The sequence below is a fragment of the Marmota monax genome, unplaced genomic scaffold (assembly GCF_021218885.2).
Source record: "Marmota monax isolate L192 unplaced genomic scaffold, Marmota_monax_Labrador192_F-V1.1 WCK01_AAM20220418_F8-fsc00197, whole genome shotgun sequence".
Classification (NCBI taxonomy): Eukaryota; Metazoa; Chordata; class Mammalia; order Rodentia; family Sciuridae; genus Marmota; species Marmota monax.
In genome coordinates, this window is record NW_026694815.1 from 1,314,561 (window position 1) to 1,458,739 (window position 144,179).

Sequence of the window (144,179 nt, forward strand, 5' to 3'; positions counted from 1 at the left end):
CCTTTAATTTGCAGATTGTTTTAATTATGTACACCCTGAAATCTTTTCTGTAATTTCTTCTGCTGTGCTGGGCATGGATTCTAATAACATGGTATCTTGATATGTTTTGGGCACTTTCTTCCCTTGTCTTTCATATTGTTTTCATGTCTTCCCTTCTAGCACCGTGGATCTGAGGCATTACCATTTTTACCCTATAGGCTTATAGTGCCCCTGTAAAGATCCAATACTACTCCTTTGAGGTGAGGACAATGTTATCAGACCCCAATATAAATAGTATACACCCTAAAAACAAATGTTTGCTATTAAGTCATTTACGGTTTGGTCACAATGTACAGAAATGGTGAATTCAATATTATCTACAATACACTCAGTAAGTTTGTAAAAGGGTTTACAGTTTCTGATGGTGGACAAAGAACCAGGGTTGAGGATTAAGATGATATGCTAAGGAGATAGGAGGTGAGGATATAGAGTTGTTATATCTTAGGAAGTGTGAAAGAGAAATCTAAAGAGGAAGATTAGTAACAGGAGAAAGAAGAGGAAGCAATTTGGGATAGACAAGTAATTGGGGAGACAGTAGAGTACATAAAACAAACACATTCATATTAAGAAAAAATAAAAAAATGTTAAAATACTATTAATTGGTGACATAAAAGGAAAATAAAAATATACAACACAACTCTAATATACTATTCAGACGTCCTTGTCCTCAAAATCCTAATTCATGCAAAGTATTTGGTTTCACATATGTTGGGGATGTGAAGGCAGGAGAATAGAGAAGGAGAGGAAGAAAAAAAAATCTTGAAGGAAGTAACAGGATTGTTTTGGTTGGAAATCCATATCTTTCCTGCTTCCCTTCTCATCCAGTAGGTGAGGTTGTCTGTTGTTAGTTGGTATCTTTGCCCTCAGCATGGTGAAGGTAACCAGGGTGTCACTGTGCTGGGGTAGTGACTGTTGGGAGCGAGGAGAATTCCAAACTGGATACCTCGCCAGCCAGAGTTCCAAACTGGGTATTGCCCCCCACTGAAAAAGGTGATGAAGGTGACTCAAGATGGATGTGCCTGCTTTAGGTGGTGGACTGTCTGATGGTATGGGGGGAGCTGAGTGATGACGTTGGACCATGAGTTCAGAGACAAGCTCTGTGGCTTGCAATGTGTGGATATTGGCTGACTTCAGAGCCTGTGTGAAGTTCTTGGGTGTATGCTGGCCATTGTGCATGCATTATCTCTGCTGCTACTACATCCCAAGATGGCAGTGACTGGGAGAGCCCCACATTGGTAGATGGGGGTCCACATAAGAGTGAGTGGCAGCCAGAGTTCCTGAGGCTGGGAAGCTACCAGATGTTCTGTGAGGAGCGGTGACTTCTGCTCAGGTGGCTGGCCAAAAGTTTTACACAGGTGCTGATGGTCCTGCTAGGGTACCCAGTAGTCCTGCATGGGTGAGTAGTAGGGAGACCTGTTCTGATGCTGTGGTCTGGAACCCTGGACCAGTAGGGGACTGTGATTCTTGAGCGGGAGCAGGAATATCGCTCACAGACAAGCAGTATTCTCACTGCTTGAGTCCCAGGTCACAGAATGACACAGAATGCTGCCTTCCTCTGGCCCGCCATCTTGGATCTCTCAGACTCACTTCTTAACTGCAAAGAAGTTTTCTTTGCCCCTCTCACCCTCTCTTCCTAGATAGCAATCATAATAAAATATGATTAATTGGTGACATAAAAGGAAAATAAAAATATACAACACAACTCTAATATACTATTCAGATGTTTAGATGTTTAGAATGTATGATTTACACACATTTTTCTATCAGAATAATATTTATCACAACAGGAGTGCTGTGAGGTAGAGCGTCAGGGTGTAAATAATTAATTTTAAAGATGAAAACATTGTTAAAGCATGGAAAGTGGCATCGGTTTGTGTAACTTTACACTACTCATCAGGGTCACTGAGAAGGCTTCGTCTGCATTTTGAGGCCAGTTTTCAAAGGCTCTGGGGCAACAGTCAGAAGAATCACTTTAGCTTAAACAAGACTTCAGTTTCATTGAGCTGGTATTCCGCCCACCCAGTCTCTCAAGGCTGCAGAAAACCAGTGTTTCTTCTAGTCACGATCATCATTAGATAGTACTTCCCTTTCCAGGGACTTTTTAGTGGTTCCCAGATGCCACTTCTATACAGTTAAAAATTCCTGAGTTGTAGTTTTTGCTCTTCTAGCAATTGGTTTGTTTCCTGTTGTTGGTGTTGCACCTAACCCTTAAGGTTTTATCCTATCACTGCTTAAAAAGACCTTTGTGCTGGACCACATTATTCTTCTTTAGATCATAACAACTTCAGAGTGGGGTCCAGGTTTCCTCCCTGTTGCCTACTTCTCTGTACCTTCCTGCAGCCTGACTTGGACCAGGGTGTGCTGGGTCAGATGCTGACTGCTTATGGAGAAGGTGCTCCTGACGATGCCCTTGTGGGGCATTCTCTAGGACCTGCCAATTTTAGTTTAACCACCTTTAAATTGAACCCCAGTCATTTTCTAGAGTGAGAATGCTAAGAGAAGAAACAGTGAAGAATGAAGAAAACTGACAAAGAGGAAGACCTAAAGAGACAGAAACTCTGAAAGTCAGGAGGAAGGGATTCCTCTGGGGAGGATTCATCTGCCTTTGCTGCTGCTTTTTATGGGGGGTGGGGGTGCTGGGGATTAAACTTGAGTACATTGGAGCCACATCTCCAGCCCTATTTTTGTATTTTATTTAGAGACAGGGTCTCACTGAGTTGCTTAGCACCTCACTTTTTCTGAGGCTAGCTTTGAATGCATGATCCTCCTATCTCAGCCTCTGACCTCTGGGATTGCAGTTATGCACCACCACCTGCCTTACCAATGCTTCTTGGTTAGAGATTTCTGTGAGGGCTCCATTTAGGATCAGTCTTTGTAAAAATTTCTCTTTCTCCTCTTCTTTATCTGAATCCTACAGAGACATACAGTTGGCTGTCTTTACTGTGCAAACCAAGGATGCTCAGGCAGGATTAGAATATGCTCCTCGGTTTTACTTATGTTTTCCAGTTTGCAAGACTCTTACTTCACTAAATTAGACTGAGCTGTTTCACAAAGCATTTTTCCTTCCCTAAAGATCTGGGTAAATTAAAAGTTCTTGCCTTCTTTACCTGCATCAACACCATCAAATGCAGGACGGTGGTAAATATTAGGGGCATGTGAAAGTTACTAGCTTTTGTTCTGCTGGTAATTCATGTTCATCTCAGATTCTTACAATCACAGCCTGAATGAGGTAGGTCACATATAATCATTCATTCCATTTTCCACACGAGGAGGCTGAGACCTCCAGCCTAAATGACTTCCTTAAAAAAGTACATCTAGTAGAGATAGAGCCAGTACAAAAATACAGGTTGAGCTTTTCTCATCTGAAAACCAGACATCGGAATTGCTTAAAAATGTGAAACTTTTTGAGCACCAACAAAACATCAATAAGAAGATTCCAGATCTGACTGCAGGTGGTGGGTCATAGTCAAAATGCAGGTGCACTGAACATACAGAATAAAATTATCTGCAAGCTATGTGTGTAGAATGTATATGACATATAAATGAATTTTGTGTTTCGATTTGGCTCCCATCCCTAAGCTATTTCATTACATATATGCAAATATTCCAAAATGCAAAACAAATCAGGAATCCTACACACTTCTGATCCCACACATTTCTGATAAGGGATACTCAAGCTACATATCCCCCTGTCCTCCTTCCTGCTACACTTACCATGTCACATGGATTTCTAATAAATATGCCAGTTCTTTCCTGACACTGTTTTCTTTGCATGGACAAGTCACTTAGCAAATAGTAATGGACTCTTTAAGATTTTATTCTCTGTTAAAATAATATAATCCACACATGTAAAATGTTATGTATTTGTACTTTATATCAATGTGACATGATTTCTCTCTCTATCTTGATGATTAACAGAATAATTAATATCATTTTACTTTAAAATGACAAAATAGAACACATGGAGTCCTAGCATATGAAATGCTGTTCTTTTGTCTGTGCGTGCAAGTCTAATTCTGGGGTGGAGATCTCCCCAAAATATAATATGAGAACTCAGATACTGGAAGAAAATTTTTATATAATAATTTTCTGATCTTCTTTTGTTTCTTGATTTCATTACTACCTGCAATGTGGAATGAGACTTTTTATTAAGTAATAAATAAACTTTAGAATTTGAATAATCATGATAAAAGTAATTATCTAATATTACTACAGTTCCTAAACCCTTTTCTTTCAAATAATTTTACCTTATTTATTTGTCATAAGATGTTGAAAAAATATCACAAACTGACTTCTTATTCAAAATCTTTGGCAAGTAACGAAGAGATGATTAGCAAATTTGTTATTCCTTGAAGTTACTCTCTTCCTTCCTTTCTCCCTCCCTCCCTCCCTCCCTCCCTCCCTCCTGTCTTTCCTTCTTTCTTTAATTCTTAGATTTTCCAATTCATCATTTCTTCTCATCTAATCATTTTGGTAGCTGACTTGGATATATGATATCAATTGAGCAAGAAACAGAGGGCCTTGACTTCCTTAATTCAAAATAATTCCTTTATCCGAAATAATATCTGTGTTCTCACTTTATCCTGCCATTGAAACTTTACAGTGGAATAATTGTTTTGTGCTCCTTGTAATTTTAAGAAAAAGAAAAAAAAAAAGATCACTTTGTGTCATTAGTTTTAGCAGTCTTTTTAGGGATATAATGTAAGTATGAAGCACCAAAGATATTTTTGTGAGAAGAATGAAAAGTTTTATAGAAGTTTTGATTGAACGTATTTGGTCATATGGAAGTTCTTAATGAATGATTAACAAGTAAGTGTTTCTTAGTCTTTTGTTTTTTTCCCCTAAAGTTGTTGTAGGCATGTAATTCTATTTTTTTTTTTAATTCAGAGAACCCTAAAAGAGCTTTAAGGGTCATATTTAATTCCCTTTTATGTTTTTTTTTGTGTTTAACTTTTTCATAGAAAAAAATAACTATGAAGCAATAGCTTTATACTCTGCATAACTCTTTTCATAGCTGGATTTCTGTATTTCATTCTGAGCATAGTGTTGCCTTCAGAAAGCACAGTTCAGCTGACAAAGTAATTAAAAATAATTGCATTTTTAACTTGTATTCTTTATAAGCTTGAAGAGATTAAATATTCGGCTCATAGCTGCAATTATTAAATGTCCTATATTCTCTTGCCCATTTCTCTGTGGAAGGCTTAAAGTTGAGAAGTCTTCTTATGTTCCCAGATCACAGGGGGGTTCTTTCCTTTTCTTTGTTCTCTTTCCATTTCTTTGTTAAGTCAATCAATTTTCCATCAGTCTTCTTTATGTAAAAACAAAATAGCACTAGTCTTTCTTTTGTGTGAAATTGTGGTTACAGTTTGAGTAGAGAAGCATATATAAATGATACAGGGAGTTTGTTCAGGGGATTCAGTCTTATGCAATTGTGGATTTTGGTTGCTGATTAAGCAGCTTCTGCAAGTCTGTGGTTTTAGTACCTAGTTCTGATCTGAAGATGGCATGGTCAGCCATGAGAAAGGTGGACATGAACTAGGGGAGAGCCTGACTAAGATGGAACCCACGAGGAAGACCAGAACCTGCATTAGTTCCTCACTGCCTCCAACTTCCGTGATCCAAGTGGGCTTCAGGGGAAGTGATGAATTCACCATGGGGTTAAGCGTGTACCTGGCCCTGGGAGTGAGAGAAACTGAAAGGGGCTCCTGAGTAGCTCCAGGAGCTACCTCAGGGGGAATAAGAGCTGCTGCCTCCAACAAACCAAGTCAGCCAGCAGATGCAATCTGTAGATGCTATGTCAGCATCCTGCTGGTCCCGTGGTGACTTTCTAAGCATGAAGAAAATATAGCCAATGATAAACCAGAGCAAGGTACAAAGCAAAATGCAAGAAAATATAGTTCTGGCTTAGCTGTAATCATGAAATGTAAATCCACCAACGTAGTGAAGGAACGAGGGAAGATTTGGCTTAGTTACTATAGTTTTTGTGTGTTTAACTTTTTTTTTCTTTGTTTTGGTAGGTTAGAGAAAAGGGGAGTTGAGTAAGAGCACTGCAATATTTAATTTCTGTAACAGTGGTTTGAATCTGCTTTATACTTTCCGTATTAACATTTTTTTTTAAAAACTATACCGCTCTTGTCAAGTTGCACAGAGTTGATTAATTTGTTTACACCTCCCTCCTATATGTAAAGCTGGTAATAGCTGATCTGTGGAATTGTACTCAAGAAATAAAATACAGAGAGAAAATTATTTGTCCATTAAAGTCTCTCTCAGTCCTTTTTTTTAAAATTTTTGCTATTATAAAAGAATAACATAGACTGGGTAATTTATAAAGAACAAATGTGTTTCTCATAGTTCTAGAGGCTGGGAAATCCAAGACAGAGGTACAGGCTTCTGATAAGGATCTTCTTACTGAATTATCCTGCATCAGAAGGTGGAAGAGCGAGAGAGCACAGGAGCAGGAGAGAGGGAAAAACTCCCACTTACACCAAACTTGCTCTCCCAATAACAAAATCCAATTCTGTGACATTGACATTCATCCATTCATGAGGGCCTTTCCTAAAGGCCCCACATCTCAACACTTGTGAGGAGACAGAGTTGTGTTGGAGGTTAAGTTTTGAACACTTGGGCTTTAGAGGACACATTTGAAACATACAAAGTTTCTGGGACAACCAAAGCATCAGAGAGCTTAGCTGACTTGTGAATTAGGAAACTTGGTTCCCTCTCATAGCTGAGTAATCTCAAGTAAATATTTTATCTGTGCCACAAATGTCTTATTTGAAATCAATAAGAACATTGGACTAGACTGTTTCTATTTTTTTTAAATTTTTCAAATTAGAAAACAATCTCATTGCATAAATAATACACATTTCTTACTGGAAATCCAGAGCTCCTATCACAAGTCCCAGAGCTTATTAGACCTTCTTCTAATGAAAAAGCCCCTGCTTCCAGGCTTGCTGATGTTCTTAACAGATGAAAAACACGAAAAAATGAAGTGTTTGGGAGATGTTCTCTGGGATCCTGTATTTCCCAACATGCTGCACCATACCCTTGCCTGACCCAGCATCTTGCTTGTTTTTTGGACGCTTCAGTCTTTCTCATTGGGTGAAGAATACCACGTAGACTGCCTCAAAAAGCAGCATTGAGGAAAGAAGAAGGTAAAAATCTTTGTCTTTCAGTTAGAGGACATACAGAAGCAAGCATCTTTGTACTCTATTTCAAGCAGCTGAGTTTGCTCTATTTTTAATGTCATAGCATATGTAAAAAAAGTCTTTCATAGCTTTAGTTATTAAAATTTTTAAATATACAGAAATAATGGACCAGACACTCTTATAACAGATATTGTTGCTTTCTTATATTTTCAAATATGCATCCATAGTTATATTCGCATCTGCATACACTTACAGATTTGTCTAAAGCCCACTTTGCCCATCTCAGTTGTCCTCCCTACACCTCAGCAGTAATCACTGTGCTGGGGTTATGGTACCATTCCAATATACGATTATGTGTATTTACTCCACCTGTTTGAATCCATAAACAATAATTTATTAGATATTTAAATATTAACATAAATATAACATATATATCATCTTAGAACTTGCTTTTCTATCTGGATGCATAATTGAAAATATAAGCAATAATTTGTGTTCTTATAAAATTTATATATGGAGATGTGATTTACCATTGTATTTTATATAGTATTACATAGTAAAAATGTTTACACATTTGCCACTGAAGGATAATTAGGATATCACTGTAAGCCAGGGATGGGAAGTTTGTGTTACCAGACTGTGTTTGGTTTTGGCATAAACGTTACTGCCACCCTGAACACAAATACATTATTAAGGCTCTAAAACTTGCATTTTCCCCTTAATAGCAAGTATCACTATTTAATTTGTAACAGGCACATACTGCTATTCAATGCTTCACCTGAGAATAATATTTTGTTATGGTTCATGAGTTTGGGAAAAATTGAAAGTTTTGATTGAAAACTATTCAGATAATTGAAGTGAAATATGCTTAGACTGTAAATGTCAATTGTTCCTCTTTTCTAAGTCCCCTTTCTCCCTCTCCTTTTCCTCTTCTTTTTTCTTTCTTCCTTCCTGCCTCCCTTCCTTTATTTCTAAATAAACACTTTATGTTTATTTTGATGCTAGATGATGAGATGAATTAAATTCATTGCTTCTGATCAGCTGGTTCCTTTTGAAAAAATGAAAATCAAATTGCAAATGTAGGATCCTTGAAGGAGTTAATGCAATTCACTGTTTCAAAGTAAATTAAGTCTTCAGATTACATTGGTGTTATTAACTTCTTTTCTAGACTTGACTGAGCTTTGTAGGTCATCCCAATTACAGAAAAATAATTTTTAGATTACTTAATAAAAATACAACTAGCTATACACAAGTGAGAAATCAGTATCCATATATTCTATAGCAATATAATATTCACAGCCCATAGGCACTAATTTTCAGACATGCCATGCAGGCTGATGATGCAAAGATTATCTTTAAAACCCTCTTATTTGCCTTGTGAATAAAATCCATAGACAGTGGGCCTGATCACACAGAATTTGTAACTAGCAAAATTGGTACTAAGGTTTGACACAGTCAGTCTAGATTCAGAATCCATTTTCTTAACTACAAAATTACACTGATAGAGAAAACTGCCAGTGGTCCACAGGAGAAGAACACAACATAATAAAATATATTTTCAATAAGTTATTTCCAACAGTTGCAATTCCAAAATAACATTTGCCTCTTCAAGTGATGGGTACTGAGACTCAGGTGATTAAAAAGGCTTAAGCCTCTACTTTTGCTTATTGTCACAAAGAAAGAAGAGTTGAGCAATTCTCTAACAAACTTATTATATAATCACAGATTCCTATGAGTTGAATATAGATAGGACAGTTGAAAATTAAGGGTTTTTTTTTTTTTTTTTAAGGATTCAGTTGAATTTCAATGACACCCACTGGTCTTTCTGCCCTACATGTAGACAGCTACTTTAAAGGGTGGTTTTCATATTCTAGGATATGGCTTTGGGGATGAGATGACTATTTCTGAGGGAGCATACCCTGGATTACTGTCCTTTTAAGCCTGAAGATGCCTGACACCCCACCTTTTCTGTGTTTATAAATGTTGACTGACTTCATGGAAGATTCCAAAGACAAATAGTTAAAACTTCTCTGTCTTCTACACTCAAGGCATTTGCATTATATGTGTTAAAATGGAATAATCACACATACATTTTAAGCACAGTGACCTAGAATTATAACAACTTAGGCATTCAACTTAATTAAAATGCATAACAAACTGAGCTGTATGTTGACAAGTAACATTTTTGATCCACCAGTTGTCTGACCATGCAGCGATATATGTCCTTTCAACTAAGTTTATAATTAACAGCAGTCAGAACATGGCCATGAAAATAAGTTCTCCATCATGGCCAAGAGATCATTAGTAATGCTATCTAACACCCATGTTAAATTTACAGATATTAATATTCAGATAAGATTCTGCCTTTAAAAATATGTATGCAATGGAGAATTTTGCCAACTGGGCACAAAAGAGATCTTCTCAACCCTCCCATTATTCAGAAAGTAATTAAAATCAATTAACTATGTTACAATGAAGATTAAAATGACAAAATTATAATTTGGTGGTGAAAGTATCAGAAATTAGAGCCAGTGATTAGTGTCTTTCAATTATCATTGACATTCGTGATCTAGGAGACGTAAAAGTCAAATGTGTTTAATTTAATGTTATTACATTAGAAAATTCCATTTAAAAACCTAGAGGAGTTAAAATGTTTTAAATATAGAGTAAGTATAAAGGTGTTCAATATGTTTATCAGATTATTTAAAAATGTTACTGGTCATTGGACAATACTCTTAATCCCTTAAATTTTCATTAAACTAATTTTAATGGGAAAAGATAATACTCGTTTTACAACAAAGATTTCATAAATATGAATGAAAACACAATACATTATAAAGAACAAGTGACTCCAGCGTCTTCAGAGTGTGAACAGACTCTCACACCCCATTGCCTAATATTACACTCTTCAATAGATGACTCTCTTCCAAAACAAAATACTTCATTCAGCCATATTGGACCAGTACCTGCAAAAATCAGATACAACTGCATTAGTAAGCATAAGTAAGTGGTCATGTTTAGTGGGACAAAGCCATTAGCCCATTCACTAATTAAACCCAAATATTGATCATTATCTACATGCAAGTTCTGTGCTCTCTGTTAGAATTCCAAAATGAATCCCCTGATTCAGAGAACTCTACACTCCAGTCAACATGTAAACTACTAATGTACCAAGAAATGAGAGTTATAACAAAAGTTCCTATGCTGGTCCATGAAAGCACAGATTAAAGGATAACTGATTCTTTTTCTAAGGGTGCAATGAGATTGATTGTTAATCTAAACATAGGGAAGGAAATAGCTCTAATAGCAATGGAGATATGTGATAACCAGATGATCTACATGTCAAACTATGGCAACTGTTTTTCGAAACATCCTGGGGCATGTCTGGAACATAAGAAATACTGGTGGGAGGACTCCATAGCTTCATCTTCATTATTTTTAGCTTCCGATATGTTTCATTGAGCTGTGCCTAGTTTGCCAAAATATTATCTAATTTTAATCCAACTAAAACTGATCCAATCAGGAAAGGATTTACAAACTACACTGTAAGGAACCATGGATTAAAAATATTACTAACTACAAGAACAAGCAAATAACATGAAAATGTCAGGGCTAACACACATACTCTTTGTTTGAGATACTTCTCAGGCCTTTATAAGAAAAACAACGGCTGTCATCAGTAAGCTACCTGACAGATATTTAACTAAATGAATATACTTAACCACCACTTCCAAGTAAATACTCCATTTTTATCAATAAGCAAACAACTCTATTTAAAAGAAACTCATGCAATGAAAAGAAAAGCTAATTTTAAAAATAAATGTTTGGATGTGTTATTCCCTAAAGTTTCATAAGTAGATCACTTATAAATGTTCTCCTTCTTTTTTATTCTTGAGATAGTTCAAACCATTGGAAAACTTTTAAATAAATGGTTTCATCAGGTTTTGTTAGCTAGATAAAATTGCAAATCTCCTGAGGAGTTTTCAAGAATACTTCATGCCATAAAGACACTGATGGTTCCACACTGAATTTATCAAAATCTTTTCAAAACTGGTGGATAATAAGTAAATATTTTAATACTGTATGCATAATTATGATGATTTTCCTAAAAAGTTGGACCAATATGATCTTGAAAGGTTCTCTTTCAGTCACAAGAACTATATAAAACATATTTAGAAATAACTTCAACTTAGACCTCTGTGCATCTATAGAAGACTATTTTTTTTTTCAAAAAGGCATGCATGATGATATTACTCTCACCAAGTTTTCAAATATTCTGTGAGCTCAATAAATAAAATATAATAATATGTACATGGTTAATAATGTGCATAATTGTATAGTGGTTTGTGCATGTATAAATAAATAATCAGCTCTTGGTGCTTTTGTTATTTACTATGTGGATAACACTGGAAAGAACCTTAAAAATTTATGGAGGCTTTCCATCTTATATAAGAATATATTAAAAGTTATTTCAAGTAATAAGGGCATCATGAAAATGCTTGATGTATTAAAATAATTAGTCTCTGGGCATCTAAAACACAAAATATATTAATCACTGGAGGAAGATCATTAGGAAGGTTAGGTAGAAAGTGGGGTCCATGTTAAAAAAATTCTTAAACTTTGTATTGTTAAGCCACCAAAAAATGACATCATCAGATGTACATTTTAAAATTGTATGTCTGGCAAAAGATTGGTAGTTGGACTGAAGAAGAAAGAATTTGTAAGACAGAAGGAAACATAATACATGTCTATATAGAAATTTTTTTAATGACATGCTTTTATTTGCTCTTTAGAATTGAACAGAAAATTTTGGTTTTCACATATCAAATAAATGATACATTCATTTAATTTATGAGTAATCTGTGCCTTCACTAAAAAGATCCAAACATGAGACAAAATTTTCTTTTGGTTTGCTTTATCAAAATAACTATGAACATTGCATTTTTCATTTACCATAACAGTAATTAAACAATTAGAGTCCAAACTATGCTTCTATTATGGGTTGTTTGATTGTTTTTGTGGTGTTCATCATGGAACCCATGGCTAAGCAAAAGCTCTATCACTGAACTACAACCCCAACCACACTGTTTCTATTATGAAAAAGCAATGATTTTTCCTGGGCTGATCAATTGCAAAAGTAGTAATAGTAAACTGAAGAGCGCAACTATTTTTTGAAGTGTTTATAACAGTGTTGAGTTTTTCTAGAAACCCCTCCAAAAACACTTTTTGGTTCTCAAATTGCTTTTGTTATGTGAGGCATACTCCCGTTTGTTTATGCATATTTTTAAGTGTGAATACGTTTGTGTGTATTTCCTTTTAGGTTTATAAAAGAAGTTTTGGAAAACAAACAACTGGGTACCATGGTACATACCTGTAATCCCAGTGGCTAGGGAGGCTGAGGCAGGAGGATAAAGAGTTCAAAGCCAGACTCAGCAATTTAATGAGGCCCTAAGCAACTTACAAGACCCTATCTCAAAATTATATATATATAATTTTATATATTTATATATTTATTTATTTATTTATATATTTATTTATTTTATATATTTAATTATTATATATTTATATATCTCAAAATTATATATATATATAATCACTGGGGATGTGGCTCAGTGGGTTAAATGGCCCTGGGTTCAATCCACAGTATCAATTATGAAAACAAAACAAAAACAACAGCAACAACAAACAGCTCTACAGATAGTAAGACAATACCAGTGCCAAAATGGAAGGGAGTTAAGACACTAGGATCTTTATAAATTGTGCACATTACATTTATGGACATAAAAAAAATTATGTGTAAATGAAGAAAAGAGAAATTTTGGTGAAAACCATGACTCTTATACTTCTGGGAGCACAAGAATAGAAGGCTCCATGGCCTCTGTCACTGGCTACTATGAGGTTTTTCCTCTATATTTTATGAATCCAGTCACTGGATTAAGTGCAGAATTTCTAGACTCCTAGAAAAGAGAATGAAAGTCAGAATTTTCTATGGGCTGTAGCACCGTTCCAGCAGGGGCAGCACAGGGAAGAAATGACTTAGTCAATTGATGTGCTGATGTGTGAGTGCACATTTTTAGACGCTGTGGTTAAGGAATTATGAATGTCAGAATAGCAAGGATGAGGTGATAATAATGGAAATTTAAGCTTACTCTTTTAAGGAATTAGTAGGTAACAAGAAGCATTCAATCTTCATTTATCATATTATCTCATTGAATCCTCAAATAACTGAAAAAAAATTAAGTGCTGATATCATGCCATTTTATCGTTGAAGCAACTGAAACTCAGAGAAAGAATAAGAAACTTTTACCAAGGTCACAGGGAATTCCTAACCTGTTTCTACCCAGAGCCAGTGCCCTTTATCAACAATGTACTGCACACCCCTGTGTTTTTAGACAACCATGACAGAAATCTATTTTGAGTATCTACAGGAGTGAACAAGACCAAAATCCTTCGCACTTGCCCTGACCTTCTACTGGGCCTTAAGTTCTAGGGTTGTGAAGCAACTGCACACACAGGTACGGTGGCAGAGTGATATCTACCTTTAGAACCTCTTATTGAACTTCTTTTTTCTACTGGGGACACACAGATGTGATAAACACTTGTAGGTTTTGGTAACTGTGTCTTTTGCTATGCGGAAAAGATTCAGGCACAGCAAACATGTTATGAGTGCATTTGTATAAGTGGATATGCTAGGTATTTTCACATACAATTCTAAGTGTTTCTTCTCATAATAACCCTGAAAAAAGATGGCAATACTTCCATCTCATAGATAAACTGTCACTCAGAAAGGATATATGACTTTCTTAAAACAGCAAAGAATACAGCCAAGTACACTGACACTTAACGGTATTCATTGGCTGTGTAGATGCTTAAATAGTTATAAAAATAACTTCCAAATATTTGTTGTTGTTGTTTTTATATTAATATATTCAAGACTATGGAGCCTAAGGGAAATTTTTGTTTAATACATATTTTCTATCTCATTCCAAATTGTTTTCTGCATTAAAAAATTAATGCAAAGGTAGCATAAAATTCATAAAATTTTATACTCATATGAACCTACAAGATTAAAAAAATGGGTTTTTTAAAGATAATAACAGTTATTCAAGGATTTTTGTTGTTGCTGCTGTTTTTCTTTTTATTTGCTTCTGAAACATATTTCCTACTCAGTGGAAAATTATGTAAATTGGATGTGTACATTTTAGATACATTTTTATTCTTTAATCCTGAATTTTTCAATCCTAATTATTTATATCAGTATCCATCATCTATCTCATATATTTCTATGTATCTGTCATCTGCTCATGTCACCTATGTATCTATATATCTATTTCATCTATCTATCCGGGCATCTATGCATCTGTGACTTTCTTTAAATTTGAGGGCTATAGGAAGGACAAGTGGACTTATTTTGTTTCTAACAACAGGAAACAATAAAACTGTTGTCTATGGCTTCTGTAATTTTATGAGCTTGGTTTGTGATGCTTGAGAGTATAGTGCAAAGGTAATTATATTTCCTATTAACCTTTTGTGTAAGAATGTATGAGTGAGTGGGTGAGTAAGTGTGTGTGTGTGTGTGTGTGTGTGTGTGATGCTTAGGAAAAACACAGAACCTCATACATGTAGCTCTACCACTGAGCTACATCCCCAGCCCTGCCTCTTCAAGTTTAAGTGATATTTGGTATCTTTAATCTGATCTTCAGTTGGCCACCATTGCTATGGGGAAAAAAGGTAATTGGAGTTCATTCACTGACCAGACACTCAGTAAAATGATGAGATTTGAGATTGACTGCTGAGTAGATGGAAATGGAAGCAAAGATTATTAATGGTTAAAAGCATCTGGATGTATTTTCATTATATCTAGTCATGGATGGGTGACATGAATTTTACCACTTTGATGACTTATCAGGGAAGTGCTTTAAGAAGACCTTCTCCTTTGAGGAAAAAAAAATATTATGTTTGGAATCAAAGTTGAAAATGCCATTGGGATGGAAACATAGCAGACCTTGTGGACATAGGTTATGGTATGGATGCTTTGTGGTTCCGGAGAGTCCACTTATTTTCCCTCAATGTTGTCATATGAAGAAAAAAGGAGTGGGGCTCAAATAAGATTTCATTTACTTTTAACATCCCATGAGTCTAAGATTCTAAAAAAGAAAACTCCTTAAAAAATGAAGTTCTTAAGGATAAAGGGTTTAGAAGGATGTTCTATGTGGTGAAAATAGTGTGGCATGAGTTCCAGGTTCAGGAATGAAACTGAGATACACTCCCCCCACAATGGGTATGTAAATTTGGGCAAGTTTTGTGACCTCTACTAGCTATACTTACTTCCTCTCTGAGAAACTAGGGCTATAATATCTATTTCTCACAAGCTCTGTGAGCACTAAAGGAGATTATATAAATAATACTTAACAACTGATTCTCTCCCATTCTTAGTACTATCTTTGTTACTGTAAGTAACAAAATAGATATAAACCCTATAGGGTTTCCAAAATACCCAACATCCTAATATTTACATTTCAAAGCTTTCTATGGGAGGGAGAAGAATTATGTAAAACTTGAAATTCTTAACTATTGATATTTTTTATTTATTTGGGGATTATTTTACTCCCATTCCCTATAATTTAGTTCAGAGGTGTGGAGTTATACTTTTTTGGTTGCTTGCTATTTTTCCTTGCATTTAAAAACAAAAGTCCACTATAAAATTTGTTATGGAAGTGGTAATATAAAACAAAGCATAATGAGCTAAGAATGAATAAGAGTTGGCACTTAATGTTTAAAATTTCCTTCTTCTGTTTTGACGTTGGAGTTCAGCATTATAAACTTAAGATGAATTATCTACTCCTAGTTCAGCTCTTAGTTTTCTCATCACAAACCACATAGGCTCAGACATACCTGAACAAATTCCCTTAGGTAGTACCACTGTCTGATAAAACTCAACCAAGTTTGCTACAGGGAGACCACTGGAACAAGAGGTGGATAGGAAGGAGAAGTGACTCCCCTCCCTTCCCTGCCCTACACAATGATAAATACCAGATGGCTCTTAGTACTTCCTTAATTTAACTGTTTTTGTCTACTCAGGAAATAGAAAGAACATTCTACTTCATGCAAAAGGTGCATCCAAATGAAAGAACCTATTTAAAGGAGCATGCTTTAAGCTTTATTCCAATAAATCATTTTGCTTGCAGCTGCAAAACTAATTGTTCTTAAAGTTAACAAGGATTATCACTTGTAATCCAGGTTTGCTATTTTAAAACCAGAAAAAAATTGAGGGGGTCAGGGAGCCTGTGTCCAAAAAATGATATTCTTTCTGTAATGGAGGAATTATACAAAAGGGATAAATTTAAATTTTTCTCTTTTTGTTTTAATTTTGGTAATTATGTACAATATAATATTAATCTTATTCTTCTTATTTTCCTAAGAGAATAATAATTAGATCTCTCATGCATGTTTCTCTTTTATTCCTCTACATATTCACTCATATTTCTAAGTTTCCTCTTCTGTCTCTATTCTGCCTTCAAAATTGCTTTTTTTTTTTTTTTTTTTTTTTTTTTGCACTCTTGTGGGTAAAACTGTAAATTTAAAGTAGAGGAGTAAAAAGACAAGGGGGAGTCTAAATAGTTTTACATAAAAGGGTTGTTCAGCATGTCTAATCCCAAAGCAGCTTATAATGTAAGCCTGTCTCTTAAAATATAATATCCAACGAAGCAGATCATAAAATTTACTTTTCAAACACTTTTTTTCCCCTTCAGAACAAATAACCTTGGTTCTATTATGTCTTTTTCCCAGTTCATCTTGCTTTATTATTTAAAATTCTCTTAATCATTCTTTAGTTGTTTGGTATTGAACTGCAGACAGAAAGCTGAAACAAGAGCTGGACCAATAGAAATAGGGAGATGATGAGAGCACCTCTCACACCTTTGTACAATGGAAAATCGCATTTACATTTCTGACTCTTGGAACATCATCAATGTCTCTATACCATATAATACTGCCCTGACTCTTCTTTCAAAGAGAATAGTAAATGAATTTATAATTATACAGCATGTTAGCTGTGATCTCTATTAGTATTGAACAATACTATGGGGTTTTGTGGTGGTCACTTTCCATATGCTAGTGCACTTAAGATTCAGAGTAAATCTGCCAGATTGATTTTTTTTTTTTTAAGAAAGGAAACTGGAATTCTGTGGCATGAGTAGCAGAGCTAAGGTTTCACATCTCATATTCTCTAACAAAGCTCCTAGTTTTTCCAATTTGCTTTAATAGGTGCTCAAAAAATACAAAAGGAAAACCAACATCCTGATAGTACCAAGTAAACAATTTAACATGAGACTAAACCCTATTTTTTTATTCCTTATTGAAATAGGAAATATTAATTCCCAGTATTTCAGGATACTTACTTCCAAACTTTCTTACCAGTGCTTTAGACCAAAAATTGTTAGAGGTATAAGCAGGAATAAATAAAAAGCTTTGAGAAAAAAGCATATTTCACTTGTGAGCTTAGACATTAAAGTTAATGCAATCTGAACAATAACCTTTGGAACTCCAGAGGGAAAGCAAGGAAGCAAGTCTTCATGCTCAGAGAAGAAATAAAGCTAGAGTACCATACATCGTGTTTTGCCAAAGGTCATTAGTTTCCCCTGAATTAAATTACATATACTACTATTGTTGTTCTCAATTTGGTTTTCTCTGTAATAGATAAAAAGTTTACCTGAAGACACAGGAGATTAATAAACTGTACTACTGGGTTTCTTATTGAAACAAAGCTAAATGAAGAGTTGCCAACTCTCTGGACAATGAAAGCTACCAAAGAACTCATCTTGATTAAAGGCATTTTAGGACATTTTTGGTTTTTAGATTAAGCTTATCAATACTGATTAAATTATCTGAACAACTGGTAAATTCTGTATTTCATTTTGACACAGTATTACATTCTAAGAAGCCAAACCATCAACACTTTGCTATTTCTTAAACTGGAGAATTTTTAGCCATATGAAGGGTGAATAAGACCCTTAAAGGGAACTGTGTGTCCTATGTTAGTACCGCAGGTGTCTACTTCACAGATGCTAACATTCAGTGGAAATGTTTTATATAATTATGTATTTAAAATACATAGCCTTTCATTGTGTATAACTTAGTTATTATAGAAATGAATTTTCACCCCATAAAATATTTGTAGAAATGTAGACTGGCAATTCAGACTTAGCTAGGAGATTGGCTGCATCATTTGATCCTCTAGAGGCCAAGGGTTGGGGAATATTTTTTTTTTTTTTTATTCCTCTCCAAAAAGTTGACCTTGAAAACATTTCTTTTGGGTAGGTAAATTTTACAGGTGCAAAAAAGATTTAGAGCCTGAGAAACAAGTTCTGAATGAGTGTGGATAAAAAATTTGGAAACTCCCAACATCTATCTGGTAGTAGAAAATTAAATATATTTTCCATTTCTTTTTCTTTTTCCATTCAAACCTCTAAGGCACAAGTGAAAAATCTTGTAGCTAGGGGCTGAATCTGGATACATAAACACTGCATATTACCACTCTGTATTATCTGTCTAGTCTCTTCATGAAATTAAAATATCCTCCTGGCCTGTGAAGGCCTCAGAACCTGAGATCCCTGCTTAAATCTGTCTCTTACATTTGATATGAGGATTCATTTACATAAAGGAATAAAGGAGGCAGCTATGACCTATTATCAATATTATTTAGACATTTAGTGCAATGCCTGGCATATACTCATTACTCACTAAATTGTAGCATAATGTCATTTAATATCTTTATGCATTTAGAAGGGCTATTTCATCTTATTCTAGTCCTCTGGTATAATGATTTGACATGCTCTCCTATTTTATCACTGTAGATAAGGTTATCTGGAAATGCTCCTATTTTGTCTTTATAATTTTACATACACTTTTCTTTCCGTTTTGCCAGATTGCCTACATCTATCTAGAATAATAACACTTAGGAAACAGAAGGTTACATCTTATTTTTTGTCAACATCCATTTGAGACAAAGTATCAGATTGAAGTGGGAAATACTTATTAAAATGCTTGGGTGTGGGGCTATCTTTTCCAATTATCTATGTCATTTAGAATTGCAGCATCTGTGTATGTATATTTATACATAAAGCTTAGCATAATATGCCAATTTAGATAAAAATGACAGTAAAAGTTTCATGGACATACGTTAAAACATTTTGCATCCTGCTAATACATGCATAGAGCAGTATACTGAGTCATCTAGGTGAAATACACCAATGTGTATGCAGCCAAAGAATTATTTAATGTTTTATTAACCTCAAAACCAGGTTTCTCATCTTTCTCTTAAGGAGCACAAGCCAGAAACAGTAGGGACAGAAAGTCTATGCAATTACTTCTCTCCCATGGGTTTTCACTGTCCTGGGTGAATACAAGTAGTCAATCAGGGGTGAATAGTATGTCTCATTTCTGTGGGACTTCATGGGAGGTACACCTAAGGCTGTTGCTTTTCAGTCCCATGGAAGAAAGATGCCCAAATAGATGCCCCCCAGGTGTCACCCAGTATGTGCCATGCCTTGTCAGTAATTCATTATGCTCTACTCTTCTTTATCTGCCTTATCAATAACAATATTTCCCTCTATGTCAATATTCTTCACTAACCAATTGAGTCTAAATAAAATTTGGGTTGCTTTAGTTTAAATATGAAATATATTTGTAACATCCCTTTCTTTTTATTTCTGTTTTCTAGGATTGACCATTAAAAATCCTACATGGAATTCTTTTCTCCCATCCTATGGCTCCTTTCCCATCTTGGTCCCACATCATTAAAGAATGTTTACATTTCATGTTTTATTTAAACAAGATTTTATTTAAATTACCTTGTCCAAAATGAGCTCCCTTGTGCACGCTTTGAACGCCTTGGTATCCCAAACTCCGGCAGATGACTTGTCCAACACGTAATTCCCATCGATCATCACAAACTGTGCCCCACTGACCATTGTGGAAGATCTCCACCCTGCCCTCATGAGGCCCACTACCGCCCACCAGCCGAACTGTCTTAGACTGAGCTGTGAAGTAAATAAATAAATAAACAATAGGATTAATTTTGTGCACTTTGTTTCATAATGCATTTTTCTTCTCAAAAAAAACATTTTAGCATGCTTTTTTTTTTTCAATAAGTTCCACTATTGGAATAAATATTAAACTTTCTAGCACCACCTATTGCTCAAGAGTTTAACTGCAAGCATCACATTGGTAAAAGATAAGCAAAATCCATTCTAACATTTTTATGTTCTATGTATGAGAACACTTCAATGATTATGTTCCTATGAGCTTAAAATCAATAGTTACAAGTTTCTTAAAGTTTTAAAATTTTTTCATACTATTTAAAAATGTATAACAAAACGATTCATTATTTTCCTGACACACACTTTTAACACACAATCTTGAACATACAATCCAGAGATTTTCAGTGGTACAGGATGTCAAGGAACAGATTATTTTATAATACCAGAAACAAAAACATAGCAAATTTCCTATCTTTTGCTAAGAGAAACAAGGTACAACTAGCAACAACATTCATTTAGAAATGGCAGGGGCATTCCTTCTTATTAGGTTTCTGGATTTTTTCCCCCCAAACTTGGGTGCTGGGTATGTGTATGTATGTGTGTCCTCTTGCATGCATTTGGATAAAAGTTAATGATATAATCAGAAAGTTCGTGGGTATTCTGAAAAATGACTAGAGCACTAAACTTTACAAAGAAATAAACTGTGTTCATAATTATAAGAGTAATTTTGTTTTGTAATATCTAACCAATCAAAGTTGCTATATGTCTGATGTTTTGAAAAATTTTGATCATACTCCAGAAAGATTCACATGAACATAAAATGTTTCTTTCCTACTTTAAAAAACAAATATATACATTTTTCAACCTAGGGGCAGATAAATAAAAGTATACAATTAATATAAAATGATTTATCTTGAGTAATGAAGTTTTTTAAATAACCTATGCTATTCCAGTGAGTATTTGTTTAAAAATTCATCTGTGAAGAATGCAATGAAATTCAGAAGGAAGATATTTTAAAAATGTAATTAATACTATATACAATTATTAATATTCTTAATAATCATAAAAAGTCAATGAATAAATACAGTTCTATTTATATCTTTTAAATATAAGCCTGAGGAACACTATATTATAAAAAGATCAAGAAGTAATTATCATAACAAAAATATCTGTCTAATGTGAAAATGGAGTTAGAGTATAATTTTTAGAGGTCAATTAATTGAATTCAGTAACATTTTCCCCTCAATTTGAAAAATTTGGTTGAACCAGTAACTCAATGACATGTAAGAAAAATTGAACATACCCCATAACAAAACTAACTGAGCCACTCAGAAATATAAAAAGGTGACCTGCTAATATATATTATTATAATTATTTTCTTGATTCTTCCAAATGTAATTCCGTGCTAAATACTGAATTAATATAATCATACCAAAGTGCATAAGTCATTCCTCACTCAATAAGCATAAGTTAAAAATATTTTTGAAATAGAAATAATTTGTAATTAAGGTATTTAAACTTTCAATTACTGAGTAAAATACCTGGGTGACCCAATCATTCACTATAATTGCCTAAGAAAATGAGAAAGAATAATCTAAAAATGAATTGTGTAAAGCTTTTCAAAATTAGAACCAACTTCTATTAACTTGTGTCATGTCCAAATGCTTATTTTTATGTGAGTCAAATATATCCAAGCCTAATGTATTTATCATATATGCTATGAAAAGCAGGAATATTCAAACATTATGTGAACTTGGCTGTCTCATTGCCCAAACTAGTGTATGTAGGCATTCTCAGTGTGCATTCTTTGCTTTTTACTTCTCAAAAAATATCATTAATGAGTCTTGCTTGTCCTGAAACAGTTGTTCTCAAACATTAATATGTAACAGAATCATAAATTGCTGGCTCCACAACCAGAATTTCTGATATAGTGGTCTTGAATGGGGCCTGATAATTATTACTTTTAACAAGTTTTCAGGTGATCCTGATGCTGTTGGTCCAGATATGACACTTTGAGAAATCCTAACTAGAAGATCACATTACATACTTTTAGATATTTAAGAGGGATGCATGTTATATCATAAATAGCTAACAATGCTTATAAAATAATTATAAAATAATTTAGTTTCATTTATTGCAAAGAGAATGACTGCTGCTTTCTCAAATCCTATCTATGCTCACAGGATTCTAAGAGGGAGCGAAGTCCTTCTATCAAATTATTTAGGGCCAAAATGATCAAATATGTTTATGCCTATCTGTCACCTGAAATATTTTTCAATTATAAATCAACTATTGACAGGTGATCATGCTTTGCTAATCCTTAGTTATCTCTGAACTAATAAAGAGGACTGAGGCAAGTCAAGACTCAGTGAAGAATTGACATCCCATACCATTGTGCTACTCTGTTTTGATGGAGAAAAGTTAGTTTTGTCATCAGTCTTAATCACAGCATTTCATATAATCTTAGTCACAGCATTTTATTCTGTTAGATTGCAGATCAGGTTTTCTTCTGATTTAACTAACTCATCATTATATGATATCTATACTTCCTTGGCATCAAGCTAATATATTTAGTCAAACAGATTTTTTCACACACACACACACACACACACACACGTATATATGTATATATGATGGCTGTCCTAATTCTCTTTTTAACTTTATTAATATAGACTTTTCCAGATTCAAATCAGATAAACACAGAAAAGCATTGAATATGTGCCTGCTGAATAATTTTCTGTATTAATTATAACATTTTAATTGGTGAAAAAATGAAAACAGAAACCAAAGTAACAAAAATGAAAAGGATAACAGAATTAAGGAAAATGTGATATCTTGTGGAACTGAGATATAGATCTCAGTTAGGTATCTGGAACTGATGAACCAAGACAAATCCGCTCAGAACTACCCAACTGTTATCCAGGTTTCTATCTGTAGGTTGCTCCAATCTAATCTTTTCTTGCAAGCTGTGTATCTTTGCTCTCCAGTTTGCATTGTGGAACTTCGCTAACAACCCTTAGTTTGTGTTATGTGGTGTCTTTCTTAGTGGTACTTCTAATGATCCAGGCATGCTGTCTAGGGCACTGTTTGGGACAGATGCCCACATTTGGACTAAATAGCTTGGGTCAAATATTTAAGGTCACCTGCAATAACATGGCTCTCCTGGAGTGAGGGTGGGGATTCATCCCTGTTAAAGGAAGAGTTTTAAGCAGACAAAATCTTAAGTCCATTCTGTAAAAGATATTTTAATAATCTTGGTATATTTGTGCAATATTAATAATATTAGATGTTTAGTGCTATAACTTTTTCGTATCTAAAACTGTAGAGTATATCTGTCATTACAAATTCAGGAGATTTTTAATTTCCCATTTAGCAATTATTCTTCTTAAAGAGGAGCTATGATTCAACTGTGATGAGCTTCTGCAGAAAGACAAGATCTGCCATATAGTTTTAGATATGAGATTAGTTAGGCTTTTTTATTTACAAACACGAATTTTACCTTATGGAGGGACTCTTCTGGACCAGTGAGCAACTATGGTCCACTAGCCAATTTCAACCTGCTTTTTGTTTTGCACATAAAGTTTTATTGGAATACAACCACACCTATAGGTTTACATATTGTCTATGGCTGTTTTCAGGTTACCAGAGCAGAGGTGAATAGTTGTGATAGAGACCATATAGAGTGCAATACAAATATTTGCTATCTGGAACCCTTTGAAAAGTTCTCCACCCCTACATTCTTGGTCTTTGTATGCCAGTTATGTAACTACTCACATTTTCTATATAAGTCTTACTCTGTTTGATTTCTTTCTTTACTTTTTGAGACAGGGCCTCAATAAGTTGATAAGGGCCTTGCTAAGTTGCTGAGCTGGCCTCAAAACTTGCAATCTTCCTGCCTCAGTCTCTAGCCACTGGGAATACAGGCATGTGCCAAGGTGCCCAGCTTAACTCTCCTTGATTTCTGAGGCTTTGGTCCCTGTCTGAAATACATTTTTCTTCTTTCCCTACTTCCCCTCTCATTTCTCCACCCTCAATATCAGGTATGGTAAAGCATCATTTTGGGGTTCCTATAGCACTACTGGTCTGTACAAAAGCATCAAGACCTTGTCTATTTTCCCCAATTGACTTAAGATCTTTATGGTTATCTCTTCAGCACCCAACAGTGTGTAGGTTGTCACTTAGTGGTCACTTAATGAAAAGTTATAGTATGTGTGAATGAGGGATGGTAAGCTCCTCTTGGTATGGATTTGTGGACTGCATTACCTGAGTGGATTATATTGGCAAGTACTTAAAGATGCAAGAATAGAAGAAACAGAATTTAGTGTTTTTCAAATCTCTAGGCGAAATATATTTCCTATGTGTAGAAACAGAGTAAACTGGAAGGAAAGATTGATTTAACTGACATGTAGACATGAGTCTGAAAGGCAAAACCTACATGGCTAGCTACTGAGAACCTGCCAGGCTTAAAGCACTTGGTAGGAAGGTCTGATTAGAAGCCTTACACATTCTAAAAACCTGATTTTTGTTAACTTGTAAAGAAGATCTATTGTGTAGAGACAGACTCATGCTAAACAGAATATTTGGACTAAATGTCAATTCAGTTTACAATGAGTGATGTAATTGCCTCAAAAACTTGAATATTTGAATCTGCATGACCAGGATAGTGTTTCCCCACGGGCAACTACATGCAAAGTCAAATCACAACCAGTGAATTATTAGCTTAACTAATTTATAAATTTACAATGAGACATATCAGTGAGGTTTTTGCCTCTGGGAATGGCCAATGTTTGCTTTTTGTATATGTTAATACATTCTGTCAGGTTAGGAGATTTGACATATCTCTGCTCTGATTCATTGTATGCTCATTTTGCAGTTTAACTTTCTAAAGGCAACCTCACTATTCTTATTTCTAGCTTTTTGTTTTTTGTTTTGCTTTGTTTTGGTACTAGGGATTGAACTCAGGGCCACTTGGCCACTGAGCCACATCCCCAGCCCTATTTTGTATTTTATTTAAAGACAAGGTCTCACTGAATTGCTTAGTGCCCCGCTTATGCTGAGGCCTGACTCATTATTTCTAGTTATTGAGGAACGAATAGATACTAACAATTTCTTCATACTTTCTAAAGTTCATATACAAAATAAAAAAGTATATAAAGAAGTTATTACACAGATAGTTAATTCATATTTCTATTACCATAAGACATCAAAAGAAAAACAGGTAACAGAGCTAGGTATACAAAAGAAGAAATAGCTTAGTAGTCTAATTTGAGGGAGAACTCTAAATATAATAAAAGTTAACAATTTCAGTAATTATTTTTTTATAAATTTTATTTTTTTAAAGCTGGAGATAAAACAGAAATGTATTAAATATTTCAGAACAGAGGAGTATAATTAATATTCTATAATTAATTATATAAATAAAGAGGTCTACTCCCAGCCCTCCTTTTCTGAATTTTGAGACAGGGTCTGGATAAATTGATGAGGTTGGCCTTAAACTGAAGATATTTCTACTTCAGCCTCCTAAGTAGCTATAATTACAGGCAAACAACTCCATGCCTGGGTTTAATGGATAGTTTTAGAGGAATTAAGCATAATTGTTAAAATGAGCATATTAGGTGATTATATTAAGATTAAAATTTTGATTATTCCCATTATGTGTAATTATAATGCACCAATGAAAGGGAAAAGTTAGAAAAATTTTAATTTGCAATAAAAAATTAATTATAATTATGTAAAAAAATTGCTACATAATAAGACTAAAAGGAAATTCTTAAGTATATGGACAGTATTATTGCATGTGGTGCAGAAATTGAATACATATCTTTTCTCTATTTTCTTAATTATATTTTTAAAATTATGACCAATTTAATAAAAATAATTAGTAGGCTAAATATTTGCTAATGTCTTTACTGTTATGACGCATTGATGATTTCATAATGCTGAAATTCACAAAATTGAGGGGAAAGAAACAAAGCTCAGAGGGAGATAAACAGTATTTTGTTATTTATGTAAAATAACTCATAATACCATGTATTGTTTATGTATACATACATGTAGTAAATTCATAGAAGTGTAAGTAAAAGAAAGCATGTAAACTCCAAGATAAAAGCTCACTCTGAAAATAAAGGGAGGTGGGCTTAGGGGAACTCGATGGTATTCATAACATATTTTTTATAAAATCCAGTATGTGGCCCAGAACAGTGGTGCATGCCTGTAATACCAGCAGCTAGGGAGACTGAAACAGGAAGATCACAAGTTCAAAGCCAGGCTCAGCAAAAGTGAGATGCTAAGCAACTCAGTGAGATCCTGTCTCTAAATAAAATATAATGTAGGGCTGGGGATGTGGCTCAGTGGTTGCCCCTGAGCTCAATACTTGGAACCCCCCCCAAAATAAAAAATATGTATAGTCAAATAGTAATTGTCAACACCTTAAAAATTAAGTTGTTTTATACATAACTATTTATTAGCTATTTGCTATAAATATTTTTTCTTCTTTACATTTTACATTATCTTATTTTACTTATAGAATCAAACAACAAATTCACAACAGTGTTAATGGTGTCATACCTGGGCCCTAAACACATTATCAAAGAGTTTTTTATATGTCTTTCCTTGAAAGATATTATGAACCTACCAATATTAATTTGATAGACAAAACTCTAATCTGCAAACAGAAGTCAGGGAGGATGTCACCTCTGGGGTCTTCTTCACATGTGACCACCACTGCTATTGAGTAGAAGTAAAAAACCAAAGTTAAAAATGATTTTGAGGAGTAGTTCAATTATAGATGGTCCCCAACGTGTAATGGTTTAACTTTATGATTTTTCAGCTTTACAAATGTGCAAAAGCAATGCATTTTCAGTATAAAAGAATCTTGAACTTTGAATTTTGGTCCTTTCATGGCCAGAGAAACACCATCCTTATACCCTCTTAAGGTGCTGGGCAGTTGTAGCAAACTGCAGCTCTCAATGAGCCCCATCGCCTCAAGGACTATTGAGACTATTGGACTGTGTTGGTAGGTCGTGCTTGGTAGTTTAGGTGTATTAAATGCATTTTTAACTTATGATGTTTTCTACTTATGGTGCACTTAAAACGATGTAATTTCATTGTAAATTCAGAAGCTTGTATAAGATTATTGTTATATTGTTCACCCCAGGGTCATGTTTCTTTCTTTTGTAGCACTTATTGGAATTATGTTTTAAGGTTAAAATTATTACAATAGTAGTTGTTATATTTGAATTCCAAATGTAATACAGAAATCATATATATATATATATATATATATATATATATATATATATATATATATGTATATATATGATTGCAGTTTGACTTGAAATTTTCACAATATAGCAAAATTCTTCCAGAACAGAAAATGATTATTTAAGACAATTACCTTTGTGAGGTATTTAGCTATGAAATGCACACCTAGATACCATTATTTTTCTCTAGAAAAATAATGCAACATATTTTGTGTCTTAGTTCAAAAGTCAAGGGATACAATAATTTTGGAGATCTCAGAGTAAAGAGAAGAAAACTATAAGGAGAAAATTTCAGTGGAGATAAAGTATATAAAGTTATTATGATTGCTGAGGAGAGACTGAGGTGAATGATCAGTGAGAAAAGATTGGTGTACCCACTAGCTGGGGAATTTCAAGTGCAGTTAAGATTCAACTTGAAGTTGTAGATACTTATGCATATGCTTTCCCATTATGCCCACATCTTGGTTAAATTCTCTTAGATTCCCAAGTAAAGCTAAGGCACTTCTTCAAATGAAGGCAGAGATGTGGTGCTCATTGCTGGAATGAGTTGGTGTGGAGAGGAGTTTCTGGCCAAAGATGCCTACATACATTAGTTTCATAGGGCTGCCATAGTCAATGATCACAAACCGTAGCTTGAAGGGAAGTTGTTCTCTCACAGTCTTGGAAGTCAGAAGCCTGAAACCAAGCAGTAAAAAAGGCTCTCTGTACACACACAATTCAACTGCTGAACAACTAAAATAAAGATTGAGAACTCATTGATTGAGAACTCAAGATAAAATTACACTAAACTCAGATGATATTGTGTAAGTCTAAATGATAAGAGTAAATTACAACAATAAATAAAAATGTGAAAGAAGACTTTCGTTTCCTATAATTAATTTGTCAATTCTTTTTAATTTGTCAATTTTAATTAAATCAATAGATAAAAGTTAGAATGATCTTTCTAAAAATGGAAAATATTTAAGATGAGAGAAGAACTTTGTGTTTGAAATTGTCAATTATAAAAACAATTGTATTTCGAGAAGTATATTGTTTATCCTTTGAAGGGTAGTGTTTATTTATTGGTATGTTTGCTGCCATTTTAGAGCAATCTTTTTATTACTTAATGTTTCATTTCTAAGTGATTCTTAATTTCTAGAATTACTCAGAGAACTTTAAAAATTTTATAAAGGGGAATAGTATAAACTATAATATAGACTATCCATTTGTGGATTGTTTAAAATTTTGCTCTTCGGTTAAAACTCTGGAACACAAAAATAATCAAATCATCTATTAAGATATGAAATTTAATATTTAGAAGGTTCTCAGCATAAAACAGCATAAATTATGTTGCCATGCTTTCTGATTTCTGAAAATCTATGTATCAGATACCATGAAAGTCCTTATAACCCTTCTTCTAAGGGCTTGAGACATTGGTAAGGAATTTAACCCCTTGAGCCCTGATTTGCTCATTTATAAAATAAATACAATAACACCTATCTCCTAGGTTTGAGGTTTCTAATATAACAATATATGAAAAATTTGTACTATAAACTGCAAAGTACTATATAAAAATAGTAATACTATTATGAATTACAATTTATTCTGAAAGTAATCTTAGGAGCCTATAAAGTTAAAAATTAGGGATGTGATATCTGGTACTATGAAGTAAAATATCCCAAATTGGCCCTTTAAAGTTTAGTCATTCTAATTATTGGCAGATCTGAAAGCTAGGGTAGGATTTTCTAATGTTTTATGGTAGAAAAATACCTTTCCAAAAAACAGAGCGTTTGGACCTTGACTTTGCATTGAAATAATTGAAAGACAATATGCCTCCTGTATGTACAGATTGATTTCATGGAATTGGTAGAAGACAATACTGTGTATGGTCTTTATTCTGTGTAAACCTGGCAGGAGTGACTATAATTCATGTCAACAGCTGTGCCCAGAAATGGATAGGGATATATTACACGAAGCTTCAAAAATTCTAAAAAGAAGCTCTTTCCTCTTCCAAGAAACAGTTTCTTTCATTTGCTGGACCACTGTAGGGTAATTATGGTAGAAACTCATTATAATTAAGAAAAAAATATTGGCATATTTTGTAACAGAAAAAAATAGAGAAATATGTTTAGCAAATGGTGGACATCAATATGTGGGCTCTTAGATCAATGTAGTAAAGGCTTTATTTATTTCAAGAGGACTTCAGTTCTCACTCATCAGGGTAAGGACGGACTCTTAAAACAGGATGCTTCTCTGGGCTAGAAGCCAGGAGACCTGGCTCTAGACCCAGGTGTTCTGCCTGTTTGCATCTTAATTTCTGCATTCCTTATGATGTTTTTTTTTGTTATGACCTTATAGGATTAGTGTGAGAATCAATCAATGCATTATGATAATTCATAATCTTGTGCATAATATTATGTGATTCTCACAAATTTATTACGTGAGAAATGACAAATTTATTGTGGAGAGGTTAGAGAGAAAAGACATACTGAAGTATTTTTCTTAAGTGATAAAATTTAGAATCAGATAAACCAAGATTAAAATTTGAGACCTATGACACATATATTAGTTATGTGATTTTCATAGATTACTAATAGCCCTAACTCCTTATAGGAGAAATAGCAGACTTACAGATTTCTTGTGAGAGATTAAGTAAAGGAGATGTAGTATATGAAGTGATTTGCAGAGTGCCTGGCACAGAAGGATATTATAAATGCCAGTTATGTTAGTCAGCTTTTTGTCACTGTGACAAAAACAGCAAACAAAAGCAACTTAAAGGAGGAAAAGTTACTTGAGCACAGTTTCAGAGGTTCAGTCCATGGTTGGCTGATGCCAGTGCTCTGGGCCCAGAATGAATTAGACCATCATGACAGAGAACATGGCAGAGAAGTGATGCTCTGCTCATGGTGACCAGAAAGCAAACAGACAGAGGAAGAGGATGCAGAGAAGATGAACCCTTCCAGGACACACCTCTAGTGATCCACTACCTCTGGACATGGCCGACCTGGTTACCACCCAGTTAGTCCATTCAAACTAAGATGGACAGATTGGGTTACAGCTCTTACAATCTAATTATTTCACCTCTGAATATTCCTGTATTAACACAGGAGCTTTGGGGGAATATCTCATATCCAAATCATGACACTATTATTTATGAAAATTCTTATGTCTGGACTAATAATTAGAAATAGGTGATGGTAGCACAAAAGTATCATTATTATAAAAGTTTCTTTACTGCTTTGCAATTCAGAGTCCAAAAAGAACTTTTATAAATCACCTACCACTGTCCATAACACAAACCCACTGAAATTTGAATCTGCATGATGAGTTCAGTCATCTCTGTATGATAAAATCCTCAGCGGATACTCTGATATCCTACATAAACTAGAAACAACTTCTATATCAATATGTACCAGAATTGGTATGGTTACTTAATTTTAAATCTTTCACATTATGGAATAACTGAACTAGTGCATTGCTTTCTAATAAATAAGCATCTATAATATTTCTAAATACTATTGAACAACACAGTGATGTTGGTCCACTTTTTCTGTATCTTGGACCCTGCACCCTGGGATTCTGAAGGGACTATCCTGTTTTACCAACTATTTAGTATTTTCTCCACTTGTTGGGCAATAAATATAGACCCTCTCCAGATACAGGAGTTAATCAAGGAGAAAGCTCAAAATCCAAGTGGAGAAAGAAGGAGAAGGAGAAGGAGAAGGAGAAGGAGAAGGAGAAGGAGAAGGAGAAGGAGAAGGAGAAGGAGAAGGAGAAGGAGAAGGAGAAGGAGAAGGAGAAGGAGAAGAAGAAGAAGAAGAAGAAGAAGAAGAAGAAGAAGAAGAAGAAGAAGAAGAAGAAGAAGGCGAAGGCGGCACTTTTTCTCAGGCACAGCTAAATGTAAAGATAAGACAGCTCAGCAAAGCCTATCTGACAAAGAATGTGACACATGAAGAGTAAGGGAGAAAAATGGGAGAGAACTATATGCTTCTAGCCCCAGCTACTCAGGAAATGGAGGAGGCAGGAATATTGTTTGAGCCCTGGAATTTGAGTTTATCCTGAGAAACATAGCAAGACCATTCTTTAAAGAAAAATAAACAAAAGTAAGAGAGAGAGAGAGTGCAGTTTCAGAGGTTCAGTCCAAATGATCTAATTTGAACTCCTGGATCCTTCCATTCTTGAAGCAAAACCCATTTTCTGAAAGTGTTAATTCTTTCTTTCTGAAAGTGTTAATTCTTTCTCTCTCTTTCTTTCTTCCTTCCTTCCTTCCTTCCTTCCTTCCTTCCTTCCTTCCTTTCTTCTTTCTTTCTTTTATTGTGTTCTGTTTTGGTATTACAAGCAGACTAACACAATTTCCTTTCCCCCTTTTCACTTATGTTTTGCATTTTGGAATATTCATATGAACCAACACATTTTATTTCTTGATTGACCATGTTTTCATTACTTTCCACTTATCTATTCTTACAAATACATTGGTGGTGATCATTTTGGGGAAAATATAAATGATTTCCAAGGTCATTCTGTTTTTCATTAATAGCGTCAACATTGATTATTGTTTACTTTTATTTCATGAAATGCCATAATGTAGAAGAATGTCAGTGAACTGAGAAAACATAATATTGCTCAGAAACAAGTAAAAGTGAACTTGTTCTCAGAACTATAAAATGTACCAGAATGCCTCGAATTTGTTTCTGGTATAATTTAAACCCTCTTAAGAACAAATTGGAATAGAAAGACAGGCAGAGAAAACTAAATTTTCTTGGAAACATTTTTCAAAACATTTTCTCAGCCCTATGCTGAGAAAATTTAGACAGGAAACTGTCCAAGACACAAGATCAATTTTGATACCTTCTTCTAATGGACTAAATTGTGTCCTTGTCAAATCCACATGTTGATATCTTGCCTCTCAATGTGTATTTAGAGGTAGGGCTTTCACAGAGGCAAATAAGGTCATATGAATTCATCAGGAAGGAGCTCAAATTCAGTAGGACCTGTGTTGTAGCAGAGAAAAAACACAAGTACAGCACTCACAGCACCAAATGTGGTCCCAGTAAGAAGGCAGCCATCCGCAAGCCATGCAGAGATGCCTTGTGGGGAACAGCTCTGCCAGCAGCTGGGTCCTGGACTTCCAGTCTCCAGAACAATGAGAAAATAAATTTGTTATTTAAGCTACCAACTTTTGGTGTTCTGTTTTGGTATTACAAGCAGACTCACACAATTTCCTTTCCCCCTTTTCACTTATGTTTTGCATTTTGGAATATTTATAAGAAAGAGGATAAATAGAGAATCTTGGTGGCATAAAGTTGAAAATATAAACATTTTCTTTAATTCACAGATGGTAATTAAAGCACCAAATATACTAACTAGGATGTGATTTCAGCACAACAAACATCTTGTTTAAAAAAAATGAGTACTTAAAATTCTCATTTAAGAGCTATGGGTGTAACTTAATGATGGAAAAGGAAGGAAGGAAGGAAGGAAGGAAGGAAGGAAGGAAGGAAGGAAGGAAGGAAGGAAGGAAGGAAGGAAGGTCCTATTTAAAAATTACAGAAGTACTTATTAAGGACCTTAACTACCTCAATAATACCTGAATACATTAATAATAATTTATTCAACTGGTTACTCTCCATGATTAATATGTTATGTCTTCTTTTGGTGCCCAGAAATTATATCCTTGGGTATATTTGATGTACTGATTATGAGATTTAAGAATATAACAGGAAAGAGTTCTGGGTGGAGGATATTTCACGATAAGATAGCTAATCATTTTGCAGGTGGCAGAGGTATTATGCTGAATGCCATGTGGAGTTTTTGTGAAAATGTTGTGCACAGAAACTGATGTTTATATTCAGCTTTATGGGTCAGCATTTCTGGGAAGTGAAAATTCAGATTTATACAAAACATTGTTAGGTAGTAGGGTCATTTGCTGAAGAATTCACATTAGAATCTTGTAAATAGCTTTCTAACTTACCTGGAATTCAGGTATTTGACTTTGAAGTGGATCAAGCATTATGTGAGGATTTCAGGGAAGTAAAAAAAGAGAATAACAGTAGCACCAGGGAAAAATCAAGAGTCTGTTGGTTAAGTCATAATGGGAAGAATTTCCTGGACACTTCATGTGCAAGCAATCTATGTTGTTCTAGGGAATTTGGTCTTGAGATTCACATTATGAGAGCAGCACATTTCTAGAGATGGCAGGTTAAGGGACCAAATAATAGATTGTGAACCTATCCTCAGAGGTGCTTTAATTTGAACAAAGTAAATGACCTTGTGTTAGTTCACGTAAAGCTAAATTTCTTGCAGCAGAATAGGATCTTTGAAGATCTTTGGAGAGGGGCAAGAAAGTTTTTTGGTCTTCAGAGATTGTGGATGGCTGGGAAGCAGGGTGTCAGATGTTTCTTCTCCATCTGCATTCCTGCACATACTGGATGAATTTCAAATTTGCTGGTGCAAAAGACCTGGATGGATCTGTATTGATTTATTTTTCCCCTTCCAATTGACTTTGGTGAGTCAGGCTGCAAGAGTTATTTGGGGTAGGAACTAAATAGGACAAGTGCTAACTGCTTGATCTATGACTGATTTAAATATCCATTTAAATTTAAAGACATATTGGATATTTATGCTATTAAAGAACATACCTATTGTGTTACTGAAATGCTGTATGTCTTTCGCAACAATTTGTGCAATCCCAGCAAGCTGTAAGCACCACATTACCATCAAGAATTAGTAGCATTTATCTAATTTACCTAGAGTCATCATTACTCTCAGGTATATTCTGCTCTGCTAGCTCATAATTAGTGTGACTAAGGAAAGAACACTGTGGAGTTAAAAAAAGAAACACAATAAAAGAAGAGAGAGATCAAAGCAGCCAAATGATACTAAAAAATGTTAAAACTGAGCCAGTTACTGAAATCAAGATGGAATATTAACAGGTAGCTCTTCCCCAGGTACACATAAGTAACTCTCATTAGTGATAATGGACGCCCTGTGAGCATTCTAGGAGTCTATGCTTCTGAGTAATATTCTTTGGGGAGGGACTGCAGGCAATGTCTAGAGCGGTTACAAAGGTGGAAACATTAGCAAATAAAGATTAATCAAAATGCTTTTTTTTAAATTTGACCTACTATAAGACTTTATATCTTCTTAGAGCCCTCAAATTATAAGGCTTATTCTAGGAAATCCAACTGCTCATTACAAATCTTGTTTTCTCCCCTGCTTCCACAGGCTCCCTATTAAATATTTGTACTATTTATTTGTGTGTACACACACACACACACACATTTAAAACTAGTGTGAGATGTTGAATAAAAGTCATAGGGACTTTGGAGAATGATAGATTTGGCTTGAGTTTCTGCTCTTCCACTTATTAGCAGTAGGCCTCAATTTTTAATCCATTAAATGGAGATTCTAATAGTAATTACCCTGATCACTCTTCTGAAATTTAGATAGAATGATGTATCAAAAGCACATGGTGTTCAGCCAGTACCCTTAAGAGTTCATTATTAAAATTAGTGATCTGAGTACTTTGAAAAATTTGAGACTGAATTGAGTCCTCAATAGAAGTGAAACCAAAGACAAATAGATTTTTCTTCTCTTTGTACGAGATTCTGAATAAGATACTCAAAATTCTTATAGTCTCATTCGGTCTGAGCAAAACATAGTAAAAGATACTAACAAACCACACCTCCATAATGTGACTGTGTAGGACAGAGCCTCACAAAGTGCTTAATTGAATGGTAGGAATTCTTTCACTTAAAAAGAAACACTTGTTCTTCTCATTTAGGGTGAGAACATAGTGAACAATTCCTTGAGACCAACCTTGGGGTTTGGTATAGATTCCTTTTCATTGTACATTGATAAAGTTGGTGAAGTGGGTGCATTCAGACTGGACAGCATCTATTTTTTGTCTCAAAAATCTATATTTAGTCTGGGATATCCAATGACTTGTGAATTGAATCCCCTGGAACTGCCTCCCAGGATCTCTGGGTTCAGGGTCATTCTCTAGCCAGTATGGATCAAGACCTGGTGGCAGGAGACATCTCCCACATTCAGCCTGGCCTCTAGTGAAATGTGGGATAGGAAATCACATCAAATTAAAGCATGGACAGAGGCCCAATTTATCTCTAGATGTTTGCACTAACTAGCTATTCAATGGTGATGGTTTGCTGATACTGAGAACTCTGAAAAATTGGCTAATCATCCCTGGAGATTCTGGGGTCATGCAGTAATAGAAACAAGCCAGTTTCATTGAAACACTAATTTGTTCCTGCCTTCTTAGTATGTTCTCAACAGAAGCATCCTGGGCTCAGGCTGTGTCTTTCAGAGTCCAAATACTTGTTTTATTCTCCTGACATTTTGTTCTGATCTCTGTTGACTGTTTCCATCCTCTGGTGTGCACACTGTGTAGTCATTTCTTTTATTTATAACTAATGCTCTTTACACAGACTCACTGATTTGTGATCTGGTCACACTTGCATTGCTCTAATATAAAATCTTGTCTTATTCTCTAGCATTTTTTTTTCATCCATGACATTTATTTAGCTCCTTGCATTTACATTTTGCTTTTCTCTCTTATTACAACTGCAGATTTAAAATGTCTGCATTATACCAGAGAGGAACAGCAGTTTCCATTCAGAGAGACCACTGTGAACCATATCTTATGATTTTAAAGCACTTTATGATTTTACAGAGCATCTTCACACACAGGATATCTCATTTGGTCCTCACAACAACCCTGTGAGGTAGGTGTTAACGTGACCATTTAACAAGGGCAGGGAAAGGAAATAAAGAGAGACACATAGACATACTACATGGAATTCTACAAGAAACTTAATGGTGTAAACCTTGGGGCTGTGTGTTAAAACTTGAAGAAAAGGAGAGCTGTGAAAATGTGGTCACACATTTCTCAGTACAGAGGCACTCAAAAATAACATGGGATCATCCCACATTTTTCCAATACGTTTTTGTCTGCCTTTCCCACTTCTTCAATTTCTTCCTCTTCTTCACCTACACAAAATAACTCTACTTCTACTAAAATATTTATTTTTCTCCAGAGTCTATACTTAAAGCTTAAAATACAGAGAAACTTGTTGTAATATTATTTTTCAGCATCATTTTATCATGTGTAAGATGTTTTTGTTTGAAATAGGTAATTTAAGGAAACACATTTTGGTTCAAATGTGTTGAATAAATTATCCAAAGCTCCACATTACCTTAGTTTTTTAAAACTTGAAAAATAATATGCTATAAGCTGGAGATCAGAAAGGAAGGTAAACTAAGAAAACTAAATCAATCTATTTTTTAATATTCTAGGGAATCTTTATCTCCTCTGAACACTTATAAAGTCCTGTTCTTTCCCCATAGAGCTCTAGCATGTTCTAATTGCCGGCTTGTCTGAATCTCTCAGGCACAATTATCTCTGCAAGGCCAGAGACAATGTCTATCTCACTAGTTGTTACATCCTGTTTCTGGATGAATACAGTGAACATATGTTAAGTGAATGAATGAATGAATAGATTTTCTTCTATGCCATCCCTAACCTTGGTTGAGAATAATGTTTTTAACTTAAAGAACCACATATAATCAGTTCTCATATGATCAATTCTCCTTAGGATCCGATGAATTAAAGAGGGATTAGCATGACTAAGAGAGTGAACAGCAGAGGGCTGCTGGTCTGGTACCTGAGGATAGGCCTGGGCACCCCACCAGTCACTGCATGGGAGAGTCAGGCAAGGGGTGCAAATGGGATAGGGGTGATGGTAGTAGAGTGGAGAATGTATGAATGTGGCAGTGGAGACCCAAACAGCACCAAGGATCAGGAGAAGAAGCCAGTAGAAGCCAGGCTTGACACAGGAACCAGGGTCATTTGGAGGAGTCACAAAAGGGATCTTGGAAGTCAGTTGTGTTGATGACCTGTCCAGAGGTGAAAGGCCTTTTAATTAGATGGAGTCAGAGAGTGTCCTGCCCAACCCACCTGATCTTAAAAGGGTCCTCCCCTAATATGATCAGGAAGTTGTACTGGTCCTGACATATATATAAAAGAGGAAATCAATGGTTATTTTTATTACATTTAAATTGTGTTTGAAACATACACAAATATATATTAAAATAATTCAATATGATCCTTTCATATACCACAGTTAATTAATTATGTGGGGAGCAAGTTATTTTTATTCAGCATAAGTTGGTACAACCTTTATGAAGCCATTTGTTAGAATTAATCAAATTGCAAAAATATGCATATAACCTTTGAACTATTGGTTCAACTTTGAGTAAATCCTATACTAAAAATTATTCTCACAATATCATGTATGAAGTTGTTGAATATTAGCATTATTTATTAAAGCCAAGCAAAATTGAGGGTTTAAGATTAGCAACTGAATGATTCTACTATGATAATTATGGAACAGCTGAATATTGGAGTAATGTGTGGTCATTCAGAGGAAAGAGAGCCATATATAGTGACAAAGACAGATGACAGACACATCAACTTAAACATGAAAAATATAGAGCGTGTTATATTAGATGTACATGTAAATGATTCTTCCTTTTCAAAATATTGTGAATTTGTGATATATATTCTTTGGGGTAGGCACAGAGAGGAATATGGAGGTTATGTACACATATATACATAAGTAGCCCTCTATGGCTTTGTCAAAGAAAGTATGCACATGAACTCCAAAATAGCCCTGAAAAATCTGTAACTGACAACATTTCCAAACATATTTGAAAAAAATCTTCCAAGCATTTGATAACCCCAGGTAACAGTAGACAGTGTGACTGTTCAGTTTACAGACAAAATAAATAAATAAATAAATAAATAAGTTCCTTAGTTTCCAAACTCAACTAGAGTGAGTGTTTAGAAGCTCAGAGAAAGCCTCAGGGAAAGAAAATAAAGACAGGAAAAAAAAAGTAAAGGTAGAGATAAAGATACACATAAAGCTGGGGAAGAGAGACTGACAAGAAGAGCTCAACTGAACTTAAATGGAGGAAAAGGACAAAGGAGAATAAGAAGAATTTTGTGTAAAAGTGACCATCTCAAAGGAAAAATACACAAAAAAGAGAACACAAAAGATATACTAATGCTCCCATTATCTTAATATAATCATAAAAATGATAATGGTCTCTAATATCAAACACTCTAAGAGATACACAATATTCTGAGTTGTTCAACTTTGAAAGATCCTGCTATTGGCTGATATTCACAATCATAACTCTACATTGTCTAAATGTGCCACCCATACATGGTATTAGGTTAAAAATCATTTTTTGTGAAAGCAGAGATATACTGGTATTGTATTTTTTAAAACAAGCATTACAACTAAAAATTGCAAGATTTTGGTACATCAAAGGATTTGCTATAATCTGTCTAAAATGCACCCCTGAATAGACTATGACTCTGTTCACCTCAGCTGTTCTCTCTCTCTCTCTCTCTCTCTCTCTCTCTCACACACACACACACACACACACACACACACACACACTACATGCACTCCTAATGGTAAAGAAGCCTCGTTCCTCTTCATAACCCTTTCATTGTATTAATGAAAATTTCACCTAGACACACAAGAAATAATGCACATTTCATTTAACAATAAGATGACCTTATTTTTTGAGGTCCATTTTATAGATTCTCTACATGGCAACCTGGGGTCTGCATTCCACTGACAAAGATCCCAGCTGCTAAATCTATTCTGTTGCAGGTCTTAAAGTCTAGAATATGGAATGTGACCTTTTCAAGGTTTCAGTAAAACAAAACAAAACACCCTCCTCAGCCCCTGACCAACACAGCCTTCAGAGAATTAATCTGTCAGGGTTCTTGGGCTGTCTAAATTCCTACATATAAGGTTTCAGTTCGCTCAGTTTTAGTAGGTAAGGAGGCTGTAATTGTTTCTATTCATAAGCTTGATTTTCCCTCAGTGGATAGAAATTGACTTGAGAATTGAACAATTTTCTATGTGGAATTTTTAGAAAATAGTACTCATCACAAAAACAGAATACAAATGGGTAATGAGATTGAAAGAGTTGCATAATCTCATCTATTTGTTTTACTCCAATTAGCATGTTTTATTTGTAGAAAACTGTGGCTGGCTTCCACAGACTCTCCATGGATCAATGCTGAATTTCTCAATGTTTGTCTCAAGCTCAGACCACCGATATCACAATCTTATTGATTACAAAAATGCATAGAGAAAATGAGAAACAATAACTTACTGAATGTGCTTCCACTTCCTTTTTCTCCCTTTTGGCCCTTTTGTCCAGGATTTCCTTTAAAAAACAATAACAAAAAAAGAAATTGTTTTTTGGTACTAAGCACACACCCTCACTGAGCTGCACTTCCAGCCCCAACAATGCTGCATTAAATGGAGATAGGGCATCACCAGTCAATCTAAAATATCAATGTATAGCAACATATAGATATTGCAAAATAATAATCATACGGATGTTAATAATAATAATAATTGCTATCACTTTTGAAAAACTATTGCAAACCTGGTATACTATCTTAAATTATCACAAAGGTGATGCATATTCCATTTTTGTAAAACAAGCAGAGCTGAAGGGTAAATAGTTTATTTTGTACTTATGTATTCTTATATTTTTCTCTTCATCTGACTGTGCCTCCCTACCATCCTGGGGACGCCCAGTATCTTGCACCTTATCCTAAACCTGACTGGATTTTTTCCTATTATAATTTACCTATCTCATTTTCCATTCTTTTATGGCTTAGCAGCCAAAGCACTAGGCTGTGAATGGATTGCTCAGAGTGTTTAGATTCTGACAACCTAGTTCCTGACAGAGGGCAAAAAGGTCCGTGCACCATATGAACCCCTAGGCTGGTCACTTTTGACTTCAAAAACCAGCATCCATTTACATAAAGATGTAGTACAAACATTATCATTTTATAGGGGGCAAGGATTTAAATAGACCTGGAAATATTGCTAGACCTTGATCTTTGCTAATGATTTGTAATTCACACAGAGTTACATTTTTAAGGGATACTCAGGAAAACTTTCTTTAGTACTAACAAGTGATTTTTATGGTGAAATTTCATGACAGTAGCGCTGCTCTTGATTATTAATTCTTCCAACAGGCATCAAATATCTATCGTCTAAGGAATTACCTTCTTAGCATAAACATAGGACTGATTCTAATGATTTCTGGCTAAAGATCAAAATTTTGTTAACATTTTTTATTTCCCCCTAAAAAATCAAGTATCTCCATAATTCCATCCAAAATACACTATGGGATGTAGACTCTAGGGGATGTAGTTTAAAAACAACAGAATTTTGAATGATCCTAATAGTTTGAAGACCTCTGTGTTGACTTAGTCTGCTCTGTTACTTAATAGAAATGTGGCTGACAACAGTCTTTCAACTTCTAGAGATAAAGCATATTCTTCTGTGAAATTTAAAAAGAAATAATTCTTTAATCGGAGAGTTGCCTTGAAAATGAGTAAAATATTTGCAAAGTACTTGTTCATAAGAGATGGGAGCTCCTCTATTATTATTTCCGTTATTTTTAAATCTTCCATAGCTTAGCTAGAATCTGAAGTTTTATTCTCAATGAATGAAAGACAAAGACCTTTTCATCTCAATTTAATTTTTGTGGCATACTTTTTAAAATTCCATTTAAAGTTGTAATATTATTTATTGATTAACCTGTTGATTTCTCTAGCTTATTTTGTCTACATCTGTGCTTAGTTTTGGACATTTGTCTTTATATGCCATTTAGAAGATTTCTTCTGACCTCTAATATATCAAATCTTTAAAAATGTGGTATGTAATGAGTATAAGACTTGAAGCACTTAAAATGTACAAATTATTTCCAATTGAATTTTATTTTGAAGATATAATGAAAGTCCAACTATTCTTATTAGAATAATATAAAGAGAATTTCTTAGTTTTGAATTAATTTACATATTGTTATTTTATTCTGTATCATTAAATTAACTTCATAATTTTGATCGAATAATTTCAAGTAGTATTAAATTGGCAAAACAAAAACCATTAAGTAACCCAAAGCCCACCAAACCTCTCTTATCTTTTTGACCTAAATTTGTCATAGTGCCAAATTTTCAGATGTTCAAGAGGAAAAATCTAAGAAATTAAAGGAAAAAAATGGTCTAGGGAGTTAAAACAAGATGAAACTAATCAGTACTAATTCTTTACAGAGAAGATAACATAATATACTGCTTAATTTCATTACTTCAGCATTAATTTCACAATTAGGAAAGAGAAAAAGACTGTGCATCATTCTTGAAAGTCTTTTTGCATAGCTATGTCTTGGATATTTGATTTAATGTTAATTTGTAGCTTTATAAAACTAGGAAAGTATAAAAAGATTCCAAAACAAAACTTTATTTTGAGTTTTCCTGGGAAGCTAAATGACCATTACTATTTCAGATGGATCATAGACAAATAGATTCATTTTTACTTTAAGTTTACAGTACAGTTAAATTATTTCTTCTTATTTCACAAAATTATTTTAAATTATCTTGTAACTATAAGTAGCTTTGAAATTGCATCAAATTTAAGGTTCTAAATATATTTGTCTATTGAATTCAAATTGCCCATATTGGAAATGAGATCCCTGATGTTGTAGATAATTTTAAACAAATTATAAACACACACTTCTTCCTATATTGCCCAAAGAGCCTGATTAAAGGTAGATAGTTTAGAGGTAGTTGGTACATAAACACACCACTCATTTCAGATAATCACATCTCTAGTGGAGACTAATTACAGGTTGCTTATTTGTGGCTGTCATATAAAAACTGATATCATCAGCAACACTGCAACACATTTCTTAGAACTTCTAAAATCCAAAGCATTGATGAAACCTAATGTCAGTGAGCAAGTGGCACAACAGAAATTCTTATTCATTGGTAGGAATGCAAAACAGTGGAGTCACTTTAGAAGGCAGTTCAGCTGCTTCTTAAAAAATAAATATGTTTGCCATGCGATCCAGTAAATATACTCCTAGGTAGACTTTGGTCCATGCAAATACATGCTAATAAAGGGTTTGAGTGGTTTTATTAATAGTTGCTGAAACTTGGAAGAAACCAAGATTTATTTCTTAGGTAAAAGGATAAACCAATTATGATAAATCCATAAAATGCAATATCATTGAATAATAAAGAGAAATGAACAAACAGGTAATGAAAAGATGGAGAGAAACCTTAAATACATCTTGCTATGTGGAGGAAGCTTGTCTGAAAAGACAATGAACTGCGTGTTGCCAGCTGTATGACACTGTAAAAGGCAAAACTATGTTAAAGAGCTGAGCCATGTTGATTATTAAGCATTAATAAATATAGAAAGAAGTTTATTGCACATGAAATAAGATTTCAGCATTTTGCCAACTGTGTCTTAACAGCGTTTGGCCAGTGTGGTTACAGGGGTATTTATATTTTGCTAGTTTGTTTTTCTTTGCCAGTCTTTCCACTCTGTTTGCTCTAAGATAGATACCATTCTTCATGGTGACTTATGATTGTATAGAGTGCATAAATACTTCCTGTGTGTATGTGTTTTTAAACTATTTTCCTTCAGGACACAGAAGCTTTCCTCAGGTGAACAGAAACCAGCTTCAAAAAATTTTCAGACCACAAAATAAACTACATGTGTGTGTGCTACTATTCCTATTATGATGATCAATTTTTTGTTGTCCAAGAAATTTTCAGAAATGATGATCTGATGTTTATTTGCATATTTGATAGCAGAATGCACAGTATTAAAGTACCTGTCCTCCCCGCCTTTCCTGTAAATCCTGGGAGTCCCCTTGAGCCAGGAAAGCCAGTTGCCCCCCGATCACCTTTATGACCTGGAGGACCTGCATGGTTAATAAAAAAGAAAGTGGTTAACAGTTCATTGTTTACGTAGTTTTGAGGGTATTACAAATGAATATGAAATAAGTGAATCTCTAATTGAGGATAGTTTCTTTTCTAAAATTTCACTTGTGCCACTGAAAGATAAAATAGGTATAAACATTAGTGCATTTAATACATTTCAGATATTCAACAAATAACATAATGTTAGAAGTAAAAACATACAAGAAAAAATCTTGGAGTTTTGATTAGAAGGTTTATGTAATGAATCAGGAATCTTTTTAGATGACACATTTTGCTCTAACTGAAATGATGATTTTCTAAAAATTGAATTTTTAAGATTTGTCTTAGAAAAATTAAAACTTAGGCAATGAAAATTATCAAAGGATATTTATTTAAAAATTGGAGTACTAGTTCTTCAGTTAACTGCTTCATGTCTCTTAGACATGTTCTTACATATTCCATTATAATCCCATATAATGTAAACACACACACACACACACATACACACACAGACTTATTTATGGGTATATAGTATGTACATACATAAGTCAAAGGTTTTATATACTTAAATTAAAATTGAAATGGCCATTATTTTTACCCCATATCTATGGTGGCCATGAAAGCCTATGGAATAAAATATTATATTCTTCTGGAATAAAATTTTTCATCCTAGAGTTCAGTGATTGAAACAAACTAACATAAAATAGTTTATGTCTTATTTTCTTATTTTAAGTGTAATTATCCATCCATAGAGATTCCATTAATTCAATTTTCAGTTGAATCTTTTAGGGAGCCACATTAAAAGAGGCTTGATTAATTTCTTTCTCTAGTATCAACCTTTTAGAATATTGCCTTTAGTTCACAGGATTCAGGAGGAAGAATTTATACATATTTAATTTATTTTAAAAATCATTTCTTGAGATTCATTCACATAGACACCCCAAATTTGGCTGTCCCTAAGAAATGTTCAGTTTAAATATATTATTATAAATAGTAAGAAATAATATTCAACTCAGTGTAAAACTTTGATTCCATCAGAAATTAAGCATATGTTTTAAAAGAAGAGTTAACTTAATTACTCAATATATACTAATTTGTCTACATAATTATATATATATTTATATATATATATATTCTATATATTTTGTAGTATATATATATATATATATATATATATATATATATATTCTATATATTTTGTAGTATATATTGTTTGGATTTTTTTATCATACTGTCTAAAAAAGTCTAACATATATTCTCAGGGCAACCTGATATATATTTATACCTTCCTTCACTATAGTCATATCTCTGAATTAGCAATTATTATCTTCTAGGGGATACTGACTAACAATAGGGGGCAGGGAAGAAGTGGAGGTTCAGCAATTGAACAGGGGGGAAGGGAAAAATAGGAATAGAAAAGACAGTAGAAGGAATCAGACATAACTTCCCTATGTTCATATATGAATACATGACCAGTGTAATTTCACATCATGTACAACCACAGAATGGGAAGTTATAATCCATGTATGTATGATATGTCAGAATACACTCTACTGTCATGCATAACTAAAAAGAACAAATAAAAAAAATAAAAGAAGCACTGACACTAAATTCCCTCATTTAAAAAAATTAAATATTTTATGAATCTTAATAGTGCACTGTTCACAAGTAATTCCTATTTCTACTGTTTTTCCATTAAGTGAACAAATATCTATTGAGCACACATACAGTGCCAGTCTCTGCATATTCTTAGAGTTTAAAATATCCTTATCCAAAAAGATCTTCCAACGTGGTGACACAGTAGGAGAGACAGATGGTGAGATAAGCAACAAATAAATGAAGAAGGTAATTTGGGAAAACCTAAGCGCTGTCACCTACAAATGCCTTGGGATCTTCTTTAGAGAAGGAGAGCAGGGACCTCTCTTGATGGCTCATTGATTGTATCACAGTAACACTCAGAATGCAGCTGTTGGATTTATGGTACATTTTCTACAAGTGAACAAATACACTCCCAAATGAAGCTCATGGGATATTTTCATAGAAATCAATGAATTCTTAGACCATTATGGGAAAAGTTGAAGCAGATTCTATACGGTATAGAGAGTTATGTGACTTGTTGGTTTGAAATATAGCCCCTAACCATAAACTCCACTGTTGAGTTTTATTCCAGGAGACTGGATTCTCTGAGCCTTTCTGGTAGCATTCAGCTAATTTTCTTTAAGAATCTGTGCCAGCTTCTAACTCACAAACAATGTGAGTGTAATGACATAGACCTTCAGAGATCAAGTCACTTGCATAAAGTTGGCCTGATAATTACTCACATATATCCTGGATTCTCAGCTCTCCATTCAGACTTCTTTCTGCCATTGTGCTCACTAGCGTTCAAATACCATCTCTGGCATTTATCTGCTGTTCATTGACCTTGAGTGAGTCATTTTAGCCTCCCTGTCCTTCTGTTCAATAGGTTTATTATTTGTCTGTCCATCACAGACAAATGTGATGGCTAGAAGTAATAAATATAAAAACACTTAGAAAAGAGTCTATCATATAATGAACACTTCATGTTAGCCTTCTTCTTCTTCTCCTCCACCACCTCCTCCTCCTCTTTATTCTTTCTCTACTCCCATAACAAAATCGTTATTTTCACCAACATTTTGTGAAGGCTACTAATTTAGTTATATTTAATAATATGTACACAATTATTAGTGGCATTGTTGGATTTATTAACACTATCTTTAACCTCCATAAGAAATCTGCTTTCAATACTCAGCACACAGAGAAACAGCCTGCAGCTGGCAAAGTTCCCTACTCAACATATATTTAGGGATTCTGTCTTTGTTGAAGCCTGAGGGAAAGCCCTTGCTGGAGTGCAACAGGGAAAAAAGGTTGGAGTGGAAGTAGAGAAATACATGAATATAAATATTAATAAAATATGGTTCCCATCTCCCAACATCCACAATCAAGGTAGACTCTATTTTCTACTACAGGAGCTTGATTCCCATGGTGGAAAACTTAGGCTATGCAAGAAAAATACATAGTACTGGTGGATGATGAAAATTTTGTGCCCAGTGGAGACTTAAGTTCTCTCTCAAAGCATCATTTGGAGGGACCCCTTCCTGTGTCTATAGGTCAGGCTACCTTGCTATTTTTCCACTAAGTGTAAATATTCCATTACCTAGCCTACAAATTTTCCTTTGGAAACTAAGGAGGTGTTTCTTCTTTGAGCATTGTTGTCATGAGAGAATAACCATAAATCTGGTTTTCAAAAGGATAAGATCATCAAGAATCCTTGATCATCTCCCTGATAAAATTACTCATATTGTAAGCTCTGAAATTAGCACAATTTCTGTTTCCTCCACAATGTATTGCAGAACCCCAGGTATGGAAAAGGTGCTTAGTATAGAATTTTTTGGGTGAAAGGGAGAGATTACACTTTCTTTGTGCTTCCAAGGAATTAGCACTTTAAAATTAATTTCTATTATATTATTTTGAGTTAAAGAATATTTTATTATAATATCCACTCTAGTGCATGACTAATAAATATGATGTATTTAATGTATTGGTTACTTAAGACCACTCTGATGACCACTTAAATTTCTCAGATATTCATATCACAGTTGTGAGTATAGGTGTTGACTTTGTCTAGCTAAGTTTAGTGCATTTAAATGGATGTATAGGTAGGGGATTTTATGAACTTCCTCAATTCATAGAGCAGAATTTTTGTGACTGTCTACCATGCAGTCTTTAGTTCCTGATCTCAGTGTCAGATTTGAAGCAATTAGATAATCCAGCAGAGTCTAGAGAGAATACAGCAATTAAGTTTGGAAGAATCCATTAGGAGAGATGTTTCATAATTTGAAAAGTTTTGTTGCCATGAATGAAACCAAATGAGAATCTGATAGCCTAAAACAGCTGATTTATCACAGCAATAACTATGTCTAATTCTAATTAATGAGAGCACTGGGCAATACCTATTTGTGGAAATAAGCAGTAACAGCTAAACCAAACTGAGCCCTGGCTAACTGAATCCAAGAAGCTTTGTGATGTTGCCTATGGCATTAATGAAAGTGGAAACTTAAATCCCTCTTTCTGTCTTAAGTATCCACAGAATGAGCTGCAAAAGATGCTGCTCAAGATGAAGTCTGGAGCAGCAAGTTGTGGCACAGACTGGAGGTTTTGGTTGATTTATAAAAGCTTTGACCATTGCAGTTTGTAATAAAGGAGCCGACAGATCCTTGACAACAGTAGCTCTGGCAGCTGCTATGAAGCTGGTAACTTCCCCTGCTTATGACATTAATGTACCATTGTTAAGATCTGCTGAGCACTAGTCAACTAGAAGAATCTTTCTGAATAAAAAGTCTTACTTGATATCACTTTCAAAGGCACATCAACACCAACCCACTGGTACACACACACACACACACAGGATACACACAATAAAACGTGGCAAGAGAGAGTCTTTAACAATATTTTAAAAATATAAACTGTATATATTGATTTTTAAGCATAATGGTAAAGGTCAGTTAAGTGTCAAATTTAAAAAAAAATGTTTTTCTTATGTAACCAGGGTTAATCGATACATTGATCTGTCAAAACACAGAGAAACAGGATGAATTACAAGGTATTTTGATAATTTTGGCAGCACAAATCATTCTAGTTATAATTAGGCCATGCAGTATATTCTCGACTTTCAAACAGCATGTAGGGTGTTTGATTTCTAGCCAAGTGAAGTAGGACAATCATGCTATTGTTATTTTCTTTTTTTCATTTTATTAAGAGCAAAGAAAGTTCATGCGCTCTCTCTCTCTCTCTCTCTCTCTCTCTCTCTCTCTCTCTCTCTCCTTTTCTGTGTTTTCTATTATCTTCTTTCAAAATATTGCTTTCAAGATTACAACATAGAGAGAAATGATTTAAAATAATATTGCTGTAACTAAAATACAGAGAGTGGCCAACAGCAAAGGTAAAATCCATCTTTATTCCAGCCAATATTTGCTTTCACATTTTGTGAGTTTAAGCAGATATAGTCTGGTCAAAAATTACATAAGAAAGACACTCAAGTTTTCCTTGACTCATATTAAGATATTTTTGTATCTTAAAAACAAGATCTTGCAAATTTATGCAATGCAAAGATGATTTTTTAAATTCTTCACATGTGACCTGAAGTTAGCTGTGCAATATATTATTTGCTGTCCATGACAGAGATGACACCCTTCGACTCATGAATAATTCCAGTAGTGACTCTGGCTAAAGCACTTAATTGTTTTAAAAAAATCAAGTCACCTCTTGTCATTCAATCTCAGATATATATATATATATATATATATATATATATATATATATATATATATATACACACACACACACATATATTTATATATGATTATTTTGGGGGGCTTAAACTCAGGGACACTTAACCACTGAGACATATCCCCACCACTATTTTGTATTTTTATTTAGAGACAGGGTCTCACAGAGTTGTTTAGTGCCTCACTTTTGCTGAGGCTGGCTTTTGAATTTATGACCCTTTCTGCCTCAGCCTCCTGAGTTGCTGAGAGCATAGGCATTCACCAACACACCCTGCTGATATATGATTATTTTGACTAGAACATATAATATCTCCTTCAATATGTGCACTTGCAGAAACCACAGTACACAAAATAATTATTCCACCTGCACACGTTCATAGATGTACAACTGAGCCTTATGTTAGATGATTAAGTAGATATAATGACCGTACCTATTGGACCTGGAATGCCAGGCCGACCACTCTCTCCAATCGGACCTCTGTCGCCTTTTTCACCTGGGGGTCCAGGAGGACCTTAAAAAAAACATACAGTTACTAATGATAATTTATAAATAATAAGGAAAATGGATTCATCATTTGTTAGGACAGTTATATGAGGAAATCCAAAGTTATTTGTTTGTTGTACAATATGATAGAATGAATAAGATGGATCTTTCTGAATGGAGAATTACTCTGCTATTGAGAACAGTAATGTTCTCTACTGCTAAAGATGACATAGCCCCAAATTAAATCACCAAAATAGGTATTAAATATTTATGTGGGGCTAACACTTTCCTAGGTCCCAAAAACTTGGAGCAGAGAAAAAGAACCACAATGGTTCAAAAACTGCATTTCACTATGCACATATGAGGCAAATATCATTATATTGAGTCAGATGCTGTGTTTTCAGTTTTAAAAAAAATGTTTTTGTGTTGTAAGCTGGATAGTCAATACATTGATGTGTTATAAAATGTAACATCTAAGTAAGGACTAAAAGACATTTGTGTAGGTACGCTCAGGGAAACGAATTCATTCACAGTATTAAAAAAAAAATCACAATATTGGAACTGACCATAAACTCAGATGTCTGTCAGAGAGCTGGAGATAAGCATGAGTGACAAAGGATGAAAGAGACTTTATTAATGGAGTGAGTGTAATTTGAGGAGAGCTTTGAAGAATGAATAGAATAAGAAGGAAAAGAATTCTGGAGATGTGGGGAAAAGCAATAAGGTGAAAATAAGTAGAGGGATGCTTCTTCAAGTAAAATATTAAATAGAATCCCTAGATCAATATACATATTATAAAGTAAGATGGAGAGACTGCACAGAAAACTTTGGCTTCTTGTCTTCACAGCTCCCCAGGTGACTTCTCAGGGTTGAGTTTGAGCATTGATTCAGTCATTCGTATTTTCTATGTCCAGCAAAATAGATATCTGATGATCACCACTTGAGAATTGTTGTACTGAATATGTGTTTAAAAATTAAAGGTAGTTCTTCCAGCATCCCTCTTCCAACTGAAATGTACAGGACAAGTAATCCTTCTTTCATTGAAAGCACACACTTTATTTTCTTTTCAAATCCAAAGAGAAGAAACAAACTTAGATGTACCATTGAATAATGAAACAGTAATGTTTTAGAAGAGGCATTTTCAGTTGCTACGGATTGGCCAAATGTACAACCTAAGGACAATACACAACTGTATTTAGCATCCCTACTTAGGGTTTGTTACAAATTTTAGTTAGATGGGGAGATACAATACTTACACAATTCCACAGGGATGCCTATAAATAAAGATTGTCTCATAAATAAGTACATTCTACTTCTTTTCTTTTTTTCTTTTGGCATCCTTGTCCCTTATCAATTTACCTGGTCTGTTCCATTTTTGAAGGACCAACTTGGGTTTTAGAAGCTCAGGTTATTATTCCTTTCTTTTCACAGACATCATTGGACAGTAATATTTAATCATGCTTTATTGTGAAAAGCAACTTTACTTAGAGGATATATAAAAGGCTAGGAAAATATGAGGAAAGAAATAATTCACAATTCTATCATTTTAAGAGAATAACCATTAACATTTCTTTTGTGTGTATATGTTTGGATATTTTTGCACATAATCATCATGCAAACTACACACTGCTTGTCATTAAGCAAATAATTAGTGAATTCTAAGATGCAGCTTAATTATTGAAAGGCACGTGTGTGTATGTGTGTGTGTGTGTGTGTTGCACAAGAAAACATCATAATTCTACAACAGTGAGAATCTGCACAGACCTCCTAGTCTATGCCGAAGAATGCGGCTCCAAAGGGGGTTTAACATCCACTACATGAACACAGCTGTAGTCCATTCATCACTACACAGTGTCAAATTAGGGGACAAGCAGGACAGAAAGACTCAATTTGCAGCCAGAATTTTGGTGAGCAAATTGAAGAAATAAACCCACAGTACACGAGGATGGCATTTTGAAAAGGAGTACACAAGCAAAGACTTTCAATTAGTAATTAGGGATCTAAAGCAAGACACAGACATTCCAGAAACAAGTAGAATATATGAGACAAGAAACAAGGCAGCGCAGATCAGATTCAGGATCTTCACCTGAGATGAAGGTTTTAGTTTTGTTTTGTTTGTGCAGTACTGGGAACTAAACCCAGGGTACTCCACCACTGAACACACCCAAGTTCCCTTTTAATTAATTTATTTATTTTGAGATGGACTTTCTCTAAGTTGAAGAGGCTGGCCTCAAAATTGAGATCCCCTTAAAGTCACTGGTATAACAGAATTGCACCATCATGCCTTGCTAAAATTAAGTTTTCACTATCTTTTTCGTTAAAAATAATGAAACTCTTTTATAATTACTATCTTCAAATATTTTACATGCAGCTAAGGTGAACTGTGTAACAGTGCTCATTTTGGAGTATTAGCTTGATCACCACAAATAAATCTGTGTTATTTTATAAAATTTGGAGTTAAAGATCTTCATATGTTTGTAGATACTAATATTGATATCTGGTATCTGATTTCTAAAATAAGAAATTCAGGCAAAGATTTTTCTTAAATAGCTCTAACTTGGTGTTCTACATATTATACTTGCCATTTTTTTCTTTTAATTTGTTATATATGTCAGCAGAATGCATTACAATTCATATTACACATATAGAGCACAATTTTTCATATCTTTAGTTGTACGCAAAGTAAAGTCACAGCATTCATGTCTTTGTATATGTACTCAAGGTAATGATGTCTGTCTCATCCTATCATCTTTTCTACCCCCATACTCATAAACTAAATCATCAATTATGAATTTTGTTTCCATACATTGTTATAACTTTTTCCAATGCCTCCAAGAATATTCGAGGAGGATTTAAATGTCTTTTCAGTATTTGGAGGGATGGAACTAAAAGCCACATTCCACTTTACTCCTAGCTTCTCAGTGGAACTTTTGAGAACATTACCAATGGAATGCTTCCCTGTGACCTTCCAAATCTGCTGTCCTCTCCACCTCTGCTATAGCTCACTTCCTCCTAGCCCTAAATTAATGCTGGAGGGTCCTTTCTGGGTTAAGTGGACTGTGTCTATTTCAGCCTTGTATTTCTTCAGTTCTACCTTTTTTTTTTTTTTTAGAAAACAGGAATCTGTTTTAGAAAGTATCCACTGTAAAGAAATGCAATTTATCCAGCTATGTTTTAGAAAAAAACACTGAAAAATTTTAAGAGACTTGAAGTCTATTGTAGTCACCTTCTTTGTTCTTATTCAGTCTCTTCAAAATTCTGCCCCATAATCACATCAATAACTGCCTCTGTGCCTCAATAGATGGGTATAATACTACCTGTCAGCTCCCTTGATGATATATCAAAGGAAACAGGGTTAATATTAGCCAAAATGTATGATTTGCTCAAGAAGCTATAAAATTCATACTTTTTCCTTCATCTATAACAATTACCTCTTTAAAATATAAATACAAAAATCTTACTATGTATACCCCTATGATTGTTTTTAAAGACAGACCGACTAAGCCACAAGAAATATGTCAATAGGATACTTTGCAATCACAAATATCACAGATAAAAATTACCCAGTTTACTGAAAAATTAAACCCAGGTATATGAATCCTCAGAGGATAATGTAGTGCTAATAACATCTGCCTAAATTTCTAGAGTGATGTTTTATTCATTATGATCAGCAATATTCTACTTTATCCTCAATCTTGCCTCAAGATCTACCAGATCTTCTTTCCCATTGTTGCCTACACCTATCCATCTGTCTCCATTTTTCATATTTACTGATGTAAATATGTCTAATCTGGAATATGTCTTAAAGTCGGCTTAATTACACATATTTACAGAGATCCAAGAGTGGATTGCCTAAGGTCTTAAACCTAACAGGTAAATTTAGAACATGAACACTTCCTAATAACTTATGTAACAACATTCTAAAACTAATGGTCTTCATTTTTGGCATCCATTTTTTCCATTGTTTTTGAGCTGATCTTTTCCTTGTTATAATGGTAAAAGACAATCCATTTTTTTTAAATCCCGGTAATTAATTGAGCAAAACTCCAAATTAAAATGTCATCAATTGCTTTTTTCTCTTCTCTGTCATGAAAATAAATATGTTTTGGGATATATATTCATTTCAGATCTTGAAAAGCAAATATATCTAAATATTTTTCCCCAAATAAGCATCATGTTATTTTGTCACCACTGAGCCATTTCATATTTTATGTCTGTTAACATTCTTCCTGGAATGATAATCCCTTTTGTTTCTTTAAATTGTGATATTCCCACCGACCCCTATTAAAGTCTACTTCACCATTGCAACATTATAATACTGTTTGTATTTTTAGACTCTAATTATTACAATTATCTGAGAAATGTATTTTTAAAAATCTTGGATCTATAGTATAGCTCAATGGTAGAGCACATGTTTAGCATGTACCAAGAACAAAACAAGACAACAGCAAAACCTTGTCTATTTTATCTTTATATTTATTTAGCAATTGTTAATATAAATGGAGGGGAACAAAAGTAATGAATGGACATCTTTCACCAACATATGATAAAGCATTCATTGATGTATATAAATGTTCCTCTTGAGTAACAGTTAATAAATATCTATGTAATATTTATTTTATGATTAGTTACTACATGGGTTATAAAGATTACTCCCTAATTTTAAGAAGCTCTTATCTAAGAAAAGCTAACATTTCCCTAGAAGATAGTTTGAGATAATTTCAAATGTGACTGTCATATTGGAAATTCAATATTTGATGGTATGGTATTAAGCAAGATGTAAATGTCAGATGGGTGTTACTGCTGGAAGAATCAGAGACAGCTTCATACAAGAGGTCACATCTCAAATGTACAGTGAGAGACACTAGATATTTTCAGATTCAAATAGTGAGGAAATATATTATTTCAGATAATGCAAAAGGCATGAGCCAGGATGTAGAATGTACTGGGTGTTAGTCTGAAAGTCAAATTGGTTGAAATATTTGGTGTACAAAAAAGGCAAAGGCAGAAATGAAGCACAAATCGTATTGAAAAGACACACTATAGAATAATTTCAACGCTACTGGAAAATGTTTGCCTAACGAGGAGGTGACAGAATTCTTGCAATGGAAGGTTTCCCTTTAGGAAGGCTGTGCTCTAATAAGGGTGTGGAAAGAACTGCAGTCTGGAAGCTTGAGGCAAGGAATGCTAACAATAGTCTAGCAGAGTTGTCTTAAGAATAGTTTATATGAAAAATAAAGAAGGGACAAGGGGATAGAGAATACAGAACATAAGAACCAATAGTGGTCTTGGAAGATGTAGTAAAAATAACTGAAATGGAATGACACAGCTATTAGAAAGTACAACTTAACAAAAAGAAGGTGCAAACTTCACTTATTCATTCAATATACATAGTTTATAACTGCTCATCCACTTTAATAGAGATGGTTAGGAGTTTTATTTGAAATATATAATGCAAAAAGAGTTAAGAGGACTCACAGATGTATTGTACAGGCCATGAGAGCAAGAGAGAAGGCAAAGATATTCTAATATCTTGAAGAGAGCAGCTACCTGGATAATGACATGAGCACTCTAACAGGTGTTGGGTGTGCAGGGATGGACGAGACAGAACCCAACCAAGAGGCTTAGATTCTAGTGGAGAAGACATGGTAAACACATAAGGAAACATGTATGAAATAATTGTATACAGGGATAATTGCTATGAAAAGTCTAAGCAAATAATAATAGCATAGAGAGTTGGAGGATGGCAATGTGAAAGGGGGAATCAGAGAGGGAAATCGTCAGCATAAAGCTGATTTTAAGTGGAGCCACAATACAGTGGAGAGACACAAGAACAATATTTTGATAGGAAAAGAAGGAGTCTAGCGCTCACTGTGGATGGCAAGCAATTAAACTCACACTTCCTTCTTCTTGACTTTTACATCTTCAGGGAACTGTCATTCTTCCACCTATCCAAGCTACACAAAGGGATGCTGGAGGGAAGATTAGAAAACGAGACAGAAATAATGTGTGGGGGCTATTTTTTAAAATAGTACTATTTGTTTTTTGTAGAACGGGTAAATAGTGGACTAGGAAACAAATTGGGAGATTGATATAGTGCACTCAATTGGAATATGGTTGTTCAAATTATGGTAGTAATACAGTAGTATAGAAATTACTGTAGAGACAGTGATTACTGAGGAGTTTTATTGGAAACATCATATGTAATAAGAGTTAAGCAGATTTATGGGTGGATTATATAATGGAAGAGAACAAGAGAGAGGGCAAAAGTAACTTTCTAGGTTCTTGAATGAGAATCTAGTTGGAAAATGATATAATTGACAAAAAAAAAAAAAAAAAAACCTGGAAAAGCAATGGATTTGAGAAGGTGAAGGGAGGTGGACTGGGCAAGTCAAGGTTTTGGTCTTAAATTTGAAAGTTTTGGATACTTACTTGAAATCCAAAGTACAGGTATCAAACTGTTAGAACACCAATCAGTTCAAAATTTTTTTTATCATCTAATTTAATGTCATAATTAAAGAAACATATAATATGTATTCTATATAAGATACAAAGTGCAGTAATAAAGATAATATCCCTTCAAAGTCACAACCCAATACGTAAGTATCTACTTAAGTATTTTCTCGTTTCATTCATCTAATTCCTTTCCATAGATAAAAATTAACCTGAATTTGGTGTTTCTTGTTTGCTTCCATTTTTAAAATAACCATTTTTGTTATGCATGTATGTGTCTATAAATATACATTATTTACTTTTGCCAAATTATAAGCATTAGCAACAAAAATATTCTCTATTCATTTGGAATTTCTTTTAATTTTTTTCTTGTCAACACTTGGATTATCAGAATTCTTAATTTTCCTAAACTAGCATATGTAAAATGAAATATCATGGAGTGCCTCATTTCTGTTCCTTTAATTACTAATGAGAAGACTAAAATTATAAAACCGAGGTTAACACACATGGGAGACAGAGTAAGAAGATTTGATATAATTTAATTGAAGGGACAGAGAAAAAGACAGAAAACCATGACAGCAATAGTCAAATGGGTTGAAGGTGATAATGTTCTCAACTTAATGACAGACTTTAATCCCCAAATATAGAAAATAAAATGAATGTCAAATGAATAAATTCTCAAGTAATCCCCAAATGTGTGAAATACAACAAATTTCAAAGAAATAAATTCTCAAAAAACACACTAATTAATAAATTTGAAGCTATTAAAGACAAAGAAGGATAAGCAGATTGCTAGCAGTCATTTTAAGAGAAACAAGGAAAGCCCAGAAGCCAAGGGAGCAATTTCTTCAAAATACAATCAGCGTTCTATATCCCTAGGTTTGGCATGTGTGATTTTAACCAACTGACCACCCCCCCCAAATTTTTCATCTGTACTAAATATATAAAGACTTTTTTCTTGACATTATTCCCTAAACAATTCAGTATGACAACGTTTATGTAGAATTTGCATTGTTTTAAGTATTATAAACAATCTAGCAGTGATTTAAACTATATAAGAGATTGAACATAAGTTACGCACAAATCCTAAGCCAGTTTACATATTCAGCTGAGCATCCACCATTTTGCTTGAAAGAACCAATACCTCATAGATACTGAAGAACAACTATAACACAAAAATAACCAAAATAACTGTCAACCTGAGAAATCTGTGTACAGTGAAACAATCTTAAATATCAAGAATAAAATAGAGAAAATGAAAACAAAACCTCTCACCATCAATGGACTTTCATTAAATGAATTTCTAAAAGATATACATTTAGACAGAAGGAAAATGACATCAGAATGGATGGCTGAGATTGAGAATGTGGAACAATTGGTAAACTCATAGACAAATATCAATAAATATTGCCTGTATAAAGTAAGAAAAACAATGACTAAATTTCCAGCAAAAACAAACAACAACAACAAAACCCGAAATAACTACATTAAAAGACAGCAGGAAACCATAAGGAGATCATCAGATGAAACATTTGTTTCCTTGTATAGTAAGATGTTGATTGACTTTAGAGGGTTAGAATAACTTTTGCAGGCAACAATCAAGAAGAAAAAAATACACTACAAAATTTTCACAGAAACTTCATGTCAGTCCCAAAGTAGAGAGGAAAGAAAAAGAAAGGAAACATAAAACACAATTGCGGGGTGGGGGATGGCTGGGGAGTATAAATATAAAATGTTATTCCTGTTTGTTCCAGTTTTTAGAGGGAATGCTTTCATTTTTCTCCATTTTCAATAATGTTGGCTTTAAGTTTAGTGTATATAGCTTTTATAATGTTGATGTATCTTCTAGCTATCCCTAGTTTTTCTAGTGTTTTGAATATGAATGGATGCTAAATTCTGGCATATGTTTCTTCTGCATCTAATGAGATAATCAATCATGAGATTCTTGTCTTTAAGTATATTGATGTGGCGAATTACGCTCTCACCGTACACAAAACTCAAAGTGGATCAAGGACCTAGGCATTAGACCAGAAACTCTGCGCTTACTAAAAGAAAAAGTAAGCCCAACACTACATCTTGTTGGCCTAGGAACCTACTTCCTCAGCAAGAATCCTGAAGCACAAGAAGTATAATCAAGACTCAATAAATGGGATGGTATCAAACTCAAGAACTTCTTCACTGCAAAGGAAACAATCAAGAATGTGAACACACAGTCTACAGAATGGGAGAAAATTCTTACCACCTGCAGCTCAGAGCATTAATCTCCAGGTTATAAAAAGAACTCAAAAAATAACACCAAAAAAAAAAAAGCGCCAAACCAATAATTGGGCAAAGGAACTAAAAGGCATTTAACAGAAGAAAAAATACAAATGGTCAAAAATATATTAAAAATGTTCAACATCATTAGCAATTAGAAAAATGCAAATTAAAACTACACTGAGATTCCATCTCATTGCAGTTAGAATGACAGTTATAAAGAATACAAACAACAATATGTGTTAGCAAGGATGTGGGGAGAAAGGTACTCATACTTTGCAGGTGGGACTACAAATAGGTGCAACCATTATGGAAAGCAGTATGGATACTATCCATTTTAAAAGACTTAGAATGGAACCACCAATTGACCCAGCTAACCTACTCCTCAGCTTATACCCAAAGGACTTAAAATCAGCATACAAGAGTGACACATCCATATCTCTGTTTATAGCAGCTCAATGCACAATAGTCAAGCTATGAGATAATTATGAGATGATCATGTAATGGATGCACGTATAAAGAAAACATGGTATATATACACAACAGAGTATTACTCAGCCATAAAGAAGAATCAAATTATGGCATTTAGTGGTAAAAGGATGGAACTAGAGAATATCATGCTAAGTAAAATAAGCCAATCCGAAAAAAAAAAAAAAAAAAAAACAGAGGCTGAATGTTCTTTCTGATATGTGAATGCTATCTCCAACAAGGGAGGGTGGGAAGAGGAAGAATAGAAGTCCACTGGATTAGACACAGGGAAAAAAAAAAGAGAAGGAATGGGGGAGGGCAATAGGAAGGACAGTAGAATTAATAGAACATAACTTTCTTAACCTTATATTTGAATATATTACCAGGGCAACTCAGCATCATGTACAACCACGAGAATAGTATCCTAATTAGAATAAGTTATACTCTATGTATGTCTAATATATCAAAATACATTCTACTGTCAAGTATAACTAAAAAGAACAAATAAAATAAGATGATAAACATAAATAAAGTGAAAAGAAATTATCACATTGTATTAAACAAGCAAACCAAAAAAGATTAAGAAAAAAAATAAAAGATAAATGTGCTTTACAAATGACAAAGCTAGAGCAAAGGATATCAAAAGTTGAAGCAAAATATGGACTAATATTTATGCTGTAAAAATACCTAAAAGCTAGTGTAAAATTAAAGTGACTTATATTATTCTAAAATCAGTATGATCCAATTCTCCTTGCTTTACTAATGAGAACTAAAGCAGAAATTGACAAATTATCACTATTTTGGAGAGTTCAAACAAAGTTCTTAATTAATTATATAGTAAGGTAAGAGGTAAGAAAAGTATGGAAATATTGACAGACAGGATTAACAAGTTTGGGTTATGAACATGTAAGAACTTTGTAGTGACAGAAAAGCTTACACTGTTCTTCAGTATAAATGGGGTAATTTCAACAGTGAAAGGCTTATTGGATCTTAGGAGGTATTTCATTTATTTATCCCTTTATCAAGGATACCAAGCTACTGATGCTTCTGATTATCTTACTATGTCTTGATCTAATCTTAAGATTCTTTCTGCTGTGCAGAAATGTAGGAAATGTATGTATGTTTGAAAACTATTTTAAACCATTGCATTTTAAATATCAAATCTCTATGTATGTCAGTGCATTTTAAGGTGTCATTTGGAGGACTCACAAGACATTTTACCTTGAATTAAAGTGATATTTCTCAATGTCTGAGAATGTTCCCAGTCTTTCAGTCTGAGATCATTAGTGATGTTATTCAATACTTTCACTTCTCTTTTTATTTCCTGTTGCACATAAACTTGTTCTTCTTTTAGAGACTTAATTTCTGCTGATGTGTTGTGTACCCGTTCTTCTAATTTATTGATTTCCTGTAAAACATAGTGAGCATTCACAACTTTTGTTACACACAAAATTATCAAATATGTAAGTTCAAGAAATTTTGGAATTTCTGGTTTTTATAGCACATATTATAGGAATCTTATGAAATAAGAACATGAAAATTAGAGAGACTGTATTTAAAATAATGATTCTTTGGTTACAAACATTTCTTCTTTTGACTATATGGACAAATTTTTATATGCCCAGTCAAAAATAACAACAAAAAAATCATTTGAATATATATCTAAATTATGCTTCTATTTCCAAATATGTACATATCAAAATGTGAAAGATAGTTTATCTGAAGTCAAATTTCTTTTGAGTGTATTTAGAATGGCAACTTATTCCTATTTTATGACTTTGCTAGATTTATGTATGAAATTGTTTTGTAGCAATAACCAAAGTTTAATGTTGTAATTGTCAGTGGTAATGAACATTGAGGATAGATTTTTTATGTTCAATTAGTAGCATTTTACTTTACACTATTTATACTTCTGTTATTGAGACTTCATTATTATTTTACAATATCAAATACATACATATTTTGTGCATATTTATGTACATGTATGTGTATACATGTAGAGAATGTGTAAAAACGAGAGAAGAGAATACTGTCCTCTGGAATATGTTTTTAATCTTTGTGCAATGATATACTAAGAAAATTTACCTATTAGAGTCTTTAAAATTGACACTTCCAATAAAAGTGGAACCATATTGGGTGTATTTTTCAAAATTTAATTAAGATTCTTATTGATTAGAGCTGTTCCCCTTTTTACAACATTAAACAATGCTGCAATGAACACCATTTTATATACATTTACATTTTCATACAAGTTCTATAGAACAGCTTCCTGGAAGTAGATTTGACCAAAGGGATTAAACATTAAAATTTTTATTCAATACTGCAAAACTGCTCTCTAAATATATGTTACCATATTAATTCTCTTCCTAACTTTTTTTGTATCAGTACTCGCTTTTTGCATCCAAATACTAGGTACCATCAACATATTTAAATTTGGAGAGTAAGAGCAGATACATAATAAATCACTGTGACTTAATTTGCTTTTCAAACTATAATGAAATTATAGTATCCAATTATCAAGTTCCTGACCCTTAATGCTTTTCTTTATTACTTTTCTTTTCAGATTCTTTGCTGAATTTTCTCTTCAGGCATTAGGCTCTATTTTTGTTGCACCAAGTCTTCTAATGTGTTATGGTAGTATTTTCTTTCTTTCTCTTCTGCACTTATCCCATCCTGTCTTCACGGTATGCTTTATGATTTTACAAGTATTTCCATGTTCAACTGTTGATAGATTATTATTTTCCCTCTGCACACAGAAACAAGCCAGTAGCATATTATTTCTTTCTCCATGCATTAAAATAAATTTATACCTCTCTGGACTGGACTGGACAAATGGAGATGAGAGGATCAAGATGGCAAAGATCAAGAAACAAAGGTTTACCCAGATTTCCCTCTCCCATGGCACTCTTCTTAAGGAGAAGGTCCTGTCTGTTCAATCAATGTCTCCCTCCACCAGGAACCTTGCTGTACATTAGAATAGCTCTACCCTCCAGGTCCTCCTTCCCTGGTCATTTAGCATTTTTCATACAAAATGGTATATATAATAAAGATGGAATGGTGAAATGTCTGTTATAGCAACATGATAAAATAAGGTCAACTGTATTAAGTGGCTAAAAATTGATGGAAATATGTCAGGTAATTTCAGAAGTCCACAGAGCAGAGGTCAGAGAACTAGCAATTTGACTTCCTAGATACCTAGAATCAATTGTTTTTCATACTAAAGCTGAAGCTACCTATTTATTCATATTTATTCACTTTTTTAAAAAATCTGCACATGTTGCTCACATTTGACAAGTTTCATTTGGAATTATTTGCATTCAAAAGATGGAAAATGCATTTGATTTTTAAAAAATACTCATGGAATTCTTTATAATTTTACAAGTATTTCTTGAGGATATCCATGCATACTCTCCACACTCTATCAACAGTGGCCCTGATAAAAATGGATATGTAATTTTTTCATCTTAAAGTCATCTCCATGAAAAATGGAGATGACAAATTCCACACCCTCTTTCATATGGTACCAGTGCTCTTTTTTTTTTTTTCCTTTCAAATCAATATTTGGTCATCCTTGATAGTAAGAGGGTATTACCAATAAGCATTTTCAACAAACAGCATTTGCTGATTTGGCCATTCATTTAATCGCCTATTCCCTCTTTGGGCTACAGATTCAAAGATCAGGACTGGGGTTGTTGCTCAGTGGTAGCATGCTTACTTACTATGGTGAGGCACTGGATTCCCTCCCCAGCACCACAGGAAAAAAGATCAAGATTCAAAGATCAATAAAATTATTCAAGCAATGGGGATCAAAGCATCAAGGTTGTTTTCCAAGCACACATGCATGCACATGCAAGCACTTTCAATGGCACCAACTTACCAACTTTGTGTCTAAATTGCTGCAAGTGACTACTACCTTTAACAATGTATGTAGCTTGAGGATTTTGCAGTTATTTATTTGCACCCACTTTTGGAAGGCTGAAACTCCCTGCAAAATATAAAAGCAATCTATCCAAACTAAGAAAAGCTTGTTGATCATGAGGCTTTGATTCTAATGATTATCACTTCAAATATGTCCAGAATGTCTACTTCTTTCAAAAAGTTTTCAATTTGGTTAGAATACCTCACTAACAGTGGGTTCAAATACAGTCTATCATCTCTGTTGGACTTAGCACATTGCCAAATTCAGTGTCTTTGTTCTTTCATCTTGTCTAGCTTCTCTCTCCTCTCACCTCACCCCCGTGAGCCTCTAATCCTGTTTCTACATAAAATAATAGTTCTTTTCTTTTCTCTCCAACTTTAAGTCGACTCCTGTAACTGACATTTCATCTTCTTGTCTGTCTCCTGTGTCCCTCAACTCTCTGGAAGGTTTCTTCTTTGTGTCTCCCACTACCCGCTCCCCTTAGCTTGAATCTTTGATATCCCAGTCTGTCTTGATGTGCTCAGATCCTTATTAATGGCTGAGAAAAAACACTAGCAGGGTTGAGAAGGAAAGACATGAAAGAGGAGCAGGACATCAAGGTTGGTATTGAAATGAGGCTTGCCAACAGAGTTCCCATATTTAAACACTCATGCCGTTGTCTTGTGACATTCTTAAGGAGAGGAAAATTAAAAAAAAAAAAAAAAAGTTTAGAGTGATTGAATCTTACAAATTATATATGTGCAGAACATTATTTCTTAACTTGTTTATTCTCAGTCAGTAGTTTAGTTGGTGTTCATCCAAAGTGGTAACTTTGCTAGACAGGTGATGTCCATTTTCTAAAATCAGTAGTTGTAATATGTTTATACAGAAAATAATTGCATTAATCAAGAATGGATCTATTCAAATAAAATCCACTCCAATGATGCTGGCATTTCTTAACTAATGATAGAAATACAGGCTTCGTATAACAAGCATAAGCCTTAGGTATTTTATAACATGAAGATTATTTTTTTTCAAGTGAGTAGTGAAGTTTAGGTCAAACATTTATTGTTCATGAAAAGAAACAAATGATATTACTAGATAAAAATAAAATTTTATAATTGATGACTTGTTTCTTAATTTTTTTTTTCATAAGTACAGAGTAATCTAGATCTTTGACAGAATTAACCACGGAATGGTCTAGGGCAAAGGACAGAAAAATTATAGTCCTTGGGCCAAATCCAACCAACAGATTATTTTTGTAAATAAATATTGATCGTTTCACAGCTTTTGCTCATTTCTCTACATGTTGCTAATGGCTGCTTTCTTGTGACAATGGCAGTATCAGATTGTTGAGACAAAAACTGTGTGGTCCTTACAAGGTAAAATATTGCCACCTGACCTTTGACAGAGAAATTTTGATGATAACTGGTCTCACTATGTCTTGTTCTCTTATTATAGGGGACTCTCTGATCATTCTCCAGCCCCATTATGCTAGTGTTTTTCTTGTTGCTGTTTCCCAATGATCAGTGAATATCATAACCTAGAAGTAGAAAACTTAGCATGTTTAATCCAACAATAAAAATGATAAGCATACATTACTATTCTATTATGAGCTTATGAAGATAACATTATATAAATTATTCAAAATTTCGTTTTTTTTATATAATTATTTGTATACATAAGAACATGAGTGTGCCTCTTGGGAGTGGCAAAATAAATTATTTTAAAATTTGATTTTTTAAAAAATATCCAGGTAAATAAGGTTTCCATTCTTGAATGATAAAATATTAGATCTATATAAAATTTACAAATACAGGGTGCCTACCTCTTCAGGTCTGCTAAAATAATCTAAAAATTACAATTGCTTTAGACAATCTAACAAGACACTGCAATAGTATTTATAAAACGAAAATACCTTTAAAGAGACTACATCTAATGGAAGATAATTATCCCTTTTGCTGAAAGTATGGAGAAGGCACTAGATAAATCCACTTGGAAACTTTAGAAAAGATTGCCAGAGGAGCCAAGGTAAATACGATGATGTAGAAACAGAGTTTGCAACTCTCCTTGTCCTGGACTGCCCGAAGAAACAGGATCTGGATAGATTTAATTCCAGAAAATGGCCTTCAAATACAATAATTCTTACCTCTTGTTGTTTCAAAGTAGTCTCTTGAATTTTGCCATTCAATGTTTCTATATTGAGCTGTAAATCAAGTAAGGTGCTATTCAGATTTATTAAAGACTTGGAGATTTCACCTACTGCATTCTCATATTCCCGGACTGAGGAAACCAAGTTATTTAGCTGGAGAAGATTATCATTAAATCTTTGATCCGTTGTCACACTGAAATTTTGGAAGTGTTCTGAATTTATGAGATTGGCTTCTGAATCTGAAATAGATTGGATTCTCTTCTCCATGTTGACCATGCTTTCCATTACAAATTCTTGAAATTTCATTTTAGCTTCAGTGCCATTTCTTTGTCCCAGACTTTGAGATATATCATTTGCATTAATTGGATCAACTGTGCAATTCTTCATTTCCCACTTCAGGAGATGAGCTGCATGTTTAAGTAAAAAATAATGAAGTCAAGACCTGTGTTCTTAAAAGTATACATTATGTTACTCCATTTAATTCCTTTCCTTTATTTTAATTACATGTGGGATAATAGCCTAAACCCTGTATTTATTTTAAATATGCTACATGTGAATAATAGTATACTACTGAGTAGCACACAGCCTCCCTTTCCCACTTTACATAAGAATTTATTCCAGGATTATGTCATTATTTCTGAATTTCTGCTTATATGAATCTTCCTGGCCATTAACTTCAGCTTTTCCAGTAAGAGAACATTCTAAAAAATATAAAATCTGTTATATTATACTCCACAGACTATTGTTAGGATATAATGAGATAATGCTCAATATATTTTCTGAGGTAAGCAGGTTGGACAAGTTAGCTATGATATTGACCAAAATAATATGTAGTTAAAGGTGAAGCACAAGTAGGAGCATCATCCTTTTTGTGGATTAATTGTTCATCTTCTTCATCCTATAGCTTAAGCTGAATTAAGAGAATTGTCATTTTAGTTTTCACAGGTTCAACTCCCAGTTGGTGGAGCAGGAAACTGGGAAAACGACTTTCTTACATTTAAAAAATATATTGTTTTCATCAAACTCTTCTTTTCCTGTTATAAAGTATATATTCACAGCAGAAATTTTGAAAATATGGATAATAAGAAAAAATAATTTATCCTCATCTTACTATTCTAAGTTAAACTCCGAATATCTTGATGTATAGATGTCAAATCTTGTTCTCTGTTTCTACTATCATATTACTATTTGAAATAAAAATATTTTATATAAATCTGGAAGCTACTTTAAATTTAATGCAATATCATAAACATTTCTTAGTATTATTTAATATTGTTTTACGAAAATAATTTCTTAACTACATTGTATTCTATGAATGGGTATCTCAGATTTATTTAATAGCCCACCTACATTTAGTTTGCTTCTGTTTCCAGTAATGTATCTGGCATTTTGATGAACAATCTTGTGATAAATTATTTACTGAAGAAAAAAATTGCTATTAAATGACATTTGGGGAACATACTGAATTGCTGATACATATTTCCAAATGGGCATATGTTCTCTAAACAAGATAATTATCATTCCAAAATGTTCTAAAGCAATATGCTCTTTTGTTTAAAAGGAAAGAAGAAAAATAAGTCACAAGCATTAACTTTGCAGATAAAAATAATACACAATTATACACAATGAAAAAATGTTAAATGTCATTTTAAAACTAAATTGCAATGGTTCTTTGTATCTTATGTATATTTATATCTCCATATATGTATACTTATATCTCCATAAATGTAGACTTTTCATGTACACAAATATTAGTCCCATTCTTGTTAGTTTGGATGCATCAGATTGTCCATATATGACATTAGGGAGCAATAAAAAGAGTATCTTGCTTAGATTTCCTCAAAGATACAAAAGAGATACTTACCTTAGTTGTGGTGGTAAATCTGGTGAAATAAAGCATGTAAATCCCATAGCAGCAAATGGGCCCATATTTCAAATCTATTCAATTACAAAATGCCTTCTGCATGAAAGATATTGTCATAGAGTTCATTGTAGCCACTACCTTTAGTTAAAACTTTGTGTAATGATTGTTGCTATTATTATATTGAGAAATGCTATATTATATATATAATATAATATATAGTATATTATATTATATATTATTATATTGAGAAATGCTATATTTAATATGCAATGCAATTTTAATTTTTAGAAATGTGTTATATTTTTCCTGGTTACAGTCCTTCACTATCAACTTACTTGAATTAATACACTTCAGGTAAAATTTTTAATATGATCTACAATAGAGGCTGTATTAAATGTATGTTACTCTGTATTTCTTTATTTATCAATAAAATGGACATAAAATGTATTTCTTTGCCACATCTCATTACATTTATTAAATTCAATATGGAAAAAATTTTGGATCGCCTCTTAAAATTTTCTTTTTGTTTCTTTTTATGATAATTATTGCTTCTTGGGTAGCAGTTAAGATTAGATTATGAAGTAGAACTTCCATCATTAGCAACTCTGATTCTGCCCTTTATAAAGTGTGACACTGGACAAGCATTGAACAAGTTATTTAATTTGTCAGTGCTTCTATTTTGCTATCTGTTTAAATGGAATATTATCTAGTGTTATCTCAGTGTTTACATAAATAAAATATACAATGTTTAGACCACTTTGTGGCATGTAATAGGCATTGGATAAGTTTCAGGGTATTTGTCATTATAATTTTTAACTCAATATATGTGACCCAATTATCTATATGCTTCATACTGATTAACTTTAGAAAATTAATTTTGTATAATATAAAAATTTTTCTGGGATTGGATATTCCCATGAATATAGTAGTCACTGTGCTTTATTTTACTAGGTGAATTACTCTAATTGCTCACCACATCATTTTGCTTTCATGAAAAAAAATTTTGTTTCATGCAGTTAACGTTAGTCTTTTTCACTGTACGGAAAGAGAAGAACTAATTTTAGAAAAGGCCAACAATTTGGCAACAAATTGAAAAAGAGTTGACAATAAAGGCTTATCTTTTGCTTATAGATTTAAAAACACAACATTGATTAATTCCTTAACCTGAATGAAACTAACTTAAACTTTCCTTTCTTTAAAAATGTTTAATGCTATCATATAGTGAGGTAAAGAAGGTCAGAGTTCATTCCTTTTCAGAAGTTCATTTCTTTCATTTTTATTGGAGTGCTGGCATTTTGTGAGTTTCCTATTTCATATATGAAAGGAGACAAACTTTTATGGCCTATGCAAAGATCTAGGGAGAGGGTTATATTTGATTCTACAGATCATGTTTACTCTTTCATGTTGGTAATATCTTTTCCTATCCAAAATTTATATTGTGTTGAATAAGAATTTTTAGTATTTCAGGAGCAATTTATACACATCAATTCTAGGTTGTATTTTATTGTTATGCGAAAGCATTATGTGTTATGCTCTCACAATGTTTCAGCAGCTTCTTTAAGGACAGGAAGCATATGGAATAAACTGTATAACTAAGAACACATTTAGTTTTCACGTGCAATTATTTTTTTGGGCTCATTAATTCATATTTTCCAAAAGGAGTACCTTTTATTATCTTAGGCATATGTTTTGTCTATATTAATATATTTTTTGTCACATGGAGATATGTACTATATTTTAGTTCATTTTTAAAATATTCTGATCTACAACTTTAAGTTATAAATGGATTATCAATATTTTATTATGAATAAATGACAGATACAGTGAGTTCTATTCCAAATTCTCATGGATTTGGTACTGATGCAAACCAATAATATTGGAATATATTAGCTTCTTGTCAATCTTAATGTGTGCCTATTGTGATTTTAGGAAACAAACTACTTCAGATCAATTGTTATCAACTCTCGAACAAATATGTTGACACTTACAGTACTTTCTAATAGTCCAGGTATTTGGGCCTTGATTAGAATCCCTGAAATCTTTTTAGACTTCTGCCTGCCTTCTGCATGGAACTGTCAGAAGCTTCAGTTCCTGAGGTTGGCTCCGTAGGTTGTGATTTATATAAAAAATAAAATGTATCCAATTTCTGGTGTAGTTAATAATCCCAAACAATGATGCATCTTTCAGTTATGCATTTTACATTAGAGATAAGCAGATGCACAAATAGCATACAGATAACTATGTCTCATCAGGAAGTTGATTTTTTTACTGCTAGATATATCAGATCCTTTTATTTAGATGACTGTAGTGCATTTGCTTGTTGGTTTGGATGTTATGGTTCAATTTCTGTTTTCATTTGTATTTTAATGGCTAAAATATTAGATAATTTTTTTCCTGAGGAAACCATTTTCTTGGCTAAAATTATCACAACTCATTGTGTTGCTGTTGTTATTTTACTTTTACTGACCATTCAAGTTTGTTATAAAAACCTAGAGAAACAGCAGACCATAAAGGTTAGAATTCAGAAGTCATAGATGGGAACTCCAGCTCCATTACTGAGGAATCTCAGTTTTCTTGTACAGATAATGAGGACACTATAGCATCTGCTTAAAGTATAAGGGTGTAGTAAGAAAATTTGGGGAAAGTTTTTAGCCTAGTAACTAAACACAGTAAATGTTTAAAAAAGAAAAATGACAGGGGCTATTACAATTGTTGTTGTTTCTGTATTATATTTTTGGTATGGAATTTTGGCTTTGTTTTGGAATACCCCCTCTTACATTGCCTCTTAATAAAAGAAGTTTGAACTTTTATTCAGGAGTATATTCTTGTTAAGCTGATTAATATAGACATAAAAATGCATCTTCTTCCAAACTTATCTCTTGACAGAACATATGGCCATATGTTTTCCCAGCCATAAAGAAGAGGACAGCAACAAGACATATAAATTTAAATGCCAATTTAAATTCATCAAATTCATAAAAATGTTATTTAGGAGAAAAACATTTACATGTATATATAGACTACATACAAGCCATTTGCCTTTGTCAATATCCTTAAATCTATTCCCAATCCAAGTCAGACTCCCCAAAGGAAAATATACTTGAGCTCAATGTGAAAGAATGCCAATGTGTTATTTTTAGAGATATTTTAAGTAATAGCTCATGAAGCATGAGATCATGTTAATTGTAAAAACTGCACCTAAAGAGGTAGGTGTAAGGCATTGGTTTATAGTGGGAATATTTCTTTCTGCTCTCAGTACTAGACATAGAAGATCTTCTGAACAACAGCCTTGTTTTAATGGTAAATCCATTGTCAGTGCAAATGATCATGTTTGTCTTCACATTGGAAACTAGAATACTTCACATTGGCAATGAAATTTATGGTCCATTGCTAGTCCTATATACATAGAACTTTGGAGTGTAACAGATTTTTGAAAATCTTCCCATCTTCACATGTTTATGTTTTATTTTGTTCTTTTCTATTCTGTTTTTTTTTTCTAATTTGAAAATATCTATTTGCTTCCACTTAACATTTCAGAATCTATTCTTTTATTTCAAGAAAAAGAAAAAGTTTTTATTTTTTAAAAAATTGCCTTTTTTCCCCCCATTATGTATTACAGTTTTCTTGTGTGATTATAAGTGAAGGCTATTTGAAGTGGATTCTAGGGCTTACTTTTGGAAATTACTACAGGAAAAATAAATAAGGAATATCTCTATACTATGGCTGCACAGAATCTATTTTTTAATTTAACAAACTTGAGGAAATAATTATACATGAATTTTTCCTTATGCATCTACCATATTAAAAGAAAACTGAATGCTGTTTTTTTTTTACATTTAATAATTCACAAGAAGAATTGCTAATTTTCAATATTTTAGAATTCCATACCTGCCACTATTCCAATGATAGGTATGAGAACTGCAAACACAAGGAGATAAAGGGCAATTAGTGCAGCTTTGAAGGACTTCAGTTTCTCTTGAAGGGCAGGGCCATTTTTTGGATCTACAAAAAACAAAAGCCAAAACTATTGTTAGAAAACTTTCCGCTCTTATGTGATTAAAATTTTATAATCTCTAGTTATATGATTAGGACCAAGCCTATTGTAACAAAACAAAGGAAAACTAGATTTTTAGTTACTCTGTACCAAACAAAGGGACAGGCATAGGAAAAGCTGATTCAGGTGTGACTATGAACACTTGATTCACTTATCTATTTACCGAAAGTCCAAGAGAAAGTTACTACCCTCTACAAGTTGCGCTTATCTCATTTGGGAGGATTAATTGGCAAATTTTAATATTGGTACTGACATATGTTGGCATAAATATTTTTCTTCTGCATATTTCACATGGGAATATATTCTGGGTCAAATAAAATTCCTCAAGCAACGTGATTATGATTTTTTTCATATTTTGAAACTAGAGAAATATTTACTTTCAATGACCATTAGGCAAAATATTTATTTATGGATTCCATCTCAATAATTTTGTATTTGTGTACCTTATGATTTGAATATAATATCAAAATTTTTAAAAAATGAAATAAAAGAATTTACATGCTGACTAAATTTTGAAATGAATCAATGAAGCTCATCTTCTGGATATTTCAGAACATATTAAGAATAACTTTGTAGCCTGATGCATTTATATGGAACAGTGATTCACACAATGGAAAGATAATTGTGGTAGAAATACATTAACATACAAGGGAAGCTTAGTAGTTTGGGAAGACTATTGTCTGATTAGATGAATAAAACATTCATTAAAATTTTCTTTTCTGTGGCTATTTCTTTTATTGTTTAATAAAAAAGTAACTTCCTTTCTGTTTGCAAACTTCTAATTTAAAAACAAAATTTGACATGTTATTCAATAATGCTTTATGAAGGATCAAGAGGAAAAGAAAATTTTTGAAAAGTAAAGAAAAGGAAAGATTGCTGGGATAAGAAAAAGAATAACCCATAACAGAAGCAAGATGGGATATTCCATCGTTCAGGTTGACTAAACCTGAAGCCGATGGGTCATCCACTTTCTCATGTATAATTTATTATCACAAGTTCTGAGTAGTTTATCTTTTAAATAACTCAGATTTTTCTCTTATTTCTCCTGCTCCCAATGCCTTTGTCCTCCCTCCTCAATCATGGAGCATCTTTGTCTATAGTTGGTCTTACTATTATCTTTAAATGTGTATGTCACTGGTACCACCTTCTCCCATCAATCATTAGCATTGCACACAGCTGGGGTTGAGAGCTATATTCCAGGTTTGCCTTAGTAAAAACTCATATACGAGTCTGTAGCTTTGTGTGTGCTGCTTTCTCTAACTGCTCTTCCTTCTCCACCCATTCCCTTGGATATGGATATTCATCCTTTAAGGCTTGGTGGAATTCTAAACAATTCTGTCCTGCCCCCTTCTGCCTATAAAGACAGAGTTGGATACTTTGAGCTTTTATCATAACCTGAATAAACATCTATTTCATCTGTCAAGAACATTTTGTGTGCCCCCCAAAGATATGTTGAACTCCTAACCCCAGATACCCAAGAAAGTAATCTTAATAGGAAATAGTGTCTTTGCAAATATACTCACTTTTAAATGAGGTCATACTGGACTAGGGTAGCTCTAACTTAATGACTGGAGACTTTATAAGAATATAAAATAAAAGAGTTACACAAGGGGAAAAAAGAAGGAGGCAGATATTAGTTTGACAGAGTTACAAGCCCAAGAAATACCAAGAATTGCCAGGGCCTAAGAGAAGCTAAGAAGAGCTCAGGGATGATTTTTCCCTCAGCCTTTACAAGGGTGCAGAGACCTCCAGGGACCTTGAATTAACACTTCTGGAATTCAAGTTTGTGAAAGAAACATTTCTATTGAGGAAACTTTAAGCTACCCAATTTGTGGCAGTTAGCATGGCCCTCAAAAACTAAGCAAGCACCTGCTGCCCATAGGCACTCTGTCCCCCTTCTACTTACTGGGAGGAAGCAGTGCTGTCATTGAGCGAGCATCAAATTTCACAGATTCTGAATAGGAATCCAGGTCCTCCAGTTGATCAGGAAAGCCATCTAGCTGCTCCATACTTCTATCAAACACATGGAAAAATATATTAATTCCACATGAATTGGCTAGGGGTTTTTTTCCTAATGTTTCAAATTGAAATTTATCATTAACATTCAATTTTAACAATTATTAGTAAAATGAATACACATGTCACATATAACAATGTATTAAACATAAATTTTAACTTTCCCATAAAGAGATTTATGTGGAACTTACGAATCTGTCAATGTGCAAACGTGTCTCAGTGTTTATAGATGGTGTGTCTTTGAGTTTGAGTGGAGGTAGGATTTTTAGATAAAAGAATTTTTTTTCCCAAGTGACAAAAAACTGGCTGAAAAGAATATTATAATTTCCCTTAGAACAAATAGCTATGCATATTTGGAACAAATATTTCCTGTGACCTCTTATCAGAGATTCTGTATTGAATTTATTAAGCATATCTTTGTAAGTCAGTTTTTTCTTACCAAAGTATCTTACCAAAGTAATTTAGAAACATAAAACAAAGCCTAAAATATCTCTAAACTGAACTACATAAGGACAGATATTATGTCTGCTTTTGTTCACTTGCTTAAAACAACCTGGAACATAGAATATATTTCATAAATATTTGTTGAATGAATGATTTGGCTTCATAGGGCACTGGTTTTATATATTAGTTTTGCTTTTGTGTATGAGGTAAGATGGATGTTTGGAAAATATAAGAATGTGAAGAGGTGTGCTTCTTCTGATAGATTCTTGGCAAATAGTTTTTGTTTATGATTCAGATTTTATGGCTTTTCTTTTTCTAATTTACATTCTTAGTCTTTTGATAGCTTCCTTGGAACTGAATTATACTGTTGAGACACTGCCTCTGTCCTGTTCCTAACCTGCATTTGTTTGCATTTTCGCTGTACCACTTAGCCACTGGATTTGACCATATTCCACTGCAATTCTCTCAAGAAAACAAACATTGCTTGTTTTTTGGTTAGGACAACTTTTTTTTAAATTAGGGACCATCTTAGTTGTGTAGAATATTTACCAACTCTGGTTGTCACCCTCTAAATGCCACTAATATCTCTTAAATTATTGTAACACCAATAATTTGCAAAACTTTTACCCCACACAAACCTCAACTCTATATATTTCCAAACATACCCTCTTTGAGAACCACTGTGCTACAAGCATCCTGAATAACATTAGTTTTTATGGAAAAAAAAATCTTCATGAGTTTCAACAACAATACAGATTAATCAAATTTTGTGTGGCAGTATCTCTCAAATCACTCTGTGTGTGTGTGTGTTTATGTGTGTGTGTGTAAGAGAGCCTTTAAAACGTGTATGAATGTTTCTTATATAACAAAACTTAAACGTGTTACATGTTAAAGGAAAGGGAAATGAAAATTTCCAGGATGATGATGCAGTGATCTAATCTTGGCCTTTTATCAAGGCATAAATGTATTTTTATCTACACAATTTGACATTATGTCAGGTTATATATCAAGTCATTGTAACAAGTTCTGTGCAACTGAGGAGGAGGCCAAGATCAATCTATATGGAATAGTCTTAGTAATTCAAAGATCTTATTTATGTACTAATTAGGAAGACTGTATTCTTTATCAAAAATCACCTGGCATTGTGATATATTTGTATATATACACATGATATATCACATGTGTATATATCTATATATTATATATTATAGATAATTGTATGTATATACATGCACATAATACATTTTTATATATGCATATATATGTTTATATATGAATATATATGCATATATATATACCTATATATAATTTTTTTTTTTACAAAGAAGGCACAGGCATAATACCAAAGGGAGTGACTTACTCTTTGGGGAAACTGGGTAATCACGGTAAAAACATAGAAAAAAAGCCATTTGGGGAGCACTTTAAAAAATAAGCAAAAATTGGGGGTGAAATTATTGCAGAATAGTTAACGTTAAAAGCATGAAGGCATGAACAATAAGGGGACTTTAAGCCGATCAGCATCATCAAACTGAAGTTCAGGGCACAGAGCCAAGCGAGAGGCTTTAGAGCTTGTATCTGGCAGGACCCTGTTCATTGACTTCTCTCATTTTTCTGATTGCATAAATCAATCTGGATTTCCAAAATATATTGAAGTTACTATACAAATTAGTAAAATATAACATGCTCTGACTATAGTAACCTGGATTAATTTCAGTAGTGATAGTAAATATTGTCTATTAAACATTTTGATTTTATCTCTTTTGTCCTGATATAAAGATTAAATTCAGTTTTGCTTTTCTTTAAGTTTTGATCTATATTTTTATAGCTTATACTAATGATAATAATTATTTCAGTTAATAAGAAATTAATAATTGGAATTTTATAATTTTTAAATCTTATAAGAAATGTTCACAGATGCCTATATCTATAAACTGAGGTTTCTTTGGCAAAACATTAAAATTTTCAGAAAAAAATCGCTAATCAGTGTCTGTATGTGCTTTAGCCTATATGGCCATATTTGGTCTGTGTAACACCTCAGACATGTATAGGGGACTGGAAGGGAGATGAACACCAAAATCTAATGTGTGGGTGGATGAATTAAAAATATCCCCCTTGACAATTCTGGTGTATGATAGTTCTGTTATTTTTTTTTTCTTTCTAGGACAATGTACTGCAGTTCATCATGAACTATAAGATATATATTTTTTTCCATAAAAAGAAATTAGGTATTGACCCAGTATAGACATTGCTGTCATAGTATTGTTGGTGTTTTTTTGTTGTTACTTTTCTTTTCTTACCTTCTACATATTCTTTTTGGGGTCTCATCTATTTTGATGACTTGAACTACTTGCTGTGTACCAACCAAGCCAGTAATTATCCAGCTTGAATCTCATGTTTCATAATCAGATTTTTAAAAAGAGATAATGGTGCAATTTTCACACCAACCCATCTTTTCGTTTTCGAGGATTTTCAGTGTTGGCATGTTACCCATTTATATAATCTATTATTATAACCATATGTCATCATCATCTTATTTCATTGTGGAAACACATGATACAGTCATGCATATGGCAAGATAGAAGAAAGAGTTAGAGGAACAGTCACTCAGTCCAGAAGCCAGGGCTTTTTTCCAGACCCCACTCACCTTCATGACCCATGTCCACTTACATACAACTACTGACCTCCTTGAATCCATTCCTATGATCTATCTTAATTTTTATATTTTAGCTCATTTTTATCTACTCAACCAGGCATCTTGAATGGTAACAATGGGATAGAAAATTAAGGGGAAAATCTAAGAGCTTTTAGAATGAGGAGAAAATTAAAGTTTACTAATGGAATATTTTAACATTGTAGGAGAATCAAATCATACAATAAAAAAACAAACAAAAAAAACTTTTTCAGGACAAAAACCCAAGAGAGAGAAATAGGTGACTAAAAGAAGACCCAGCTAAAAACAAGGGAGAACTTTTTGATACCATAAGAGTAGAGCAAAAAAGTGGTCAGGGTCATGAAGGAGGGGGAAAAATAGAATTTCAAGACATGCAATGACACCCATGACGTGCCATATTGGATTTGAGCTGTTTCATTTGGTTCACAGAGGCAGACACAGACTCTTAGGAAATCAGCAAGTAGACAAAGGGTAATGAAGGGAAAGGAGAGGAACAGGAATAGGGAAGACAGTGGAATGAATCTGATATAACTTTCCTATGTACATACACCACAGTGAATCTCCATACCATGTACAACCACAGAATGAGATCTTAATTAAAAAAAAGTTATACTCCATGTTTATATAAATATGTCAAAATATACTATTTTTGTGTATAATTCAAAAGAATTTTTAAAAGTCACAAAAAAAAATAAATAAAATTTAAATGAAAGGATCTGTGTGTATACCAGAAAGCTGGTCATGTTCATGGTTCTTGTTGAGAAGAGATTTGCTGATTATGCTCTGGGACAGTACATTGATGCTGAGGGCCATTGCTAAGTAAGAATGATGCATGGCATGACCCAGGTCATTTGCAGTGTCATTGCATGTAAGGTGACCTTGCTCAAGGACCAGGGAGGATCCAGGTTTAGGGCAGATGGGGGTTTAGGGCGTTCCTGGTTTAGGACAATCCAGGTTTAGGGCGGTTCCAGGTTTAAGATGTACCCTGCTGAGAATAGGGCGTATCCTGCTGCCTCAGGCGCGCCTGCTGGTTGAGTTCCCGGGGATTTTGCCCAGAATGTGATTGGGGCCCGGAAAGTGGATTTCCCCAGAACGTGTGTAGAGTGCCGGTGTGAGTTCGGGAATAAAGACTTGCTGTTTGAATCTACAAGGCTGTGAGTGGCTCCTGATTTTGTGCCCAGCCAGACTGCGGCACATTGAGTGGAGTTTTAATGTTTCCTAGGTATTCCCCCTCATCTTTTCATCTCTCAACACCATAGTGTGCTAGAGTACAGTTCTTGTAACCCTTTCTCTCCATATTCACTCCCTTGGTGATATTACTAGGTTCATTGCTTTAAATACTACCTACACGGGTGGGGACACTCCCATTTTTACCTCTTTCCCAGACCACTGAACTCTAGACCCTTATATGCAACAGCCTAACATGTCTACTTAGATTTCTAACCTGCTCCACACTTAGAGGTCTTCTTTCTCTCTCATTTCTCATCTTCCACATACCATTCCTCATCAGATCCTGTTGGCCATATGCCAATGCAGAAGCTGACTGCAACTCTACCATTCCCCCACTCACCCTGTCCAAGTCTTATCTTCTTTCATCCTGCTCACTATTTTATTAGGTCTCTAATCTACCACTTCGTCTTTACTCCATACTTCCTTCTCCACACAGTCTCCCAAGCGATTCTCTCCAGTAGATACATCATGTCATTCCCCTGCTCCCCCCAAAAGGAGGCCTTTCCTGAGCATCAGATTTAGAATTATAACCTTCTCATTTTGCTTCATAAACATACAAAAGGCAAATTCACTACCATCACTCAAGACTCAAATTTTCCTGTGACACTCACAACACAGGTTACTTCTGTGACCTCAGAGGTGTAGGGATTTTGCCTCACCAACAAGCAAGCAATTCTGCAGCAGCCAACACTAGCGGATGGTTCTCTACTCCATTTTAGTTCTGACAATATCTACCTGGAGGTAACATCAGATCTCACAGGTAGAGAGCTCAGTCCCCAAGACAGCCCCCTACCCCACCTTGGCTTTAGATGTCAATCCCAAGTCGCAATTGTTTTCCCTGTACTTCTGAGTGACCAAGTAAAAATCGGGGTTTCCATAATCTCCTCCTCTGGTTTGACTAATGTACTAGAGCTGATCATAGAACTTAGGGAAACACATTTACCAGTGTATTGAAAAAGATATTGTAAAAAGGATACCAATAATCAGCCAGATGAAGACATGTATGTGGTGAGGTATGGGAGAAGAGGCACATAGCTTCCATGCTCTCTTCAGGTGCTCCACTCTCCAAGAACCTGCACATGTTCAGCTATCTGGAAACTCTTCAAAATCTGTCCTTCACTGCACTATGAAGGCATGATGGCTGGTAGTCTGAGTGAGGAAACCCAGCAAGGCCTGTCTACTCAGATTCTTCTTGGCCTGTCAGTGAAGCAATCCTCTCAGTGAAGCAATCCTCTAACCAGAGTGTAGGAAGGACCCCTCTGTAATAATAAGGGTCTTATGACCCACTACTAAGGGTGGGTGGAGTTCCTATGTGTGCATTCAGGAGGGAAGTATGAACCAGAAACAATGATGGAAAAATCAGAAAATAAATATCATATTATCTTACCTCTTTTTTCCCTTCCCGTCTTGATTTTTCTCCTCCAAAAAGTGTCATCATCTAACACAAATAAAATTCCCTTATTTGTCTTATTTGTTGTGTGTCTTCTCTCACCCAAGTTAGGTGCATGATATGGGTTTTCAATGTTTTAGTTAGTAATCAGAGAGTTTCTTACAGTTATGAAGTATCCATTATATACATATTATATAAAAAATTGCACAGATGAAAAAAAGTATTTTGCAAGATGACCAAATTTCATATCTTGGTGTATGCCTGAAGAAAATTTCACATTTCATTAATTCAAAAATATTTTTAAAATTCTCTTACATATTGGAAGATAGTTTTTTTTCTCTGAATTACATGTAATTTGTAAACTGAAATAAAAAAAAATCACCCTCAATGACCTCATTTTGCTTCAGAGGTGTTCATTATTAGAATTACCAGATATTTTCAATTCTATTCTATTATAATTTTTAAAATAACATTAAAACACATACACAAGGGAGGGCCTGGTTAGCAGACAGAAGACAACACTCACCTTTCCAGTGTGCCTTTTACTATCATTTCCAAAGTTAAAAGAAAAAGCAACTACACCAAAGTTACTTTTCCAACCAAATGTCAATGCACCTATACAGGATTGTGAAATCCTGTGGGTTTGTACAAACTATTGAAAGCATGTTCTCATGAGAAGTGAAACACATCTCTGCAATATCAGCTTTTCATAGAGAGGGTGAAAAGTTTACAGAGGCAAAAACAGGAAAACCATAATGAAAGCATTTCAAGGTTAATGTGTTTGGAAACCATACCCTTTATTTTTCTTGGATATGGTTTGTGAAAATATTGTAACAATATTAAAGGAAAGGTAAAAACAAAATTTCTGTCACTCCATTATCATAGCACTGGAAAAAGAATACCTTCATTTTTCCTATGAAACTTGAGTTTTATACATATACATCCATGTTATATTGTTGCTGTCACAGTTCAAATTATTTAGTATTAGGCATTTCCCTTAAAATTATATCAGCATTTTTATCCTTCAAATGATTTTTTTATATTTAAAATAATGAGCTATTAATAATTCATTGATTATATGTACATATCTTATTTATATAGCCACTTTCTTATAATGAATTTTTTTCTTTCTAATTTTTCCCCTTTTTATCCAAAGGGCTACTTTTTGCTAATACAATTATGATGTAAATATTTTCATAATTTGTCCTTATTCTTTTCAAACACTTTAGGATATTTTGCCATATATATGTTGAACTACCAGGCAAAAGGAAAACTATCTTGAACTTCTCAGAATTTACTGCCTGTTATTTTAAAATTTATTTATATTTATGTCATATTGAGCATGGAAGTTTTGAACAAAATTCAGCACCCTTGATTAACAATGTTTATAATTAATAATTATTTACATTTTAAGAAGAGTTAAAATGATACTTCAAGGTGGCTTTTATTTTCATTTTTTCTTATTACTACCCAAGAGATATTCCATGTAAGTATTGATTATTTATCTTAGTTCTTGGGTTTTTGTCAATTCATATCCACTGCTGGACATCTCCAGGTCAGCTTTAATGTGTGTGTGTGTGTGTGTGTAATAACTTTTCTATCTGTAGCATATAGTTATCACATGTCTTTTTAAATTTGGTGTATATTCTTCTAACATTGTACCCTGTTTAGATGTGTCAGCACATTCTTAAGATCAATTCCACATTAAGTTAGGAGAGTTATTTTGGAAGCTTCCTTATTATTTAAAAATAAAAGCCTCGGTTTTGTTAGAATAGTTGAAAGTATAGGTAAACTTTTTAATCAATATATCTTTACAGCCAACTGCTCTACCCTTAAAGAATATGTCTGTTAGAAGGATTCTAATAAGAAGCATCTATATTGTACCTGATGGCAGTGGTATTCATCCTTGGGAGTAAAGAAGAAAAAGCATTGATTTTGGAATCAGAATCTAGACTTGAATATTGGCTATGACATTATCTAGCTGTGTGATCTTAGGAAAATATTTAAATTTTGAATCACAGTTTCTTCATATATGATTACAATATCAAGTTTAAAATTATTATTATGAGGCCTAAAAATATTTTTGGTAAATTGCCTGGTACAGTGCACATTCTGCAAAGAAGAAGGTCATTGGAGATGGAAATATCCCTGATATTTCCAAGAGAAGCCATATATGATCAACAGGACCCTCGCCTGTCCTGGCACATGGCACCACTGGTAGAGGAAAGCTAAAGAAGCCAACAGGATTCACATGCATCCCCAAGAATGATCTCTGAGGAATCTCAGCTGACTCTTAAGAGTAGATAGGAACAAAGTCAGTTTTGACCTACTTGGTCTTAAACACCTGGCAGGAGAGTATAGCCTGAGCACAGTCCTACATGGATATTGAAAAGGAAAAACAAGTTTTTTTTTTTTTTTTTTTTTTTTTAATGTAGCTTAAGATATACACTTGTGTCAGCCCAACAAAGGTAAGTAAAGCTGGAGGCTATAAAGAAAGAGTACTTGTGTGGGAGTGCCTAACAATGATGATCACAAAAGACTCTAGAGTTTCAAGTTTGTCCTGAGTTAATTTGAGTCTGATTTTATAGACCTACAAATATTCCTCTCCTCCTACAATGGTAAACTTGATCGCTTTTTCATAAATATGATTATGAGTTACTGTCTTCATGGTATGCAGAGACTGGCTGAAGTACTAATTGCTTATGTTCTAAGTGTTTATAAAAAAAGTAATGCTTTGCTGTCTAGGATTATTATTTTCTTAGCATGATCCCTGCCCTATATATTCCTTGTCCTGTTACCTGGCATCTGCCACTGTGGACCTCTGGGCTGCTCTGATGCTCAATACCCTTAACTGTCCATGCTCCACCTGATAGAGAACAAGGACTTTGGGTTACTTTCCTCAACTTTGCCCTCTTTCAGCAGGAAGCAGCTTGGAGATACCAATGCTCATTTTTCCATAGAAATGGAATGTAGAAATTGAAAGTGGGGAATTGTAACAGTGGTACACTTTATGCTTTGAAAATATCCCTTGCTGCTCTGCCACTGAAACTTATTTTTAAATCGGACATGTTTCTTTCTCTTCCTCTCTCCCTATGCCTCCCTAATTTCTCCCCCTCCCTAATCTCAGGGGAAACAGGATTACCTTTCTTCTCTTTTCTAGACATAGTTAATCTGTCCTTGACCACATACCCACCATAGGAAAGAAGTAATCCAGGGTTTTGGGATGGTACCAGATCTCGGAAATGACTATCTCCCAAATTATCAATTGAATTACAACTCCAACAGAGAATACATGAAATGTAGCCTTTAAATTACTTCTTTAAAAGCCACCTGTTCCTGCTGATTGGCAGAATCACAGCCTCTGGGACAGGAGTTCCAGGTGTTTCTCCTTTGCTAGCAAAGCAATAAATCTTTTCCTTTTTCTCAAATCAATCAATCAATCAATAAATAAATTGCCTGGTACACAAAAAGCATCAGCAAATAAATCACCATTATTTTAAAATTCATTTTTAAAATATTTTATTCTTACTGAAGCTTCATGTAACTCCTTGATATTATATAACTTGAAGTGGGGTGTGGAGATTTAAATGCAAACAGGCAGTATATTTGCAGCATATCAGTCCTTAGCTACTACAAACAAAAACTCCTGAACACTGTACAAGACATTTAGAATCTCAGTCCTGTGACTTTTCTACCATGGCCGTGACAACAACAACCCCCATCCTATTCTGTGTAAATCTTGCCCAGTCTTAAAGATGAACCTAAATTCTAGCATCTCTATGAGGATTTTTTAATAGTGCTTTCTTCCTGTGAAATAATTTGGCTTCTCCTATATTCTCTCAGGAGTTATCTACAGCACCTTTATGCTCCTTAGGGTATTCAATCTGCATTACACCTGTTTGGATACATGCACTAGATCATGTAATTCCTGAAGACAAAAAAAAAAATGTATTTCATCTTTTGTAACCTTTCCTCACATCTAGTTCAACCAATGGCATATAGTAGGTAATCAGCTAATATTTGCTCTATGAGCAAGTAAGGATCATAAACCCCTTAAAGTTATAGCCAAAAGTGTCAGGTGAAAAGGAAAGAAAGAAGAAGAATGAAAATTTATTAATCATACTTAGAACAAACCGATATTTTTAACAAAATATGAATAATCATATGACAAAAAATTTCCAGTTCAAACTACAAAGTATTTAGTGTATTTTACACAATTTTTTGCACACACACATCCATTTTTTTCACTCATGGAAACCTGAACAGAAATATATTTTACCATTCAAAACAATGAAAGCAAATTATTAGTGATAGAATAAAACACTGTACTAGAACTATTGATCATATGTAGTATCACTGGTATCTCTCTCACTCTCTATCATTCATACACACACACACACACACACACACACACCAGACTCATGCAATCAATAAAGGCAATTTGGGGGGAAAAATAAGTATCTTTTACCTTTGATTGTAAAGAAGGCAGCTCTGATTTGTCCACTTCCCTCTCTTTACAATTGAAACCCAAAATCTTTATCTCATAGTATTTCAGCATCTGGTCTATGAAGAAAGGAAATGACACATTCGTGTGTTGAAAAATTTCTTAGCAATGTATTTCAGTAGTGTTCTCATCAATGCACTGGTTTGCAAAATCTAAATTTGTCAGATAACTCATTCCTTCTCCCCATGTAAGAATTAAAAAAATAAAGATAAAAAATAAAAAGGGAGAGAACTAAAAAATGAAAAGCAACAAGGGTATTGGAACGGGGTGCATACTTTATAACAGATTGACCTTTCCCTTTTAAGTTATTTTCCCTTTTAAGTTATTCATGCCCCCTATTAGCATTCATGAGTCCCACTAACTCTTCTTTCATAATATATAATATAGAGAAGACCATGTTTGTTTCATCTTTCTCCTGTACCTTTTATCCTTACACTAAAACATAAAACACAAAAGGAAAGGATATGAGGCTTAGTAAATAAAAATAATAATCAAATAATGCTCATTTTGACTCTCTGCGTACTGAATTTAGCATCATCTCTCTTTTCAGCACCTAACAAGTTATTGTCCTAGTAGCAGGAGGGTGTCAAGCATGGGGACATAGGAGAGGAAAGCCCTTTATTTTCTGCCTTGTCAGAGTTGCATACATTCTACCTCGTTTAATTATTAACATTCAACAAGTTCAAATTAGACACACATGGAAAGCATTCAATGTGACATTAATGAGCTAACTTTTATAAATAATAGTTCTGGGAGCATGTGCTTACTTTTATTCCACAGGCCCTTTTTGGTATCTAAACAGGAGGGGGTTATAGTTCCTAATAAATGATAGCCCAAACTGTCAAGCCCATAAACACCATCTTTCAGAAGACAGTATGCCTGCTAGGAAGAATTCAAGAGTGATGCACAGCATTTGAGAGACACAAACCAACAGCATTGCTGAGTCACTAAAAGGCTAATAGTGGAACAGGAGACATACAGTTCAGGTAGAGTTCTTACCCAGCATGTATGGAGCCCAGGGATCTATCCCCAGCTCCATAGAGAAAATAAAGATAAATTAATAAATAAAAGTTAATAGTAAGAGAAGCATTACAACAAGCCACATGATTTTTAGTCACATAAAGTGGTATCACAAGTTGAGCCAGTCTATTCCTTTGTCACAATGGTTTATCAAGAAATTCCTGGTGAAGATAATAAGGAACTAACATCAAATTTACTCTGTTTCCCTTGCAAACACTTATATCTATATCTATATCTATCTATCTATTTATATCTATATATCTATATATCTATCTATATATCTATCTATATATCTATCTATCTATCTATCTATCTATCTATATATATATATATATATCTTTGGAAAATATGATCCTTTGGGGGGTCTTCAGAATCTGGAGTTTAAGAACTCCTTCTTTATATTGCTGAATTTGAACACCCTGTCACTAGTATAGGATTAGAAAAATCAGACTCTGGGAAAAAGAAGCTGAGACACAAACTTTCCAAAATTCATAGAATTCGTACTGAGGACTTTTTTAGGTCAGAGTGGGCTCTATTTCTAGTATGCCTCTATACTATGGTTACGAATAAGATGTATTTCCACAATGCTAACCACTTCTCTATTTGATTACTTCCACACCCTTTCACCAAACTAATTGTTCAGTACAAAAATCTCTCACTGTCTCTACATTTATAAACATGGACTATCTATATGCATTCATTTAATTATAGTTGTGTTTATATATGTAAATATGTAATATAATTAACATTCTTTGGGGTGGAGGGACCAACATATTTACTTTTCTTTGAGAAACACTAGATTATATCACATAGTCATCATTTAAAAGAAAGTGTATAGAAGATATAGAGTTCTAGCTTGGATTCCTAAAGAGCTCACAAGTTTCTACTAACATTGCCATACCAAGAAAAGAGCAAAACAAACTGAAAATCAATGACTTTTCTTGGACCCATCAAAGAATTGAGGTTCAGGGAAAATCACCATCTTGACATTGGGAGAGATGGGCAGATACAGAGAATCACAACAGTTTCCTGTTGCAAAAAGCCACTGGAAGTTAAAATCTAGTAGAAAAACTTAAAAGGAAATTCTGGCAAACTCCAGAAAGCTGAGTGTAGAACCAGCACTTGAACAAAAGTCTCCTAGGGGCTGCAGTCTCAGGGCACCCCCAAACATTCATGAGCTTTACCTCCAGGAATCCCATCAGGCTTTCAAAGTGTAGAGCTAAGAAAAGTCACTCAATGTCTCTGGCAGAGGTAGGGGAAATGCAATCATTTAAATATATACCCTGAGTGTTTTCAATAGCAAATAACTAGCCTCCATTGAAAAGACTTTACCAGTCTCCTTACCTGAAGAGCTGAAGGGCAATTACTCAATTCTAGTTCCTGATGGCCTGTCAGTCCAACTGGATAGGGGAGTAGAAAAATAATAATACTAAATTTTTAAAAACATAGAAAGCCAAGAAACACTTGTGAAGGTCACAGTCCAAGAAAAAGGACTCACTACAAGACTAGGATTTAATGCTTAAAATTACAGATTGCTTCTCCTCCCCCAAACTTTGCCACTTCCTCAGCAGCTACAGTATTACACCAGGGGATAGCAACTGAAAAAGCCTCCAGGGTCCTTTTTAAGGGAAGTCTGAAGGGAAACTCAAAGACAATAGAGGACACAAAAACAAAGCCAGTGGGGGAAATTTTAGCCCCTGACAGCTGTACCTACAGCAGCCATTAAACACAACCCATCTCTTAGCCAGATGAACATGAGACCTCAGACTGAAAGTCAAGCAAGTATACCCCACCCTAAAGTCACATACTCCTTAGGCAATTAGGGAAGTCGAAAAAGTAAAATATAGGCAAAGTGCTAGTGACTAATTTCCTTGCAAGCTCAGCTGTCTACCAGGAGCAACGTTCACAACCACCCTTTCCTCGTGATCCTGTCTTACTAAAAAGACAAAAATATAAGGAAAAAAAGTGAATGTGAGCCTATTTCTTGTGCTATTTTAAAAACATGAATGCACATGCATCAAGTTTAGAGAAGTGAGGCTTCAAAATTGTGATGAAAGACCCAGGCGATTAAGATAAAAGTTTAAATGTTCAAAAAGTGTCTTTTAACTTAAATTTGAGTAAAATGCATCAAGCAAATTCTTATCCAGAAGTCTCTGAAATTGTTATATGATGTCTGCCTAGGGGCTCAAAAATAAAATGGGACTTGAACCATAGCCAAGTGGACTGAAGCAGTGTGGATACCATTTGCTTTATAAAAACTTCACATGCTTCATATCCTTTTATTCTCAAGGCCAAACCGCTTTATTTTGAAATGAGGGAACAGAAAGTCCCTTCAATAAATTATCTAGGGTCACCTGACAGTGACAGAGACCATACTAGAATATTTGTTCCATGAAGTTTTTTCCAATAAGCCACATGGGTCACTTAGCCTTCCTGAACACACATAATCGCATATGCCATACATCTCCATTTCCCTCCATTATATTTCTGGAAGTTACTATTGATAATTTTCAGGAGTGTCTCTAAAGCTCAAATCTTTCATTGTTATTTCATCTGCTTACAACCAGAGAAGAAAAGTCCCTTTGTCTTTTGTTGCCCAGATCTCTTGAGAGGACCACTCACTGGCAAATTCTAACCAAGAACCATGTGGGGAAGATAATATGGACTGTAATGACACTTAATTTCCAGGCACACTCTATTCGAAACTTGGAGATTTCACCAAACTTTGACATGGCTTCTAGCAGCTTCAAGGCACACCCATGGGGCAAGCCAGTCCCCCTTTGATTTCTTGTCTTGGAAAGTTCAGTTATCAACAGAATTTACTGTTTATTCTACCTGACCTTTCTTTCTCAGAACATTTGATAAAAAGGGTATATAATTTCAAATCCTCTCTCTCACCCTTTGTATACACATCTCCTGTAACTCAGGAGAATCTTTCTCAAGGACTTGAATGCTATTCCTTTGAAATCTATTCATCAGGAAGGATAGACCTGTGCCTCCTGGTCTCCATCAAAAGATGGAAATTTCTCACTTATTATGCAGGACCCACTCTCCTCCTTCCTTCACCCCTCTAGTTTCCCTAAGAGGCCCCCTAGACCTCTAGCTACTGATTGGGTTTGGCAAAAAGACAACTGAGCAGGACATTTGTGGAAGGGAGGAGAGTTAATCTTCCATATTAATTATCAAAAAATGAAGTAAATGAATGTGGGGTGGTCTCTTAAGGAACTACTTGATCTATATAAATAGAAAATTTCTGGGTCTGGTGAGAAGAAATCTGACTGTCCTTATTGTGGGGATTCACAAGAGTTCCTCAATTGTTCCAGTTCCTGAATATGGGCTCTTTAAGGAACTCTCCAACAACTTTGCAGTAAGACTTGTGGTAGGCAGAATAATGCTCTTCCCCCAAAGACATCTACATCCTAATTCTCTGAAACAGTGTTACATTACAGGGTAAGAGGAATAAGGTTGCATGTGGAATCTTAGTTACATTGGACTCACTCAAATGGCATTAAATAGGGAGATTATTCTGGATTATCTGTGTGAGTCCAGTGTTATCAGTTGATCTTTAACATTTGAAGAGAGGTGAGGAAGAGAGTCCAAGAAAAGAATGTGATGGGGGAAGAATAGCTGGACAGATGAAAGATTGTTGGCTTTGATGATGGAGAATGAAGGCCACTTGTCCAAAAATATGGTTGTTATGTAGAAACTAGGAAAGTCATTTTTCTCCATAAAGCATCCAGAAAGTAATGTGGCCATAATGACAACTCGATTTTAGCTCAGTAAGATCCATTTCCAACATTTATCCTATAGGACTATGAGATAATAAATTTGTATTCTCTTACACTACTAGGTTTGTGCTAACATCATAGTAGAAAAAGAAAATTATTACAGTACTATAGGAGTGTGCTTGGGTGTCATAATACTGCACACCGGGTGGTTTAATAAACTCAAGTCTCTGCTTCATATATCTGGAGGCCAGAGTCCAAAAGCAAGGAAGGAGTCCACAGATTTGATTTCTCTCAAATCTCTCATTCACTTGCAGATAGCTGCCTTCTTTCTGTCTCTTCATATGGTCACTTCTCCAAGTGTATATTTGGTGCTTTTAATGTGTCTGAATTTTCTCTTCTAACAAAGACACTATTCAGATTTGATTAAGATCCATGCAATTGGCCTCAATTTGGCTTAATTACCTCTGTAAAATTATCTCTGTAAAATTCTTCAAATATACTCACATCCTGACCCAAGAGCATTAGGACTTTAACATATGAATTTGAGGGAGATACAATTCAGTCCATAAGAAAAAAACGTATTATAAATCTTCCTTGAAGCCATCTCTAGAGGGAAATATAACATCTCTGAGCCATTATCACAAAGTGACTACCCAGAACTTGTTAATAGAGACTCAGCATTCCTACCATTTTGAGTGTTCTCTTGGCTCAAATCCACTTTTATGGGAATTGTAGACCCATTCTGTGTTTATTTCCCAAGACACAAAATATGTGCTAAGAGGATATAAAATTGATAATTGGAAGAATCCATATTGATATTTTTTGAACTGTGGAAGCCTCTGAACTCTCCCTCTCCACCAAGATGGTAATCCATGAGCAATATCCCACTTCTTGGAGGACAGGTGAGATCAGGGCCACAATCAACTATTCATGTTGCAAGGTTGTGACTCTAAGGGAATGATTTGTGCTTGAAATTCTCAAAATGGACCAGAATGTGAAAATGTTTATTTTCCATATAAATACCCACTAGGGGGCTCTTAACCAAAAATCTGACTGACGAGATGGCCCATCTGGTGAATTAGTTAATATCTTTCCTCAGTCACAGCATATACAAAACAGTCATGACGCAGAGACTGGAAGTGCTACATAGGTTGAGCAAGGACTTTTTTTCAACAAGGCCAATATACGCCCTGCTGTATGTTAACAGCCACGGCAAACATTGCTACCTCCTGATACGGCCTTTGATCATAGTTGGCTTCTTCCAGAGAGAAATGAGACATGGTTAAGACTCACTGGGGAAAAGCAAAATCAAACAAAAAGGACTTGAAGATGTGAACTTGCCTTTCTTTCTAGCAGTGCTTCTTCTACATTGAATCCCTTATTCAACAAAGATACATATTATAGAACATTGTTTCTGATCCAGGAACACAATTTACAGATGATTTCAAGTCTAAAGGCTTCAAAAGTGAGCTCTGGTTGGTTAAGTTTAGTGAGGGGCTGGTCACCAGACCAACCACTTTCCTTCAGATGCGGGTTTTTCTAAGAATGTCAACCCCTTGACAAAAAGTACTACAACAGTGATGATTCTTGAGGTAAACAAAGAGAAGCAGATGCAGAGAAACAAGATGGTCTGATGAATACTGATCACTATTCCCTAGTTAAACACCACCTTCCAGAACTTTCTCTTTCTCCCTTCCTTCCTTCCTCCTTTTCTCCCTTCCATCCCCTTCCCTTACTTTCCCATTTTCCTTCCTTCCTTTTCAAATTCAGTTTTTATAATTCAAAATTTAATGACTTATACTTTCCCAATTATATTGGCGAGCTCTCTGCCAAATCATGGGCAGTATGAATAAACAGTATAAATGTGAAAATTTGTCATATTCTATTTCTCTTCATCAGATATATCTTAGGTATGAGATATGCTTTGAGATCTTTAGTAATGACCAATTTTAAAGTAGTCACTTAACCCATAGAGACTTAGAAGTGGCTATTCTCTTTACTAAATCTGTGGTAAAAAAAAAAAAAAAAAAAAAAAAAGAGTGAAAACTTCATTAATTAGGCTCAGGTGCCTGAATAGATCTGGTGGAATCCTGTAGCTCTCTGCAGGACAAGGCTGTCATCGAAAACAGCACCCCATGAAGAAGAACAATGCCTATGATAATGAGGATGAAAGAAAATGGCAACTGTTTATCATTAGCCAGAGTTCAGGATACCCCACAAAGACAAAAGGCAATGTCATCCTCTGAATAATAATTCAAAGAAGAGTATGATTTAGAAAAATGAGGAAATGAAACAAGCATAAATTGCTCAAGATTGCATTTGTCTTTGTAATATGAATGACAATTGCAATGCTTAATCTTGAGCCTTCCATTATTGAGATATGAATACAAATTATCTTAAGAAAATTCCTTTGCAAAGCAAAAGCTTTTTGAAAATTTAAATGAGTTCTTCCCCATCTGTCATAATGCTTACAACAAATTTACATAGCACTTCACATGGCATTATCTTAACCCAAGGGAACAGTCTTCTCTGGTTGTTTTTACATCACGTGGAAGAGATTTTTGTTTGCTTATTTGTTCATTTTATTTTGGTTAACTGTGGTAGAAACAGGCATCTCTTTAAATACCTATCGCAAAACACTGTATTTCTTACATTTAAAAATATCTAGTACCTAAAAAAGATGAAAGAGAATTGTTCAAAAATCAGTACTGAAATTATTATATTTACATCTTGAAATAAACTCTTTGCATCCAAATTACAAGAAAAATGAGGAATGCAGGACCTCTAATGATACTGTATGAATCAGCTAGTAGAAAACTATTGCAATAAAAAAGATGGCATTGTTTACCTAAGAAACACATTATAGAATCCTCAGTGTTTCCAGAAACCAAACATTTTTATCTTTTGGTGATAATTGCTCATATATATGATTCTTTTTTGTATAGTGTGGAAGATACAATATGAACATTAATATCTGGTTGCTGGGTTTAGAATGCTGTCTTTGGAGCTTACTGTGTGACATTAGGCAAGGTACTTAACCTCAGTTTGAAATCAGTGAAATGAGAATTTTTTTAAAATGACCTATTTTATAATTAAGCATATTATTATTATTATCATTATTTGGCCTTCCTAGGGATCCAACCCAGGGGATGAGTTCATATTTTTAAGCATATTTAATTGTCTCTCATATCTAGAATACTATCTATAAGTATATTGTCAAATCATAAACTGTATGAATTAAAATGTTAAAATTTAAAAACGAAAAACCAATGTTGAGTCACCTCCATTAATATTCATATTCTTTTCCTAAAGGAGCTATCTCATAGGAAATGTTAACTGATCTTCAAGATTCTTTCATCTTCAGTAACTGATAGTGGGAGAATTAAGTATTGGCATGTATGTTGTCCTGTGAAATCAACTGAGGAGAGTACTTTGATATAAACAAAAGAAAAGGATAGTTCTATCTTCTACTTTCTTATTTACTTATCTACTAATAGTTTTCTTTTTGTCCTTGACAATTCAGAAATTTAAATAGATAATATAAATATTATAATGGTTAGAAGAATTGTTGTTGTATTTACTATCATCATTGACTTACTTGCTTATGGAGTCTAGTATTATAACACCATGGTAAAAATCTCAGATTCTGGAGCTAAGCTATCTGGCTTCAAACCTTGGATCCACTACTTATTAACTATGTGACTTTAGCCCATTGGGCCAGCACAGGCTTCACAGGTGAAGGTTTGGCTATGTGGGAAATCCAAAGGGAGTTTGAATTAAAGAGACAGACTCTAATTACCTTTAAACCAGCTCCAGGATGGCTTCTCATACCCCCAGCCTTGAGCTACCTATTAAAGTAGTGAGGTTTACTGAAGAGGCCAGCCAGAGAGAGAGAGAGAGAGAGACACAGAGAGAGAGAGAGAGAGAGAGAACAAGCTGGGAGTGGACTTTTATTGGGGAACAAAAAATTCTGGGGAAAATCCCATCCAATGAAGATTAAGAGGGGCAGTGTCCCAATGTCAGGTGAGATGATTGGGTCTTCAGGGGCTGTGGTCAGGCACACCTCCACATGGACAAGCTCTTGGACCTAGAAGGGTAGGGAAAGCTCTGAACACAAAGATGTGTCTAAGTGCCTCTCCCCCAGTGGGGGAGGTAACTCGATCACATGTAAGGATGGCCTTCCACATGTGACTTTGTGAAAATTATTAAACCTCATGGTGCCTCATTTTCCTCATCTGTAATAAGGAAAAAGGAGTAATCTATCTTGTAAGTTTGTTGTGAAAAATAAATGAGTTTGTAGCTGTGCTTTCCTGTAGTAGGCAATCATGAGCTAATTATCACTATTGGCATTATTATAATAATTTTTATTGTGATTTCATTATATTTTAATTTTTGGCATTTGTTTCTGGGCCTCTGATACACACCCACACACACATTATATATATATATATATATATATATATATATATATATATATATATATATATATATGAAATTAAGTATTGGCATGCTATATTGTCCTGTGAAATCAACTGAGGAGAGTACTTTGATATAAACAAAAGAAAAGGATAGTTCTATCTTCTACTTTCTTATTTACTTATCTACCAATAGTTTTCTTTTTGTCCTTGACAATTCAGAAATTTAAATAGATAATATAAATATTATAATGGTTAGAAATATTTTTGTTGTATTTACTATCATCATTGACTTATTTGCTTATGGAGTCTAGTATTATAACATCATGGTAAAAATCTATATATATTATATTTATATATAATTTTGGGTAGATTTCAACATTTTTGATATTGCTTATTTTTTAAAAAAATATGTATTAGTTTCTGTTACTAGTTTGACTACCTTGTAGATAGGTTGATGAAATAAATAAAAGAAAACACACCTATGTTTAGATTTAAAATCTTGAAAGGATATATGTGGAGGACATTACTAGTACTTACTGGTAGTAGATTCTTCTTTCCTTCCTAGGCATTTGGAAAATCGTGATTTCTAGCCCACTTGTGGATCCATGTGGCTATTAGGATCAAAACATTATTAACAGAAGTAATGCAAGTCAGTTTGAGGTTAAGATAATGGCAAAAGTCAGTTCAGGTAAGAAGGCATACTACAATCTTGCAATGGCAAATATTTTTAAACATTAGATTATTTGTTGCAAAGAAAATGGCATGATACCAAAAATCACATGCGACAGTATGCAAAAAAATATATTTCTAAGCCAGTACTAAAAAAAGTACTATTTCTTAGAATGGTAACTGTCTAATTTCAAATAAAGCAGAGCATCTTAAAATATTAGAGAATTTCACAAAATTTAATTAAGAATAGTTTATAAGATTTCAAATAAATTATATTCTACAGAACACTTTCCCTTCATTCCCCTTTGTCTAATTCACTGAGAATTACTTTTTTTTTATTAATCACATTTACTCAAGTGATGTTTCCTATTATTTAGCAAAACAAAATGAAAATTGTGGGAATGTTATATATGCATCTTCATTTTGATTAATCATATGTTCATCAAATTCTGGGTTATCTTTTCCTTACACTATAGGTCAGCAAACTATGCTCAATTGCCTATTTGCATAAATAAAATTTGATTGTAATATAGTTCTATGTCTCCTATTCCTTCCCCTTTTCCTTTTTCATTTACCATATGGCCTATGACTACTCTCACTACAACATCAGAGCTGGGTATTTGTGACAGTGTACTGTCTACAAGGCCTAAAATACTTTTTATCTCACCTTTGCAGGAAAAGTTTTCTTATTCTACTTATTAGAATAAGAAATTAAATTTAACTCAAAGTTTTCTTACTTAGAGTTAATTTTCTACCAGTTTATCAATTTGTAAAAATGTTGGATGTCACTAAGAGTTCAATGACCTATAACAAAAACCTGTGTACTTTAAAATACTGAGGGATTCTGAGAAGAGAGATATGTACTTCAGGGAACCAAGTATTAAATTTTGGGAAAGGCTGAAGAGGCCAGAACTAGAGTTCTCAGAATGTGCTGCTGCCCAGACAATGATACCCCAAAGTACAGTGTTTTGATATTGAGCTGGATATGCTGAACTTTACTGACATGCTGGATTTAGTCTTACTGTGATCAAATAAGGATACAGAAAATAGATAAGATCAATATTACAGCTATAATTGTTAAAAAATGAAGCAATAATTAAATAATGCCATTTGATTTTAATCATAAAGCATTCTAAAATGGGGGAAACAGAACTGTTGCATAAGGATACATACATGTGATAAAGACATGTAGACACTGAATTACACTCTTCTCACAAAAGTCATGCCAGTGGTTGCCTCTGGGGAAGGGAAGGGGTTCTTACAGGAAGCAGCAAGGGGTGGTTTCCAGAAGATAGGTAATGATATATTTCTGGATTTGAGGGAGTGGTTTCACAGGTATTCATTTTATAATAATCCATTAAAATGTGTATATCTTTTCCTTTGTGTGTATACATCATAAGCAATAAAATTGATGAACTAACATTTACTCTACTTATTTTATATTTCTTTTTAAATATGTATTGGTACATAGTAAGCATCTAGGTTCTCTCCTCCTCCACAAACAATAGTCAGACCGCCCCCCCACACACACTACACCTTATTAAGTGGTTTATTTTTTCCTTATTGAAAAGCCATGTAAGAAAGGAATATTTATGTTCTTTATAACTCTTCTTTTTGCTATGTCCATGTGTAACCCTGTGTCTTAGTCAGCTTTTTTGATGCTGTGACTAAAGGATCTGACCACCACAATTATAGAGGAGGAAGAATTTATTTGAGGGTTCATGGTTTCAGAGGTCTTAGTCCATAGAAGGCTGGCTCCATTCTTCAGGGCTTGAGGTGAGGCTGAACATCATGGCAGGAGAAGGTGGCAGCGGGAAACAGTCCACATTAAGGTGATCAGAAAGCAGAGAGAGAGAGAGACACTCCACTAGCCAGATACAAATATATACTCCAAAGCCACACCCTAATTCCCACCTCCTCCAGCCACACCCTACCACTTCAGTTAGTCCCATCAGGGAATCATTTACTAATTAGGCTAAGGCTATAACCCAATCATTACTCTTGCAAACTTTCTTGCATTGTCTCACATCTGAGCTTTCAGGGGACACCTCTCATCCAAATAATAACATTCTGACTGTATATAGACAAAATTTCTTTCAGAATGATGCTTAATTTTATTCATTTTGATTTTTTTTTCTGAAGATTTATTTCTTAACTTGATTTGCCTATTGCTCATTCATGGGCCACTGCAGCCCTTGTATATTCTTCTGTCTTTTCTAAAGATAGTATACTGAGGTGCCCTTAGCCATCTGCCTTACATTTTTTATGTGTAAGAACAGCTCACTTCTAAACCTTTTCTCTAGTGATAGAATCCAATGATAAAGACATGGCTGGCCAGCTCAAAAAAGATACAGTAAGCTTTTTGTATTTGATATTTGACTATTTTAGAATGACTTTAAGATTCAAAGCATACCATGATTTGAAAATAAGATGAAACACAAATTTGGACAACATATATTATGAGTTGGGGTAAAAGAGCATCCATCACTTAGCTAATGAGGAAAAAAAAACCCTGATGGATCAGACACCATCATTAATGCATCATCATCAGTATGAACTTATTATTCAGATATGTACACAGGAACGTCTAAATTTATTCTGCACTTTTTGAACATGGGCCCTAAAAGGAATATAATCAACTAGCACTTGTAAAGAAGAATAATAATAAGGAGACAGAGAGACAAGGTGCAGAGGCAGCGAAAGTGGCAGAGTGGCTCTTTGTCCAATCAGCTACAATTATTTAAACCAATAGGTTACATTAGGTCATTACTACCATAACAGCATTATTATTTAGAGTATCAGTAAGGTTGCTTATTCTGCAGTTACATTTCATAGTTACAATGTATAATGTTAGGAGTTTTGTGCAGTTGTAAAGAAGGTCCATTGTCTGAAGTTGCTCTTCTGGGGGCAGCTCCAGGAGTACTAGAGCTCAGTGAAACATTGTAGTTATCAAGCAAGCAAGTTCCTTTACTTCCAGGAGCTATGTGCCTAAGAATAAGGTTGAAGCTGATAAGACTCTAGCATGGAGGGAATTACCATAGCAACCGGGCACCCTATGCCTTTGCACAGAAACTTTCCCAGGCAAAGAGCATGCCACAGCCATGAAGTCATCAGGGACCTCAATCCCAAACACAGAACTCCTACAGCTCCCATTTATTGTTTTGTTAAGGCCTTTCAGATGAATAATATTTGTTTTCTTCTTAATACTGGTGGAGGCAAAAAATAGGGTAGGCATTGACAATAGCAAGCACAACACAACAATCCTAGTATTAGTAAACATCCACCTATGAATAATTGTTTGACCCAAGTAAAGCTGGATAACCAGGAAGTTAGCCAATCCAATAAGTCTAAACCTCCATCATCTTGTCAGAACTTATCAATGATGTCATTGAAGTAATCTAACTCCTTTGAAATATAATTACTCTTATCACTTAAGTTAAAGCAACACGTATTATTAAACTCCTGTCAGCTTTTATGATGTAATAACAAATAATCAGTTGCAGCCCAATTGTCAAGTATGGTTTGACAATGTTGTTTTTGTTTTTCATGAAGCATATTAATTGTCATAGAGGTATGATTAATATTATTTACCATAGTATAGTCCAGTTTTATAGTGGTTTTGTAAGCCCTGAGAGCTGTTCGAGGGAGCAAATTTTGCCTTAAGGAGAAGGCTCACTGAATCATCACAGTTTTTATCAAGGGGAATAGCCCTTTTATGAATGTATTAGGCAGGATTTTGGCCTATTAAATCCTATAGGGATGGTAAGAACACAGTTAGCCTTTAAGACAACAATAGGTACCAGAAGATATTTTTGTAGGTATATAACAATTTTAGCCAGGCAAACCCAGATATTATAATGGGTTTTAGAAGTTAAGGAGTCTGACTGTACTGAGTTTCCCTAGCTGGGGTACAAAAATAGAATGACATTATTGTTAAGACCAAAGCATTTACAGAGTTTTGTGTGAGTTTAGCAATCAAAGCAGTAGCTAAATTTTCTGGAGTACATTTTAACCCCATTTGAGCCAACCCATGTTGAGCTGATGCTGTTAGTCATTTTGTATCTCCTCAAGTCACTGGAAGTCTAGTAGCTTGAGATCCTCTTTCAGTGTATTTTCTCTTTGAAGGAGAGTGATCATTTTCCTTTTGTTTGGTGGGATTCTCTTCATTCACAATCAAACAAAACGTGGGGATCAGGTTGTGAAGTCCCTGATGTCCATTCATAGTTGATAGGTCTCATGCATGGAGATAGAATCCAAACTGAACCTGTTGGTGTAAGCATAGCAGTCTATCCTTTTCCCCGTGTGATCAGAAGCATAGGGTCTTATCATCCTGGGTTTGGGGGAACCCTATATTTTACATAAATTTTTTTGTAATGGCTATTTGGGAATAAAATGTCTATCCAAAGCAGATGAGTTGTGAATATTAACTTTATATTGCATGTTGAGTGCATTAACTATAAATAAAACAATATCTAAAGCATTATTAATATGAGAGAGGCTAGATTCCCCTCCCCCCCTTTTTAAAGACAAGTTTTAAGAGTACAATGTGCTCATTCTACCAAAGTTTGTCCAGTAGAATTATGAGGAATTTTATGATTTTAAATTATATTTTATTGATTACAAAATTGTGTGAAAGCATAAGATGTATATGTAGGGGCCTTATCCATTTTTTAAATGATAGGCTTGCCCATGGTGGCAAAACAAAGTAATAAATGAGAAATGTAAGTAGATACCTTATCAGACCTTTGGGCTCTAGCCCAAATGAACCCAGAATGAGTATCAATAAAAACATGAAGAAAGAAGTAAGGAGGGAAATGAATAACATCCATTTGCCAAAAAAAAAAAAAAACTTTTTTCAAAACTAAAAAAGCCTATTAGAACATAGGCTTCATGAATTTACAGATTTTTACATAGGGGCCCAAAAGGTGAGAAAAGTTGTTGACTACAGCATGAACCTGTTGAGAAGAGATGGAAAACATTTTCATTAGTGATCAAGCATTTTGATGAAATAATCCATGGGATTTCACAGCATCTGAAAATAAAGGACAAAGGGATTTTATAGCTTTATCTATGTAAGCGTTACCTTCCATCAAAGGTCCAGGAATTTTGTATATGAGAGAGAAAGATAGGAGACATGTGGCGCTATAAAAGAGTTAAAAGGGTTAACAAAAGATATAGTAAATTGGAATCCAAAGGAGGGCATAATACAACTATAAAAATATGAGGAACAAGTTTAGTTATATATTGAGAATCTGTAACAATGTTTGAAGTAGTAGAAAATAGTTTTAGTGTCAGGACAATGGTAGTTAACTCAGCTTGCTGTGGAGAGATTTGAGGTAGGGTATAATAGTCAGTCCATTTATCATTAATAAGAACAGATATTACTCCTCTTTGTTTACCTCTATTTGTATACACCTTTAATTCATTTATAAGAGGAATGATTAAAAATTAAGGAAGTAGAGAAATGTATAACCTGATATAACAAATAGAATTTTCCATCATGAGGCATGTAAAGGTCAATTGGTTCTAAAAAATATTGTTAATACAACTTGATAGTAAAAGAAGAACTGTAAATATTGGAGATGCAAAGTTTTTCCATAAGTAAGGCATAAAACATGAATGTCCATGTCTGTTAGGATAAAATTTTAGTATGACCATCAGTAATTAATTGAGCATACAAAGTAGTAAAAGGCAAAATATCATAGCCTGAAAAATGAAAAATATAGCATATATAATTTTTTATTATAATTAGTAACTACTGTTGTAGAAGCATAAGGTGTTTTAACAAAAACTATCAATGACAATGGCACATTATTAGATATTGAAAAGTGATTCACCATTACTGTTGATAATCCTTCCTAATTTTTTTATAAAGCCTGTTTTCAAGAAGGTGTTAAACCAAGAAAGGAGGCAGTGTCCTGTTTCTTTAACAACTGGAAAAAAATGAGAGATCAGTTTTGCATTAGCTGTAATTTTTGTTTTTAAGAAACTACATTATGAAAATTAATCCCATATTTGTTAAATCTAATTTACTTATTTTAATTGTAACATAAAAACATAAGAAAAACATGATTAATAGTATTAATCATCCCTGTTTTGTTGAAGAAAAAATTTAGTAATGGATATTATATTATATTTTAGATTTTTTTTAGAAATTAAAGTTTTATTGTTTGGTCACCTAGAAAAACCCATAAGTTAGAACCATAAAGACATTTAGATTTTTATTTGTTACTTGATTTGAATTTAGTAATTTGGATCCATTTTTATTTTAATTTTTATTAATTAGTGTTCATTTGTCTAAATGTCAATTTTGATATCAAGTACAAGATGATATACATATATGTGTGTGTGTGTGTATATATATATATATATATATATATATATATATATACCCTGTATAATTAGAAATGTTAGGTATAGAAATCTTAACAGGTATCATGGACACTGAAGTCAAGAGTTTCAGGTTAGCAGCATTTTTGTTCTTGATACTTATCAGACTCACGGTTCCAACATAACCATATTTATGTTCTCTTAAGGATTTATTAAAAGAAATTTTTGAATGTATTTGAGAGTTAATTTTGGATAAATTGGTCTTGGATAAAGACAGAATGTAAAAACCTTTTTAGTTAGATAAAACAAGACTGATCAGAAAAATACATCAACTTATATAGAATATTTAAAACTTACATCACTGTAATACTAAATTTTATCAGGTCAGAGTGTAATTTTAGCTCAGATAAGAGCCAGTTGGAAGCCTGTGAAATTTTTAAGAAAAAACTTTTTTCAAAAATAAAGCTTGTACATTTAGAATGTTTGTCTTTCTGTGCTGTGACATTAGGGAGAAACTGGTCAAGAAAGCCAGCTGAACACAGAAGAGAGTCAACCAAGCAGTTTGGATTTATAAGAGATACTTTTTTTCCTTCTATCTTAACTGTTTTCTTTAATAAGCCTAGTAAATCTTGTAGGTCCTGTAATTTACATTTTAAATATAAGGCTAGGAAAGTTAGAGATCCAGTAGAAGTTAAAAGGTAAGTAAAACTGTTGTAACCATTTTTCCCTTCCTATTATAAGATAATTCTCTTAAAGCATGGTGTTGTAGTTTACATATTTTGTGGAGAGTTATTTTTTCTTTTGTTTTGAATCTTGTAAATCTTGTAACAGTTTCCAGGTGTGGTTGAATATAAGTAAGGATTTGTTTTGAACTGGAAAGAATAGAGCATGGAGTTTTTGGACACTTGTTTATTTTTGTTTCCTTTATCCCAGACTGGGGTGGCCTCTTGAGGCCATGCATAAAGCCATACCATAAAAGTATATATCACCGTGACATTAGTATCAGTGTCCAATAACCTTGAAATTGACTGCTCGTTTAAACAAAGAGTTAATTTAGGTCTACTTGCAGTAACTGTTACACATGTTTCAATGACAGTAGAGTTAAACCTTGTATTTTCCCTTTCATTTAAAAGTTGTAGCTCTTTAAATACGGCAAAAGGTAACTGTTCATATTTTGGTTGGTTAGCAGAATTTACCTTAATAGTACAGGCGAGTACTTTATGACACTCCCCATCATCCACAGCTTGTTCCAAACACTCAGTTAACTGGGATCTAGCTAGGGTTAGGGTAGTCACAAGTGACCATGAAGGCAATGGCAGTGAATTAGTTAGAGGAGTCACATGTGTGAGAGGCTCCAGGACAGCTCCTGGCAGAGTGTTGTTGCCAGGGCAGTGCCGCTGCTGGGGGGTGGGGGGCACAGATTTAAAGGGGCTGCATGTGCATCGCCAGGCACAGAAGGAGAAGAGAAGGCAGGTTGATAAATAGAGGTTATATCAATTGCATCTCTACAGAGAAACCAAGTTTGAAGCACAGGAATAGAAATTTGTGGCTTCTCATGTAGTGTTTCATCTATTTTCTCCCAGTCTTTTAAATTTAGTGTCCCACTTTCTGGATAAAAAGGACAACAAGAGCTTATCTCTGTCAGCAAGGCAGTAAGATCATTGTCACTTACAGTATGTCCAGCCTTGCTAAGTAGGAGAGAAAGCTCAGCCTGATGACATTGTTTCGCGTCAGATAGGGATAGACATTTACCCATAGCCTACTGATTAAGGATCAGTACCAGCCAATGAAAGAGACGCATGTCAAAAACCTGTTCCAGGCGTAAGTAAGCTACTCTCTTCCCCTGTTACTTGTCAATGTCTGGAAGGGTCTCTATTAAGGCGAATTCTGTTGTCCCAAACTCTCTGTGGACTGGGAGGACTTTTGGGGAGAGAATTCTTCTCATGCCCAATGTTGGTCACCAGTTGTAAAGAATAATATTAAGGAGACAGAGAGACAAGGTGCAGAGGCAGGGAAAGTGGCAGAGTGGCCACGATTATTTAAACCAATAGGTTACATTAGGTCATTAGTACCATAACCACATTATTGTTTAGAGTATCAGTAAGGTTGCTTATTCTGCAGTTACATTTCATAGTTACAATATGCAATGTTAGGAGCTTTGTGTAGTTCTCAAGAAGGTCCATTGTCTGAAGTTACTGTTTGGCAGGCAGCTCCAGAAGCAGAGAGCTTGGTGAAACATTGTAGTTATCAAGCAAGCAAGTTCCTTTATTCCCAGGAGCTATGTGCCCAAGAATAAGGTCAAAGCTGATAAGACTCTAGCATGGAGGGAATTACCATAGCAACCGGGCATCCTATGCCTTGGCACAGAAACTTTCCAGGTACAGAGCATGCTATAGCCATGTAGTCATCAACCCCAATCCCAAACACAGCACCCCTACAAGCATGGATAAGAGATTCAGGCTTTATTAAATTAAAAACTTACATAACAGCAAATGAATATTGGAATGAATGCTACATTCTTACATAAGTAGTAGAATTTCAGAAGTTAAAGAGGATAGAATGAAAGTAGGAAAGTATAGATATAGAGAAGTGAGTTGGAGAAGTGATTTTGAAATAAGTTTGTGAGAAGACTGAAATAGTAAAATTTTTATTAATATTATTTTTATTGCTTTTTTTTAGTTATACATGACAGTAAGTCAATTTTGATATAATTATACAAGCATGGCATATATCTTATTCTAATTAGGACTCTTATCTCATGAATGCACAAAATGGTGAGATTCGCTGTGGTATTTATATGTGTGCATAGGAAAGTTATGTCAGATTCAGTTCACCGTCTTTTCTATTCCTATCCTTCCTCCCTTCTCTTCATTCCTCTTTGTCCAATCCAATGAACTTCTATCTCCTGTCTCCCTCACCTCCACTTATTGTGGGTTAGCTTCCACATATCAGAGAAAACATATGACCTTTGGTTTTTTTTGGAAATGCCTTATTTCAATTAGTATTACAATCTCCAGATCCATCCATTTACTGGAGAATATCATAAAGTCATTCTTCTTTATGTCTGAGTAATATTCCATTTTTTTTTGTGTGTGTGTGTATAACAATTGCTTTATTTATTCATCTGTTGAAGGACACCTAGTTTGTCTCCATAGCTTAGCTATTGTGATTGTGCTGTGTAAACATTGATGTGGCTGTGTTACTGTAGTATGCTGATTTTAATTGCTTTGGATATATATTGAGTAATGGGGTAGCTGGACCGAAAGGTGGTTTCTTTCTTAATATTTTGAGTAATATCCATACTGCTTTCCAGAATGATTGCACCAATTTGCAGTCCCACCAGCAATGTATGAGTGTACGTTTTCCCACACACCCTTGCCAACATTTGTTACATATATTCTTAATAATTGCCATTCTGACTGGTGTGAGGTGAAATCACAGTGAAGTTTTAATTCACAATTCTCTAATTACTAGAGATATTGAACATATTTTTATATATGTGTTGACCATTCATATTTCTTCTTTTGAAATGTGTCTGTTTAGTTCCTTTGTCCACCTATTGACTGGGTTATTTGTTATTTGGGTATTAAGTTTTTTGAGTTCTTTGTATTTCCTGGAAATTAACACCCTATCTGAGGTGGCAAAGATTTTCTCCAATTCTCTGTTCACATTCTTGATTGTTTTCTTTCCTGTGAAAAAGCTTTTTAGTTTGATGCCATCCCATTTATTGATTTTTTATTTTACCTTTTGTACTTTAGGAGTCTGGTTAAGGAAGTTGATTCCTAAGCCAACATGTTGGAGTGTTGGGCTTACAATTGCTTCTTCTAGGCACAAAATTTCTGGTCTAATTCCTAGGTCTTTGATCCACTTTGAGTTAAGTTTTGTGCAGGGTGAAAGATAGGGCTTAAATTTCATTCTACTACACATGCATTTCCAGAGGACCTCTACACTGAAAATTGCAGAACACTGAAGAAAAATACTGAAGCAAACTTTAGAAAATGGAAAAATCTCCCATGTTCTTGGATAGGCAGAATTAGTATTATAAAAAATGGCCATATTACCAAAAGTGCTATCCAGATTTAATGTAATTTCAATCAAAATTTTAATGATGTTCTCATAGAAATAGAAAAGGCAGTCATGAAATTCATTTGGAGAAATAAGAAGTCCAAAATAGCCAAAGCAATCCTTAGCAAGAAAAGAGAAGCAGGAGGTATCACACTATTAAACCTTAAATTATACTACAGAGCTATAGTAACAAAAATAGAATGGGATTGGCACCAAAACAGGCAAGAAGACCAATGGAATAGAATAGAAGACACAGAAACAAACCCACATAAATACATTTATTGCATATTAGAAAAATGCACCCAAAACATAGAATGGTAGAAAAAAATAGCCTCTGCAATAGTTAAATTTGAAAGCACTGCTATGCTGATTCTGTAAAGGGATCATCAAAATATTTGGAGGGAAAGGCTTGGGATATGCAGTGAATAGGAGAAGTGCTGTGACTGTTGTGAGCCAGGTAATGATCATTCTCTGATACTCACTAGAAATATTTTCAGGACATCTAAAAAGCCATCCATCCACTATTTTTCTTATTATTTCACCATACATGCAATCTAAGTGAAGCAAAGACTGAATTAAGTGTTCTGTTTAAAATGAGACAATTTGAAAATAGATTCTGGTTAGTATTAGTATTTTGATGCTAAAATTTCAGCTTATACCTTCAAGTGAAGAGAAAATTTTGATGTTAATAAAACTGAAAATAAAGGGTTAACATTACTATGAGGTAACATTTGTATTAGGGTTGAAGTTAGTGAACCCTGAGTCTTTCTGAAAAAGAGTATTCCTACTGTTCGAGAAATTTTTGTTGAACACTAAGTAGCATATTTTAATATTCATAAAGCTACTATGTAAATATTTTTGAAAACTTGTCTCTGACTACAAAATGGAACTAGACCATATCAAATATTATGTCATGTCATAAATCATGAGTATAAATTAGAATTATGAGACAATATTTTTATCCTTGTTACATTTTAAAACATAGACATAAAATTTGTTGAGAAAGGTTTTATAATACCTAATCCAATTTTTAAATGTTCTTTCATTTTTTTTTCTTCAATCCGATTTTTAATAATACTGATTCCTCCTCTGTTTCCTGAAGAGCAAGCATTCCCTTAACTTCCTGGGATATATTATAAACAAACTAAAAAACTTCTGGCTTTGATCTTGGGAGTAATAAAGTTAATAACTATGTATTTACAGTTGAAATAATGATGTGCATTGCCATAGAAATAAATACAAATTTTCTTAAGTGACGCAAATTGTGCCTAGATTTGGTACACATACTGAATTAAGCATATGCATGGAGAGGTGAGGAACACATTTGATTCATTCATAAATCGAATATTCATGTAATACTAGCATTATAAAAAACAAATTTTCTTTTTTTTCCAGGTGTGATAAAAAACGTTTTTTAGTTATTCTGTTTTTAGTAGCATGGTTATCAGTGTAAATACAGAAACATGAAATTTAAAGAGGAAAGTGAAACATTATTTTCATAATTCAACATAAAATACATGACCTTCTCAAGATTAGCTAACTTTACCTTCAACAGCTCTTCAAGAGAAAGAATCTAGTCTTTCCTGATATATCATGTTTCAAACTCTTATTTAAGTTTTAGAGGGTTAAAAACTTTAACTTGCTTTTTCATACTTTATTAATGCCTTTCAAAAACCTTAGAATTTTGTAAAACTGAACTATATTTGTATGTGAGTTATTCCAATTTGGAAATACTACTCACATACTATTTTGTGGTATAATTTTTAACATCTCACAATTCAAGTATAAATATTCTGGATATGAATGAATAAAATGATTAAATTATAATTCCACAATATTTCAGATGATGCTCTTCATTAGAAATGTTTGAGAGACAATTTGGGACATACCTTAGTCTTGGGTAGAAGAATTGGGAATAAAAATAATTTTTCAAAAGTTTACCCAACACCAATCACAAGGTTTTTTTGGTGTTGGGTAAACTTTTGAAAAATTAGTTTTTTTCTCTGCAGGCAATGCAGTTCTAGGTGTTTCTCCACTTTATTAGTCTCTTGCCATTCCTGATTCTCCAGGGGAAAAAAGTCTGATAGAATTACTTGATCACTAGCAGTCTCCGTAAACTTAATTTTTTGAAGTGGTTGGACTAACTCTGCACTTTATTCAAACCTCCTATAGCATAACTTCTTAACTGCTACACATGGGCTCCCAGAGTGGGTGAAGGATACATATTGAAGATGACACAGAAGACTGCATTAAAAAGTCATCATTTCTTAATGATCCAGCCCTCCTAATTTATAAATATTTTTTGCTCCTCACTTTATCTTTTCAATATCTAACCTAAACTTTTGATTGACTTTTCAAGTTTCCATCAACCTCTTTTTCCCTTTACATACTAAAATTGTCTCCTGCTCCATGAAGATGGTACATTTCATGAATTATTTAGTTCTTTTGAAATTTCTCTATGCAATGTTGTAGTTTTAGTGCATAGATTTTACATAGCCTTTATTTCATTTGTCCTGCAATAGTTTAATTTTTGATGCTTGCATTGAAAATGCTATTTATATGTCAGTTTCAGATTATTGGCTGCTGGTATGTAGAAATACAATCAACATTTTTTTTTTGTATACTGGACTTATATCCTGTATCCTTGCTGATGTTAAATAATAGTTCTAGTGGTTTTTGAATAAATATCATAAGTTTTTCTACAGGTTGTATGTATTGTATAAATAAAGGTGTTTTTTTTTTCTTTCTAATCACTTTATATTTCCTTCCTCCTCCCTCCTTTGTTTCCTCTCCTCTCCCTCCCTCACTCTCTCCCCCTCACTCCACCTCTCTTCCTTCTTCCTGTGGTGTGGAGATGGAACCCCACTGCCTGAGGTGAGGTCTGCCTGCTCTATCACTGAACTAGTCCCCCTACCTAAATTTTCTTTATTGCTGTATTTTGTTAGGCATGAGCCATGGTAGACTGATTAGATTAAGGAAGAGAATTGGTGAGAATGAACAACTTAGCCTTGCTTTCATATTTAGGGGTTAAGAATTTAGTCCTCCACTTTAAAGTATGCCCTCAATTAGAGATTTTTTTCCTTTGTATTTTTCTTCTTCATTTTCAAAAATTACTCTTCATCATCTTAAGAAAATTGTTTCTTTCTATTTTCACTTTTGTGAAAATTTTTATTATGAATGTGTTGGTTTTTTTTGCATTTATTGAAATGAACATGTTTTCATTTTTAATCTGTTAATCCTGTGAATTGCATTGTCTGATTTTTGAAATTTAAACAAAGTTTGCATGTTTAGGATAAACTCCAAAGAGTCATGATTTTTTATCCTATTTATTTATGTTTGGATTAAACTTGCTAATTGTTGAGGATTTTTTATGACAAAATTTATGACTAAGATTTATTTGTGGATGATCTTTAAGTTACAGTGGAGTTACATCTTGATAAATCCATCCAAAGTTATACATGTTAAAAGTTTTAAAAAAAATGCATTTAATACATCCAATTTAGCAAATTCTGATTATTTACACTTGTGAACCTGTGAGTCCATGGGGCCTGTGTCTTTCTGTTGCTGCCCAACACCATAGGAGAATACCATACTACATATCACTAGCTCTGGAATAAATTAAAATTCCAAATTCAAAGTATGGTTTTTACTGAATGCATATTGCTTTTGTACCATTAGTAGAGTTTAAAAATTATAAAGCAAACCCTTGTAAGTCAGAGAGTGTAATTATTCTTTCTTATGTTTTCCTATTTCAAGGCTCAGAGTACTGTAGACTTCATAATACAAGATGGTGTTTTTCTCTTTTTGTATTTTCCAGCGAAGTTTGAGAAGTATTGATATATTTCCAAAAATTTTGATATACTTCATTAGCATAGATGCTTATAAATGGTTTCCTTTGTGAGAAAGCTTTTAACAACAAATTAAATTTCTTTAAAACTTTGGAGGTTTTCAAGTTATATCTTTTTCTGGTGTGGGCTGCCTTAATTTGTGTCTTTTCTTTAAATTTATTTATTTATTCTAAATTTTTAAATATATTGTCACAATATCTTCCAATTATCTTTAAAAGTGAATTATATTTCTCTCATTGAGAAGTGATGTTTTCCCATTTTATGAAGATTAGTCTGGCTGGGGTATTATAGCAAAATTTGAATTATTTCCTCTATTTGTGTGTGTGTGTGTGTGTGTGTGTGTGTTTTCAGTCATTGACTCTAGGATTTGAATTTATCTCAGTGGTACAACACTTGCTTAACATGCATGAATCCCTATGCTCAACCTGCAGGTGAAAAAACACCACCACATTTCATTGGCTTATAGTTTTATTTTTGTATTTAATTTATTTAATATTTTAGGGGAATTAAATTGCTCTTTCCTAATATTTAATATTATAAATTTATTTCTGAAAAAAATTATGTACAATCTATAAATTCTTTATGGTTATATTTCCATTTTTATCTAAATCAATATATTTTGTGATTTCCAATATGATAATATTGTTGATCCATGGGTTATACAAAATGGTTATGCCATTTAATTTAATTTCCAAATATTTGGGGAATTTAATTCTCCAATTAATTTGGGGAATTTAAATGATATCTTTTAAAATTGCTTTTAATAAAATTTCATTGTTAACATGAACAATATTTTTATAATTTCAATACTTTCAAATTTATTTTAAACTTGTTTTATGGCTCCAAGAATGATTTATCTTTGTGCTTGATCTGTAAGCATGTTAAAAGAATGTGTCTTTCACTGTCATTGGGTAAAGATGATCTGTAGAGGCCAATTTGTCTAGCTACTTGATAATCTGAGTGTTCCTACGGATTTTCTATTTCTTCTTATACTGAAATCTCCCTTTCTCTGTGTAGATTTGCCTATTTTTTTTCTCCTGTAAATTCACCTATCCTTTCAGATGTAACAGATTTGCTTCATGTACTTTGTATCTCTGTTTTTAGATTTTTACATCTTGAATTCGCTGCATTATTATGAAAAAGCTGTCTTATTCTTTATAATATTTCTTGAAATCTACTGTTCTTATTATAAAGATAGCCAGCTAGCCTGTGTGTTTATATTTCTGTGTAATTATGTGAAAATCTGTTGTCTATTGTTTACCTTTAACCTCATAGTGTTTCTGTACAGGCAATTTTCACTTTGATTTTGATATGAATGGTTTGAGCTTCCACAGTTTTAGTTAAATAATACCATTCACGCAATAGCATGATCCTATTTTAGTTATCTTGCTAAATTTACTGTGGTTAGTTTTATACAGTTCAACTGATGATAGCTCTCTAGTCCACAAATCATATTAAATAAGACATATAGATTTATTTGAAGGGTTTAACTCACTATAGCTCACTGCATATCTGTTATTAATCTCACACACAGACAGCAAAACATGTAGATGTGTCGTCTCCTTATTTCTCAATGCTAAACTTCCTTGACAGTTTACAAAAATGAATCAAAAGAGGAAACTCCAAGGATAAAGAAAGTGCAGTAAGGAAATGAAAAGTGATACAAGTCTAGAAGTAAAATTCAAATTGAATGCAAGTATAGAAATAACTGACTGGGCCCTATTGAAACCATTACCATTTAAGAGACTCTCGATTAGCAGCTGGATGAACAAAGTGAGCCATGTGGTTGTGACAAAATGAGTTAAGATGTTCTAGAGGAATCGATGCTAGAAAGGATTTCATGTTAAAGGAACTCTCAGGAATATTGCCTAACTTGAATATGAAAGGATAAAATGTTTAAAGCAGACTTAGAAAAAAGTATTGCAGATTGTGAAGCCATATAAAATGAGAAGGCAAGAATTATTCAAACTACTCCTGGTATTTTTCTTTCAAAGAAGTAAAACATTTAAATCTTTGATGTTACTATTTTTTAAGTCACAGTATATTAAAGCACTGTTTTTCATTTTTCTGTGCATTTTAACAGTAAATTTTTTTTAGTATTTGAACAAAATATTTTAAATTTAATCATATATTTGTAATTTTTCCCACAGGCTAAGTTTGCATATCCTGGCTTTAAGTTGGGGTCATTTCATGGTCCCCTACTACTGCACCTATGTCTAACGTGGATATTTCTATAAAACAGTGAAATGCTTATTTTTTAAAAAAGCCCTTTTAATATCTTTATTGGCAGTCTGTAATTACTACAAAAACTTAACAGTAATTAAGATATAATAATGGCAATCTACATGAGTAAGAAATTTTGTTTATAATTTCCTTCTAAACATTACACAGAATGATAAAAAGAAAATTCAATTTAGACACATTGCTCTGTTTGAACTCTGTCAGTAAAATGGTATCATTTTACAAGTTGTGATCTGAGACAGCATGCACTAGAAACTTTTAAGAGTATACATCACTTTTTCACATCAAATTGTAATTAAATTAAAAGGACACAGATTTAATGATATGCTTAGTGAAAGGCATGCTGAATAGAGCCGTTCTTAACAATGGTTGTAATTGGCATTCTTGAAAATTGTTGAGTTGGTTTGTTTGGTCTGTTTTTACTGCGTATGTCCCCTTTATCTATAAGCAATATCAATATTGACAGTTTCCCATGGCACCACGATAGCATTTGCTCAACATTTTGTAAATGTGTGCACATAGATTAAAAGAGAAAAGCAGGGTTTTAATTCCCTAGTCTTTGAGGTTGCTTTGCCCCCCAGTCTACCTTGATGCCATAGAATTGTCAAGCTCTGATATTCTTGGAGATATGAAAGTTTTTCCAGGCTTCTCTTTCCTATGTGAGCATTTCTTACACATGGTGCCTACTTCTTTATAAAAATGAATCACCTTGCTGTATGAAAATTCAAAGTGAATTCTGGCAGTTCATATATCAATTATTTAGAATTTATTTACTTCTTTGATTTTAAAGCTCAAACATAATGTGTAAATGCATTTAGAAGAATAGATTATGCTTCCCTTCCCATAGCAATTCATTTGGGTTGCTATAATAAAATATTTTAGATGGCATAAATTACAGACCACAGAAATTAATTGCTCACTTTTCTGAAGGTAAAGAAATCCATGATCAAAGTACCAGCAGATTCAACATCTGGTTCTCTCCATAGCAACTTCTGGCTGTGTCCTAACTTGGTGGAAGGGGCAAATGAGCTCCTTCATGCTTCTTTTATAAGGCACCTTCGTGACCTAACCTCTTTCCATATCTCTTACTATTACCACCTTGGAGATTAGGTTTCAACATACAAATTTTGAGGGGACAAAAACATTTTTGCCATAATTCTTTCCCAACACCCCCATATATGGGAATCTTCAAGTTATAATAAATGGGGACAAAAGGGAAAAGGAAAGCTTGGTAATTTTTCTACAGTTGTTCCTTTTTCACCTATATTTTTCTACCTTTTTAAAGAGTACTGAAAATTATCTTATATATACCTTTTATGTATTTGTTTATTGTTATTATGTATTGTTGAGTTGGTTTGTTTTTAACAATACATAAAAGGTATATATATAAGATAATTTTCACATTTTTTGATTATTTTTATGGGTTATTTTTTTCCCTTTATCTTTCTGAAGATTTTGACCATATTTACTTTAAAATTATCTGGCATTATGTTTCTTAAAATATTCACTTTGAATCAATTTACTTCTTAGAGCTGATTTTGTGTCATCCTTGGGGTTAGTTTCTTCATGTGATTTGTTAACTTCAGCTTGAATGCTTATTTCAATCGGAGCATCATTCTTTGTGTAAATTATCACTTTTGTCTAGAAATCTCATGGTTATATCTGAACCATCAATAGCAAAGTGTTCTGATGTATTTTGGATTATTTTTTTCAGATTATGGAGTATTTGCATGCATATAATGAAACATCTTGGAGATGGAAACCAGGTCCAAACAGAAAATTCATTTATGTTTATTATATTCATTTATCAATACTTTATACACATGGCCTGAAAGTAATCTGACACAATATTTTAATTAACTTTGTGAAACAAAGATTCACAATGTGGAATTTTTTATCTATGGTGCCATGACGATGCTTAAAAGCTTTGGATGCCAAGTCTTCCCCCACCCAGGATTATGGATGCTTAACCTGTACTGAAACAAGGGATACTATTAGTGTGGTTTAAAATGGATAACTTACTCTTTCTTGAGGTAATGGAATTATTAAGAAGAATAAGAGGGTGTTAATTAGTTACTCTCCTTAAACTGAGAATGCCAATAATTGGCTTGTTATTTGAGTTTTGGTTTGTTGTCTGTGTCATCTACTCTATCAGGGACATTTGGGAGTGTAGGTGATTAAGAGGTTGCTCAGAAGCCTTTAAGTAACAGCTTATAGAAATGCAATCTCTTAGCTCTTCTGGTGATGAGAAACTTGGTTCTGGAGCTCCTTCAAATGAAGGTGTCTGGGCAATGAGTTTCCCCTGGTGTTGGGTCACTATGACTGTTCATTGTCTTGTATCTTTCAACTTTTTTATTTTTTTGGCTTATGGTATATTTATTTATTTTTAATTTTTTATTGAATTTTTAAAAATAAATGACAGCAGAATGCATTACAATTCTTATTACACATATACATCACAATTTTTCATATCTCTGTATATAAAGTATGTTGACACCAATTTGTGTCTTCGTACATGTACTTTGGATAATGATGTCCATCACATTCCACCATCCTTGCTAACCCCCTGCCCCCTCCCCTTCCCTCCCACCCCTCTGCCCTATCTAGACTTTGTCTATTCCTCCCATGCTCCCTCTCCTTACCCCACTATGAGTCAGCCTCCTTATATCAGAGAAAACATTCAGCATTTGTTTTTTGGGGATTGGCTAACTTCACTTAGCATTATCTTCTGCAATGCCATCCATTAATTACTCCCATCAGCATTTTAATGCATTTTATGGTTTCTAGGTCAAAAAAGAAACTGTTGTGACCACATCATTCCTGTTGCCACTCTATCCTCTACTCTGGTTTATTGATAATTTCTTTGAGTAGTCTAGACATGGCATCTCCAGATCCTCATCATTTATACCTCCCTCCAATGGGGCTGCCATGCTCAGACACCCATTTTGAAAAGTCCACGAGGTTCATTCTTATTCTAGCAGAAAGCTCAACAGCATTTGATTCAGTTGCTCCCCAAGGTCTTCCTTCAACTTCATTCCTCTCTCAGCTTTTATGTCACCACTCTCATCATCATTCTCCCTTCAACTCTGAACTACTTTTGTTTCTTTTTAAAGATTCTCTTTTAATCTGATCCCTTAAATATTAAGTTCCTAGATGGGTGTGGTGGCACACGTCTATTAATCCCAGCGGCTTGAGAGGCTGAAACTGGAAGATAGTGAGTTCAAAGCCAGCTTCAGCAATTTAGCAAGGCCCTAAGCAACTCAGTGTGGGCCTGTCACAATAAAATACAACAACAACAACAAAAAAAAAAGGGGTGGGGAGCTGGAGATGTAGCTCAATGGTTAAGTGCCCCTGAGTTCAATAACTGGTACCAAAATAAATAAATAAATAAATAAATTTCTTCCAAAGTTGAGTCTAGGACCTTCTTCTTTTCACTCTCTCTTTCTTTCCTAGATAAAAGTGAACATTCCCATAGTTTTAAATACTACTCATAAGTCGACAGTTTCCAATTTCATACTTCCAGCCCTGGTACACACAAAGAATGTTTAGCCAAAGGACAGGGCAGTAATTAGACATGGACAGCTCACAGAAAGCTCAGATGAATATGCCTCAGTGGACATGCTGCTGTCTCTCTTTCTCTTTTTTAATTCAGTAAACCATGTGGAAATTTTAAGATCCTTTTCTTTCTTCCTCTAACCCTAAATTGCAGATATTTTTAATTGCTTAAAACAAATTAACTTGAAGTAATACTACATTGTTATAAGAACTGCCTTTTCTTCTCTTATTATCACAGTCTTACCCACATAGAACTCTTATGGGCAAACAATTTCTTCTAAATCTGCTTAATAGCTGAACACAGTGCTAAATAGTCCAGTTTATTCATTGTTGCTTTCTTTGTTCTCTCTTTTTCTAAACACTTCAATAAAATTTCAAAAATTATACTTTTTTGTTTTAATTTAGATTGGTTGCATTTAGAAAATATCAAATGAAGACTCATTAGTTTCTTTCTAAAATGTTTTGTGATTTACAGGTGTTTTTAATCATTTTACACACAATATTTTGTTGTTGCAGATTATTTTTTATTTAGTTCAGGACACCTTACTTTCCTTTAAAACAATAGGATATATTTTATCCCGTATAAATTTATTCCTTAAATTTTATAACTTAGACTCTTTCATAAAAACTAGAAATAAAGAAATTTATTTATCAATAATCCTTGCAGTAAATATTTTACTTACAGAATAATGTATTTTACTTATGAAAAATAGTATCATGACACTCATTGTACAGGCTTAGAAACTCAGTGTAGAATTGTAAACACTGGTTACCCAAGTTTGCTCAGTTATAAGTCTCTGCTCTTTCTCATTTTTAGGAATATTTATGAAGTACTATTTCTTGGTTATTATTTAGAAAAACTTTAGCAAGATTTGAATGTCTGCTTGTGCCTTTGCTAACTAATATGAATAATTGTGTAAGCTTCCGCTTTGCTTTCTTTCTAGGGAAACATGACTATAATTGGTTGTAGCGGGACCAGTGCCTATTAATTGATTACAAAGGTCACTGGATAGTGTTGTAAGAAAGCTATACTGGCAGATGTTCACCAACACTCCAAGATGTGAAAAGTAGGAACATTCTCTGTGGGTAACCTTCATGCTATTTGTCAGATAACTGATTTGAAAGTCTTTGTCTAAAAATAAATTTAAAAATAAAGGCCCCTAACCTTGGTGTGCAGACAAGTCTCAACAAGTGAATTTTATTCTTGAAAATTATAGGGAACATGAAATATTTTAAGCTAAATAATTGAAAATATAGGAATGGTAGAAAGAGGAAATATTATTGCCATAATATCTATAACATGCTACATATATAATGCATGAGTAATAAGTTTAATCATATTACATAAAAGCTAGTAGCATTATAGTTGAAGACTAAAATTTTTCTAATTATATATAAGAGCAAATGAAATATTTATATTCAGTTTGCAGTACTTTAATTGAAAAAATGTCATATACTTTTATAATCTGAAAAATTATAAAAGATATTTGAAAAATTATAAATTAAAAATTCGCTTGCATGGTATTAGAAATAAATTTTATTAATATGTTGCAACATTTACTACTAGTCATTGTTTTTCAATTTAATCTTATTTAATTAAGATCAGAGTGTATGTACATAATCTAAAGCCTTTTAAATTTTATGGTGTACTATGATAATTTTTCCATGTTTCTAAATTGAATTAGATAAAACATCTTTGTTGACTGCTTATTATGTCTTTATTTTTATTGACTTATTTAGTATTCCTCTTTTTTATGTATTTAATTTGTAGTTAAATATTTTAACTAGCACTTTGATAGAAATTCATACATATAAATTTGTATGTATATCCCTAATTCTTTTTCTCTCACAGAATTCTGAAGTTAAAGGTGAAATTCTTGGTTAAAGCTTATAGACCTAGCTTTACAAAATTTGCATTAATTTACATTTCAAATAGCCAGATGTTTGCTTGTTTTGCTATAGTGGTTGCCACTATTATCTTTTAGAAATAATATTTGCCAGTTTTATAGTGGACCTATAATGTTTATTTATATTTCACTTTAAATTGATTTGATCTCTAGTGATGGAACTCATATTTCACATAGTTAAAGTTAATTTGAAATATAACTGAGTGGACTTTCAGTAATTCTATGATTTCTAGCTATCTTTTTTAGTCTTAGTGGTTTTCCAATATTTTTAAGATTTACTTTTATGTTAGTTATAGTAAATCTTAACTATAAAATGCTTTATAAGTCTCTTTCCTTGCTACCTCTTGGCATTTTTTAAATTTCACAAAATTTAAATAACAAATATATTGACCTTTTCCTTTATGAGTTCTATTGTAATATTTTTTAGTTTAAGAAGGCCTCGTCTTCTAAGAGTTCCTTAGAAAGCTAAATTAGTTTTTTAAGAAATAATTTCCTCTTTTGTGTTGACAAGTGTTTAACTGCTTTTAAGATGGGGACTGTGTTTGGAAAACATATAACGGCGCAGCATCCCAGAAAAAAAAACCCAACATGGTGTCTAAGGACCCTATTTCCCCTCTTTGTTTCTTTCACTGGCGCGAAACGTTCACGCAGGTGCCAATGTTCAAACCCTGCTGGTGGGAAGCCTTAGCCCCAATTAGAATTAACTTCTTGGGCTCCGGAACTGACATATGGAAGAGCTTGCCAATAAACAGGCGACCTGTTATCTACCTTAGCCCTGCTACCTCTCTTAGACCTATATAAACACACAGCCTTTTGTAATAAAGCGGAAACCTCTTCGGTGATCTGTGTCGTGTGGTGCAGCATCTTCCAGTCTTACAGACTGATTTGTGGTAGATAGTCATTTTCATGGGATACATGCTGATATTGCTATTGATTTCAAGTTACCCACAGAATCAGTTCATAAAATACTTAAAAATTCAAGTATTTCCCTTTGTATATCTGTGGGAGCTGGCTCCTGAACACCACTGCATTTCAATCTTTAGTTTACTGGACACTATAGCACATACCTACAATCTCAGCTATATAGGAGGCTGAAGCAGGAGAATTGTTTGAGCCCAGGAGTTTGAGGTCAACTTTAGCAAAAAGACCCTGTCTCAAAAACAACAACAAAAACACACACATGCGCGTGCGCGCACACTCACACACACACACACACACAATGAGAGAAATCTGCTGTATCTTGACTTTTTTTTTTATAAAACAGCAAAATACAAAGATATAACTTGAAATTTTCTTCCCTTAATTATTTTTTTCTGAAAGAAAAACCGTTAAATAGTCTTGTGCTAGTCAGCTTCCTATTGCTGTGACAAAATAATTAATAAACAATTTAAAGAAGGAAAAGTTTATTTGGCTCATGGTTGGTTTCAGAGGTTTTAGTCCATGGTCACATGGCTGTGTTGATTTGGACCTAAGAAAGCACAATTCATCATATCATGGGTGGAGCATGTGACAGAGGAAGCTTCTCTTTTCATAGCAGCCAGAAAGCTAAAAAAAGAAAGAGAAAGAAAAGGGGGCATGGCCACAATATCCCCTTTGAGGATATGGCCCAATGACCTGACATCCCCCAAGTAGGTCCCACCTCTTAAAGATTTCACCGCATCCCTAAGTGCCACATGGAAGACCAAGCCATTAACAACACAGGGTCTTTGGGAAATATTCCAGATCTGGACTATAGCAAGTTTTTTCCTTATCTTTTGATTTGTGATGTTTTCTTTAACATACTTAAGAATATTATTTATTTTTGAAAATGTCACACCATTATTATTCTGCACAAAGTTTTATTTAACATATATAACTTATTGAAATTATTTTCAGTTGGCATTATTGTATTTTTCCATTGGTTTTATGAAGGTAATGTCTTATATTAACATAGAAATACTAAGTATTGTAGATATAAATTATTTCCCATTTACTCATGTAACAAACAATATGCTTACAATATAAATTATTTTCCATGAACTCATGTAACAAATGAGATGCTTATACTGAAGGATTTTAATTATGATTTTATTTATTTTTTAAACTATTAAAACTGCATATTATCTTTAAATTATATCTATTCCCATCAGTGATGGGCTTTAGAATTATTTTGTTTGGTTCCAAATGGTATTTTATTTACACTCATGTTATAAATCATTGAAACCTGTATTTTCACTCAATAATTATTTACTCAATACTGACTAATACATACTGAGCATAGTAATGAACTCTGGTTAAACTGCAAAGGAGTAAAGCAGTCTCTGACTTCATGAGGCACATACCTATACAATGCAGTATATTTTCATTTTAAAATATTGAATATCTCTGCATTAATTTACATGAAAATTTTATCTTAATTAAGACTATAGTTTATTTGGAGGGCTGCTTCCTTCTCCTCCTCTTCCTCCTCTCCTTCACAGTAAGCTCCAGACAGAAATTGAACACCATCTAGGTTTGTCCAAGTCCTCGCCATGTACCTCTTCTTCCTCTTTTAGTGTTTTGCTGATGCCTTCACATGTTTAAGTATTCCTAGAACTTTAGAGAGTTCATATTTAATGAAGCAGGACTGTTTTTGACCAGTAGCAAACAGAAACTGATAGATAAATGATTTTATTTCTTCTTCCAGGCAGACAATTCTGACACAATTCAGAAATACATTAGGATGGTCTGGTTTTTAGCATATGTCACTTATATCACAGGACAACTTTTTATTGATATTCTTTTTCTCCTCCTCCCTTTTTTCCTTTATCAGATCTCTCATTGGTGTCAGGTTTAACAAATACAACAACACCCAAACCCTACTTACACATGAACCTTTGAATCAGGTGGTCTCTGGGGGTGGGAGGGAAAGTGGCTCACTTGTTCTTTGTATGTACCCTTTTATCCAGCTGCTCTTGATGGAGATGAAACTAAAGAATTCGTGAGAATGACCACAAGCCAAGATGGACCTTCACTCACTCAACAACTCTTTTTTAGACTCTAGTCTCCTGTTGTTTCAAACCTTCCATGCACCATTATCTGGCCTGTATGAACTGCTCTTCACTTACTGGGCTGGGGGACTACTTTGTCTTCAGGTGAACACTTGCTATTAGGTGCCAAGAAACAACTTATGCCTCTCATATCTTTTTAATCTTTCACTTAGTTTAATGCATAATCCAGAGTAAATGCTAATGACAAATCTTTGAATGATTGGATGAATAAATGAATAAATAATTATGTTCAATCTTAAGACAGTCACTCAGACAGCTGGGAGCTAAATTGGTTTCTTCTTCCACTGAATGATGGTCCAGATGGGAGGAAAATTAGTTAGAAGTAGAGAACACAGGAAGTGTTTTTTTTTCTCATTATCCTTTCTTTATTAAAGATTATCATACGAGGTTCAAAAGGTTTTACTTTAATTGGATAAACCTGTTTGGGATTAACTATCACTATAGAAACATGGAAACAATATGTTGTAAGCAATTAAGAAATCTGTACCTTTAAATATTTAGGTATAGTTAAAATTTTAAATTTATATTTAGGATTCATATGTAGCAATTACAAGATATAAATAAGAATCTTTCATCTTCATGCAGAATGAGAATCACTATATTGATAATGTGAATCACTTCATGCAACCTTAAGAAAGTTTAAAATTTTATGTCCAATGAATACTACTGCCCCATAGCTTTTATTCATAGGCATACACAGCTTTATTTAAATATATGTATAGGTAATAGGATGGATCTCTAAACTCAAAATAATTTACATGATGAGGCTTAACCTAAATATAAAATCAGGTCATTTTTTTCTCCTTGCTTACTTATAACTTATTAAGATTCAATATTCCTAAAACACTAAACAGCATTTCTTACTAATTTAATGTGAAATTTAAAAATCAAAATAAATAAAAATATTATTCTGAATCATATAAATACCTAAAATTTTACCTAGATTTTGTCCATCAGGAAATTTGTCTTACTGTTGATTTACCACAAAATGTGAAGATAGTGTATATTATTAATATTGATCTATTAATTTCTACTAAGTCTTTATGGTTCCAGGTGCAATGGATGGAGGGGAAAAGAAAATAACATTTATTAACTTTCTTAATACATTTAGGAAATAAACTCATATACAGGGAATGAAATTAAAATTTTCTGAAATATTACTAAGCATACCCTAATGAAAGTAACAATATTTCTGTTATTTTTCATACACATACAAGTATGTATATTTTAAGTGTTTCAAGTGCTTTGCGGTAATTTAGTTCACTTCCGAACTATAGTTTCATCTGCTCATGGTGTCTCCTAAAAGTCCAGGTGTGAGGTAATGAAAGAATGTTTAGAAGTGGAATGGTTAGGTTATGAGTGTTACAACCTAATCAGGGTTTTTTTTTTTTTTCACTTGAATGGAATAACTAGGTGGTTACTGTGGGCAGGTAGGTTGTGGTCAGGGGAAGTAGGTCATTAGGGATGTGACTTTGGGGTTTATATTTTGTCCCTGATGAGGAACTCATTCTCTCTGTTTCCTGGTTGGCATATCTTGAGCTCTTTTCTTCCAACAAACCCTCCTACCATGATGTATTGTCTCGCCTTAGGCCCAGAGTTATGAAGTCAGCAGACCATGAATGGAGCCTCTGAAACCATGAGCCCAAATAAACTTTCCTCCTCTACATTGTTTTTGTCAGGTCATTTGGTTACAGCAATGAAAAGCTGACTGAAACAGAATCCATAGTGAATGTACTAAAATGAAAGGATTAGTCATTGGAAACCAAAATGTAGCGCAGCTTGCTCCACAGTTCCTTCAGTCTGTTCCATGTTTTTTGCCTCAAAACAGTCCTGATAGCAGGGAACTTGCTCAAGAAACCAGAGTACTGGAGCTAATGATATTGTAATTTCCATGTAGATCTTCTGGAGGAATTTGAAATTATCCATGGTGTCTCTTCCCTTTTCTCTTCACTCTGTGTTTCCATATAGACCGAATGTAGGCAGTGGACCATAAGTGTTGAGAAAAGGCTGGAATTTTAGTTTTGAAATCCATGTCAGAGAAAACAGCCATTTTTTTTTCCTCTTCATTTTCTTATCTCTTCTTTGCAAACTACTAAATATTTTGTACTGGGGGAACTTAGAATATAAATTTTAGACCAGTATTTCACTTCTCACACTTCTATATTCTAATTGATACATTTATAATATTCTAAGTATAATAATGTATCTCTTAAAACATTTATTTCAAACTCACATTTAGAATAATGCATTTTTTCAACTTTTTCAACTCATGCCCCAATACTTCTGTTTAAAAATGGTTCTTCTGTGGTTGATTCTGTGCAAGCCCTCCTACCCTCTTCCTATGGAAAGATTCTCTTTGCTGTTTTGAACCCCAAAGTCAATAACATTAGTAACCTTCAATTTCCAACCTATTTTTCTCTTCCTAAGAATTTATATAGATTAAGTGCCATCATACAGATTATGCCATAACTGATCAACAAAACCTGGAGCCTGGATAAGTACTTCCATTGCTATCTTTATGCCTGACATTTTCATAACACAATATAAAAAGGAGTTTTGATAAATAATTCAAAAACACATTCAAGCTTTCTTATCACTGAATACAGCAGATAATTTAAAAATGTTTCAAAGACTCATAAAGAGATATTAGGGTCATTTTAACTATGTCATGATTGTATAATCAATAAGTTTCAATAAGAGAAATGATAAAAATTTATAACAGAAGGGAAATAATTTAAACTATTAACTTTGAATTCTAACATTCCTTTGGAAGCATTGCATATTTTTTATTTTGGGGGTGCTTTTTAAGATTTGAGTAGGAATTTCTGAAAAATCACCCTATTAATAAAACAACAGCTATATGTACCTTAGTTATTTCAAATATTAGAGGGAAATGATTCCAAAATTCTGATTTCTGACACCATTTATTAGTTTTGCTTATACTTGAATATCTTATAGATGGACTCACAGAATAAACTTTAGGTTTAGAATCTTTCTCACATTATTATCATTGTGATATTAGGTATTCTGTGGTAGTTGCAGGATAGTATTCCATGGTATGAATATAAATTTTTTGTCCAACCCTCTGTAAATTGACTTTAAATTGTCCCTCACATTGGGTTATGTATTAGTCAGGGTTCTTTAGAGGAACAGAATCAACAGGAAGTATAATTGTAAAAGGGGGATTTATTAGGTTGGCCATCTGCAGGCTGGAGAGCTGGAAGAATGAGTAGCTGTGCAGTCCAAGAGGCTGAAGCCCTAGATCAAAAGGGATTAAGGATGCTCCCCTAGTCCAGACCAAAGACTTCTGCAGAATCCTCATTGGAAGAGTGATTGTAGCAGCAATCAATAACCCATTTAAGAAGAATCAGGGTCTGTCTGTTGCTGCTTCCTTGTTCTTCCAACTTTTATCCCAGCTAAGCCATCATTCCATTGATCAGTGCTGCCCACACTTAGGGAGGGCCTTCATTTCAGCTGGCTATCCCACATGCCAATCATTCCTAGACACACCCTCACACACCACCCATAATCCTCACCATCCCTTAATCCAATCAAATCAATGATTCAAATTAACCATTACAGGTTAATTTAAAAGACAATATTATGAACATTCTTGTATGTATGTTTTTATTTTCATTATATAAAAACATGTAGTAATGTTCACTATATTGTAGGTCAATATAAAAGACTGAGTTTGTGGGTAAAAGTATATGTGCATATTCAGGTTTAGTAGACAAAAAATTAGTCTCCCAAAGTATTTTCACCAATTTACAGTCATACTAGCAGGGGATTAATTTTTCAGGGGTGCTATTTGTTATTAGTAATTTGGTATTTTCTGCCTTTTTCATGTTAACCATCTGTTGTGTTTGTGATTTTAATTAGTATTTGCTTGGTGACAAATGAATTTGAATATCATTTTATGTATTTAGTGGCTTTGTATAATATAATTTATAAAATGCTGTTTGAGTTTTCTTTCCATCTTTCTACAGGGTTGGCACTTTGTCTTATTGATTCATAGGAAATTTTTCAATATTCTTTATGAGTCCTTTGTCAAATATATAAAACATCTCCTTTCAAAATGACAGTTGGCTTTTATTTCTCTAAACTTTCTGTTTCTCCTTTTTAAGAGAAATTTTTACCTATACCAAGGTCACAAGGATATTCTGTTATGTTTTTCTCCAAGAGTTTTATTTTTCAGTTTGGTAGTAGATCAACAATATTGCTGGAATTCATTTTTATGTATGGGGTAACAGAGGTTTGATTTGGTCTTTTCCATATAGATGTATAATTAACATAACACCATCTATTAAAAAGAAATTCTCTTTCCAACATTTCAATGTAAGCTGTATCACAAATCAAATGACCTTCTCTGTGTGGACATGTTATGGTTGTTCTATTTTATTAGTCTTTAAATGCCTTGCTAATCGGGAGGTTTCCAAGGTATTATTAGCTAATATCTCAAACACAGAACTCACTTATAATGAAATTCATTTTTCAGGATAGTAAATATAGGTTTACATTTCCAGGACTCAATAATTTAAATTTTTGCAACTTTACATATTCAATTAGGTCATCAAGTGTTTTTATGCCTGATAAGGTGGCTGATGAGTTCACACTCTTCATGACCTGACAGCTAAATAATTTTCTTGTTATTCTCTTGTTCTTAATTATTTTCAACATGTGGCTTCTCTTGGTGAATTTCTTAGAACACTTGACCTTTCAGTGTAGTTAAAACTAGGTAATAGAAACTCTAGATCTCCTTAATTAGAAATATCATGTTAATTTTAATAAACTAAAAAGGAAATGATGCTATTACCAACCCCCTCCATTAAAAAGCTTAGACTTTTATCCCAAGATAACTCCTGATCCATCATATGGTGTAAGGACTCATTAAGACTGATAGTTTCAATCTGAATATAAAATATAAATGCAAATTCTAATTTTTGCTGTCATGTTTTTCTTCTTAAAAGATGTGTAAACAAAACAAACAGAATTTCTGCTTCTAATCATAATGAAGAAACAGGGACTGGTCTTACCCTCCTGTCTGATACAACTATAAAACTAGACAAAATATATGAAAGCTATTTTGGATATTTGATACCAGTAAGGAGAAGGTTCTTGCAAAAGGGGAAATTAGAAGATGAGCCCCACATTTGCCTCAAGTTATTGTCTAAAGTGTGGTTCATGCTGAAATGCAGGGAGAAGCTTTGATAGCTTAATTGAATGTAAGATGATTGTGGATCCTATAAGTCATTCTGCAAATGGTGGAGAAAATTGGTGTATGATGGGAGGAGTTGTTAAGGCTGCTTACTCTTTGCCCTAAATTCTAGTATTATAGGTGAGTCTTGAACATTCATGTCAATTCTTGATTCTCAATTAATTCTTTGTCTGAAAATTCCTATTCTGGAATTCCATGATTCTGCCTCCAAATTTTGTTACATAATGCCATATGCTTTTAACTTTTTTAAATGAAGATTTTTTTTAAGGAAAAAAATAACCTAGAAGGAACTTTCTAAATTTTCATGAACCTATTGTTTAGACCAAAGTATACATTCATGTAGTTACTAGAGTTCCTATTGGCAACTTAATCGATTCTGTATGAAAACCCTTAGAGTGACAATCTAAACATAAAAAATCAAAAGTAAATAATGTAATTTTATTTTGTGTCCCTAAAAAATGATTTTCTTGTATGGCATTGTATATTTTATACACTCAATTTCTATTATTAGGGATAATTGGTAATCAAAAGAAGATTTTAGAAGAAATTTAGAAGAATCAACTGATCCCAGAGGTAGAAGAATCTGAATTTGCTCCTTCAGTTTTATTAAAAGGGAAATTTATACCATAATTTTACCCTACTATTTCTTCAACTGACTCAAAATTGGATATGTGTTCACTTTTTAGCTTTAAGGAAATATAGCTTATGTTAAGAATGCACAAGTAAATCTAAGCGAATAGTTGTTTCTCATATTAACTGAAACCAATCGATTCCTATGTCCTATCAATAAAATGATGAATGATAACTGACATTAAATCACAACCAGGGATTATTTTAGGGTTATATGAATGTAGAAGAAAAAGAAAATCAAATTTTACAAATTTTACTAAATCCAACAGAATATACAGCAGCATTTGAAATAATAAGAGATACTTTTAAAGTGTAATTAAAAACTAGTTGTCCAGTGAGTTTGATCTTAGTGATTCTGAGTGAGAACTTCCTTTGACTCAACAGTACTTCAGGGCACAGCAGGAGGACCCAGCTTCACTCCCACCTATGGAAATCCATGTGGTGATGCTTGCCAGCTTATGAAGAGGACAAACAAAATTGAACAAAGGACTGATGTAGTGGTAAGAGAAGCTGCGTATTCTAACCATGGGTTTTGTCTCTGTAGAAAGCCATGTTAAATAGTGCAGAATCATTATGTTTTCACATTTTAAAATGTTTTTATCAGTGCATTGTAGTTATACCTAATACTGGGGCTCAGTTTGAGATAATCATACATGCATGAAATATAGTTGGTTCCACTTCAGTCGCCAATAATTCCTCTTTTCCTTCCTTTCCAACTCCCCCTGTTCCCCTTCCTCTATTCTACTGGTCTTTCTTCTATTTATTTATAGTTTCAAAACTGGTGCTTTATAGATATGCATAAAGGTGAAATTCATTTCGTACATTGCTATGTGTACATAGCATAATTTGGTCAATTGCATTTGTGCTTTCTTTCCCTTCCTTGATTCTCCTCTGTCACTCTTTATCCCTGTCCTCGGTTCCATTAATCTCCTTTCTATCTTCATGGGATTCTCTCCACCCCGCCTTTTCCCTGTTATTTTGATCTAGCTTTCTCATATTAGAGAAAAACAAACATTCAACGCCTGATTTTCTGAGTCTGTCTGGCTTATTTCACTTAGCAAGATATTCTTCATTTCCATCCATTCACCAGCAAGTATCAAAATTTCATTTTTCTTTATGGCTGAGGAAAATTCTATTGCATATATATATACTACATTTTCTTTATCTATTCATCTGCTGGGCACCTGCACTTGTTCCATAACTTAGCTATTATGAATTGAACTGCTATAAACATTGATTGGCTGTATTGCTATGGTCTGCTGATTTTAATTCTTTTGGAAATACACCAAAGAGTGAGATAGCTGAATCATATAGTGATTTCATGACTATCTATTGAGGAATTTTCATGCTTATTTTCAGAGTGATTGCATTAATTTTCAATCCCACCAACAATGTATGAGTGTACACTTCCCCCCACATCCCTGCCAGATTTATTATTATTTGTATTCTTGATGATTGTCATTCCACATGGAGTGAGATGAAATCTCAGTGTAGTTTTGATTAGCATTTCCCTAATTGCTAGGGATGTTGGAAATTTTTCACATATTTGTTGTTCATTTGTATTTCTTCTTTTGAGAAGTGTCTGTTTAGTTCCATTGCTTATGTACTGATCAAATTGCTTTTTAAAAGTAGTTTTTTAGTTATTTATATATTCGGGATACTAATCTCTATTGGAGGAGTAACTGGCAAAAATTTTTTTTCATTCTGTGGACTTTACACTCTTGTTTTTTTTTTCACTATGAAGAAAACTTAATTTGATACTGTCTCATTTATTGATTTTTGGTTTTATTACTTGAGCTTTAGGGGTCTTGTTAAAGAAGTAGGTCCCAATGCCAATATGTTTTAGCCTTGAGTCTGTTGTTTTTTTTTATAGTTGTTGCAAAGTTTCTGGTATAATTCCTAGGTCTTTGATCCACTTTTGAGTTGACTTTGGTTCAGGGTGAAAGATAGGGATTTAGTTTCATTCTTCTATATATAGGTATCCAATTTCCCTGGCACCATATATTTTCATCTTATTCAATAGCATTTTTTGTCAACCATGATGTAGTCATCTTAACAGAGGTATAGAAAAAAACATGGGTTGAATTACATGGTTTTTCTAGTTGATGAGCATGATCTGGGAGCAGAACTTAAGCTAGTTTTAAGGATTAATATTGCTTAATTTAATAATTTATTAAATTACTTCAGATCTTTACTTCATTTTTTACTAGATGTTTTAATCATTGAAGTAAAGAATTAATCCCTTCCCTTTTCTATATACTAACCAATTAAACTTTTAGTAATTTCCTTTCAGATTTGTTCATTATAATCCATATATATTTACTAGGATTAAGGCTTAAACAAAGTAAGCACATAGATAATTTATCTCATTATCTTTTTATAATAATAATTATTATTTTTAGTCATTTTTCACAGCAATGTAGTATTTTGAAGCAATCTATTGGCAGAAAATTCTAATATAAAGTTCATTTCTAACTTCTTGATGATTGTGCATTTAAATTTTGAATAAGATCTTGAAAAATAAAAAAAGGATAGAGATGATAGCAAGTAAGGACTTACTAACAAAAATGGATAAAACCAATTCCATGTCACTGATTTTTGCAAAAACTAAAAGTTTTATTGTTAAGCTGACCAGAAAGGAGGTTAGAATCAGAAAGCCCAAATCTCTTTCCATGATCTTTTGTCAGTGGGGGAATTTCTTGTTTATTGGATAGTGAGAAGAAAGAGTTTTAATGTCCCTTTGTAGAGGCACAGACAGTCATCATGCCTCTTCATATGTTCCATGTTTCTTTGGGGATGGTAATTATCATATTTTGAGCAGGAGATTTTGAAACTGTGATGTCAAAATGTCACTGACCAGCCGGGAGTACGCACCTGTAATCCCAGGGGCTCGGGAGGCTGAGACAGGAGGATCCGAGTTCAAAGCTAGACTCAGCAACTTAGTGAGGTGCTAAGCAACTCAGTGAGACCCTGTCTCTAAATAAAATATAAAATAGGGCAGGGGATGTGGCTCAGTGGTTGAGTGCTCCTAAGTTCAATTCAAAATTGAATTGGTCATAATTTTACCCTACTATTTACTGGTCCCCCCCAAAAAAGATTTCACTGACCAGATGAGCTGGCTTTTTCTGTGCATGTCCAATCTTGAAAAACTAGTTTCAATACATCCATAAACAGACTCTGGAAAACAAAAACAAACAAACCAAAAACTGAAGAACTTTATTATTTTAAGAATTTATGTCCAGACCTTAGCTGATTTCAGAGATGTTATATCTGTAGGTTTAGTTTCCCTTCCTTAAAACAGAGATGTTAACAATAGGGTGTTTGAAGAATTCCATTAGAATATTTCCTATAAAGAGCTTAGCACTGTTCTTGGGTATAGTAAATCTTATAAACTACAATAGATTGCAAAAAAGTTCAGAGAGAAAGCAAGCATTAATAAACTCTCATGGATTTCCATCCCAGGAAAACTGAGTTAATTTCATCCTAACTTCAACATCAGTGAGCAAATTTCCCAAAACTCTTTTTGCTTAGAATCATGACAAGAACCTCAGGGAATAAGAACTTATCAGAGCAAATCTTCTTTGCTCCTATAGTGACTCCCTCAGGTCTTAGATGTAATTTCATAAGAGACCCCAAAGATAAAAGTCTGGCTTGCAGAACGGAAAACTAGTGGCTCCAGAACCTACTTACATATCTTTTATTTCTAAATTGCTATGGGAATTTTAATAAACTTCCTTTGTATTCACATCCTATATCAGAAATGCAATGAAAGTTTAAAGCTCTTTTCTGTATTAGGCAAAGGCTGGCAAAGTCACCCATAAATGCATTTGAGCTATTAAATTCAAGTCTCAGCTGGCCTTCAACTCCACCCTTTTCTAGCTAATGGCAGTTGTCCTGGGCCAAGATTTGCAGATATCCCTTGAGGAGCACTTAAGAATAATGACCAGAGAAAGCACCTTCTTCCATCAGTGCTTCTTGTCATGAATGAATTGAAGAACATCTCAAGTCACTCCTGAAAAAATGTGATTCTGCTCTGTGAGGGAAGAGGAATACAGAAAGAGGAAGAATACTGGGAATTACCTTCCCCTAAAAATCCAGATATGTGCAGGGCCTCCTTGTTTTGGTAATGATAGAGAAAACAATTTGGATGTAGGAATAGCAGGGGAAACCATGAGTCAAAGACCTGGGCCCTTTGACAAAAAGAAGATGTACTTTTTAAAGAGATCTAATTAATGGGCAGAAGTGAGTTTACAGCTGAAGCTGGTAGAGTCCCAAATTTTAGAAATGTTTCAGGGAAGGGATTAAAAACAAAAGCATTTGGGATCCAGGGGTGGGGGTGGGGTAAGCACAGCTCTGAAGTGGAATTTTTGTAAGCAATAGTGAAATCATGACATGAAATCGTATATTGCTGGAAGGAATTAGTTTCAGGAATGTTAGGTCACATAGGCAAGGACATTCAAAGTTGTGGCTGATTCCCTTCCATAAGATAGAAAATAGGCATCCTGATGGGACCTAGCAAAATCCAATATGTATGCTCAGATAAATCTGGATGGAATATATACTGCACTGATTTAGGGATCAACACTAAGACTTGGGAAAAGAAATATTATAAAATGCAAGGGATAGTTTAAAAAATTAAATTACTTATTTTTTAAGGAATGACACTACTATAATTTAATAAAAAATATCAAAAAATAATAAGCAAAAGGGTTTGTTATGGATACCCATTAGGGTACCTGTATTCCTCCACCTGAAGCTAGGGTAGAAAACTCCCATGATTCTTCTTCTTTTCCTGTTTAGCCCACAAAAGAATGTTGAGAAGTATGATGCTAATGACCTCTCTTGGGCTTAATTTGGTTGTGCTTTCTTGACCAATGTGTGCCTTCATTTGAGTAAGTCAGAAGAGTAGGATTGTGTCTGTCCCAAACAGCATGAATGAAATAAGCTAAGCCTTTTGCAGTCCTTTCCCTGACTAGAATCAATCCATGTTAAATCCATCTACTGCAAGGATGTTATCTGAGATGACAGGGTCTAAGATGTCACCAGTTTATTGGCTTTTAAACAAGCTCAGAATTACTTTAGCTTCCTGAGGATTTTTAGTTTGACGAAAACCAGTTGAAACTCACCTCTAATTTCTTGATGTAAGGCCTAGCATTCTATCTCAAGTCTACTTAATAGACAAATCTAATTATATTCACTATGATTGTCCTTTTACTTTTTTTAAAGAAAAGGTTATTGAAAATGTTCTCTAGGAAATTTAGAGTGCATATTCAGAATGAAAATTCCAGGGAAATCTGGCCAATGCTTTCCTGTGTTCTGTTCATAGAATCATCTCCTCTCCTGCACAGGACAGAGACAGAAACTGTTGTCCCAAATCAGACAACACACCACATCAGAAATTGGGGAAGTGCTGTGAGGAATATTTAACAATCAGCAATTTTCTCATAAAGCTGATCCCAATCCTAGCACTACAGAATGACGCAAAGGAAATAATTTAGGAATAGGAAAGAAGTTTACTTCAGTTTCCATGTTATCTCTCATTCTCCTCTTCCCTTTTCTCCTCACAATATTTCAACCAACCGACCCTCTTTATTTCCATGTATACTAATTTGTAATGCACATTCATTCAAAATACAAGTCATCTTTCCAGTCATTTCTCACCCCAAAATTTTAGTGTGTAGGTGTTACAATTGTCTGTTCCGATTTTGAACCAATCTCCTTTTTGTGGATGTGGATGAACATGATAAGCTTATTCTATATGATTCTATGATCTAAGATCATTATAAAATTTTGTCTAAGTAAAATTATTTCCATGATGGGCCGTGGCTCAAGCGGTAACGCGCTTGCCTGGCATGCGTGGGGCTCTGGGTTCGATCCTCAGCACCACATAAAAATAAAATAAAGATGTTGTGTCCGCGGAAAAACTGAAAAATAAATATTTAAAAAATTCTCTCTCTCCCTCTCTCTCTCTCTCTCTCTCTCTCTCTCTCTCTCTCTCTCTCTCTCTCCCTCCCTCCCTCCCCTCTCTCTCTCTTTAAAAAAATTATTTCCATAATCAGAGGATATAACTAAATAATATTTTCTGTAACTAAATAATGTTTTCTTTTGAACATTGTGGCTTTTGTTCAGTGACTAGGTGTGAAAATCCAAATGAAGATAGAATAGATTCCAGCCAAGTCCCATCAATAGTCATAGAGAGCTGTGGGTAAGAGGCTGATGCATTCCACCTGCTAGTCATAGTCCAATCTGGAACCATTCACCAGGTATCCTGTGGTTACTAGTAGTTCCTGATGGCCTTGTTGACAGACAGATGCACAAGTTTCAAGTTCCTGAGGATCCTAGTGGGTTGCATCTTTTTCGTGTTTTTTTTTTTTTTCCTTGCATTGCTTAAAGTCCTCCATGGCTACTTGCCTTGTGTATAAAAGGTGATCTCCAAAGGGCAAACAAGAGTATCTATTTGTTACTTTAAGTTTTAATTAGCTATCATAGCAATGTTAATGAGGCATAGTTGGCAGATAATAGGCTGCAAATACATAAAGCATAAAATGTGATGTGCTTGACCTCTAGATAGCTATAAAACTATCACCACCGTCAACATGAGGAACACACACATAACTCTTCAGAATGTCCTCGTGACCCTTTGAAACTTTGCTCTCCTACCATTTTCTACACTCACTACCAAGTTATGAGGCAATCGTGATCTTCTTTCTGTCACTAAATTTGTTTTACATTTTCTAGGACTTTATACAGAATAGAATCATATATAGTATGTGCTTTTCTTTTTCTTTTTTTTTTTTTTGTCAGATCCCTTGTATTAACATTATTGTTTTGGCTTTTATCCATGTTAAACAATATTGTAACTATTCTTGGTTCTTTATTCATTGTTACAATTTTTGGAAAAAAATTAATTCCACAAAAAATATATCTATGAGTAGTTAATTCAAATTACATTAAAACTATAGTTCACTTTGTAAAGAGTTCACACCTTAATTGTTATGCCTTTATATCAGAAAACATTGCCTGTTTTTTCATTTATTTGGGACTGACTTAGTCTCTTAAAGTCAAGCTTGTATTTCCTTCATAGATGATTGCATATTTTCCAGCAGATTTATCCCTAAGTAATATGTCTGCATTTATATTATTATACATACATAATACAAAATATTTAAATATTTGCTTTGGGAGACATATTTAGAGAGGTGGTTTTTTTTTTGTTTGTTTGTTTTTAGTAGTATTTGGACACAACACCTTTATTTTATTTATTTTTATGTGGTGCTGAGGATGGAACCCAGGGCCTTGCATGTGCTTGTCGATCGCTCTACCACTGAGCCATAACCCCAGCCCCTAGAGAGATTTTTAACTGTGTTCTTTTTTCTTTTGTTTGTAAGGTATTTTTTTTCCTCATGTACATTATCCTTTACTTTTGAATATAAAATTTGTTATTAAAATATTGAAGCATAAAACATAAGAAAACAGAAGACTGTTAAATGAACAAAAAATGAAGACCAAAATTTTGATTTTAAATTATGAATTGAATGTTAAATGTTGAAGGAAGATGAAACTTTCAGAAAAAATAAGTGTTTTTATATAAATATGATCTATATACTCTGTAATATATAATAAAAATAAACATGTTAATACTGAAATGAATTATTTCTGTTAAGTTGGTACTTCTGCAAAGTAGTTAAAATCTGAAAAGAGATGTGAAAATGACTTGAGGTGAATCTCAATTGCCAGATCTGCAGCTTTTGGCTCTGTTTTCTAGTAAATTAATGCACGTTTAGGTTTGTGATTGAAAACAAAACCTGTGAATTGATTTTCAAAGGAATTTTATGTCAAATCTTTATACATCTACCATGTTACCAAGTGAATTTTTATGAGATGCAGTTAGCAAATGAATTTTCATAATTCTTGCAGATAGGAAAACACTTATATTAAAATGGACAGACAAGAAAATTACAGGAACAGATAAAGGGAAATGGAGTGAAACAGCCTAACTTCTCTCAAACCATTTATGTCATTGCCTCTTATTTTAAAGAAGTCTCTTCCTACATTGGACCATTAAGAAAGTCAGTGTGTTAGCAGATATGTTGTTTCTATTTCCATATTGAGATTATGTAGGAAGTATAATAAGAATTAATTTGAAACACATTAAAATAGCACAAACATTTTAATAACTTAAGAAAAGTCAGTGAGGGTAAAAACTAGAACTTACTGCAACAAAATACATGAAAAGATTAATTTATAAGGAGCAGTTTATTTTGGCTCACTATTTCAGGGGTTTCAGTCAATGGTCAGCTGGTTCCATTGCTTTGGGGTCTGTTGTAAACCAGGGCATCATGACAGGGAGCACGTGGAGCACGTGGTAGAGCAAAATTACTTTCCTTGTGAAGTCAGGGAAGCAGAGAGAGAGACAGAGAGAGACAGAGAGAGACAGAGAGAGAAAGAGAGGGCCAGGGTCCCAATATCTGCTTCAAGGGCACACCCCCAATGGCCTGACTTCTTTCCACTAGGCCCCACCTGTCAAAGTTTCCAACACTTCCTAAAAGTGCCACGACTAGCAGCCAAGCCGTTAGCACACTTTGTCCTAAACCCTAGTACTGCAGAATGGGACCTTAGTTAGAGATAGGGTCTTTATAGAGGCAATCAAGTTCACATAAGGTTAGTAGGGTGGGTTCAAACCTAATATAACTGAGGTCCTAATCAAAAAGGAAAATTTAAGGAAAGTCACACATGGAGGGAAGATGTAATAAAACAGAGAGAAAAGATGGCCACCTACAAGCCAAGGAGAGATTCCTGGAGCCCTTGAGAAGGAACCAACCATGCAAACATACCAACATCTTTTTTTCTTCTCTTCCCTCTCATCTCCTCTCCCTTCCCCTCCCCCTCCTACCAGCACCACTACAATCCTCCTCCCCCTCCTCCTCCTTCTTCTTCTCTCTCTCTCTCTCTCTTTCTCTCTCTCTCTCTCTCTGTGCTGGGTTTAAACCCAGGGCTTTAAGCATGATTAGCACACACTCTGTGACTGAGGTCACCCCCAAAACCCATGTCAACATCTTGATTTTAGACTTCTAGCTTATTTCTTATTTAAACCACCCAATTTGTAGCACATTGTGTGGTGACTCTGGCAAACACACATAGTTACTATAAAAATTTACCTAAGAGTTTTTTGAGTTGAGAAAAAAAGAAAAACTTTTCACCAGTTTGTAGGCACAAGTAGATTTCCAAAAATGAAACTTCTAAATATTTTGACATGTGTGAAATGTATTATTTTACTTTTTATACATTCTCTTGAATATGAAGACCATTATTCAGAAAACAAATTAAAGTACATAATTAGATGGGGCAATATGGATTATCCAGACCTATTTCTTTACATGTAAGAAATACATTTTAAGGAAAAATATAGCATGCTATAAATTGAAGATTAGAAACATAAAGAAAAAAAGTACATAACCAAGGGCAACTAAATCCAAAATGTAATATCCTCCTGAGGAAACTGGTAAAACTATTTTTGCTTTTACAATCTTAGCACATTATATCCTTTTGAGTATTTCTACTGTCTCCCCTCAGGATATATCTCCTTAATAAACCAGAACAGAAACATTGAAATGTATACTGGGGATCTTCAGTGGGCTGCTTTGCATTTTTAATCTTAGGTCATGATCTTTCAAATATACACTGACTTGAACACTAAGTAATTTTTAAAAAACCTTTTCAGGTTTATAGCTTTATATATGTATATATCCCCAAGTACTCACAAAACAAGTACTTAATACCACAAGACAAAGACTACAGAACACATAACTTTAATTTCATCTGAAATTTTTTTTTTTTAATTTTTTATTGTTGGCTGTTCAAAACATTACATAGTTCTTGATATATCATATTTCACAATTTGATTCAAGTGGGTTATGAGCTCCCATTTTTACCCCATATACAGATTGCAGAATCACATCAGTTACACATCCATTGATTTACATATTGCCATACTAGTGTCTGTTGTATTCTGCTGCCTTTCCTATCCTCTACTATCCCCCCTCCCCTCCCCTCCCCTCTTCTCTCTCTGCTCCCTCTACTAACATTCGTTTGTCCCCCTTATATTATTTTTCCCCTTCCCCTCACTTCCTCTTGTATGTACTTTTGTATAACTCTGAGGGTCTCCTTCCATTTCCATGCATTTTCCCTTCTCTCTCCCTTTCCCTCCCACCTCTCATCCCTGTTTAATGTTAATCTTCTTCTCATGCTCTTCGACCCTACTCTGTTCTTAGTTACTCTCCTTATATCAAAGAAGACATTTGGCATTTGTTTTTTAGGGATTGGCTAGCTTCACTTAGCATAATCTGCTCTAATGCCATCCATTTCCCTGTAAATTCTATGATTTTGTCATTTTTTAATGCAGAGTAATACTCCATTGTGTATAAATGCCACATTTTTTTTATCCATTCATCCATTGAAGGGCATCTAGGTTGGTTCCACAGTCTAGCTATTGTGAATTGTGCTGCTATGAACATCGATGTAGCAGTGTCCCTGTAGCATGCTCTTTTTAGGTCTTTAGGGAATAGACCGAGAAGGGGAATAGCTGGGTCAAATGGTGGCTCCATTCCCAGCTTTCCAAGAAATCTCCATACTGCTTTCCAAATTGGCTGCAACAATTTGCAGTCCCACCAGCAATGTACAAGTGTACCCTGATTCCCCACATCCTCGCCAGCACTTGTTGTTGTTTGACTTCATAATGGCTGCCAATCAGAACTGGAGTGAGATGGTATCTTAGGGTGGTTTTGATTTGCATTTCTCTGACTGCTAGAGATGGTGAGCATTTTTTCATGTACTTGTTGATTGATTGTATGTCCTCCTCTGAGAAGTGTCTGTTCAGGTCCTTGGCCCATTTGTTGATTGGGTTGTTTGTTCTCTTATTGTCTAATTTTTTGAGTTCTTTGTATACTCTGGATATTAGGGCTCTATCTGAAGTGTGAGGAGTAAATATTTGTTCCCAGGATGAAGGCTCTCTATTTACCTCTCTTATTGTATCTTTTGCTGAGAAAAAACTTTTTAGTTTGAGTAAGTCCCATTTGTTTATTCTAGTTATTAACTTTTGTGCTATGGGCGTCCTATTGAGGAATTTGGAGCCCGACCCCACAGTATGTAGATGGTAGCCAACTTTTTCTTCTATCAGATGGCGTGTCTCTGATTTGATATCAAGCTCCTTGATCCATTTTGAATTAACTTTTGTGCATGGCGAGAGAAAGGGATTCAGTTTCATTTTGTTGCATATGGATTTCCAGTTTTCCCAGCACCATTTGTTGAAGATGCTATCCTTCCTCCATTGCATGCTTTTAGCTCCTTTATCAAATATAAGGTAGTTGTAGTTTTGTGGATTGGTTTCTGTGTCCTCTATTCTGTACCATTGGTCCACCCGCCTGTTTTGGTACCAGTACCATGCTGTTTTTGTTACTATTGCTCTGTAGTATAGTTTGAAGTCTGGTATCGCTATACCGCCTGATTCACACTTCCTGCTTAGCATTGTTTTTGCTATTCTGGGTCTTTTGTTTTTCCATATGAATTTCATGATTGCTTTCTCTATTTCTACAAGAAATGCCGTTGGGATTTTGATTGGCATTGCATTAAACCTATAGAGAACTTTTGGTAATATCGCCATTTTGATGATGTTAGTTCTGCCTATCCATGATCAGGGTATATTTTTCCATCTTCTAAGATCTTCTTCTATTTCTCTCTTTAGGGTTCTGTAGTTTTCATTGTATAAGTCTTTCACCTCTTTTGTTAGGTTGATTCCCAAGTATTTTATTTTTTTTTTGACGATATTGTGAATGGAATGGTTGTCCTCATTTCCATTTCAGAGGATTTGTCACTGATATACAGGAATGCCTTTGATTTATGCGTGTTGATTTTATATCCTGCCACTTTGCTGAATTCATTTATTAGCTCTAATAGTTTCTTTGTAGACTCTTTTGGGTCTGCTAGGTATAGAATCATGTCATCTGCAAATAGTGATAATTTAAGTTCTTCTTTTCCTATTTTGATGCCTTTAATTTCTTTCGTCTGTCTAATTGCTCTGGCCAGTGTTTCGAGAACTGTGTTGAACAGAAGTGGTGAGAAAGGGCATCCCTGTCTTGTTCCAGATTTTAGAGGGAATGCCTTCAATTTTTCTCCATTCAGAATGATGCTAGCCTGAGGCTTAGCATAGATTGCTTTTACAATATTGAGGTATGTTCCTGTTATCCCTAGTTTTTCTAGAGTTTTGAACATAAAGGGATGCTGTACTTTGTCAAATGCTTTTTCTGCATCTATTGAGATGATCATATGATTCTTATTTTTAAGTCTATTGATGTGGTGAATAACATTTATTGATTTCCGTATATTGAACCAGCCTTGCATCCCAGGGATGAATCCTACTTGATCATGGTGCACAATTTTTTTGATAAGTTTTTGTATCCGAGTGGCCAGAATTTTATTGAGGATTTTTGCATCTAGGTTCATTAGAGATATTGGTCTGTAGTTTTCTTTCTTTGAAGTGTCTTTGTCTGGTTTAGGTATCAGGGTGATGTTGGCCTCGTAGAATGAATTTGGAAGTTCTCCCTCTTTTTCTATTTCCCGAAGTAGCTTGAAAAGTATTGGTATTAGTTCCTCTTTAAAGGTTTTGTAAAACTCTGCTGTATACTCATCCGGTCCTGGGCTTTTCTTAGTTGGTAGTCTTTTGATGGTTTCTTCTATTTCCTCAATTGATATTGGTCTGTTTAGGTTGTCTATATCCTCCTGACTCAATCTGGGCAGATCATATGACTTAAGAAATTTATCTATGCCTTCACTATCTTCTAATTTATTGGAGTATAAGGATTCAAAATAATTTTTGATTATCTTCTGTATTTCTGAAGTGTCTGTTGTGATATTGCCTTTTTCATCCCGTATGCTAGTAATTTGAGTTCTCTCTCTTCTTCTCTTCGCTAGCATGGCTAAGGGTCTGTCGATTTTGTTTATTTTTTCAAAGAACCAACTTTTAGTTTTGTCAATTTTTTCAATTGTTTCTTTTGTTTCGATTTCATTAATTTCAGCTCTGATTTTCATTATTTCTTGCCTTCTACTTCTTTTGCTGTTGTTTTGCTCTTCTTTTTCTAGGATTTTGAGATGAAGTATGAGATCATTTATTTGTTGGTTTTTTCTTTTTTTAAGGAATGAACTCCAAGCAATGAATTTTCCTCTTAGAACTGCTTTCAATGTGTCCCATAGATTCCGATATGTTGTGTCTGTGTTTTCATTAATCTCTAAGAATTTTTTAATTTCTTCCTTGATGTCTTCTATAACCCATTGATCATTCAGTAACCTATTGTTCATTCTCCAAGTGATGTATTCTTTTCCCTTCCTTCTTTTATCATTGATTTTCAGTTCCATTCCATTATGATCAGATAGGATGCATGGTATTATCTCTACTCCTTTATATTGTCTAAGAGTTTCCCTGTGACATAATATATGATCTATTTTTGAGAAGGATCCATGTGCTGCTGAGAAAAAAGTGTAACTGCTTGATGTTGGGTGATATATTCTATATATGTCAATTAAGTCTAGGTTAGTAATTGTGTTATTGAGTTCTATAGTTTCCTTATTCAACTTTTGTTTGGAAGATCTGTCCAGTGGTGATAGAGGTGTGTTGAAGTCTCCCATGATTATTGTATGGTGGTCTATTAGACTCTTGAACTTGAGAAGAGTTTGTTTGATGAACATAGCTGCACCATTGTTTGGGGCATATATATTTATGATTGTTATGTCTTGTTGGTGTATGGTTCCCTTGAGCAGTATGTAGTGTCCCTCTTTATCCCTTTTGATTAACTTTGGCTTGAAATCTATTTTATTTGATATGAGTATGGATACTCCTGCTTGTTTCCGAAGTCCATATGAGTGATATGATTTTTCCCAACCTTTCACCTTCAGCCTATGTATGTCTTTTCCTATCAAATGCGTCTCCTGTAGGCAGCATATTGTTGGGTCTTGTTTTGTGATCCATTCTACTAGCCTGTGTCTCTTGATTGGTGAGTTTAAGCCATTAACATTTAGGGTTATTATTGAGATATGGGTTGTTCTTCCAGCCATATTTGTTTATTTATGTTACTAAACATGGTTTGTTTTCCTCTTTGATTATTTTCCCCCCTTTAGTGTCCTACCTCCCACTGTTGGTTTTCATTGTTATTTTCCATTTCCTCTTCCTGTAATGTTTTGCCAAGGATGTTTTGAAGAGATGGTTTTCTAGCTGCAAATTCTTTTAACTTTTGTTTATCGTGGAAGGTTTTAATTTCATCTTCCATCCTGAAGCTTAATTTCGCTGGATACACAATTCTTGGTTGGAACCCATTTTCTTTCAGTGTTTGAAATATGTTATTCCAGGATCTTCTAGCTTTCAGAGTCTGTGTTGAAAGATCAGCTGTTATCCTGATTGGCTTACCCCTAAATGTGATCTGCTTCCTTTCTCTTGTAGCTTTTAAAATTCTCTCCTTATTCTGTATGTTGGGCATCTTCATTATAATGTGTCTAGGTGTGGGTCTCTTATGATTTTGCACATTTGGCGTCCTGTAGGCTTCTAGGATTTGGGGTTCTGTCTCATTCTTCAAGTCTGGGAAGTTTTCTCGTATTATTTCATTGAATAGATTGCTCATTCCTTTGGTTTGAAACTCTGTCCCTTCCTGTATCCCAATGACTCTTAAATTTGGTCTCTTGATGTTATCCCATATTTCTTGGATGTTCTGCTCATGGTTTCTTAACAGTCTTGCTGAGCTGTCTATGTTCTTTTCAAGTTGAAATACTTTATCTTCATTGTCTGATGTTCTGTCTTCTAAGTGTTCTACTCTGCTGGTAGTATTCTCAATTGAGTTTTTAAGTTGGCTTATTGCTTCCTGCATTTCTAGGATTTCTGTTTGTTTGTTTTTTATAACCTCTATTTCCCTGTATAGTTGATCTTTTGCTTCTTGGATTTGTTTATGTAATTCATTGTTGAAGTGATCTTTCATTGTCTGATTTTGCTGTCTGATGTCTTCCTTGAGACTCCAGATCATCTGAAGCATGTATATCCTGAATTCTTTATCTGACATTCCATCTGCTGCAGCTATTACCTCTTCTAACGTTGAGTTGACCTGCAATGCTTGTGGTCCTTTCTTTCCTTGTCTCTTCATACTGTTCGCGTTCCTTTCTACTTGGTGAAACTGTTGTGCTATTGAATTTTCCCCCTATATATTTATATTGGTCTTGTATAGTTGCAAAGTCTCCCTCGCAGGCGCGGGTGGTGGCTCTGTCCCTCTGCGGGCCGCTAGGCTTGTTCTGTCGGTGGTCACAGTTCTGTCTACTTTGCAGGCACAGGCAGTGGCACTGCCCCTCTGCAGGCCTCTGGGGCTGAACTGCCAGTGGGTCGCAGGTCCGCCTACCTTGCAGGCGCGGGGGGGGCGGCTCTACCCTTCCTCAGGCCACTGGGCCTGTTCTGTCTCTCGGTTGCAGGTCTGGCCTGTTCTGATGGTGGTCACAGTTCCGTCTACCTTGCAGGCGCGGGGGAGGGGGCGGCTCTGCCTCTCAGCAGGCCACTGCTCCTCTTCTGCCGGTGGGTCGCAGGCCCGCCTACCTTGCAGGAGTGATTGGAAGCTCTGTCCCGCCGCGGGCCACTGGGCCTTTTCTGTCAGTGGTCACAGTTCCGCCTACCTGACAGGCGCGGGGGATGGGGGGCAGCTCTGCCCCTCAGCAGGCCGCTGGGCCTGTTCTGTGGGTGCTCACAGTTCCCTCTACCTTGCCGGCGCAGGGGGAGGGGGCGGCTCTGCCTCTCAGCAGGCCGCTGCTCCTCTTCTGCCGGTGGGTCGCAGGCCCGCCTACCTTGCAGGAGTGATTGGAAGCTCTGTCCCGCCGCGGGCCACTGGGCCTTTTCTGTAGGTGGTCACAGTTCCACCTACCTGGCAGGCGCGGGGGGTGGGGGGCGGCTCTGCCCCTCAGCAGGCCGCTGGGCCTGCTCTGTGCGTGGTCACAGTTCCCTCTACCTTGCCGGTGCAGGGGGAGGGGGCGGCTCTTCATCTGAAATTTTAACTTCAAGTCAACATTTATTTGTTGGAGCAAGGAAACTGGCAGATTTCATACTTCCCCTATCACGGATCTCCTTTTCTGGAATAAGAAATAAGACTGGTGTAAGAAAAAACTGAAAGTCATTCACATAAAATCATTTTTATATAAGGAAGAGAGTTTCATGCTCACACGATTGCTTTGCAGAACATAAGCCATGCTACCAAGTGACCAGGGTACCAAGGTGTGGGTGGAGAGCAATTTTTGAAAGGTACATCTAAGAGAAGGTGCCTTTATAATTGGGATGGGTTCTGTGATATTTGAGTGAAAAACCTCCATACACTAAGGCATTGAGGTAGGAGCCAAGCATGGTGTATTAAAAGACAGGGAGACCAGAGTGTCTGGAGAGCGGGAAGCAAATGGTAATATGTACAGCAGAGATTGAAAAGGACTGGGGTCAGGGAGGCCTTGTAAATGATGGCCGAGAACCTGGGTTTGATTCAGAAAGTCACTGGTGGGTTCAAATACGAGAACAGAATTTCCTAATATATGTTTTTAAAAGATCATGTTGTCTACTCTGAGAAGAATGAATTGTCAAGGGGAAAAATGTAAGGATAGAGATGAGTTCTAGGACTGCCTTCCTCACTGCTGTATTTTCTGGAGTGAGCATATAGTACCTGCTCAGGATTTGCTAAATGACTGAATTAATGACTTACTGGGTTGCAAGTGGTCTGTGTGAGGAATCTATGGAATAATTTGTTAAAGAATGGATACGGTTGGTAGGCCTGTCGGCCCTATATTTCTCTCTTAGCTGCATAAATAACATCTTAGAGGACGTGGAACAGTGATTTGAGTAATGGCAGTTAACACATTGTGTATAAATATAAAAAAGAACTTTAAAAAGGAAGAAAATGACCAAGCCCACTTTTAACTTAGAAGGCCTATGAATGAGTGATAGCAGCCTATGAATTTTTAATTAACTATTACACTTCTCTGAAATTATACATTTGCATTCAATGTGTCCCTGAGGATAATGTAACTATCCCATTAAGAATGATTAAAATAGAAAACATATTTTATTTCATTAAAATTCATTTAATAATCATCCAGAACCTCATTATTTCAGGTATTATAAAAATTTGGGAGAAAAAAGCAACAGTAACCCATTCCGAATGTCCAGCTGGGTATAGTGGCACCTCCAGACCTGGTTATGAGGGGTTCCATTCCTATGTCTCAGTCTCCAGAAGGTTCACCAACATTGAAACACAAGGACTTTTTTTTAAAATTTGCTCTTATTAGAAAGTTGTATGACTGTTCGGCCATCTATTGAACCAAGAGAAAATATCAGAAAGCAGAAGTTCACTTCTCTCGGTCAAAGGATAGGGAACTGAGTGAGGGAAATGAGCCTGTGTGGGTACTATGTGGCCAGAGAAAGGGTAACTGCATTTCTTAGTGACTTCCCAAATCATCCAAGCCAGGGCCTAAGCAGACTGTTTGCAAAGATCATCTTGTTCCTTCTCTCTCCTCGGTCCAGGTGAGGATTCTATAGGAAGGCATTTAGAAGTGCATGGAAAACGTGTTTTAAAAGGGATATTCCATGCTTGTATAATTATGTTAAAATAAATCCTTATATTATGTACAACAAAAAGAAACTAATATTTTTTACCCTGATTTAGGCAGATGGAAGTCTGGGTGTAGGCCTATCAATTGCCAGCCTTGCCCCAAGGATAACAGGACTAAGGGCCACAGGCTGCAGAATTGGAGGCAGGTGAGGGAATGGTGGAACTCAACACTCTTAGCTTTAGTTTGGGAGTTGCAAAGGTGATGCTGGCTGAGCTGGATGCAGGGCTCTAAGTTGAACCCAGGCTGAGCACTGAAGATTTAGAACTTCGTTTCATATGTGGGTCTCTTTCTTTGTACTCATAAACATGAAATGGGTCTATTTTCTAGTCTATTGACTAGAAAACCAACTATAATAATAATATATGATAAGGTAGAACCGCAAAAGGTACACAGATGGTGAACCAGAGCTTCCCCTCCTAGTGGCTCTGCTTAACCTTTGAATGCTCAGGAAATGTCTCAATGGCTTTAACTGAATGGTGGTAGAAATAATATCCACTTCACACAATGTGGACCTGAGGATAAATACTATTACAAAGCTGGTATCACCAATCCAGATTCCATGCTCAATGCATCTTAATGTCACATCCTCTAATATGGATATCATAGAAAACAGCAGGGAAAGGGATTCATTTTTCCATGGAATCCAAAGTGATGGTAGTCCTCAAAGAATAGAAGGCACAATATGGTCATAAAAATCAAGGCCTAGAAGAAAAATAAAATGAGCAAATATGTGAAATCTACAAAACTTAGGATTGATTGTAGGTTTCTTCATAGAAGTGAAAGACAAAATAGTAAGTGAAATTTGAGTTATTTACCTTGTGGGCAACTGGATATTGGTGAGTTTTTTGTTGTTGTTGTTGTTTTTCTTTTAATGATAGTAATGTGGGTGACATGGTTTGTACTATAATCGTAGTGACTTGATAGGCTGATGCAGGAGGATTCCCAAGTTTGAGGCCAGCATCAGCAACTTAGTGAGACACAGTTTCAAAAATTTTTAAAAAAATTTTTTAAAATGATCACAGTGGCCTAATTAGAGCACTGTTTTAATAATACAATGCCCACTTCAGATGACTTCACCAGAACTATTTGTTTAGCAGCAATTGATAAAGCCCTCATAGAACCTAAATGAGGGACATGAAAAGAATCTTCCCAGGAGAAGAAGCAGTGGTGCTGATGGGCTGAGAGAATGAAACAATTACATTCAGATAAAACCCAGGAGCTATTTGTGTGACATGCACATTTTGTCCCTTTTATTTACAATTATTCCTATACATGGCTTGTGTTTCAGCCCTTCGATCAATAAGTTTAATATTTCAGACTATTTAAACAATAAAAATAAAATATTAAACACTCAGAAGAAAAGTTATGCTGCTGTGACTGCGGTAGATATGCAAATAGTAAAACATCTAAATTTGCCAAGAGCAAGTGTGTGGCTTAGTTCCTAGAAAATTTCAGTTGGACTGGATTCTGAGATTTTTTAAATACTTGAGATTTTAATGTCTGCACTTCTGTTTGCCTTTCGCTGCTTGGTAGAAGTAAGCTGCTTCCTGCTTTATTGCTTTTCCATCTCAGATTCCATTTTACCTATCTGTGGGGGCCCTGGGTAGGGGTAGAGAAACAAAATTAGGAAAGAGAAAGAGGAAAACAGAAGCAGTACTTAAGACTTCACTGTTTAAATTCTACAACTCTACAGTTTTGAATAATTTATTGTCTATAATGTAAAGCCCCACTGCATATTTTCTAAGCACCAGATGCCAAACAGCAAAAAATGAATAACAAAATCCAAGTCATTTTTATCACAACTTTATTGTTCCTTTGTGACACATTTCTGGGCATTTTATTGCTTTTCCACTTTTGTCCAAGCTAATAAAAGACTCTGATACTTCTTTCCTATCTAAACAAGTCAGCAGCAACAGCAAGGATAATAAAAAGATGATTTATAATCCATTTGGATCATTTCTTGAAGCAGGTTTAGAACTGTCTCATAAGTCTCATTTTAATGTGAAATAATATAATTCATAAAATCCTAACACTGGAGTGGAATTAAGAAAGAGGTCTATTAGAAAACACTGTTTTAGATTCAAGTGGAGTGATGCCTAAGTTGTTTCTGATCAAAGTTATTCTCTTTTGCAAAATAGAATGAGAAAAAAAAAATATTTGGTGTGCAATCTTTCAACAAATATTTTAGAAAATTTTGCCAATATTTGAAAGTATGCCAGTAAGACCAAAAATTAATTATTCAATATGGAAAATAATAATCTTTCTGGAACCATGATAAATCATGATAAATCCAAACAAAATAAGACTAGTTACCCTTATTGATTGATTCCTTAAAAGTGTCACCATAGTATGTTCCTCTCTTATGTGCCTTATAGTCCTTTCTGCAATATTTTCTTACTTAATGTTTTTCAGTGGCATCTGTGTTAACCTCCATTTCTGGGAAAAAATATCTGAGATCATCAGCTCAGAAGGAGGAAATGTTTATTTTGGCTCATGGTTTCAGAAGTTTTAGTCAAGTATTGTTTGGTTTTGTCACTTTGGGGTCTGAGGCAAAGCTGAACATCATTTGTGGGTCCTGCATAATAGAGCAAAGCTGCTCATTTCATGGTGGTTGGAAAGCAAAGAGAGGGAGACAGGAAAGGTTCAGGGTCCCAAATCCCCTTTAAGGGCGTGTGCCCAGTGACCAAACTTCCTTCTACTAGGGCCCACATCCTATAGGTTCCAATGGTTTCACAGGCTTCTGACTAAACATATGACCTTTGGGACACATTTCAGGTCCAAATTATATTAGCATCCCATTATAATTAGAATGTTTCTAATATTAACTAGGTCTCTAAACCTATATGATCCGTTTTGTATCATTGCTACCTTGACTATTGTCACTAAGATTGTTCTAGCCAAACTGATCATTTTCCATCCCTTACATTTGCAACACTTGTTCTTATCACAGTACTTCACACTCCTTCTGTGTGGACTGAAGTTCTCCCAGATCTGTACATGACTAGTTCCTTTTCTCCCTTCAGGTCTCACTTCAAATATGAGGATCTCCAACCAACCAACCAACCAAAAGAAGACTTTGCACTCCCTGTATTTTCTGTTTTTTAAAAATCATTTGCCTTGTTCAATTTTTTTTTCACATTGTACTTAACACTAAGTAAACTGTTCACATTAATTTACTTGGTTACAGTTCAATCTCTTCTCTACTAAAATTAGTTTGAAAAGGACAGGGCCTTAGTCTGCATGGTAAACTACTGAAACACAGCCATCCCTAACTATCCCAACACATCCTTATTGATTGCAGAATACCTACATAAATGAGTAGGTATGAACGAGTAATATATTGCTTGCTCAGCAGGCAATGTAAAAACCT

General features: G+C 34.2%; 1 protein-coding gene across 5 annotated transcripts; it reads right to left on the bottom strand.

The window, feature by feature from the left end:
* Nucleotides 1-7,251: 7,251 nt before the first annotated feature.
* Nucleotides 7,252-85,000, bottom strand: Msr1 (macrophage scavenger receptor 1). 5 transcript variants are annotated; one of them, XM_058573128.1, is made up of 12 exons: nt 84,852-85,000; nt 82,452-82,546; nt 72,139-72,245; nt 70,067-70,180; nt 64,312-64,721; nt 59,486-59,672; nt 49,035-49,115; nt 43,210-43,299; nt 39,682-39,735; nt 26,862-26,953; nt 20,039-20,227; nt 7,252-10,153 (listed from the first exon to the last, which is right to left on the bottom strand). In XM_058573128.1, exons 3-12 carry the CDS (start codon nt 72,239-72,241, stop codon nt 10,133-10,135), a joined length of 1,341 nt encoding a protein of 446 aa, XP_058429111.1. In that variant the 5' UTR covers nt 72,242-72,245; nt 82,452-82,546; nt 84,852-85,000; the 3' UTR covers nt 7,252-10,132. The 5 variants fall into 5 exon arrangements, with proteins under 5 accessions (XP_058429111.1, XP_046281918.1, XP_058429113.1 ...); XM_046425962.2 differs by lacking the exon at nt 26,862-26,953; XM_058573130.1 differs by lacking the exons at nt 7,252-10,153; nt 20,039-20,227; nt 26,862-26,953 and adding exons at nt 28,136-28,164; nt 32,500-32,601 and having other exon boundaries at nt 84,852-84,999.
* Between the last annotated feature and the right edge of the window lie 59,179 nt (nt 85,001-144,179).

What these genes read in the sequence shown, in the direction of transcription:
- Msr1 (XM_046425962.2), bottom strand. Translation starts at nt 72,241, where the DNA reads ATGGAGCAGCTAGATGGCTTTCCTGATCAACTGGAGGACCTGGATTCC. An exon ending in AGGAAAGGCGGGGAGGACAG is followed by an intron (nt 39,736 to 43,209) that starts GTACTTTAATAC and finishes TGTTTTTTAAAG; the next exon opens with GAAATCCTGGACAAAAGGGC. An exon ending in GGGAGCTCATTTTGGACAAG is followed by an intron (nt 10,154 to 20,038) that starts GTAATTTAAATA and finishes TGATTTTTGCAG; the next exon opens with GTACTGGTCCAATATGGCTG.